Source organism: Pongo abelii, chromosome 8 (assembly GCF_028885655.2).
Source record: "Pongo abelii isolate AG06213 chromosome 8, NHGRI_mPonAbe1-v2.0_pri, whole genome shotgun sequence".
Taxonomy (NCBI): domain Eukaryota; kingdom Metazoa; phylum Chordata; class Mammalia; order Primates; family Hominidae; genus Pongo; species Pongo abelii.
The window spans coordinates 96,606,947-96,751,125 of record NC_071993.2 but is presented as its reverse complement, the minus strand read 5'-3'; the positions used below and the strand labels follow the sequence as shown (position 1 = coordinate 96,751,125).

At 39.4% G+C, this 144,179-nt stretch overlaps 4 long non-coding RNA genes across 6 annotated transcripts; 1 reads left to right on the top strand and 3 right to left on the bottom strand.

Annotated features, from left to right (window-relative positions):
* Positions 1–24,664: 24,664 nt before the first annotated feature.
* Positions 24,665–85,252, bottom strand: LOC129048310 (uncharacterized). Of its 2 annotated transcripts, XR_010141593.1 has the most exons (6): positions 85,154–85,252; positions 84,631–84,742; positions 70,134–70,329; positions 53,765–54,016; positions 25,807–25,941; positions 24,665–24,952 (listed from the first exon to the last, which is right to left on the bottom strand). It is a non-coding gene; the product is annotated as an uncharacterized LOC129048310 (long non-coding RNA). The 2 variants fall into 2 exon arrangements; XR_010141592.1 differs by lacking the exon at positions 53,765–54,016.
* LOC129048309 (uncharacterized) lies at positions 84,629–108,445 on the top strand. 2 transcript variants are annotated; one of them, XR_008510539.1, is made up of 5 exons: positions 84,989–85,497; positions 92,140–92,213; positions 93,457–93,607; positions 96,580–96,693; positions 108,312–108,445. It is a non-coding gene; the product is annotated as an uncharacterized LOC129048309 (long non-coding RNA). The 2 variants fall into 2 exon arrangements; XR_008510538.1 differs by lacking the exons at positions 96,580–96,693; positions 108,312–108,445 and having other exon boundaries at positions 84,629–85,497; positions 93,457–93,827.
* On the bottom strand, positions 100,356–112,778 carry LOC129048311 (uncharacterized). The gene is made up of 3 exons (XR_008510541.2): positions 110,983–112,778; positions 105,990–106,044; positions 100,356–104,023 (listed from the first exon to the last, which is right to left on the bottom strand). It is a non-coding gene; the product is annotated as an uncharacterized LOC129048311 (long non-coding RNA).
* A 2,448-nt stretch (positions 112,779–115,226) lies between these two features.
* On the bottom strand, positions 115,227–133,071 carry LOC129048308 (uncharacterized). Its single transcript, XR_008510537.1, has 3 exons — positions 132,869–133,071; positions 119,680–119,820; positions 115,227–115,569 (listed from the first exon to the last, which is right to left on the bottom strand). It is a non-coding gene; the product is annotated as an uncharacterized LOC129048308 (long non-coding RNA).
* Between the last annotated feature and the right edge of the window lie 11,108 nt (positions 133,072–144,179).

Below are 144,179 nucleotides of genomic sequence, written 5' to 3'. Positions count from 1 at the left end.
GGAAAGAGCTGAGGAACTGGAAAGCATGAGAGAACAAAAAGATGGAAAAGAGAAAAACATTTCTTCTGTTTGGATCCAGAAGTAGAGAATGATTTAAAAATATCTTCTTTCAGAAGATAAATGATAAAAGCATATATCAGGGCAGATAAGCCCTAAAACATGAAAGCTGGTATACTCCAATGCGATCAGGCCAGCGATTGTTCCTACACTCATGAGGTTGTGGTTGAAAGCAACTAAGTTCACCAAGGGAGTGAGGCAAGGTTGGCATGCATCCCTTGTTGCCATGAGGCCTGTGGACCTGCCAATAGTCATAAGCATGTTTGAACACAGAATCACAACATTAAGACTGGATCCAGCCAAGGTGCAGGAAGGAGGTATCACACAGGTAAAGCTCAAGTTTGGAAAGAAGCCTTTAAAATATACCAAGGGTGGTTCAGGGAAGCTGAGCAAGACTTTACAAGCATGCAGAGCCACAAAAATGAAAGCAAATAAAAATATTAGTGAGTATGCCAACATGAAGTCCAGGCTGATGAAATTCTTGGCACTTGCGTAGAAAATTGGCAAAAGAAAGGGGGAAAAAGGCAGTAAGTTTGCAAAGGGTTTGAAAGCAGTTTTTGCCTGGTTAAGAAGATGGCAGCATCAATCACCTGTATATTATTCTGATTGCCAAGATCTCCCTTTTCATGATTCAAGCCCTTCTGTCTTCTTAAAAGGCAAGAGTAGGAAATGTGCCTTAAGTCTTTATAAAATGTGTACATTAACCTGGATTTATGTATATCTCAAAGACCCCTTCCCCCAACAAACATTTTTGCTGTCTTCTCCCATTTCTATCCCCTCTTACCACCCATCTATAACTTCTGCTCAAAGGATGAAAAGGTTATTGTGTTAGTCTAGTCTTACATTCCTATAAAGGAATACTTGAGACTGGGTAATTAATAAAGAAAATTGGTTTATTTTGGCTAATGTTTCTGTAGGCTGTACAAGAAGTGTGGTGCAAGCATCTGCTTTTGGTGAGGCCTCAGGAAGCTTACAATCATGGTGGAAGGCAAAGGGGAGCCAGCCTGTCACATGGTGACAGCAGGAGTAAGAGACAGAGAGGAGAGAGGTGCCATACTCTTAAACAGCCAGATCTCACGTGAACTTAGAGCAAGAACTCACTCATCACCAAGGGGATGGTGCTAAGACATTCATGAGGGATCTGCCCTCATGAACCAATGCCTCCCACTAGACCCCACATCCAACACTGGAAGTCACATTTCCACATGAGATTTGGAGAGGACAAACATCCAAACCATATCAACTATTATCCAGAGAAAGAAGTGGATTGACTGCTGCAAATCTCACTGTTTATCCTAAGAGAAGACAACTCATTGACTTCCTAGCTCTTGGTACCTTCAGCATCTACTTAAGAATACGGGCTTTTGGGATATCTTTGGACTCAGGGTCCTCTCATATTCTCAGCATCATTTGTTTGGGAGAAAATGACCATACTTCATAGATTCTAGAGACAGGAGAGTTTCTACAGATACAATAGATAAATGGAAGCTTGTGACCCATAGATTGTCCATTGGAGAATGGCAGTGATCAAAAGCACTGCTGAGTACTGGAGCAGCAACATCTCCAAATACCCAGTGCTTAACTGGGAAGCTCTAATGGTCTCCTAATTCTATTGACATGATTATAGGATTAGCTAGCTATTACATCTGCCATCAATAACATGCTCCATTGGTGAAGGCCTTTGCCATAATTGTATACCACAATAAAGACATTGTTTGTAGATTCAAAATATTGATGCTGGAAGGAGAAGAGGCTGATTCATCTCTCATAATTCCTGACCTGCAGGAAGTTAATGCTTTTAGAGTTTCAGAATTCAGAGAGCAAGAATCCATCCCAGTTGCAAACAATACTTCAACTCCCATTGTCCATGCTGCCATACCCCTACCTATGTTGAAAGATTAAAGGTAAAGGAAGACTCCTGTGAATGAAGAGAGTGTTAATGTGAACTTGGATGCACATTTCTCTAGCAAAAAATATATATTATTTTTTGAGTCAGGGAGAGAAAAGTAATGTAGAATGTGAAAGATCAAGTTGACAATCACCAATAAAATACCTAGAGAAAGCTGACTTTCAATTTGACATTATCTTTTAAAATTGAGAATACTTATAGTCTTCTGAATACTGTCATCACTGAGCATCATTTGACAATTTTTCTCTCAAGGAGTCAATCCTCCATGATCCATCAAAATTCCAAGTCATGCTGCCAACTTTTAGCTATCATCAATCACTAAAGACTCTGACACAAACTATACTTTTAGTTAAGTCCAGAAAACTATCAAACAGTAAAAGAACTTTTGGAAGAATGAAATATCAGAGCTCAATTTTATGTCATATTCTGAATTTTTTTTCTGGCTAATTCAAAATGCTTGTTTTGGGCAAAGACCTACTCAAAATTAGAAATATGTTAAATATGTCTTTTCATATTTTCCATAGAAATGGAGAATCATTAGACTGAGCCTACATTAGCCAAATAAACTAGAAAGAAAGTGAAGCTATTATTTCCCAATAACACAACACTGAGGAGGAAACTACAACAAAAATACTTTTGAGAAAAAATATATATATTGAGTTTCAATTTTTTTATAGATCATGTCCCATTTCAGCTTGCCTGTACAAATATCCAAAGGATTATATGGTGTTTTTTTAAAAATGCATTTCTTTATGCTTAAGACTCATCATTTTCTAACAGGCAACCAAGGAATCTGACACTCCACCAGTAAAGCTGCCCAATCAGCAGCTGTGAGGCTTAGCAACACAGACACAAATGCCAACCCATCAAGTTGACCAGACTGCTCAAGAGCCTAAAAGTGATTGAGCAAATCTGCACATAAAAATTAATCCTGAATGAAAGCGAAGAGGCTCCAAGACGGCCGAATAGGAACAGCTCCAGTCTAAAGCTCCCAGCGTGAGTGATGCAGAAGACAGGTGATTTCTGCATTTCCAACTGAGGTACAAGGTTCATCTTGCTGGGGCTTGTCGGACAGTAGGTCCAGTCCACGGAGCATGAGCCAAAGGAGAGTGGGGCATCGCCTCACCCTGGAAGTGCAAGAGGTAGGGGAATTCCCTTTCCTAGCCAAGGGAAGCCATGACAGATGGTACCTGGAAAATTGGGACACTCCCACCCTAATACTGTGCTTTTCCAACAGTCTTAGCAAACAGCACCAGGATATTATATCCCGCACCTGGCTTGGAGGGTCCCACACCCACGGAGCCTCACTCACTGCTAGCACAGCAGTCTGAGATCAAACTGCAAGGTGGCAGTGAGGCTGGGGGAGGGGCATCTGCCATTGCTGAGGCTTGAGTAGGTAAACAAAGCGGCCAGGAATCTCAATCTGGGTGGAGCCCATCACAGCTCAAGGAGGCCTGCCTGCCTCTGTAGACTCCACCTCTGGGGGCAGGGCATACCTGAACAAAAGGAGCCAGCAGAAATTTCTGCAGACTTAAACGTCCCTGTCTGCCAGCTTTGAAGAGAGTAGTGGTTCTCCCAGCATGGCGTTTGAGATCTGAGAATGGACAGGCTGCCTCCTCAAGTGGGTCCCTGATCCCCAAGTAGCCTAACTGGGAGGCATCTCACAGTAGGGGCCGACTGACACCTCATACAGCCGGGTGCCCCTCTGAGATGAAGCTTCCAGAGGAAGGATCAGGCAGCAACATTTGCCATTCTGCAGCCTCCACTGGTGATACCCAGGCAAACAGGGTCTGGAGTGGACCTCCAGCAAACTCCAACAGACCTGCAGCTGAGGGTCCTGACTGTTAGAAGGAAAACTAACAAACAGAAAGGACATTCACACCAAAACCCCATCTGTACGTCACCATCAGCAAAGACCAAAGGTAGATAAAACCACAAAGTTGGGGAGAAACCAGAGCGGAAAAGCTGAAAATTCTAAAAATCAGAGCACCTCTTCTCCTCCAAAGGAACGCAGCTCCTCACCAGCAACAGAACAAAGCTGGACAGAGAATGATTTTGACGAGTTGAGAGAAGAAGGCTTCAGACGATCGATAATAACAAATTTCTCCGAGCTAAAGGAGGATGTTTGAACCCATTGCAAATAAGTTAAAAACCTTGAAAAAAGATTAGACAAATGGCTAATTAGAATAAACAGCATAGAGAAGACCTTAAATGACCTGATGGAGCTGAAAACCATGGCACGAGAACTACATGACACATGCACAAGCTTCAGTAGCCGACTCGATCAAGTGGAAGAAAGGATATCAGTGATTGATGATCAAATGAATGAAATGAAGCATGAAGAGAAGTTTAGAGAAAAAAGATTAAAAAGAAATGAACAAAGCTTCCAAGAAGTATGGGACTATGTGAAAAGACCAAATCTACATCTGATTGGTGTACCTGAAAATGACGGGGAGAATGGAACCAAGTTGGAAAACACTCTTCAGGATATTATCCAGGAAAACTTCCCCAACCTAGAAAGGCAGGCCAATATTCAAATTCAGGAAATACAGAGAATGCCACAAAGATACTCCTTGAGAAGAACAACTCCAAGACACATAATTGTCAGATTCACCAAGGTTGAAATGTAGGAAAAAATGTTAAGGGCAGCCACAGAGGAAGGTGGGGTTACCCACAAAGGGAAGCCCATCAGACTAACAGCAGATCTCTCAGCAGAAACCCTACAAGCCAGAAGAGAGTGGGGGCCAATATTCAACATTCTTAAAGAAAAGAATTTTCAACCCAGAATTTCATATTCAGTGAAACTAAGCTTCATAAGTGAAGAAGAAATAAAACCCTTTACAGACAAGCAAATGCTGAGAGATTTCGTCACAACCAGGCCTGCTTTACAAGAGCTCCTGAAGGAAGCACTTAACATGGAAAGGAACAATTGGTACCAGCCACTGCAACAACATGCCAAATTGTAACAACTGTCAATGCTAGGAAGAAACTGCATCAACTAACGAGCAAAATAACCAGCTAACATCATAAGGACAGGATCAAATTCACACATAACAATATTAACCTTAAAGGTAAATGGCCTAAATGCTCCAAATAAAAGACACAGACTGACAAATTGGATAAAGAGTCAAGACCCATCAGTGTGCTGTATTCAGGAGATCCATCTCACGTGCAGAGACACACATAGGCTCAAAATAAAGGGATGGAGGAAGATCTACCAAGCAAATGGAAAACAAAAAAAGGCAAGGGTTGCAATCCTAGTCTCTGATAAAACAGACTTTAAACCAACAAAGATCAAAAGAGACAAAGACAGCCATTACATAATGGTAAAGGGATCAATTCAACAAGAAGAACTAACTATCCTAAATATATATGTACCCAATACAGGAGCACCCAGATTCATAAAGCAAGTCCTTAGAGACCTGCAAAGAGACTTAGACTCCCACACAATAATAATGGGAGACTTTAACACCCCACTGTCAACATTAGACAGATCAACGAGACAGAAAGTTAAAAAGGATATCCAGGAATTGAACTCAGCTCTGCACCAAGCAGACCTAATAGACATCTACAGAACTCTCCACCTCAAATCAACAGAATATACATTCTTCTCAGCACCACATCACACTTATTCCAAAATTGACCACATAGTTGGAAGTAAAGCACTCCTCAGCAAATGTAAAAGAACAGAAATTATAACAAACCGTCTCTCAGACCCCAGTGCAATCAAACTAGACTTCAGGATTAAGAAACTCACTCAAAACTGCTCAACTACACAGAAACTGAACAACCTGCTCCTGAATAACTACTGGGTACATAACGAAATGAAGGCAGAAATGAAGATGTTCTTTGAAACCAATGAGAACAAAGACACAACATACCACAATCTCTGGGACACATTTAAAGCAGTGTGTAGAGGGAAATTTATAGCACTAAATGCCAACAAGAAAAAGCAGGAAAGATCTAAAATTGACACCCTAACATCACAATTAAAAGAACTAGAGAAGCAAGAGCAAACACATTCAAAAGCTAGCAGAAGGCAAGAAATAACTAAGATCAGAGCAGAACTGAAGGAGATAGAGACAAAAAACCGTTCAAAAAATCAATGAATCCAGGAGCTGGTTTTTTGAAAAGATCAACAAAATTGATAGACCGCTAGCAAGACTAATAAAGAAGAAAAGAGAGAAGAATCAAATAGACACAATAAAAAATGATACAGGGGATATCACCACCAATCCCACAGAAATACAAACTACCATCAGAGAATACTATGAACACCTCTACACAAACAAACTAGAAAATCTAGAAGAAATTGATAAATTCCTGAACATATACACCCTCCCAAGACTAAACCAGGAAGAAGTTGAGTCTCTGAATAGATCAATAACAGGCTCTGAAATTGAGGCAATAATTAATAGCCTACCAATCAAAAAAAGTCCAGGACCAGATGGATTCACAGCTGAATTCTACCAGAGGTACAAAGAGGAGCTGGTATCATTCCTTCTGAAACTATTCCAATCAATAGAAAAAGAGGGAATCCTCCCTAACTCATTTTATGAGTCCAGGATCACCCTGATACCAGAGCCTGCCAGAGACACAACAAAAAAAGAGAATTTTAGACCAATATCCCAGATGAACATCGATGCAAAAATCCTCAATAAAATACTGGCAAACCGAATCCAGCAGCACATCAAAAAGCTTATCCACCATAATCAAGTTGGCTTCATCCCTGGAATGCAAGTCTGGTTCAACATACGCAAATCAATCAATATAATCCATCATATAAACAGAACCAAAGACAAAAACCACATGATTATCTCAATAGATGCAGAAAAGTCCTTCAACCAAATTCAACAATGCTTCATGCTAAAAACTCTCAATAAACTAGGTATTGATGGAACATATCTCAAAATAATAAGAGCTATTCATGACAAACCCACAGCCAATATCATTCTGAATGGGCAAAAACTGGAAGCATTCCCTTTGAAAACTGGCACAAGACAGAGATGCCCTCTCTCACCACTCCTATTCAACACAGTGTTGGAAGTTCTGGCCAGGGCAATCAGGCAGGAGAAAGAAATAAAGGATATTCAATGAGGAAAAGAGGAAGTCCAATTGTCCCTGTTTGCAGATGAAATGATTGTACATTTAGAAAACCCCATCATCTCAACCCAAAATCTCCTTAAGCTGATAAGCAACTTCAGCAAAGACTCAAGATACAAAATCAATGTGCAAAAATCACAAGCATTCCTATACACCAATAACAGACAAAACAGAGAGCCAAATCATGAGTAGACTCCCATTCACAATTGCTTCAAGGAGAATGAAATACCTAAGAATCCAACTTACAAGGGATGTGAAGGACCTCTTCAAGGAGAACTACAAAACACTGCTCAATGAAATAAAAGAGGACACAAACAAATGGAAGAACATTCCATGCTCATGGACAGGAAGAATCAATATCGTGAAAATGGCCATACTGCCCAAGGTAATTTATAGATTCAATGCCATCCCCATCAAGCTACCAATGACTTTCTTCACAGAATTGGAAAAAACTACTTTAAAGTTCATATGGAACCAAAAAAGAGCCCACATTGCCAAGACAATCCTAAGCCAAAAGAACAAAGCTGGAGGCATCACGCTACCTGACTTCAAACTATACTACAAGGTTACAGTAACCAAAACAGCAAGGTACTGGTACCAAAATAGAGATGTAGACCAATGGAACAGAACAGAGCCCTCAGAAATAATACCACACGTCTACAACCATCTGATCTTTGACAAACCTGACAAAAACAAGAAATGGGGAAAGGATTCCCTATTTAATAAATGGTGCTGGGAAAACTGGCTAGCCATATGGAGAAAGCTGAAACTGGATCCCTTCTTTACACCTTACACAAAAATTAATTCAAGATGAATTAAAGACTTAAATGTTAGCCCTAAAACCATAAAAACCCTCAAAGAAAACCTAGGCAATACCATTCAGGACATAGGCATGGGCAAGGACTTCATGACTAAAACACCAAAAGCAATGGCAACAAAAGCCAAAATTGACAAATGGGATTTAATTAAATTAAAGAGCTTCTGCACAGCAAAAGAAACAACCATCAGAGTGAACAGGCAACCTACAGAATGGGAGAAAATTTTTACAATCTACTCATCTGACAAAGGGCTAATATCCAGAATCTACAAAGAACTTAAACAAATCTACAAGAAAAAATAAAACAACCCCATCAAAAAGTGGGCGAAGGACATGAACAGACACTTCCCAAAAGAAGACATTTATGCAGCCAACAGACACATGAAAAAATGCTCATCATCACTGGCCATCAGGGAAATGCAAATCAAAACCACAATGAGATACCATCTCATGCCAGTTAGAATGGCGATCATTAAAAAGTCAGGAAACAACAGGTGCTAGAGAGGATGTGGAGAAATAGGAACACTTTTACACTGTTGGTGGGACTGTAAAGTAGTTCAATGATTGTGGAAGACAGTGTGGCGATTCCTCAAGGATCTAGAACTAGAAATACTATTTGACCCAGCCATCCCATTACTGGGTATATACCCAAAGGATGATAAATCATGCTGCTATAAAGACACATGCACACGTATGTTTATTGTGGCACTATTCACAATAGCAAAGACTTAGAACCAACCCAAATGTCCATCAATGATAGACTGGATTAAGAAAATGTGGCACATATACACCATGGAATACTATGCAGCCATAAAAATGGATGAGTTCATATCCTTTGTAGGGACATGGGTGAAACTGGAAACCATCATTCTGAGCAAACTATCACAAGGACAGAAAACCAAACACCGCATGTTCTCACTTATAGGTGGGAATTGAACAATGAGAACACTTGGACACAGGATGGGGAACATCACACACTGGGGCCTGTCATGGGGTGGGGGAATGGGGGAGGAAACATTAGGAGATATACCTAATGTAAATGACAAGTTAATGGGTGCAGCACACCAACATGGCACATGTATACATATGTAACAAACCTGCACGTTGTGCACATGTACCCTAGAACTTAAAGTATAAAAAAAAAATTCTAAAAAAATCAAAATGGGAACATACATATATACAAGGATATGCAGTGAATATTTTCTTAAATAACAACAGAGTTAGAAACTTCCTTAATGCCAGAAAATAAGGGATTGTTATATAAAGTATAGAGCAATTATAAAATTGAATATAGTGCAGCCATTACAAATAATAATGCAGATATATACCTATTAATATAGAAAGAATTTTTTATTACTAAGTGAAAAAAGTTAGTTCCACTTGCTTAAGATGCTCATACTTTTGTTATGTATGTGAGTGTTTATAGACACATTCACACAGAACACAACAGAAAAATGTATACAAAATTAATATAACCTTATGTACAAGGTAGAAAGATAGTGGTTTTGTCCATTCAGGCTGCTGTGCCAAAGTACCAGAGACTGGGTGGCTTATAAACAGCAGGAATTTATTTTGGAAGCCCAAGATCAGGGTTCCAGAAGGGTCAGATTCTTGGTGAGGGTTCTCTTCTGAGTTGCATCCTGCCATCTTCTTGCTGTGTCCTCATGTGGTGGAAGGAGAGTGAGAAAGCACTCTGGACTCTTGTTTTATAAGGACACTAATTCCATTCAGGAGGGCCCCACCCCCAAGACCTAATTACCTCCCAAAGTCTCCACTTTCTTAATACCATCACATTAGAGATTAGGATTTCAACATATAAATTTACTGGGTGGTGGGGAGGGGGGTGGGCACACAAATACTTAGTCCATAACATTCTGCCCCTGACCCTCCAAAATTCATGTCCTTCTTGCATGCAAAATATATTTATCCCATCCCAGCAACCGCAAAAGTGTTTAGCATCAACTCTAAAGTCTAAAATCCAATTTCCCACCCAAATTTCATCTAAATCAGATATAGGTGAGACTCAATGTATGACTTATTTTGAGGCAAAATTCCTCTCCAGCTGTGAGCTTGTGAAATAAAACAAGTTTTGTGCTTCCAAAATACAGTGGTGGGACAGGCATAGGCAAGACATGTCCATTCCAAAAGAGAGAAATAGGAAAGAAGGAAGGGGTGATGGGTTCCAAGCAAGTCCAAACCTAGCAAGGCAAATTGCATGAGATTTTAAAGCTTAAGACTAACCCTCTTTGGTGCCATACTCTGCCCTCCAACCCCTCTTGGGAAGAAATTCTGCCTATCAGAGAGATTGGGGTGACAACATTAGGGGACACACTGCCCACACCCTGGCTCTTTGCAGCAGCCCTCCCCATGCCATTATTATATGTCAGGGCAAGGGTCACACTTCAAGGGTTCTGCACCTCTGCCCGCACAGCTCAGCTGGGTGTTGTTTCCTACTCTTTGAAATTGAGGTAGAAGCAGCCCTGCCCTCCGGCACAGGCATTACTTTTCCTTTTGCTATTCTGTATTTTCTAATTTTTCATCAATGCATACAAATTTCTCATATAATGAACATTTTAATATTTAAGACACATTAGAAATAACAAAAGGATAGCTAGTTTCCTCAGAAAAGTTGTAAGAAAGAATTCCTTTCATCAGTGAATGAAAAGTAAATGAATTCTTATCAGGAAAAACGTTTTATTTTACTACTTCCCCTGAAAAGCAGAAAGCTTTGGAAAACACTGATATGTCTGATGAGGATCGCTGACCACTTCCTGTCTTGTTCAGCCATTTATTAAATAGCCCACTTGATCCATTCAACCACTGATCCGACAGCAGTGGGGAGGTCATATTGAGGCTGAAGGCTGTGTGGCTGTGTTGTCTTCCAGGGCACCACCGATCAGTGGGGCAGAACTGTGTTGGGCAAGCTTGTATCGAGTTGGCACATTCCAGGGAACGGTTCTCAGTGTGAATAATCTCAAAGTTTGCTTTGTTATGATACCCAAAAATGATACAACCCTGGGAAAACTTCTATTTACTAGAATTTATCCCAAACTACAAGAGATGCAGACAACTAATTGATTGATTTATAACAAGAAACCCAGCCAAGCAGAGCAGAACGCTGCAGTCATTAGAACAGTACATGCTTCCCCTTAGACACATTATATAACAGGGCAAGTGACAGGGTCAGACAAGAGTTTCAGAAAGCAAATTCTGACAGCTATGCAGGATAAATTAGAGGGGTGTCCTTACGTCCCAGTTTGCCTGGGTCCTTGTTGATGCCTGCTTTCTAAATGTAATGTTTAATAATATCCTGTTTCACTCTCAAAAGTGTCCTGGTTTAGTTGACAAATTATATGTCATCCTAATTGGAGAAGACAGTAGTGGGACCTGGAAAATGAGTTGCTAGAAGACCATTAAAAAAATCCACTAAAGAAACAATGAGAGCCTAAACCTATGCTGCAGAAGTGAAAATAGAAAGAAAGAGATGAATTGGTGTGAAGCAAAATCTAGGTGGTAGAACATCAGTGATTGCTCTTTGCGGAGGAATGCCCCTCTGACCAAGTTCAGAACCTCTGGTGGGGGATCAGCTTGCATCCAAAAACTAGTCAATGTGGGGATTCCAAAGCCCGGAGCATACTGTGGGATCAGCTGAGGTCTTTGCTGTGACTATATTTCAACTCAACTTCTCCACAGACCCATCCTGCTTCCTTCACTCCTAAGATATGTTGACTCCAAGAGCAATCCCCATTTAACCTTCTGCACACACATCTCTCTCTTAGAGTCTGCTTCCTGGGGAACCAGACCTACAACTGCCATCATGTTAGAACAAAAATAGGACAAAATTTGGTCCTGTTTCATTATGAAAATGAATTATGATAGGTATTTAAAAGAGTACCTGGTGACAGAAAATGTTCAGAAAATGTTAAGAACAATATATCATAATGTGTACATCATTTCCAGTGCTAGATTTGGCATCTGACTGCCAACCAGATGAATCTGAGCAAGACAAACAATACAAAAGTAGAGGTGGCCACATTATTTTCTCATCTAATTCTGAAAAAATATTCATACCATATAGCTCCATCAAAATGATCCAAAGTGTGCAACACTTATGAACTGTAACTCCCAGTAAGTATATTTCTACTTGAGTACTAAAAGACTCAAAATGCTATGTCCCACTTCCTCATCTTTGCAGTTTCAGGATAGGGTTCCAAATGCCACTGTCAGAAATACAAAGAGATGAGAATTGGTTTTACCTCAGTCATTCAAAAATGAATGCACTGCTGTAAATGCCTGATACAAACTGCTCCACAAACATAAAATAGAATTATAATCACATCACTTTTATTTATCCAATTAATCTCTGGAGCTCCACCCTCACTATCATCACCACTAACCACCTGACTCCACCTCCTTTACTCAGAGGAGAAAAACTTAGGGATACCCTCCTCTTCTTGAATTGAAACAAGTCTAGCTAACCTGCCTATCCCACCAAGGTGAAATGGGGACTCCAAGCAGTCCATGATGTTTTTGCTTCTCTCTCCCATGGGATCACTGATAGAAACAGATCTGAAATCATCCTGACAGAGGCTATCATTCAAATAAAGAATGAACAATGTCAAAGCCTCATTCAATTCATTAATGAGTAAGCTGGTTACAAGGTCATCTGAGAAATGTGAGATGCTTGGGATTTGACATTTTTAATATCAGAATAAGGCACTAAGTTGGATACAAAACTGGTAATGTCCTACAGCAGGGGTCCCCAACACCGCCCCACTGACCTTGGCCACAGATACTGATCCATGGCCTATTGGCCACCAGGCTGCACAGCAGGAGGTGAACAGTGAATGAGCCAGCATTACCACCTGACCTCCACCTCCTGTCAGATCAGTGGCAGCATCAGATTCTCATAGGAACATGAACCCTATTATGAACTGCATATGCAAGGGATCTAGACTGAATGCTCCTTAGGAGAATCTAACTCATACCTGATGATCTGAGGTGGCCCCATTTCATCCCAAAAACATTCCTCCTTCCCTTATCCATGAAAAAAAAGTCTTCCACGAAACCAGTCTCTGGTGCCAAAAAGGTCGGGGATGGCTGTCCTACAGGGTATCATCACATAATCTCTAGGGTTACATTTTCTACAAGACAAACCCATTTGAATCTGTACCAAACAAAATATATACCAATTAAAGTAAAATTTCACAGAATCTGGGCCTTAATTGATAGAAGATTAGCAAATTAAAACAAAGGTCTACTCCCCTAGATAATTAAGTAATCTTGGGTGGCCCTCCTAGGCAATGCTCCAACATAACATTGAAAGACCATGCTTTCCTCTCTTTAAATCCGAGTTTCAGATAATTGTCAATAGGTGTGTGGCTGACCCAGAGCCCTGCACAAACTGCACAGATTCACAGGGATGAAAATCCAGCCCCTTAGGGCTGAACTCAGTCCAGAGAACCCCATGCTCAGGATCCCAAATTCTTACAGCTCATCTTTTCCTCTTTACATTCCCATCCCCATTCAGAGAACCAGCGCATCCAAGGAACATTGTGTCAGGATTAGTTCTAGCATCACATCTCATAAACCTGGAACCTTTGCCTTTTGATCCTCCCAAAAATTAATCCAAGGAAGCGAGTCACTTTTCTTTTCAAGTGAAAAGATCAGGTTACTCTATTTCCCTGGATAATAGAGCTATATGTGCCACATTGACTCCTGTTGGAAGCTTCCCATCAGTCAGGATTAGCCACCTCTTCCCTTCTTGTGTGTGGGGTGGAGTGTGGCTGCCATTAGTGATTCCAAAATGATTTTCCTGGCACCCCTCCCACTAGAAAGAAAAGGGAAAAAACTAATCTCTTGAGGCATATGCTGCCCTCTGATTCTTCATCAGCATATAAGGGACCAAGAAAGAGAAATGCAAAGCCAGAGGAGAAAGGACTCCTGGGCCAGCAAGACTTAACTTGTAACTGAAGTGATCAATACACACTACAAACTTCCTGAATTCACCAAACCTCACTAATGCTGCTATGATGTGTCTGATACATGTTCATTTCTGGATAACTGCCCTCTAACATACATATGTTGAGTTTAAGTTTCTAGAAGTCAATTATGTTTTTTTCAAAATATTTAAATTAAGTGATTTAATTACTCAGTAAACCGATGAAATATGAGTGTTAAAAATAGTTGTTTCTATTGAATTTAAAGTTTTGGAAAAACTAAAAAAGTTGATTGGGATAAAAGTAAACTGCTATCAAATTAAGTGCAAATAAGGAAAGCCTGAAATGAGGGGGAAATCACAAAAATCTGGGAAAACTCTGCCCTCAGATTGCTTTATAAGTCACTTTAAATGATTGTAATGCACACATCCCTGGAAGTCGTAAAGATTACATAATGGGTATAATTTATGAAATCCAAACTAAGAATCAATGAAAATGTGATATGGTAGTTCTATATCAAAAGATTAGTGGATGAATTTACATTGAAACCTATTAATTTTTAAAAATGTAAGTATGTATGCATCATTTTAAACCATTTTTTAGTTTAGCCAATTCTGTTGTTTAATCCACCATCTTCTGCTTTTAATTTCTGCAGAGTAGAGGGGATAGAATGGATCAAACCAAACAGGATCTTTAGTCACCTGTGGAAATAGACAAGGAAGAGCATCAGAGCCCACCGTGAGCAGTGCTAGTCTGAGCAATGTCCAGGGGAAAATGTTTTATCATGGCTCAAAGATGTATCTGATGAGTCCTATGACCAAGGGTACCCTCACATAGGAAATGGACACAACAGTCCGTTAAGTTTGATGCCATTTCATTTTGAAATCAAACAACCAATCCTCCAGATTCTGATTTCGCAACTGCAAGTGCACTGCTCATGTAGGCCTACAAGGAAAGAATACTGTGGGCATGCTAACGTAAATGTTCTGCTCAGTGAGGATTGTAATTCCTCTTGTGGATTAATAAATTGTACATTAAACCCATGTAAGCTTTGCTACACTGAGTCAACATCACTGAGCCAAATCAACTCTGGTACACTGAGACCTCAGTTTTTGAAACTGAAATACTGTGAGCCAGTCTCTAGACACTAGTGAATTTACCAAGGTAAATGTCATAGTGTGAATACCCATATGGGCAACCTGCTAGTCCTCTTGTTTTGACCTGCCAAGTATAACTGTGCCCTTTCCATTTAGAAACATCTGCATTAGTCTTTCCCTCTGTGTACCTCTCTCTCTCTGTTTCTATCTCTCTCTCTCTCTCTCTCTCTCACACACACACACCCCAAATAGTTTCATCTAAATACATCATTCTTCCTTAACCCAGATCACATTTAGTTTTGCCACTCCTAGGGTTTATTTTACACTGAGCTTTGTGTTGCACTCATAGCGACACTTATACAATCCCCCGATCCCCTGCATAATCATGAGCTACTCACAGGCACATCTAGGTTTCATACATCTTTCCCATCCCTCATTCCATTGAGCACCATACCCTAAACATGAAGATTTGAATGCAGTGAAGTCGGTCCTATAAATAGTTTATTTTTTTCTCCTCTATGCTTATAATTCCATGAATAATGGAAATTAGGAGAAAAGGAATATGAAATATATATTCATATATCTAATTTATAAACCTGGAGATTCTGGTATTGTTATTCCACATCCTAAAGACAAATGTGTTCTTTAATACTACAATTTTCAGTTTATTTTCCTCCCAATAACACCAAAATAGCTTAATTTCTTGTTTGGAAAAACAAAAGGTTTGATTTTTCCAACAATCTTCTATATCATTTCTGCCTAAATTGTGTCAGTGTAACTTTCTCTGGCTAATAATACCACTTAACTTAGCAAAGACATAAAATTACTCACACCCAACACAGTGCCCTTAAGGTAGACTTTTGCTTATTTGTGCTTGCAAGAAATGGTCCAAAGGGACACTGACCCTTTAAAATCTGTGGCTATTAAAGAGTCCCCTATTGCAAGAGAACAGCGGGTCTTAGGTCACTTTTATGGGCCTAGCACTTCAGCTATTTATTGTAATGCAATTACCATACCAACTCAACCATTACAAGATGCCAGGTCTGTTTCTTATTAGAATTTTAAAATAGCAGAGAACTTTGGAAAACCTGAATCTTTTCAGGAAAGCAAAAATTCACAGGAAGCAATAATGTCTTCATTCTCCCCTCACCCTTCTTGCTGCTGTTTCCAGGTTGCAAGTCAATTATTTTGGCAAAGAAACTCAGCAGGAAACAATTCGACCTTCTAAGAACACCACTAGAATTATGTTATCAGCAGATTTCTTTCCCAGGACACCATCTTTGGTTTGTACAAACTACATACAATAAGCAGGTCTTTTCCAGAATCCTTCTTATGCTCAAACTGCAAACTGGATTGAACTCTACACCCTGTCCCGTCCAGTAAATCTTCATGGGGATATATTGCAAGGTCAACAGCCAAAACTGTTTTGGTCCATCTAAGCCACCAAACCAGCCACAGAGAAAGGAAACCGACTAACTAGATGCAAGTTAACACTGAAGAGACTTAGACTGCAAATAAAATGTTGGGAGATATGTACATTTGTCAGCTGATGGTATAACTCAAGAAGAAATAAACAAAGACCATAAAAATGTTTCTCTGGTCTATCTTCCCATTTTTATCTATTCCTTCAAGGTATACATTGTGTTTTGAGTTTTTAACATTTGTTGATATGCATATGCTTAAATTTAGAAAGCTAACTGAATTCTTAACATGTAATTCTCAATTATAAATGCTATTTGGTGGGAGTTTGGGGATTCTAAGTGTCTCCCTGAGGAAATGGCTCATTCCTGGGCTGAGTCACAGAAAGAACAAGATGAGCCTGGGGCATCTTTTCCTTGTGCCAGAAAATAAGAAAATAGTCAATGAATGATGGGAACATGTCAGGAAGGGGCTACCACCATTTAAACTGTAGAAAAATTGAGCATCAAATAAAGAATAAAAGTGTCAAATGACAGCTCATTAAATAAAATAGAAATCTATGATTACATGATATTAAACCTTGCTTTACAATAAAATGGCAACCAAAAAATGTAGAAAAAAGTGCTGAAAATGGAGAGTCATCGTTTGGCAGCCATCATAGAAGCAAAAGGATATTGGCATAATCTTGGAATACCTCCCACAAAATTATAACTAAGCACAAAAGAAAAACTGGTGGAGAAACTTGACAGATGCCAACATAACCAGGTGACCAAGGTTCACGTCATTAGTGGTGGGATGCGTCGAGAGTGCCCCCTGAGGTGATACCCTGAGAAGGGCATTATTTCTGTCATGTTCCTACAAGAAAACATGACCTAGGCATGGTGGCAAGAAAACATCAGACAGTTGAGAGTCACTCTATGAAATGAAAGGGCTTCATACTTTAAAACCATCAAGAACACGGAAAAAAGAAACCCCAAGGAACTTTTTCAGACTGGAAGAGGGCTGAAAATTAAATGTCCTTTATGTGCCCCGATAGGATCCTAGACCAGAGAAGAAAAGAAGGTGGGGAAGAGAGAGAGAGAGAGAGACAGAGAGAAGAGGAGAGGAGAGAGAGTGAGCAAGGTGGGGGACGGGGGAGAGAAAGTGAACTGGGTGAGGAACATGGGTGAGAAAAGAATCCAGTGCAATAGAGAAAATGCAATAAAATGTTATCGGTTGGGGAGTCTGATGGTGGGGATATAGGAGTTCTTTGTAAAACTTCTGGCAAGTTTTCTGTGAGTTTGAAATTATTTCAAAATAAATTATTCTTAGAGAGAAAAGTACTTTTGCTTCTGTGACATGCTAATCACTAAATATTATTTGCAAGCATACATATGATTGACATAGAAAGAGGAGCAACCACCGTAAACATCTCCCAGCTCTAATCCCAATATGCACTCCATTGCATTTTATGTCTTCCTAGTATATAGGTCAGTGGTTCATTAGCAGTTAACCCTCAACAGGTTGAGTAACTTGAAGCTTCCATACCAAGGAAGGAATTTAGCTGAAACCAGTTAGTAAGCTCATGACCTGTGAATTTTTAGCTCTAAAAATATCACTGCACTAGCATCCCTTGTTGAAAGAAGTAGCCCAATCTATAAATGGTTAAGAGGCTACTTCACACCCTTGTTATTTACTCCAGCAAGCTTTAGAGAGATTTCTATGCTGCAGCTAGTCTGATGCATTAAGCGCAAATTGGTAGCAGGGCCAGGACTAGAGTGAGGTGCTCAGGGTGCAAAATTTTAAGAAAACATTTGCTCTCAGGGTACCCTATCCACCTCACTTCAATCCTGACCCAGACTCCCAGAGATTCTCACGCATTCAGGTATGGGCCTCAGGCAACCTTACTGATCAAAATTACCCCAGATGATTTTGATAATCAGCCAGAGTTTGGGTCTATTTGTCCAGCTCAGTGGTTCTCAAGTGCAGTCATAGACCAGGAGAGCTTGTTAGACTTGCAAATTCTCAGCCCCGTCCTAGACCTGCTGAATCCAAAACCCTGGAGAGTGGGACCAGAAATCTGTGTTAACAAGCCCTTCAGGTGACTCTGGTGCACATTAAAGTCTAAGAACCACTGATCTGGCCTAGATGTAGCGTAAAAATATGCTGAAGCACAGACAGGGTTGATCAAGGTAAGTTTGTTTGTGGTACACATAGGTAGAAGGAAAATGTAAGTCTTTCGAAAAGAGGTGAAGATAACCTCAACAAAGAGTTGAACAGAGCTTCTCTGAAAATTAGTTATTTCAATGGAGATCTTCTGAAAAAAGCAGAGTGGATATTAAATTCTATGCCAAATAGCTTCTCAAATTTAATAAAATTCAAAGGTAATTGGGTCAGTATATTCAACACATAGTTTTCCCTCGAGAGGAGCAAATAAATTCACTTCCCCCTTTTTGTCCATAGATAGAATTATCTGCCAAAGACTTACAAGCTACTCAGTAGCAGCCAAGTCTAGATTACAGATGAATGGGTCATCCACCAGGTATTACTGATTCTTTTAATAACTCTTATAAACTGGAATCTTCTTCAATAGGACTAACCCTTCAGTGGAATGATACTGTGGAGAATTATCTGATTAACTGTGCTGTGATGGTTATGTAGGAATGCATTTATCAGATAGCCCTTGTGTGTCACATTGGCTGGCTCAACCCTACCTGTTCTTCCAGCCACTGCTATATTGACTAGCCCTACATGCTTCGGTCAGCTCTGCACAGGTATAACCTGAGAACACCTCGAGTCAGCAGTTTGGAAATGTAGGGAATTTGCTACCATAAACTACCTTTGGCTAAAGAAATGTGGAACACAAATTCAGTTCACCTCTGGCCCCAAGACACCACTATAGGCTCATCATTTTATATTCATATGAAAATCCATTAAGCCCCACACAAATATGTTCAGAAAGCAAAAAAGCCCCAATCTGAAGCATGGGAAGATCCAGGTTTTATGGAGTCTGCAGTTTACATAATTTGGAGAGTAGGGGCTTTTTAAAAACAAACGCAAAACTAAACAAATGTTTGTTTAAGATGACAAAATAAGTCACAACAAGTTACTGGCACTCTGGAGATCCAGGTGCCTTTCCCATGAGACCCTCTGGACAATTAGTCAGAAACGCTTACATTGAAGCTTCCTGGGGGAGCCTGACTTTCCCTCTCCCACTCTACAGCTCCCAGCACTCACAAGGGTCTAGGCAAGAGAAGAGCTCAGAAGCTCAAGCTTCATTAGCTTTATGGTCACTCTGCCTCTGCTTTGAAGACAATTCCAGCTGCAGCCTCATGTATTATAATACAGAAGGAAGGCGTTATCTGCAGGTGGAAGGTATCCAGGCAAGGAAGGGCTGGAGACATCTCTGTGCAGGAGCAGGATAGGTCTCACATAGCACAGCAGACAAAAGCCTGGGGATCTGTCGCCGGTCTTCTACTACTACGTGCTCTGGGAAATGTGCCTCCACCTTCACAGATGAGCAGTGATAGGAAACTGCTCCTTTTGCCTTGGCCCTCAGCAGAAACATTATGGTTTCCAAGGCAGGACACTTCTTCACTGTGCAGAACTACCTTATGCAAGGCAGGACATTTGCATCTCTGGACCCACTCAGTCGTTGTAACTGAAAAAGCCCCCCACACTGCAAATGCCCAAGGTGTGTCAGTACTATCCACAGTTTAGTACAGCTACTAAGAAGCTAAGGGCTCAAACAGCAAAAGCATAATGACCCTTGGAGTCGGCTTTAGATGTGGATTCAGTGTGATTTCCAGAGACTAAGCATCCCTGGAGTTCAGAAAAGCCTTTCTACTACTGCTTATTGATGGCTGTGACATAGTCCCAAATTCTTTTACCCCACTGTTATAAGTCAGGCCAAAATATAAATATGACTGAGAAAGGTAACACACTGACTTTACTTCTGTCATCTTCAAGTATAATCTCAGTGACTGACAAAATTTAATATGCATAAGAACTAACTAGGAGCTTCTTAAGAAATGCAGATTCCTGTGTCTCACTCCCAGAGGTCAGTAGTTTCAGAATGAGACCTAGGAAATGACATTTTTCATAACAGCTCCAGGTTGTTCTGATGAAAGTTATTCCAGACCATATTTCAAGAACCATTACTTTGATGTTTTAATATAAATTAGTTTCAATAATAATTGTCAATAATTCTCATTTATTGAGCACATATGCGCTCATAAAAGAGGTGCATGTTATTGCCACCAATTTGGAGCTGAAATTGAAATTTACATATGTCTGACTGTAAAGCACTGTCAACAATTATATTGCCTCAAATATTTTATTAATTTGGTGGGAGGGGGGTGGCAAAAGGAGAGAAATTTGCAGTAAGCGCAGAGAGGGACCTCAGAGAAGAGAAAGAAAATAAAAACTGTCAGAAACAAATTTGGCTGACCTTAAACTCTTCTTACAATCAGCTTTATTTATCTCAAACTGAAAAAATAAACAGGAGCTATGAGCAGAGAAGATTTTATGACCTTTTATTGTTGAGCATAAATGCAACTTCAGGGCAACCTTGGGTTGTTATAATTAGTTTCTTTGGATAGTTCAGGTAATTAAACCCCCTGGAGAGGGTCTATGGGATTTCAGGATGAAGTGAGGCATAATGCATGGTTTCGACAGTTTTTTGTTGCAGTTTTTTCCAACTGGAGAGTGGGGAAGAACGAAAACTATCAGATTATGTCACAAGCAAATATTCAATCATAATTTGCTCTTATCTTGTTTAGGTCTCTTCTGAGGCATTAAAGCACTGTCCCTGCATTATTTTATAGCAGGATTAGAGTAATTCTCTGCATCTTAAAAATTGACCTCATCCATTGCTTTATAACAATGGAGTGGGAAAACACCTTCCTTTCCTATTTGTAGACTTGGTTTGTATTAAAATGATTGCTAATATTTATTGAGCACTTTTTATGTGCCAACTGTTCTTCCTAATAATTTATACATAATGCCTCTTTTAATCCTAACAACACCCAATGATTACTTTTTTTTTTTTCCAGACAGAGTCTTGCTCTGTTGCCCAGGCTGGAGAGCAGTGACGTGATTATCATGGCTCACTGCAACCTCAACCTCCCCAGGCTGAGGTGATACTCACACCTCAGCCTCCTGAGTAGCGGGGACTACAGATGCACACCATTGTGCCCAGCTAACTTTTTATTATTATTTTTTGTGAAGACAGGGGTTTCGCCATGTTACCCAGGCTGGTCTTGAACTCCTGGGCTCAAGTGATCCACCTGCCTCGGCCTCCCAAAGTGCTGTGATTACCACCATGAGCCACTGTTTCTGGCATAGCTTCCATTTTATAGAAGAGAAAACCAAGGCTCAAAGGAGTGAGTAATTTCCTAAGCTACACAGCTAACCACAGAAGTAAATTTAAAATCCCAACCTGGCTTTGTCCTACTCCAGAACCTGGTGGGGGCAGCTACTGCACAAGACCTCCCACCTAGAGGACCCTCTGGAAACAGCAATGAGAGCTAATGGGCTAGAAGCCTGCAACCTGGTATGGAGGTTGCAAATGCAGGTGTAGAATAGAACCTTGGGATCTGAGCCAAGTATTCATCCTCCTAAAATTATCTGTGCCTCAAAAGATGTCCTGATGTGCAAGCTCACAAAGGAGGATACCAGTGCGTTTTATGTTCTGTCCCATAACCATCTACCACCAAGTAGTGAATAAGCAGGTTTCTGACTATACTAAAGGCCTATCTTCATTAGGACTCTCGGTTGCAGGAGACAAAATCCCACCTTGATGTAGCTTAGGCAGAACCAAAGGAATTTATTAAAAGAGCACTGATCTTTCTCATATCACCAAACTGCAGCACAGGCGCAGAAATAACTGGGCCTTGAGAATTGTGAAAGCCAGAGAAATAGATGCCATTAAAATGCATGCTCCCACTCTATTTCTCTCTCTCTCTCTCTCCTTTCGTCTCCTCTCTCCCTCTCTCTGGTTTTGGCTGGGTCTCTCTCTTCATATCCTCCTACTGCAGACCAGAGGAAGGCACATAGCCATTATCAGTGCCCAAGAATATATCTTGCAATGGCCACCACCAAGAGAGAATAATTCACATTTTTTCTTGACCCAATTCAAAAATTCCTAAGACGTCATCCAGTTGGCCCAAAATGGGCCAGGAATCTAGCCCTGGATCAGCCAGCTGTAGCCAGTGTAGATACATAGCCACCAAAGGCCATCCCCTAGGTGTGGGCACTGTCCCAAGAAAGGAGAGAAACACTTGAGTTGGGCAGTTACTCCTTTGTATTTTGCTACGAGGCTGATTGTAATTAATTATTTAACACTGAGCAGTTCATATTTAATTCTAATAAGTTTTATCATTACGTGGTGGCCTCATTGATTATTAATAAGCAAAAAATTATTAATAAAAACTGTAATGGTGCACCAATACCAGGAAAGTGCCCTGGCTTCCTGTATAAATGTATGTTAGTGGGGCTTCTGCTCTCTCTAGTTCAAGTGAATAGAGATCCTTTTCTAGATGATCCTCATGAACAGAACTGCATTGACATATGTGCTACCTGTATGTATTACTCTCACCTGAGTTAACTACACCTGGAGACTTTCTTCCCCCCCTAAATCATGCAAATGATGGCTAGATTATGCTGTTAATAATTTAAAAATAAGATGAAAAATAATAATTGGGGAGGAGAGGGAATGTGACTGAGTGAGCTAGGTAATGACATCTATTTCCAAAATAAGAGATATCTGAACTAATAGTGTGGCCAAAGAAGGAATTAATGATAATTGTTAATGTTTATTCATCTTTCACGGATCACTTGGGCATCACATTATCCAAAAAGCTCTCCCTAACCCCCTAACTCTGGGTTGGGTTGGTTTCTCTTACTGTCTTATATAGCACATATCTTACTATATTTTGGTTGCCTCTTGATCTGTCTGTATCCCTCACTGGCCTGTAGGTCCTGTGTTAGGGCCTTATATTGGCAAGGGCCACATACATATATTTCACCATTGTATACCTAGTGCTTAACACAATGCCTGGCACATAGAAAGCACTCAATAAACATCTGTTAGGTTATAAGCTATATAAAGTTAATGTAAGTTAACTTCAGGGCTCAGCAAGGAACACCATAGATTTAGTGGCACTGCTAATACCCATTTCCAAGCTCTCATTCTCCCAGGAAACCTTCCCCTATCCATAAAGTTTATGGGGTAATTGAGCAACAGTAAAGTGAATATGCTGTTCACTTTATGGAATGTAGCACACATATTATGGAATGTAGCAGATTTATAAGAATTCTACCTTAGAAGTCTTAGGAAGTCAAAGAAGGGAGATGTAATGTCTATAAATGTCTTTGAAGCCTCTGGTTAATTGGGTTAACGGTCCTCTCCTTTCAAACTGCCAAGTCAAGAGATGAATACATTCTAACCTTTTAGTTGATATGTCTTTTTTCTGCTTTGCCCCAGTGACCTCACAGTACTCAGAGGCACAACACTCTGGAGAGGATGTCCTAATGCAATAAAGAATTTTCAGAGAGCAAGTGACTGCTACAATTCCATGGGTAGACAGGGCAAGAGAGGCTGCTTGTTAATGTCAAACAGGAAAGCCATCAAAATTCTTTCTCTTCTGCCCTCCAGGGAAACAGCCCACTGATAACCACCAAGTTTTGCAAGATATTCTTTTGTTTCTTGAAAATTTATTATTCCCCCCATCAGCAGCTCTAGCTGAAGTAATCTCAATTCTCTTAACCTTTCTTTAGAAGGTCTATTTAATCCATTTTTATTGCTCTCCTCTGAGCACTCATCAAGTTTGTTAGACTTTATTCAATCTTGAATTGGACAAAGTACTTTAATAAGAGTTGCCTCCCACTGCTCCAGGAACAGGCAAACGTGATGTCCTGATGGGGCACTGGCATAGGATATTGCGTGTGGAAGCACTTTTTGAACACTTAAGCAGCCCCCAAATGGAACAGATGATGATTAGACTGCACATCTCAGACTGAGCTCCTCGTTCCCAAAAAGAATGAAAAAGAAATCATTGTACCATTTATTCATGTGTACCGTCAACAAAAATGTATCGTGCAATCACTTTGTGCAAGATACTGTACTAGGCACTTAGGATATAATGATAAATAAGATATGGCCTCTATTCTGTAGAATATAATGGCATTGGTATACCCAAAAAAAAAATTTTGGTTGTAGACCCAGAAATATTCCAGATGTTTTTGCATATATCATCTCATTCAAGTTTGTCATATAACAAGCCCATTTGGAAGGTATTTTTATTCCTAGTATACAGAAGAAGAAACTGAAGCACACCTATTTAGAGTTGTGCTAAGGAAAAACAAACATAAATTTATTTAGCCAAATTGGAGTTTTACTGCTCTACCTTATGTCTTCCTACCTGCTTGTAGGATGACACCTGTGCCTAAAGCAACTTCAAGCTACTTCCCACAGTGAAGGGCATCCCCAACCCGCATTTCTCCACACTGTAGGGCGGGTCAGGGCTCCTCCCGCACCATCCACTGAAAAAAGTCCTGGAGCAGCTAAATCTCTTCTTTCAACACTCTGCTAACACTGCTGATCTTCTTACAGGTTAGGAAATCCAATGCCCTAAAGAAATACAGACTTAGGCTAAAGAACTGGATCTCTGGCTTACACAGATGTTCCTGAAATGTTGAGCATGTTGTCTAACCTCTCTGTGTCTCATTGTCCCCATTTGTAAAATTGAGACAATTGTACCTACTTCACTCTGTTGTTGTGATGATTAATTGAATGCTTCTTACAATGCCTGGGTGTTCAATGAATGTTAGTTGTTGGTAGTGGTGCTGCTGCTGCTGTTGTTGTTATGACAGCACTACTAAATTAGACAAACCAAAGACATAGACAAACTCCAGCCATTTTTGGCATCATTCTCAAAAAGAAACTATGTCAAAGACTTTACCTATTTACTCTAAGAATCTTGTCTGAATTGGAATAAATAGTCACCAGATTGTTGTGGTCCAAACATTCCCAAATATAAACTCACTGAATGTGGCCAAGACTGGCCAGCTATTTATCAAAGTGTTTCCTTCCTCCTGGGCACTTGGCTAGACTGTATTTCCCAGCTGCTCTTGCAGTTAGCTTCTTAGGTGTGACCATGTGCCTCAGCTCTCATCAGTACAAAGGGGTAGGAAGCAGTTTAGGCTTCTTGCAGGCCCAGAATGATAAAACCCTCCCAAAAGTAACTCTTCTGCCTCTATATTAGTTATCTACTTCTGTATAACAAATCATCCTAAAACTTAGCAGCTTAAAACAATAAACATTTATTATCTAACACAATTTCTGATAGGAATCTGGGGGTGTTTTTCCTCAATGTTTTTGGCTCGGGGTTTCTCCTAAGGTTGCAGTCAACCCATCAACTGGGGCTGCAGTTATTTGAAGGCTGATTAAAGTTAGAGGGTCCATTTCCAAGGTAGGATACTCACATGGCTGTTGGCGGGAGGCCTCATTTCCTTGCTGGTAATTGGCAAAGACCTCAGTTCCTCATGATGTGAGCCTCCCCACATGGCTTCCTGAATCTTCTTGTGACATGGCAGCTGGCTTCCTCCAAAGTTAGCAACCTGAGACAAAGAAAGAGAGAGAGAGAGAGAGAAAGCAGGAAGCTTTTTAGGATCTAGTCTCCAAAGATTGTTCTTCCATTTTTTTTTCTATTCAGTAGAGGCAAGTCACTAAGTACATCCACACTAAAAGGGAAGGAAATAAGTTTCGATCTCTGCAAGTGCATATGAGGTATGCACACATAGAAAGGTCACAGATAATACATGGTCATTTTAAAACCATCATATTCTTCGTCACCATCAGACAGGTAAATAGGGCGAACTACAAGGAACTATACAATATAATATGGGGACGCATCAAGATGGAAGGAGCCCAGATTCTTGAATGACCTCCCGGAGTAGTGCGTCCCATACACACGAGACTCTGTTATGAGTAAGAAATAAATTTTGATTATGTTAAACCACTGAGTTTGGGGAATTTTGCTACAGCAATTAGTCTTCCCTGACTAATTCACTACATTACAAAGAATGGAGCATATTTGTTTTCCAGTCATATTTTGGTAAAAACATTTCATAGTATGCAAATATTAGCCAATTGGCATATTTACAAAATTAATATGCAGAGCAAGATTTTTTAATTCGATCATGTAGATTATACTTATTACCCTTCTTGCTGTTATGAACCCAACCTTTCCTTTCTTTTTCACAAAGCACCAAAGGATAGAATCCTCAACAGATATTTTTTTCACTTGCTCAGATGTTTGTTGAATGAAAGAGTAAATAAATGCTAATTTCAATGAGAGAACCAGCTTTTGTAAGGGGAAGCAAAGAAGAGCCCTGTATGTAGAGGAGATATACCTAAACAAGAGAATGTACCTTTGATAAGTACCGTCAAGATAAAGTCACAGCAGAATGCGGCAAACTGCAGGCTCCCTGCAGGCATACAGAGGTGCTCCTGTGCCCCAGGTCCTAAGGTCATACTGGTCTTCAGCTCTTCCCACCACCTCCAGTTTTTGCATTCTCACCCTCTGCCTTATTGAGTAATTTTCCCCAAAGACTTCAGTTCAACTGACTTCAAAGCTCTATATGTTCCTTCCATGGGCCTTGGAATACAGAAAACATTGGCTCCTAGAGTGACTCTGCCAATAAAGAGAAGACTTTCTTCTATCAAGCTGCCCTGCTCAGTTCTCTACCCTTTGAAGTGAGAGCTTGTAGAAATCTTGGTTGCTTCAAACTTGGATTTGCAACTTTAAAGCGGCAGCTTCCTTCATTTACTGATGTTTTGCAGACTTAAAAACCTGTCATTGATTTTTTTTGGAAGAAAACAGTAGTTTAATCAAAGCATTTTTTTAAGTGTGAAAAGAAAATAACATCATTATCCAACAGACAAATAAAAATGTATTCTCTACCATTCCAAGGTAAAAAGTCTTAATCTTTGTGGTAGATTGTATTAATAGCAATACTACACACCCCTCTGTATCTATTCTCTTATCCTGTAGATCAGAGCCATCTATTATTAAAACATAATAAATGACTGCTTTTATTTTATTTTATTTTATTTTATTTTATTTCACTTTATTTTTTGAGAAGGGGGTCTTGCTCTGTCACCCAGGCTGGAGTGCAGTGGCATGTTCACAGCTCACTGCAACCTTGACCTCTCGGGTTCAGGCGATCCTACCACCTCACCATCTTTAGTAGCTTGGACTACAGGCATACACCACCAGCCCAGCTGATTTTTGTATTTTTTGTAGAGACAGGGTTTCCCCACGTTGCTCAGGCTGGTCTTGAACTCCCAGACTCAGGCCACCCACCTGTCTCGGTTGGCCTCCCAACATGCTGGGATTACAGACATGAGCCACCGCACCTGGCCTGATTGTTATTTTAGGCATTGAGTTTGGGGATAGTTTGTTACAGCAATAGTGAAGTGATACAGAAATTGGTGCTGGAAAGTGGATGCTGCTGTAACAAAAACTTAAATTATGAGACACTGGCTTTAGAACTAGATGGTGCAAGAGGCTGAGAACATGGCAAGAAAAGTGTTAAAGCTGGAAAAATTGTTAGAAAACTTATAGGAGGCTAGAGACATAGTAAGAAAACTTACAGGAGGCTTGTGTTATATACATGTGAAATATTTGATTGAACTGTCATTTATGATAACTTGGAAGATAGAAAATGTATCTAATAAACTTTTGAATTTGTCCAAGTAAATCTTCAGACAGAATATTGGAAGCATCAGCTTGTTTTTAGCTGTCTATGAGCAAAAGTTACTATAAGAGAGAGATAAACTCGAGCATGAACTAGCAAATTTGAAAACAGAACTGAGAGGGAACATGGCTCAGAAATGCAGGAAGCTGTTACTCAAAGTAAAATGCATTCTCATATTTAGACTTTTCAACCAGTAAAAGATTCTCAAATTAAGATAATTCCTGGGGACAAAGATTAAGGGCACTGCAGTAAGACATACCCTCAGAGTAAAGATTAAAGTAAGAGTTTGGTTGTACATCCCTTAAGACATCTGCAAGAAATAAGGCATTTTCTCAGCTGCACAGAAGGGCTTCCATAAAGCTAAGGGAGGATGATCTCCCAGCAACCAGTCATGACCAAAATAGGAGTAATTAAGTCTAGGGAGGTGAAACTAACTAAAAAAAAATGTTCGTATGGCCTCTGTCACATAGTGTGAATGAAAATGAAATATATAGAAAACCCACAAACGTCTAGAGAACTGTGTTGGTAGAAGCACTATCAGCCTGAACTCAAAGAGATAGACTGTGCTCAGGTTGTGAAAAGGTTTGTGAGTCCCCAGTTTTCTCTGAACAGGAAAAAGGCTAAACACTTGCATACTTCTACCTGCTTTCTTATCTCTCTACCATTATTACCATAAGAAGAACATTCCTGGTCTAGTCCCCAGATCCAAGGAGAAAATGAGAGAAACCTTAGGCAGAGCCACCTTCCCCTTCCTTTGAGCCCAGTCTGGATCATATAACCAGTTGACCTAAAACCTAGAAAAATAAAGATTATTTCTTTAGGTCACTGAGTTTTGGGGCAGTTTTGTTCCAGAGCAGTAACCACCTGATACAACCTTTAAAGCAGTGTTTCTCAAATTTTAGTGTGGATAAGAATGACCAGGCATGCTGTGGCCATGCCTGCTTGCAGGGCAGCCTGGGTGTCCTGGGGACCCACATCATATTTCCTGCACTGGCAGACTGTGCCTGACTGGCAGAGAGCTCCAGCGAGGTGGCCCCCATGGTCATGCACCAAATTGCCTGCTCCCTCCCCACACTGCAGCTTCCTGCAGGGCTCACAGCAACCGCCACATCACCTTGCTGGCACATGTGTGCACAGGCAGGTTTTGTCTTCCTTGTCCTGCTAGTGCCCTTCCACTGCTGCAGTGGGAGTGCACGCCACCCATGTCCTCCCACCAGACCACCATTGCAGTCGGAGCCTAGCTGAGCACAGAGAGAGCCAGTCCCACCTCCACCAGCACCTGCTCTAGCGCCAACACTGCTCCTGGAGTGAAAGTTGGCACAGAGAACAGCAGACCTTCCCCTTCCCTGAGTGACCATGCCTGTCTGCCACACACAGAGAGTACACACAGACCTGGCCTAGCAGCACCCTGTTCCTGGCTAATACCACCACCAGCGTGACAGTTGTCAGCAGGGGCCCAAGTCCCCACCCCCAGCCATGCTACTGCCACTACTGTGGTGAACACCCACAGGGAGGGAGGTGCCCAGGCACCCACTAGCAACATGCCACAGCTGACGAACACGCACCCCACCATGCTGCCACTGCTGCTGCTGCTGCTGCTGACACGTGGGAAGAAGGACAGACCCACTGCCACCACACTATGAAATGCTTGGTTTGACACCACCCATAAGAGTATAGTGACTAGTGGTCTGGGAGCACCTCTGCCCCCTCACAATGCAGTGGATTTCTAACCTCAAGTAGCCAGAGAACAAAGTCAGGGCCCAATAAAAACCCCCCAGAATTAGAGCATGCAGTCCAGGAGTTGGGAGCTGAGTGTTAGCCCCATAAAATTTTCCAGAAGTGAAGCCAGCTGTCTTAACCCCTCCATATACCACAATCAAACACTCAAGGTCATCAAATAGTATAAAAGAAAAAAAAAATCCATTCAAAGGTCACTAACTTCAAAGACTGAAGAAATATCAGCCCACAAAGATAAGGAAGAACCAATGCAAGAACTCTAACAACTCAAAAAGCCAGAGTGCCTTCTTTCCTCCAAACCACTGCACTATCTCTCCAGCAAGAGATAGTGTTCTCCAGAACACTTCAAGTGTTCTGAACCAGGCTGAGATAGCTAAAATGACAGAAATAGAATTTAGGATATGGATAGGCATGAAGGCCATTGAGATGCAGGGGTACATTGAACCTAATCTAAGGAAGTTGAGAATCACAATAAAACGATATAAGATCTGACATACAAAATAGCCAGTGTAGAAAAGAATGTAACTGACCTGATTGAGCTAAAAAACACACTGAAAGAATTTCATAATGCAATCACAAGTATTAACAGCAGACTAACCAAGCTGAGAAAAGAATCTCAAAGCTCAGACTGGTTTTCTGAAAAGAGACAAGCAGGCAAGAATAGAGAAAAAAGAATGAAAAGGAACAAACAAAAACCTCCGAGGAATATGGGATTACCTAAAAAGATAAAATCTATGACTCATTGTTGTCCCTGAAAGAGATGAGACTGTAAGCAACTTGAAAAACATATTTCAGGATATTGTCCATGAGAACTTCCCCAATCTAGCTAGAGAGGCCAACGTTCAAATTGAGGAAATGCAGAGAACCTCAGTAAGATACTTCACAAGAAAATCATCCTCAAGACACATAATCATCAGATTCTCCGAGGTTGGAATGAATTAAAAAATATTAAAGGCAGCCAGAGAAAAAGGTCATTTACCAAGGGAAGCCCATCAGGCGAACAGCAGACTTCTCAGCAGAAACACTACAAGCCAGAAGAGATTCACAGCCAATATTCAACGTTCTTAAAGAAAAGGAATTCCAATCAAGAATTTTATATCTGGCCAAACTAAACTCCATAAGAAAATGAGAAATAAGATCCTTTTCAGACAAGCAAATGCTGAGGGACTTAATTACCACCAGACTTGCCTGACAAGAGCTCCTGAAGGAAGCCCTAAATCTGGACAGAAAATACCATTATCAGCCACCAAAAAAACACACTTAAGTACACAGACCAGTAGCACTATAAAGTAACCACCTAAACAAGTCTGCATAGTACCCAGCTGACATCATGATGATAGGATCAAATTCACATATATCACTACTAACCTTGAATGTAAATGGGCTAAGTGCCCCCAATTAAAAGACACAGAATGGCAAGCTGGATAAAGAACCAAAACCCATTGGTATACTGTCTTCAAGAGACTCGTCTCACATGCAATGACACCTATAGGCTCAAAATAAAGGAATGGAGAAAAATCTACCAAGCAAATGGAAAATAGAAAAAGCAGGGGTCGCAATCATAATTTCAGACAAAACAGACTTTAAACCAACAAAGATAAAAAAAGACAAAGAAGGGCATTACATAATGGTAAAAGGTTGAATTCAACAAGAAGACCTAATTATGCTAAATATATATGCATCCAATGCAGGAGCACAAAGGTTTATAAAGCAATTTCTTAGAGACCTTCAAAGAAATATAGATGCCAAAAAACTAATAGTGGAGGACTTCAATGTACCACTGACAGTATCAGACAGAGCATTGAGGCAGAAAATTAACAATGATATTCAGGACCTGAACTCAGCACTGGATCAAATAGACCTCATAGACAGCTACAGAGCTCTCCACCCAAAAACAATAGATTATATGTTTTCCTCCTTACCATATGGCACATACTCTAACTAGAGAACCAAGAGCAAACCAACCCCAAAGCTAGCAGAAGACAAGAAATAATCAAAATCAGAGCTGAACTGAAGGAGATTGAGACACACACACACACACACACAAATCAAAAGATCAACAAACCCAGGAGTTGGTTTCTTTAAAAAACTAATAAAATAGATAGAACACTAGCTAGACTAATAAAGAAGAAAAGAGAGAAGATCCAAATAGACACAATTAGAAATGACAAAGGGGATATTGCCACTGACTCCACAGAAATACAAATAACCATCAGAATCTATTATGAACACCTCTAAGCACACAAACTAGAAGATCTAGATAAAACTGATAAATTCCTAAACACGTACACTCTCCCAAGACTGAGCCAGAAAGAAATTGAATCCCTAAACAGGCCAATAATGGGCTCCAAAATTGAATCAGTAATAACCTACCGATGTACCAAGATGTACAAAGAGATGGGACCATTCCTACTGAGACTACTCCAAAATATTGAGGAGTGGGGAACTCCTCCCTAACTCATTCTATGAGGCCAGCATCATCCTGATACCAAAACCTGGCAGAGACACACACAAAAAGAAAACTTCATGCCAATACTCTTGATGAAGCTAGATGCAAAAATCCTCAACAAAATACTGGCAAATCAAATGCGGCAGCATATCTAAAAATTTATCGTAGTCAAATAGGCTTTATCCCTGGGATATAAGATTGGTTCAACCTATGCAGGTCAATAAAGGTGAATCATCATTTAAATAAAACTAAAAACAAAAATCACATGATTATCTCAAAACATGCAGAGGCTTTTGATAAAATTCAACACCATTTCACATTAAAAACTCTCAATAAACTAGATATTGAAGGAACATACCTCAAAATAATAAGAGTAATCTCTGACAAACCCACAGCCAACATCATACTGAATGGGCAAAAGCTGGAAGCATTCCCTTTGAAAACTGGCACAATACGAGTATGCCCTTTCTCACCACTCCTATTCGACATAGTACTGGAAGTCCTGGCCAGAGAAATCAGACAAGAGAAAGAAATAAAGGGCATCCAAATAGGAAACAAGGAAGTCAAACTATCCCTGTTTGCAGATGACATGACCCTATATCCGGAAAAACCCATCGTCTCAGCCCAAAAGCTTCTAAGCTAATAACCTTCAGCAAAGTTTCAGAATACAAAATCAATGTGCAAAAACCATTAGCATTCTTATATACCAACAACAGTCAAACTGAGAGCCAAATCAAGAATGCAATCTCAGTCACAATTGCCACAAAAGAATGAAATACCTAGGAATACAGTTAACCAAGGAGGTGAAAGATCTCTACAATGAGAACTGCAAAACACTGTTCAAATAAATCAGAAATGACACAAACAAATGGAAAAATATTCCATGCTCATGGATAGGAAGAATCAATATTGTCAAAATGGTCATACTGCCCAAAGCAACCTACAGATTCAATGCCATTCCTATCAAAGTACCAATGATATTCTTCACAGAACTAGGAAAAAAAAAACTATTTTTAAATTCATGTGGAACCAAAAAGTGCCCAAATAGCCAAAGCAATCCTAAGCAAAAAGAACAAAGCTGGAAGCATCATGCTATGTGACTTTAAACTATACTACAGGATCACAGTAACCAAAGCAGCATGGTACTGGTACAAAAACAGACACATTGAGCAGTGTAACAGAATACAGAGCCCATAAATAAGGCCACACACCTATAACCATCTGATCTTTGACAAAGCTGACAAAAACAAGCAATGAGGAAAGTACTCCCTATTTGATAAAATGGTGCTGGGATAACAGGCTAGACATATGCAGAAGATTGAAACTGGACCCCTTCCTTATGCCACATACAAAAATTAACTCAGGATGAATTGAAGACTTAAATGTAAAACACAAAACTATAAAAACCCTGGAAGACAACCTAGGCAATAACATTCTGGACACAGGAACGGGCAAAGATTTCATGATGAAAATGCTAAAAGCAGTCGCAACAAAAGCAAAAATTGACAAATGGGATCTAATTAAACTAAAGAGCTTCTGACATCAAAATAAACTATCAACAGAGTAAACAGGCAACCTACAAGATGGGAGAAAATTTTTGCACACTATTCATCTGACAAAGGTATAATATCCAGCCTCTAAGGGGAACTTAAACAAATTTATAGGAAAAAAAATCCCATTAAAAATGGGCAAAGGACATGAACTGACATTTTTTAAAAGAAGACATACATGTAGCTAACAAGCATATGAAAAAAAGCTCAACATCACTAATCATTAGAGAAATGCAAATCAAAACCACAATGACATACCATCTCACACCAGTCCAAATAGCAAATAGCTATTATTAAAAGGTCAGAAAATAATAGGTACTGGCAAGGTTGCAGAGAAAAAGGAATGCTCATAACACTGTTGGTGGGAGTGTAAATTTATTCAACCACTGTGGAAAACAGTGTGGCAATTCCTCAAAGAGCTAAAAATAGAGCTACCATTTTACCCAGCAATCCCATTACTGGGTATATACCCAAAGGAATATAAATCATTCTGTCATAAAGACGCATGCACACATATGTTCATTGCAGCACTATTCACAATAGCAAAGACGTGTAATCAACCTAAATACCCATCAATGGTAGACTGGATAAAGAAAATGTGGTATATATGCACTATAGAATACAATGCAACCATAAAAAAGAATGAGATCATGTTCTTTGCAGGGACATGTATGGAACTGGAGAACATTATCCTTAGCAAACTAACACAGGAACAGAAAACCAAATACTGCATGTTCTCACTTACAAGTGGGAGCTAAATTATGAGGACACATGGACACATAGAGGGGAATAACAGATACTGGGACCTATCAGAGGGTGGAGGGTAGGACGAAGGACAGAATTAGGAAAAATAACTAATAGATACTAGGTTTAATCCCTGGGTGATGAAATCAGTACAACAAACCCTTATGACACAAGTTTACCTATATTACAAACCTGCACACGTACCTCTGAACTTAAAATAAACTTAAAAAAAAAAAAAGAATTACTAAGCATGCTTTCCTGGGTCAGGTTTTCTAGAGACATACCCTGAAACAAGGATTTACATGCAAGTAATTTATTAAAGAAATACTTCCAGGATGAACTAGTAAAGGAGTGGAAAAATAGGACATGGAAGAGGAAAAAAATTAAGTGTAGTAGATGCTGTTGGTGGCTGTATCACTCAGGGTTCTTCAACAGGAACAGAACCAACAGGGTGTGGTGTGTGTGTGTGTGTATATATATGTGTGTGTGTGTGTGTGTATACACAAAGAGTGAGAGAGGGATTAGTTTTAAGGAATTAGCTCACAAGATTGTTGGCCTAGCAAATCCAAAATTCTTAGGGCATGCTGGCAGGCTGAGGACCCAGGGAAGAGTTGATGTTTCCATCTCAAGTCTGAAGACAGTCCAGAGGCAGAATTCCTTCTTCCTCAGAAGACCTTGGTATTTTCACTTAAGGCCTTCAACTGACTGAATGAGGCTCATTCACATTGTGAAGGATAATCTGCTTTATTCAAAGTTCACTGATTAATCACACCTAAAAACTACCTTCGCAGCAACATCACTGCAAAGACTGGTGCTTGACCAAATATCTGGGCATCATAGCCTAGCCAACTTGACAGATAAAATTAACCCACAGTGGCCCACTCAGTTCTGCTTCACAAGCCAGCTGCTGTGAGTGTGTTTGAGTGTTAGCTGCCCTCAATCTAATGGAAGCAATCTCACCTAAGAAGATATGCCTCACTCCCCAGCCCAGGCCTGTCCCCCAACTAACAATGAGCAATGACTGACTGAGCCGAGACCAGCTCTATGGGGTCATTCATCCTCCCGAGTTCTATCATAGAGCCAGGCTGACGCAAGTCTCCAATCAAAACCACATCCTGAGAGAACTCCCTCAACAAATCACTTGAACAAAAATCTCAGCATTAGCCTTTGTCTCTAAGAAATCTGACAAGCAAGGATATGATTTGGGCAAAGTGGCATAGGAGTATCTTCAGCCTGATCCTTTAGGAATATCTGGAGTATAAGTTATGCCTCAGATATTTTCTCCTATTTAAGGTGAGGGCTTTCAAACTTCAGCACCAGTTAGTGTTGGCCAAAAGGGAGATGGGAAGCTGATAAACTCCCAGACATTCCTCCCAACCTTGACCCTCATGCTGAAGACAAGTGGCAGGTAGAGTCCATTGTAAAAGCATATCAAAAAGTCAGGGGCCAGACACAGAAGCAGTTAATAGGATTCGTGAGGATCTGGATGGAGCACTGACAGTTTCTGTTACATATGCTTACTTAAAATGCGAATTCCTAAGCTGTGTTTCCAAGATTCTGAGTTAGGATTTCTGAGAGAAACAGAAATCCCCAGTATCATAAGAATCCCAAGAGATTCTGATATAAGTGTTCCCCATATTTGAGAAATTATTGCTTTTAGATTAGGGCAAATGGTTTGTAATGTCCAATTGTCAGCCACAAAGCCAGGTGATTAAAGCACAGCAAAGATACAGAAATAGGAACCATTTTTTGAAATTCTCACCTAAGTCTTCTATAATCCTAATTTATCACAGCTGGTGACTGCATTTATTGATAGATGGCTAAGTATAGTAAGCTGTTTCCAACCCAGTAATCATCACTGGTCAGCATCCAAACCAGATGATAAAATAACTTTATTGGTATATAAAAAGCTAAACTAAGGCTATATGAAGGCTTCGTCTCTGGCATCTGGAAAATAGATGCCAGATTTTTATATGAATCTCTTCTTTCCAAGAGGCTCTGTTCTTACATTAAAATAAGATGACAAAATGGTGGAACTGTGTTGCACTTGAATTTTTTCCATAAGCAATTACAGCTATATGTGTCAAATATGAGTGGTCTCCCTGCATAATCGTTCCTCTTCCTGCATAAGAAGTGGAGGACTCTCTGTTTATATTCACAATGAGGAGCTAAAGAGAAAATGAAGGAAATAATATGTGAAAGAAAACACTCAATGATTCATTCATTGCTTCATTCAGTGTACATATTTAGAGTGCCTGCCTTTTATCAGGCACTACACTAGGGCTGAAGATAAAGTCATACAGAAAAGATACATGGTCTCTGTCCTCACAGAGCAGTGTGAGAAACAGTTTAGAAGTAAGGCAGTTATGTAGCAATGTCACCACTTCTGCAGTCAGAGTGCAGAGTGCTGCAGGGGTACCTAGGAGCCCTACCACGCAGAGAAGGCTTCTTGGAGGAGACCTCTAAGCTGAAACCTCAAATAACCAAGAAGGTGATGACAACAAGGAGCCTGAGGAGACACTAGTGCGTGGAAGAAAATGACCAAGAAGATGATGATGAGGGGAGACTGGAGCAATAAGGCCTTACAATAGTCTGAGGCAGTTTCTTCACAGGGACACGGGAAGAATTGTCACTTATCGGAGAAGTGGTTATTTTTACTTCCTATAACAAGAAGGGTAGTTCTTGAAAGCTCCAAGAAGCCTGTTTCTTGGCCTGTAGTAAAAAGCACTCAGTGTTCAATGTCAACTTCCTTGGCATAACAGAGATTTGATTCTCATAAGCCTGACATGTCCTCCTAGTAGCAGACCCGTCTATGGAGAATATGGAGGCCATGACAGTTACCTTCTCCCTGCTTCTACTTTATGTGGAGACTGCGAATTCCACCATAGAGGCCTAGAAAACATCTCCCAGGACTATGAAGTCCATGGAGGGAAGCTGGAGGACTTGCAAGCTTAAGTGGGACTTCATATATTTCAACATCATTAGAGTTGAGAGTTGTAATTTGGATGAGAAAGGAAAAAGTGGGAAGTGAACAAATGGCTATAAGATGTGCTGCAAAATCAATTTCCATTTTCAGGACCTGATGATAGAATAATGGGCTATAAGCTAAGGCCATAATGCATGTCACAAAGAGAGGGAGAAGACATGTTTTCCCAGAGAGTTGCCAATAGGATGACCAGTGAATGAAACTCAAAGTTAAGTATTATAGAAGAGAAATATATGCCCAAGTATAACGGGCATTCTACACATTACATAGGAAATCAAAGAAAGAATAATTGAGGGAATAGTACTCAGTATCTCAACAGGAGAAAATAAGCTGGATGGGATTTAGGGATAAGTTTAGGCCACGGTGTGTTGGTAAATGTTTAACAACCAGTCATTTGAGGGAGGGGAAAAAAATATATCTATATATATATGTGTGTGTGTGTGTGTGTGTGTTTGTATATATATACACACGTGTATATATATACACGTATATATGTATATGTATATACATGTATATGTGTGTATATGTATGTGTATATGTACACACATGTACATGTATGTGTATATGTATATATACACATGTACACACATGTACATGTATGTGTATATGTATATATACACATGTACACACGTATATGTATGTGTATATGTATATATACACATGTACACACGTATATGTATGTGTATATGTATATATACACATGTACACACATATATATACACACATATACATACAAAATTGTATTGATAAAAGCTTATTACAAATTTTACTGATATAAAGAATTATAACTCAAAATTTACAAATAGTAATAAAATATACCACAAACTCTTTATTGTAAATTTCATGTAGACAATTGACTCTCACAGAATGCTTTTGTCGATTTTTGCTGAATCTTGTATCTGTATTCAACTTATGGTTGCAAACAATGAATGAGCTTATTTATGACATGAATTTTGGTTGATACTTTCATTCATGTTAACAAGTAAGGACAAAAGCAAAACAGCAGGGACCTATGTTGGAACTTTGTTTATCTGTCAATGATGTGAATGATTTATTTGCTGAATTGGCAAACAGTTTTCATACTGCAAAAATATTTTCTTAATGTTATATGCTATTCACAGTGTAATGGCTATAGACACAACATACTATTGTGTCTATTTGTATTATTTACATTTGCTTCATCACTTTAAGTCTAGACAGTCAACAACAAAAAAATCAAGATCTGACTTATAGCATTTGCTGATTTTCCTGGTGTAAATATTCCCACCAAGACCAATTTCAAGCTGCCAAGTTGACTTAATGAACACAGCATTGAGAAGGAAAGCATGGCAGTAGCATACCATTATACAGTATTTCTATCTTATAGAAACAATAGACATAACCTTAAGAGTACTCTATGATACAGTACAGTGAAATACTTGGACAATCATCAGTTTTACAAATTTATTATTATCTTTTAGCGAATACACTTTCTTTAGCTAAATGTTTAGTAATTATCTTTCAGTAATTTATTCTAGGGTCTTTCCCAATATTAGTCTCAAGGACACCAGTCTGTGGTGTGCAGACTTCATTCTCCTTTTTCCTTTGTGAAAGAATCAAGTTTGCCCAGAAATTTGCTCCACTATTTTGAAATCTATTCCATTTTCTGTAATTTCTCAAAAATTAGAAACATTGAGTTATATCAAAATTCTAGATTATAAAACAAAACTTGGTGAACAAATTCAACCATACACTATAGCCAAAAATAAACAGGACACATTCTACTGTTTCTCATTCTTTTAGAAAAGGTGATAGATAGATATTAATAGATAGATACAGAGATATATAGATATAGATATGATTTTAGTTTTAAGCTTCAATCCCCAAAATTCTAAATATGTGCAAGTAAAGAAGCTTCCATGTAATTCACAGTTGAAATAACATCTGAAAGTAAATTTTCAACCACGGTTTTTTCAAGGAAAAACCCAACAGGAAGGCTGCTATGGCTTGAATCTTTCCTCCAAACCTCAGGTTGAAATTTAATTGCCATTGTAACACTGTTGAGAGGTGGGGCCTTTAAGAGGTCAATAGATTAATGCCATTGTATGGCAGTGTGTCTGTTATCTTAGGAGTAGCTTTCTAAGGTAGTGTGTTTGTTATCTTAGGAGTAGTAACCTGCTAAAAATACTCCTAAGATAATAAACACAATAAAAAGGATAAAAATGATGATTTTGGCCCCTCCCTCTCTTTCTTTCTATCTCATGTAGTCACTTGCCTTTCTGCCATATTATAATGGAGCAAGAAAGCCTTCAGCAGATGCCAGTACCACACTCTTGGACATCCCAGCCTCTAGACTCATACACAGAATAAATGTCTGTTCTTCATAAATTAATAATTCTGTGGTATCCTGTTATAGCAGTAGAAAACTGACTAATACAAATACATACCTTTGCTCAATGCAAGACTGAAACAGAAATAAATACCTCACCTTTTTAAATGATAGCATTCATGGTAATTAGTATTCATATATTTTGCTAGCACTACAATCAATTAGGTTCAAACAACAGTTTTTGAAATGAAAAGGATCCATTCTGCATTAATAGCTAGGTCATTTTGCAGCCACATGAGCAATACACTTCAGCAATTATTCTCTATGTGATATTCACTGACTCTCTAGAAAGAAAATAAGTTACTTTCATTCTCCTCAGTGGCTGAAAGCTTAAAATAAAAATAAACAGAAATTAAAATAACCAACATTTCTTCTCAAAATAAGTAAATAAAATGCTAATAAACATTAACAAATGAACACACTCAAAAATTGAGAGTAAAATTAATCCCATGTTTCTCAGTAAATGATTCATTGAATGTGAGGAAACTCTCACAGATTGACTTCTATTCAAGCTATTCTAAGGCTTTCACATCATTGGCAATGGATGTTTTCTTGGACTTGGTGGATACATTACTCACTATAAATGAGAAAAAATAATGTGGAGGAGGTTGATCACTGGACCAGGAGGCCAAAGACTGTGTCATTCCCCCTATCAGTCCAATGATCTCTATTCATTCCTACACCATGCCAGGCACTCTGCCAAGCAGCAAGAATTAGAAGGTGAATAAGATATGATCCCTGTCGATGGGGTATTTATAGTTGAGTATTTTGACTAATTGGAGTTTTAAAAACTGGCTAGAATACAGGATACAATTTGATAATTACAATAGGAATACATGGGGAAGGAAGAATCAAGGATAACTTCAGAGGAGATGGTCATAAGGGATGAGTGATCATTTTCTCATGAAAGGATGAAGGGAAGACACTGCAGGCAGGGGAAAAGAAGAACAAAGACACAATCCCAGGGAATTTCTGGAAAAGAGAGTGTTAGCAGTGGAGTGGATATGGAATGTTCTCTGATTCCCCACTCTATGCTGATGCACAACATGGTGCCTGGTCCATGGTGGGTGCTCAACAAATATTTGCTGAATGAATGAGTCCAAATTAGAGGAAGCCTAAAGGGTACAAGAGAATAAATAGAAAATAATAGAGGAGACTTCTGCATCAAGCCAAGGAATGTGGACATTGTTCTATAAGCAGTGGGAAGCCAGCAAATGTTTTCAAACAGAGAAGTTTGTTTTCATCCATAAAATAAGCATAAGGTTTTTTTGTTTGTTTGTTTTGGTTTTGTTTGTTTGTTTTTTCCAAGATGGTGTATTGGAGGCATGGTTAGCACACCTCTTCCACTTGGAAAGACAAAATTATGTGTAGAGATTCATGCTGTAAACTTTTTTTCCGAAAAGCAACACAGGAACTTAACAGGAAAACTGAAAACAACCACAGACCCTTTGAAGGAAACAGCGGGCTGCAGCCTACACTGTGAGCCAGGAAGAAAACCATAAGTCCCTAGAGTGTGAGCAGGAAGAAACTGCCTGTACACTCCCACTGGGGAACCTGGCAATCCAGGCCACGGGGGAAGGCCTTAACCCTACCCAGCACTAGAGCTGAGTTAGTGAGTGAGGGAAGTATATGAGAAGGAACAATATCGGGAGGTGATTTGCAGCACACCCAGACTCCAGTGGGAACAGAGGGAAGCCATTTCTGATCCTACATCACAGGGGACTTCACAGAAGTCTTCCAGCTAACTCAGGTGGTGGTCACAGGTTGAGAGAAGCTCCCAACTGAGATTGGCAATATAATCTGAAGTGAAGATGAAGCCCTTTGGCTAGGGCCGAGGAGTAAATGGGAAGTATGCTGTATGCATGAGCATAGGAGCTGGATGCCCCAGCTTCACAGGTGGACCAGTAGGGGTGTGGCCTGAAAGGCAGGGTTTGTCTCACTGAGGAAGGCTTAAGGCCTGGGGCAGTTTTGAGTTCTGAGTGCAGACTCCCTGGAACCAAGCTAGCTGCTGCTAGTGGAACACTGCCTGTGTGAGACCTGCTTTGCCAAGTGTGTGGGAGCTGGGTAGGGCTCACTGCTGCCCGCTGCTCCCCACTCCCATGTGGACTCTTCTGTGCAGCAGAGACAGCTGCACTCCTCCCTGGAACATTACTTCAGCGGTCAGAAAACTGTCATCCAATCCCCACTGGAGCTGCTGCTTGTGCCCAGAGGCCAAGCTTGATGTGGACTTGCCTAACCCAGCCCCCACCTAACTTTGCCCCTCTACCCACCCTGGTAGTTTAATGCAAAAGACAGGTATTTGGGGGAGATCTGTGGCCCCACCCATTGTTTGAGACACCAGAGTACCTCCCCTGAGTAACAAGACAAGCACAAATCCTACCACTACCATCACAGCTGGTGCTCTTTTGCAAACACCACCTCCTGGCTAGAAGCCAAGTAACACAGTCCATTATAACACCTGCAGGCATAATAACAGCACCCAGGAAGGAGAAAACTTCTGTATGATCTCAGCTATTACCATTTCCTATGTTACCCTGGCTAACCAGGAGGTCCTGAGTCTGTCCCCATGACCAGTTCATCGCCACTACAACTGGCATTTGAGAAAGCCAACACAGAAAGGATATTTATAACCAAAGAAATCTCACAGAGTCTATCATTCCCCTGCCACTCCCATCAGAAGTGGTGCTGGAACCCATTGCTGAAATACTAGAGGATAAGTCACATCACTGAATTCCTTGCAGCCATTTCCCAGCACCAGCCTGGAGTGTGGCAGCCCCACTGGGTGGCTAGACCCAGAGGAGCAGCAGGATTCACAGTAGTCTGGCCCTTAGGGACTCCTACTGTTAGGGGTAGGGAGAGTTCACCGCATCAAGGAAGCACCCTGCGGGACAAAAGATGTGGGACAATCCAGATGACAGGCCTTTAGTCCCAGAACTTTATGCTTATAAGAAGTTTACTTCAGCAGAGGCACAAGTGCAGTGCTGAGCTCAGTGGGAAAAGTTTGCAGCTCTATCCTAACAGGAAGACAGCATTGGTGCTCATGAAGGGTCTTGCAGAACAAGACTTTTTCTCCTCTTGCCCACCACTGTAGACACAGCTTGGGCTTCTCTCATGGGAGCTGGGTGTGAGTACACCTGTAGACAGCCTTTCTGGAATGCTTCAGGGTGACTGCATCCCCACAGGAGTGCCCTCCAGGTTCAGGTTTGCACAAGAGTTAGTGTCACAATCCCTCTCTACACGGAAAATCAGCATTCCTGCAGATGATAGGAAGTGCCTGTCTGATCTGAATAGCTGGAACGCTGTGGGTCAGGAGTGTGACTGAGAGACAGCTTGCTTTCCTGCTGGCCTGACAGGGGAGCTGAGGTGGCTCCTTCCCTTCCCACTGAAAAGATCTCAGTGCATTTCACTGAGAGCTCCCCCAGCCTCCTCTGTCAAGGCTGCCACCCCTGCCCACCATTGAGCATTACATTTACCTACTTACGTTAGCCACAGCTGGTTTCTACACATGGATACGTCCTACTGGCCTGAAGCCTAAACTGCTCAACCCAGTGAATAAAATACTTGGAAAAAATAAATAAATAAATACATACATACATACATACATACATACATACACACCACTGGGGAATGAGATAAGCTCCATGAGACCTCTGCCATTCAAGACCCACAGGAGACAATGAACCTGCTTACACACCAAGCATATCACTACTACAGCCAACATCTGAGAAAGGCGTCATACAAAAACTGCCTGTAGCCAAGGAACTCATATGAAGTCTTCACCTCTAAAAGCACTCAGAGCTGAGTTAGGTTACAATCCACTATAAACGTTAAAGTCACATCCTCAAGAGGAAAAAAAGAAATAAAATCCTCACCATGGAATAAAAAATAAATTTAAAAATAATTAGAAGAAATCGTCTATCTAAATGAAAATAAACCAGAAAAATAGGGTTCTATTTACATCCCCAAAATATCACACCAGCTCTCCAGCAATGGATCTAAACCAAAATGAAATCTTTGAAACACCAGAGAAAGAATTCAAAGGGTTGATTATTAAGTTACTCAGGGAGATAAAAGAGAAAGGCAAAAACCAGCATAAAGAAATTAAGAAAACAATTCAGAATATGAATGAAAAATTTTCTAAAGCGATAGAGATTTTAAAGAAAAAACAGGTAGAACTTTTAGAAATGAAAGACACATTTAGGGAATTGCAAAATGCAGTGGAAAGTTTTAACAATAGACTAGACCAAGTAGGAAGAAAGAATTTCAGAGCTGGAAATTTCAAAACAAGGGTTTTGAAATAATGCAATAAGACAAAAAAAAGAATTTTAAAAAATGAACAAAGTCTCTAAGAAATATGGGATTATGTAAAATGGACAAACCTAACAATCCTTGGTGTTTCTGAAAGAGAAGAAAAAGCAAAATGTTTGAAAAACTTATTTAGGGGAATAACTGAGGAAAACTGCTCTACCCTTGCTAGAAGTTTAGACATCCAAAAACAGCAAACTGAAAAAAATCCTAAGAGATATATTGCAAAAAAGATGACGAGTTAGTGGGTGTAGCGCACCAGCATGGCACATGTATACGTATGTAACTTACCTGCACATTGCGCACATGTACCATAAAACCTAAAGTATAATAATAATAATAAAAAAAAAGACATCACCAAGGCATCTAGTCATCAGGCTATCTAAATTCAGCATGAAGGAAAGAATTCTAACAATAGAGAGACAAAAACAGGTAAGTTATAGAAGAAAACCTATCAGACTAACGCCAAACTTCCCAGCAGAAACCTTACAAGCCACAAGGAATTGGGTTTCTATCTTTGGCCTCCTTAAACAGAATAACTTCTCAGCCAGGAATTTTGCATCCAGCAAAACTAAAATTTATAAATGAAGGACAAATAAAGCCTATTTCAGACAAGCAAATACAGAGGGAATTTGGCACTACCAGACTAGTCCTACAAGAAATGCTAAAAGGAGTTCTAAATCTTGAAACAAAAGGTCAGTATGCACCAGAATAGAACTTCTTGAAAGCACAAAACTCACAGGACCTATAAAACAATACCATAATGAAGAAAACAAAGTAACTAGGTAACAATCAACATGATGACTGGAACAATACCACATGTCTCAATATTAATGTTGAATATAAATGAACCAAATGCTCCACTGAAAAGATGCAGATTGGCAGAATGGATAAAAAAAAATGGTCGAACAAATATCTGCTGTCTTCAAGAGACATACCTAACAATTAAGGGATTCTTATAGACACAAGGTAAAAGATACTCCACATAAATGGAAACCAAAGTGAGCAAGAGTAGCTATCAGGTAAAACAGACTTTAAAGCAACAACTAAAGCAACAACCATTTAAAAAAGAGACAAAGAAGGTCATTATATAATGATAAAACAATCAATCCAAGAAGAAGATTTTACAATTCTAAGTATATATGACCTAACTCTGGAACTCCCAGATGCATAAGACAATTACTACTAGACCTCAGAAAACAGATAGACAACAACACAATAATAGTGGAGGACTTCAGTACTCCACTGACAGCACTAGACAGATCATCAAGACACAAAGTCAACAAATAAATACTGGATTTGAATTGTGCCCTAGAATAAATGTACCTAACAGTTATTTACAGAACATTCTACCCAAGAATTGCAGAATATACATTCTTCTCATGAACACATGAAACATTCTCCAAGATAGACCATATGATAGGCACAAAACAAGTCTTAATAAATTTTTCAAAATGAAAGTCATATCAAATATCTTCCCAGACCACAGTGGAATAAAACTAGAAATCAATTTCAAAGGAACCCTCAAAACTGTACAAATACATGGAAATTATACAGTTTGCTCCTGAGTGATTTTGGAGTTAACAAAAAATCAAGATGGAAATTAAAAAGTTCTTCAAAATGAATAATAACAGTGACACAATTTGTCAAAACCTCTGGGATACAGCAAAAGCAGTTCTAAGGAAAAAGCTTATGACACTAAATGCCTACATCAAAAAGTCTGAAAAATCACAAATTGACAACCTAATATCACACCTCAAGGAACTAGAGAAACAAGTATAAACCAAACCAAAGTTATGAGAAGAAATAACAAGGATCAGAGAATAAATAAATAAAATTGAAACCAACATATGATCATCTCAATAGATGCAGAAAAAGCAGTCAATAAAATCCAGCATCCCTTTCTGATAAATTCCTCAACAAACTAGTTATATGTATATATATGACTAATTAAATGAAAACTTGGTTCTTCTAAGAATAAACAAAATCGATAGAACCATTAGCTAGTTTAAGCTTAACTAGAAATGAAAATGGAGATATTACAACCAACACCACAAAAATACAAAAGATTATTTGAGACTACTATGAACACTTCTACGCACACAAATTAGAAAACCTAGAGGAAATAGACAAATTATTGGAAATACACGATCCTCTTAGCTTGAATAAGGAAAAAATAGAAATCCTGAACAGACCAATAACAAGCAGTGAGATTAAATCATGAACAAAAAATTCACCACCAACAACTAAAAAGCCCAGGGCCAGATGGATTCAGAGCCAAATTCTACCAGACATTCAAAGAAAAATTGGTACAGTCCTACTGAAACTATTCCAAATGATTGAGAAAGAGAAAAATCCTCCCTAACTCATTGTATGAAGCCAATATCACCCTGATACCAAAGCCAGGAAGGGACATCCAAAAACAGAAAATTACAGACCAATATCCTTGATGAACATAGATGCTAAATCCTCAAGAAAATACTAGGAAATAGCACATCAAAAAGATGATTTACTATGATCAAGTAGGTTTCATCCCAGGGATGCAGGTATGGTTCAACATATGCAAGTCAATAAATATGATTTATCACATAAACAGAATTAAAAATGAAAACCATATGATCATCTCAATAAATGCAGAAAAACCATTCAATAAAATCCAGCATCCTTTCTGATAAAATTCCTCAATGTACTAGTCATATAAGGAACATGCCTCAAAATAATAAAAGCTATATGTGACAGACCCACAGCCAACATCATGTTGAATGAGGAAAAGTTGAAAGCATTCCCTCTGAGAATTGGAAAAAGACAAGGATGTCTACTTTCACCACTTGTATTCAACATAGTACTAAAAGTCCTAGCCAGAGGAACCAGGCAATAGAAATATATAAAAGGCATCAAAATTGGAAAAGAGAAAGTCAAATTATCAACTGTTCACCAATGATATGATTGTAAACCTAGGAAACACTAAAGACTCTTCCAAAAGACTCCTAGACCTGATAAATAAATTCAGCAAAGTTTCAGGTTACAAAATCAATGTACACAAAGTAGCACTGCTATACACTAACAGCAACCAAGCTAAAATCAAATAAAGAAGTCAATCTATCCCTTTTACACAGCTGCAAAAGATACAAAATAAAATACCTAGGAATATACTTAACCAAGGAGGTGAAAGACCTCTACAACAACTCCAAAATACTGCTGAAAGAAATGACGGATGACACAAACAAATGGAAATACATCTCATGTTCATGGATTGGAAGAATCAATATCATGAAAATGACCATACTGCCAAAGCAATCTACATATTCAATGCAATCTCTATCAAAATATCAATATCATTTTTCACTGAATTAGAGAAAATAATCCTAAAATTCACATGGAACCAAAAAAAGAGCCTGAATAGGCAAAGTAATCCTAAGCAAAAAGAAGAAATCCAGAGGCATCATGTTACCTGACTTCAAATTATGCTACAAGGCTATAGTAACCCAAACAGCATGGTACTGTTATAAACGTAGACACATAGATCGATGGAACAAAAAAAAGAGCCCAGAAATGAATCCAAATACTTACAACCAACTAATCTTTGACAAAGTATACAAAAGGTACCCTATTCAATAAATTGTACTGGTAAAACTGAATGGCCACATTTAAGAAAATAAAACTGGATCCCTATCTCTCACCACATACAAAAATCAGCTCAAAATAGATTAAAGACTTCAATATAAGACCAGGAAACATAAAAATTCTAGAAGAAAAACTAGGGAAAACTCTTCTGGACATTGGCCTAAGCAAAGAATTTATGTCTAAAACCCCAAAAGCAAATGCAACAACAAAAAAAATAAATGGGATTTAATTCAACTAAAAAGTTTCTGCACAGCAAAAAATAAATAAATAAATAATAATAATAATAAACAGACAACCCACAGAATGGATTTGCATCCAACAAAGGACTAATATCCAGAATCTACAAAGAACTCAAACAAATCAGCAAGAAAAAATACACAATCCTAGCAAAAAGTGGGCAAATGACATGAATAGACATTTCACAAAAGATGATATACAAATGGCAAAGAAATGTAAGAAAAATGCTCCACATCACTAATCATCAGAGAAATGGAAATTAAAATTATGAGATGCCACCTTTGGATAAACACTTCCCTAATCCAAAGAGCCAAAGTCACTTCTCCTTTGAATCACGAGAAACTTCAGGTTACCTGATTCCACAAAGGATCTGGGTCAGCTTACAGAGACTCCAATCAACAAAACTATAAAAGGTTTATTTTTCAAGTAAAATCCTAGGAGAATGTGCATTAGAACAGGTGGGTAAGCAGAAGGGAGAAGGACCATTGAGAAGGACAAAAGCACATGTAAGCTGGCTCTAGGATGCTGCTGTATTCCCGCCAGGTTAGAATAGGAAATTTAGCTCTGTGTTTCCAGACAGCAAAATCAAAAGGAAATGTGGTTAAGTATATAATACCTATTGCCCATAATATATCCATTGTTCTTTTTTTTCTCAAGAGAAACAAAAATTTTTTATCACTTAGCCTTACATGCATTAGCAAACTGCAAGTGCATAATGGACAAAGGTGTGTCTTACACATCTTTGAATTTCCAACAGCACCTAATGCAGTGCCTCGCCTCTAGCAGGTGATCATTAAATAACTATCCAATTAAATTTAACTCATTTTATTTATTCATTCAACAAATATATATTGTACATTTACTAAGTGCCTGGCACTGTGCTAGAATTGCAACAACAGAGGCCTTTCTTCTCACACAGCTTATATTCCTCAAATACTCCTTGGCATCAGTTATCCTAGGGAGAATACAAAATTGAACACTTCTTATGACATGAAATTCTATAAGCTTGCCAAAATCTTTCTTTGTCTATTCCTTTGACCGTGTACATTTAGAGAACAGAGGTTACAAATCTACCTGGAAGCTGAAGTCATATTTTCTTTGACCCAGTGGGTGTTTTTAATTGTTTGCCAGCTGTGATGGTTTATTTTATGTGTCCACTTGGCGGGGCTATGTTGTGCCCAGATATCTGGTCAAACGTTATTCTAGGTGTTTCTGTGAAGGTATTTTTGAGCAAGAGAAACTTTGAGCAGAGTTTGAGTAAAGGAAGTTTCCCCCATGTGAGTAAGCTCCTTCAGAAAGACCAGTATTCCCCAGCAAGAGAGAACTCCCCAACAGACTGCTTTCAGACTTCATCTGCAACATTGGCTCTTCTGGGTTCTGGAGAAGACTGCCTTTAGACTGAAAGTGGAATGTCAGCTTTCCTGGATCTCCAGCCTGCCAGCTCACCCTGCAGATTATAGACTTGTCAGCCTCCATAGTCATGTGAGCAAATACCTTAGAATTTAATTAATTAATTAATATCCTGTTGATTCTGTTTCTCTGGAGAATTCTGACTCATCTATCAGCATTTAAAAATGGGAAGATTTCAGGCAAGAATTCATATTTCTAGCCTACATCAGTCAGAGTCCAACCTCAGAGAAAAGAAGTAACTCTGAATCTTTGACACACGAAGTACATAATGGAGAAAATTGGTCATATAGGTGAAGGGAGAACTGATAAACAAACAGGGAATTGTGAGGGAGCATAGAGATTAGCAACAAAAGGAAGCCACTGTCACATCAAAACTGGAGAGAGAGGAGGAGGCAGATATAGGGTGTGCAGGAAGGGACGAGAAGAGAACTAAGGTCACTCAGTGGAAGCCGGAGTTGTAATAGGCCTGTCTCTCAAAAGCTAGAGTCCTTTTAGAGATATTTCTGTTGCCGGAGGCATTGTTCAAGGCTGAAAGGCAGGGTTAGAAACAACCAAGTTTCTCCCTTTTTCCTCACCCCCATCTCCCACCAGTGCCTCCCATTGGTAGGACCTAGACAGAAGCCAGCTGAAATGGAATCTGAAAACCGCAGCCTATAGGAGTCAGTCTGCACAATTTAAAGCCAAGCAGTGGGAGTGGAAGAACAGACCTAAGGGCAAAAAGATTGACTTCTGAGCAGTCTCCCCTGAAAAATAAGATATTACAACATGAGCCTTGCAATCTTGCTCACATCTGTGGGCTTGAGCTGAGTAGTAGCTGTGTCCCTTAGCCTGGGCACACTCTCCTCAGTTTGCCTTAAGTTGAACCTGCCCATTTTCTTCCATTAAGTTGCCTGCCTAGACCATACAGGCCTCTGTCACAGAGACTGGGAAACACAGAATACTGAGGCGGAAAAAGTGCTATGGATTGAATGTCTGTGTGTCCTCTCAAATTCACATGTTGAAACCCTAATTCCCAATTTGATGGTATTTGGAGGTGGGGCCTTTGAAAGGTAATTAGGTCATAAAAGTAGAGCCCTCATGAATGGGATTAGTCCTCTTATAAAAAGAGACACAAGAGATGAACTCTCTCTCCCTTTCTCATGTGAGGATAAGCAAGAAGATGACCATCTTCAAACCAGGAAAAGAGCCCTGTCTTAGTCCATTTAGTGTTGATATAAGAGAATACTTGAGACTGTGTAGTTTGCAGGAAAAAGAGGTTTATTTATCTTATAATCCTGCAGGCTGTACAAGAAACATGGCATCGGCACCTGCTCAGCTTCTGGTGAGGGCCACATTACATCAAAAAATGGCAGAGAAGGTCAAAAGAAAAGTAGACACATGCAAAGCAGGACTAAAATCAAGAAGTATTCTGGCTTTACAACAACTCACTCTCTCAGGAACTAATCTGTTCCTGCAAGAACTAATTCCATCTTACTAGAGCGAGAACTCACTACCAGGAGAACAACAATAAGTCATTCATGACAGATCCTCCCCCATGGTCCAAACACTTCCCACCAGCCCCCCCTCCCAACACTGCCACATTGAGGATCAAATTTCAACATGAGATTTGGTGGGAACAAACAAGCCATAACCAAGCCATAGCATTCTGCCCCTGGCCCCCCAAAATTCATGTCCTTCTCACATTCAAAACACAATTACACAATTTTCTCTTCTAATAGTTCCAAAAGTGTTCACTAGTCCCAGTATCAAGTCAAAAGTCCGAAGTCCAACATCTCATTTGAGACTCAAGGCAAGTTCCTTCTAGCTATAAACCTATAGGGAAATTTACATTTTTCCCCTTAAGGTTCAATAATTTGAGTCTATAAAACAATCTGATACTAGACAGATTAGTAGGAAAAAGGCATTCAAATTTTATGACATACATATATGTGCACAAGAGTCATATAAAATATTAAAACTCAAAGAAATATAAGAGGGCTGACACTTTTATACCATCTTGAGGTTACAGAAAAAATGAGGGCTCTAGAGCATGGCAAAATAGGTTATGGTAGCAAAACAGGTTATGGAAGGAAGAGAAGAGGAAACACCTTACTAGCAAAGGGGTCTTACTATGCAGATGAAACCTCACAGGTAGCAGCCTTCAGAAAAAAATAAATTGTAGCCAGCAGTAAATATTTCTGTCAGAGCTTTAAATTATCAGACTCTCAATTCATCTTTCCCAGGTCCCAACAAGGGGGGCTTCAAAGAAAGCCTGTTTCTATCTGTTGTTTACTTCACTTCATTTCCTCCACAGATGCAAACCTCTCCCTCAAAAGTCAGTTTTTCATGTATTCTGGTGTCAGCATCTGCTCAGTTTCTGGCGAGGGTCATATGCTAGGTCTAAATATAACATAAAAGGTTAAAGGATAAGTGAACATGCACAAAGTGGAAACAAATCCAAGCATACGGGTTCATCTTGCCCACTGCCCAAAAAAGCTAATGCACTAACAGCAGGTTTTTGTGGCAAAGGAGTTTAATTAACATAGGGCTAACCAAGATGAAGTTTATTACTCAAATCAACCTCCCCGAGAACTCAGTCTAAGGTTTTTATGGATAACTTGGGGGGCTAGGAATGGGTGCTACTGATTGATTAGGGATGAAATTATAGAGGTATGGAAAATGGTTCTTGTGCACTGAGTCAGTCTCTGGAAGGGGGTCACAGGACCAACTGAGTCAACAGGCATGAGTCTGGGTGAAATCAATTGGTCACCAGAATACAAAAATCTAAAAAATCTCAAAAGACCAATCTTACATTCTATGATAGTGATGTTACCTATAGGAGCAATTGGTGAAATTACAAGTCTGTGGCCTCTGCTTCATGACTCCTGAGCAGTAAGGGATTATAGGAAAACAAGCTAGGAAACAACAGCTGTTTATCATTTAACTATACTTACATTTTAGCAGAATTCAGGCCCCTCTCAGAATACTAATCTTCTGACCTTTTGTTGTCTTACAAAGACTGTTTCAGTCTCCAAACAAGGAGGGGATCAGTTTTAGGAAGCGACTATTATTATCCTTGCTTCACAATTAAACTGTAAACTAAATTCTTCCCATGGTTAGCTTGGTCTATGGCCAGGAATGAGCGGAGACAGACAGCCTGTGATGCTAGAGGCAAGACGGAGGCGGCCATGCCAGACTTCTCTCACTGTCATAATCTTTGCAAAGGCAGTTTCACGATGGTTGTCTTGGTTTTATAACAACTCACTGTATCAGGAACTAATTCAGTTCTCATGAGTACTAATCCTGTCCCACCAGAGCAAGAATTTACTACTGAAAGAACTGCACCAAGCCATTGATGATGACCTAAGCACCTCCCACTAGGTTTTCCCTCCCAACACCACCACAAGTTTTAACATAAGATTTGCTAGGGATAAACAAGCCATATCCAAAACTAGCAAGTCCCCACCAGGAGCCAAATCAACAACACCTTGATCTTGAGCTTCCCAGCCTCCAGAACTGTGCAAAATAAATGTTTGTTGTTTAAGTCACTCAGTCTATGGTATTTATTATAGCAGCCCCCAAACAGACTCAGAGAGGGAAACTGAAAGATCATCTAGTCCAATCTAGGTACTTATCATATTACAGAGGAGAAGGTGAAGCCCAGATGGAGACAGATTTACCTAATCTGATAGGTGGCAGAGCCAAGCTTCTCTTTCAGTTCGGTGTTCTTTCCTCTACACATCTATCTGTGGAAAGGGGAATTTAAAATTCTCCTTCTAATCGCAGAGACAGTTCCCTGGGGAATGGCTGTACTTTAAAATGCAAAACAACAACGTAGACTTTTGAATAACAAAACAATTGGTTTAAATCAGGTGGAAAACCTATTTACAAAATGGGTTTGATAGAAAAAATCTCCAAAACCTAATCTGAAGGAATTTTGCCTTCGTGTTTTTTTCTTTTGCTATGTCTGAACATATTCTTTTTCCTTTAAAGTGACTTTAGAAGGAATACCTAATGAAGGCTACTACAATGATACTTTTTTATGAATTAAAATAGTTGTTTCACTGTTTTGGATGACTACACTGGTTCCCTCGGTATCTTATTCTGTTAGGTGCTCTGGCTTTTATCTAACTCAAAAGAAAATAGGGAGGGGGAATCTTTTCTGGATTACCATATGCATTTGTGTCTTTTTCTGTCTTTCCCATATTTCATTACACAATTGGAGGAAAAATAATTTGTACGGCTCAGTAATTTGAATCTTAGCAGCAAGAGTTCTGAAACTTCAGACTTACCAAAGAGGTATGAACTGGGTTTAATTGAATCTTAGTTGCTTAAGTAGGTTCAGGAGTTAATGTTTATCTGATTCTTCATCATCTGCTCCTGTTTGGACTTGTAAGCCTCTTCTCTAAATTGGTTTACTCCTTTCTCAGCACAGAGATTTGCCAGGAGAAATTTCTGGAAATTCAGCAGCAGGTGTCAGTGCTGCAAAGGTCCATCCAGTCAGGTAATCTCACAGCTTCCTCTCTTCTCATATCAACTGTAAACTATTATGTAGGAAACATATGCTAATAAATATGGTAATCCCTATCAGTTTTAATTATTTTAGTTTGCTTCACTATTCCAATAATAAAACATTAACAACCATTTGAGTTCACTAATTCTAGATTTCCAAAAAGTGGTTCCTAGAATTTTAGAAGAAAAATACTTGGTTAACAACAATATTTCATGTTAGAAGAAAAGAAGGAAGAGATTCTGTTTGGAGGAAGAAGGTTAGTTTTGGATTTTTTGTTTGTCTTCTCAATATATCTCTTTTTCTTAGGGTGAAAAGCTTGTGTCATTTATAAAAATGAGGTTACAAATTAGCTCATTGGCGCTCATCCGTAGTTTATTAGTCTCAATCTTATTAATAATCATACTGTTCTTTCTGGGAAGCTAATAGCAAACTGAAGATCACTTTGAAAGATAATTGGCTTTGGCTTAGTAACAAAGCCATGTTTATAGATGTCTCTGGAAAAAAAGAAACCCATACGCCATCAATTAATATTAGAGTGTCATGGTCCTTATGGCCAGATTAAGACCACTTCCAGGTGTCTCCCTTCCTCAGTAAGCTTCTTTTTCACCACCAAACCAAAACCAGAACATATTGCTGACCAAAACACAAACGGTTTATATCCAGCCTGTTCTTTCTGAACAGTATCCAACTTTATATGGAAGCAGAAATTCCCTATTCTCTGGAGATGAGTTGTGATTAGCCAAATCAATTCTGTTCCTCACTTTCCCAGTCTCCTTGCAACTAAACATGGCCTGGTGATATAATCCTTGTCTAGAAAATATATGTGAAAGTGGCCTGATATAGGATCTTACATGTCCTGCTCTTTCCCCATTTTTCCTGATGGCTGGACCTACAGCAGCCATCTCGTAGCCGTGAGGCAACCAACAGGAGAATGAAGGTGTACATGCTAAGAATAACAGTTCAGAATGATAGAAAGTAACTGGGTCCCTGATGGGAGAGTTGAGCAGATGAGCCTACAACAGTAACCACCTACCGCTGGAATGCCAATAATGTAAAAACAAAAATCTTAATAAATTATTGGTGTAAGCTACTGCTGGCATTTCTAACTGCTATAACCTCCTTTTCCCAGGAAAATCCTAGAACCTTTGCCTGTGACACTATTCTTCCATTTACTCTGATAAAAATAAAAGAACAAAAACATCTTGTTGTGCATATTCTTACACCATTAAAACAACATGCACAGGGTTAGGATTTTCATCAGTTTGACAATTTACTGAAGTGTTTAATTTACTTCTGTGCCAGAAAAATCTTGTAGCTGCATCCAAACTGATTATTTATAACATGAGATGTTATTTGAATGACAGTGTATTTTATTTTCCAATTACATTTTGTTTAATAGGTAAAATATCCATTTATAAAACTACTGCTGCTATAAAATGGTTTTACTATTAAAATCTAGATCCTTTAATTTAGTCATATAGAATCCATTATAGTATACAATTTGGATGGACTGGGGTCATAATGAGAAGTCTCTTTTAATATCAGAAACAAACAATAACAGAAGCAGATTTAATCTGTCAGCCTTAATCTGAAACTCCAGATAAATTCTGCTTTACCCATCTCAAACAAGTGAAACAAGAGTGATTAGAAGTTAATAAAATCAGTATGTAGTATGAAATAGATGCTAAGTAAAATTAATGAGTCAAGATAATATAATTCTGACTACACAGGATACTAGTTTATAGTATCTGAAGTTTCAGCAAACAAGTTGAATCCCAGCTGAGTTCCAACCTAACTACATGTACTTTATGTTCTTTAACATATAAGTTCAGGTATCCAAAATAGATAAATGAGAGCTAAAATAATAAACACTGTATAATTATTTCATACTCTTCCAAGGTTTTCATAAAATATTTAATTGAATCCATCACAAAATTGTTAATATATAAACTGGCCAATTCAAGTATCTAGTTTCACTATCTCTTTTCATTATAGTAACCAGTTGCTAGATTGAAGTGTTTCCCACATAAGATGTTTCTTATGTAGAATGAATTGATAGGAGCAATAAAGAAAGGTTATGTAACATAATGGGCAGTGCACATACTTCAGAGACAAAACAGAGTTCATTCTTTGCAATTGATCACTGTGCATCCTTGGGCTAGTCACTTAATTTTACTGAGCTTCAGTTTCCCCCAAAGTTGCATCGAGATCATACCTACCTTTAAAGATTGTTGTGCAAATCATTTTATAAATAAGTATACTGTCAAACTACAAGCCAATGAAACCCTAATTTTATGATGCTAAAAATTAGTTGGTTCTAAATCACTTAATGCCTATATGAAATACTCGCAGTATAGCTTATATCCTTGTAGCCTCACTCACATCTGATCCCAGCCCAGCTGTGATGAACAGTTCCTCACATTGTTGCCACTCCATGCTGATGCTCCCTCACTCCAAGCATGAGCTACACATCTCATTTATTCTCTGACACCAGGTATTGTTAAGTTGCCTGAGGTTTTTTTTAACTGATTTAGAGGCCTTGACAAAAGAAAAGCATAGACTCAAGTCAACCATCAACTCAAGGCATTTTGTGTAATCCAGAAAGCTTCCATGACAGCTTATGAAGAGACTCTCATCATCTTAAACCACAAGGCATAGTGTTAAAAGAAAAAAAAAACAGTCAGATGACTCATGGAGATAGGATTTAATTGTAAGAGCATAAGAACTGCAAAGAAAACTGAATGCACAGCCTCAAAAGGTCTCCTGTGGCAATTCAAGTCCTAATAGAAAAAAACAAATGAGGCATCTTGATACCTTAGAAACATCTGAATAGGCACAGATGAGAATTGTAAAGGACCAGAATGTCCTGAGAACTCTGAGGTGACAGAATCAAATCCCTTCCCCTTGTAAGAGAAGAAAAGCTTCCTCCTCCTTGGAGGGAGATCTTATAAAAATGTCATCAGATATTTGTCTTTCCCAATATTCACCCTCTTTTCCCCTCAACATAAACCCCTAATGCTACTACATACTGGCAGGATTTAGAGGAAAATGTGGGAGATATAGCTGAAGGATGTTGGACAAGGAAGATAGAATATAAGTCTGAATAGAAGCAAGTGTATTAACATAGGAGTACTTTTCTATGATTCAAGGCTTAATATCATACAAAGCCTTTGTAACTGGTCATAATACGCTGCTGGGATAGGCTTGACATGGCAATGTCCTAGAATAAAATATATGGGGATGCTGAAACTGTGTTACTGTATTTTGAAGAAATGGTCAAAAGGCTTATGGAAGTGGAAATGTTACAATATATTTATGAGAGCCTAAGAACCCCCCAACATGATTCTGTTCTCCAGGAGGATCCAGAGGACATTAAAGAATGCATTATTTATTTTCAGATATGGGAACAGCAGCATAAAACTATAATCCCTGAGAGGAAGGATACAAGTGAATTGAGCCCTACAATTGATCCAGCTTATTGCTAGAAGCAGTTTCCAGGTTACAGCACAGGGAACAGTACCCAAACAGAGCCCAGGAGTCTCCTTGAATTGAAAAAACAGAAACTAAACTTTAGGGAAACTAAGACAACTAAAATGTGTAGGACAAAATACTGAAGAGGTAAGAGCTTCACAGAGGGAGAGCTCTGGACTTCCACAGAGTGATCCCTTTGAGTCTTTGGCTGAGTACTGATCAGTACATTTTTGTGGTGACACCTCACAAGGCTAAAGAAAGAAACACTGGGCAGAAGTAGGATGAATAATTCCTGGAATCTCCAGCAAAAGTGAAGAGATATCACCACCCCATCAGCCAGACTGAAGAGACCTTGTAATACATTAAGCACTGGGAAGCCTTCTGAGAAGAGTATTACCTTAGTAGTGAACTCTCAGTTAGCCCTGGCTGAAGCTTGTCTGGACCCACCCTAACAGAGCTTACAAACAAACCACTAACGAGTTAAACTGATCCTAAGTAAATTAAGTGACTGAATGAAGCCTGATACTCTTTAAAGAAATGCAATAAAATTTAATACTTAACAATATGAAATTTACAGTGTTCAGTGACCAATCACACAAGGCATGTAAAGAAGCAGGAAACATGACCCATAACAATAAGAAAAATCAATCAATAGAAAACACTCAGAAATGGCAGAATTTAGTAATAGGATAGTAAAACAGCTGTTATAAACATGTTCCATATAATCAGAAATATAAAGGAAAACATGAATATGGTCAAACAGATACAAAGAATTGTATTCAAGTTGCAAGATAAAGTCATCTTTACTCTTCCAAGCCTCATGGTAACCTCAAATCTAAAAACATACAATGGATACACAAAAAAATAAAAAGCAAGACATTAAAACATACCACCAGAAAAAAATGACCTTCACTAAAAGGAAGATAGGAAGGAAGGTAAAAGTGAAGAGAAGACAACAAAACAACCAGAAAACAACAAAATGCAGGAGTAAGTCCTTACTTATCAACAGTAACATTGAATGTAAATGGTCTAAACTCTCAAAACAAAAGACACAGACTGGCTGAATGAATCAAAAAGAAAAAAAGACCCAATGAACCCAGTGACTTTTTGCCTACAAAAAACAGACTTCACCTGTAAAGACACACATGGACTGAAATTAAGGGGGATGGGAAAAGATAATCCATGCAAATGGAAAACAAACAAACAAACAAGCAAAAAAAAAGAGTAATTATATTAGACTACATAGCTTTCAATAGAAAAACTATAAAAACAGACAAAGAAGGTCATATAGTGAAAAAGTGGTCAATTCAGCAAGAGGACATAACAATTTTAAATATATATGCACCCAACAAAGGAGTACCCAGATATATAAACGAAATATTATTAGAGCTAAAGAGAGAGAGAGAGACCTCAATACAAAAATAACTGTAGACTTCAACACCCCACATTTGGCGTTGGACAGATCATCCAGAGAGAAAATCAACAAAGAAATATTGGACTCATTGTGTACTATAGACCAAATGGACCTAATAGATATTTACAGAACATTTCATCCAATGGCTGCAGAATACACATTCTCCTCAGGACATGGATCATTATCAAGGAGAGACCATATTTTAGGCCACAAACCAAGTCTTAAAACATTCAAAAATTGAAATAATATCAAGAATCCTCTTTCACCACAGTGCAATAAAACTAGAAACCAATAATAAGAGGAATGTTGGAAACTATACAAACACATGGAAATTAAACAATATGCTCCTGAATGACCAGTAATCTAGTGAAGAGATTAAGAAGGAAATTTTAAAATTTCTTGAAACAAGTGATAATGGAAAAACAACATACCAAAACCTATGGAATAAAGGGAAGGCAGTAATGAGCTATAAGTGCCTACATCAAAAAGGAAGAAAAATTTTAAATAAACAACCTAATGATGCATCTGAAAGAACCAGAAGAGCAAAACAAATGCAAAGTTAGTAGATGAAAAGAAATAATACAGACCTGAGTAGAAATAATAAAATAAAACCATACAAAATATCAACAAAACAAGAAGTTGCTTTTTTGAAAAGAAAAATTGACAGACCTTTGGCTAGCATAACTAAGAAAAAAAGAGAGGACATTGAAATAAATAAAATCAGAGATGAAAAAGGAGACATTACAACCAATACAACAGAAATTCAAAGGATCACCAAAGGCTACTATAAGCAATTATATGACAATAAATTGGAAAACCTTGAAAAAAATTAATCAATTCCTACACACATGAAACTTACCAAGAATGAACCATAAAGGAATCCAAAACCTGAATAGACCAATAACAAGTAATGAGATCAAAGCTGTAATAAGTAATCTCCCAGTAAAGAAAAAGAACTAATACCAATTCTACTCAAACTATTCCAAAAAATAGAGGAAGAGTGAATATGTCTAAACTCATTCTATGACACCAGTATTACCTTAATATGAAAACCAAAGTCTTATCCGAAAAAGAAAAGTACAGGCCAATATCCCTACACAAAAATCCTCAAAACAATACCAGCAAACCAAATTCAACAACACATTTAAAAAATAATCTATTATGACCAAGTGGGATTTACCCCAGGGATGCAAGGATGGTTCAACATACACAAAGCCATAAACGTGATACATCATATCACAGAAGGAAGGACAAAAACCATATGATCATTCCAACTGATGCTGGAAAAGTATTTAATAAAATTCATCATCCCTCAAGATAAAAACTCTCAAAACACTGAGTATAGAAGGAACACACCTAAACATAATAAAAGTCACATACAACAGATCCACATCTAGTATTATACAGAATGAGGATAAACTGAAAGCCTTTCCTCTAAGATATGGTATACAAGGTTGCCCACTTTCACCACTGATAGTCAACATATTACTGGAAGTCTCAGCTAGAGCAATCAAACAAGAGAACGAAATAAAGGGCATCCAAATTGGAAAGGAAGAAGTCAAATTATCATTGTTTTTATGATATGATCTTATCTTTGGAAAAAACTAAAAACTCCACAAAAAACTATTAGAACTGTAATAGTTCTAACAGTCAGTAAAGTTGCAGGATATAAAATCAACATACAAAAACCAGTAGCATTTACATATGCCACAGCAAACAATATGAAAAAGAAATCAAGAAAGTAATCCCATTTATAATAGTTACAAATAAAATTCAATATCTAGTTATTAACCAAAGAAGTGAAAGATCTCCACAATGAAAACTATAAAACACTGATGAAAGTAATTGAAAAGGACACCAAAAATGGAAAAATACTACATGTTCATGGATTGGAAGAATCAATATTGTTAAAACGTTCATTCTACCCAAAGCGATCTACAGATTCAATATAATCTCTATCAAAATACCAATGACATTCTTCATAGAAGTAGGAAAAACAATCCTACAATTCATATGGACCACAAAAGACCCAGAATAGCCAAAGCTATCCTAAGCAAAAAGAAAAAAACTTGAATCATTTTACCTGACTTTAAATTGTAGTACTGAACTACAGTAACCAAAATGGCATGGCACTGGCAAAAGAAAAAAAAAACAGGCATATAGACCGATATAACAGAACACAGAACCCAGAAACATATCTTTACCTCTACAGTGAACTCATTTTTGACAAAGATGTCAGAACATACACTGGGGAAAGACAATCTCTTCAACAAACTATGCTGAGAAAACTAGATACCCACATGTGGAAGAATGAAACTAGACCCCTATTTCTCACCATATATTAATTTTAAAAAATCACACAGATAAAAGGCTTAAGTCTCAGACCTCAAACTATGAAACTACTACAAGAAAACACTGAGGAAAATCTCCAGAACATTGGTTTGAGCAAAAATTTCTTGAGCAATACCACACAAATACACTCAACCAAAGCAAAAGTGGACAAATGGGATCAACTAGAGTTAAAAAGCTTCTGCACAGCAAAGGAAACAATCAATGCAGTGAAAAGACAAACCACCAAGTGGGAGAAAATATTTCCAAACCCTCCACCTGACAAGAGATTAAGAAACAGAATATATAAGAAGCTCAAACAACTCTATAGAAAAAAAATCTAATAATCCAATTAAAAAATGGGCAAAAGATCTAATAGATATTTCTCAGAAGATGACATACAAATGCCAAACAGGCACATAAAAAGATGTTCAACATCTCTGATCACCAGAGTACTGCAAATCAAAACTACAATGAGATATTATCTCACTCCAGTTAAAATGGCTTTTATCCAAAAGACAGGCAATAATAAATGCTTGCAAGAATGTGGAGAAGAGGAAACTCTTGTACACAAGAGTTGGTGGGAATGCAAACTAGTACAACCACAAGAACAGTTTGGAGATTCCTCAGAAAACTAAAATAGAGATACCATTTGATCCAGTAACACTACTACTAGGTATTTACCCAGAAGAAGGGAAATCAGTATATGGAAGAGATATCTGCATACCCACATTTATTGCAGCAGTATTCACAATAACAAGGATTTGGAAGCAACCTAAATGTTCATCAAAATATAAGCAGATAAAGTAAATGTGGTACATATCCACAATGGAGTACTATTCAGCCATGAAAAAAAAATGAGATCCTGTCATTTGCAACAACATGGATGAAACTGGAGATCATTATGTTGAGCGAAATAAGCCAGGCATGGAAAGAAACTTCACATGTTCTCACTTACTTGTGGCAGCTAAAGTTTAAAACAATCGAACTCATAGAGACAGAGAGTAGAAGGGTGATTACCAGAGGCTGAGAAGAGTAGTCAGAGTGGGGAGTGGTTAAGTGGGGATAGTTAATGGGTACACAAAAATAGAAGGACTGAGTAAGACCTAGTGTTTAATAGCACAGCAGGGTGACTATAGTCAATAATAACTTAATCTTGTATTTTAGAATAACTGAAAGTGTATAATTGGATTGTTCATAACACAAGAGATGAATGCTTGGGATGATAGATGATCCATTTACCTTGATGTGATTGTTTCACATTACATGCCTGTATCAGTATGTCCCACGTACCCCATAGGTATATATACTACTATGTACCCACCAAAATTAAAAATCAAAAACAAAGAAATTAAAACCCACTCAAAGCACCTCTGGTCAGAAGGGCTTCTTCCTTAGCACAGGAAGCATAGCAGGCAGGCAGCACACTCCCTAGGATCTAGCAGCTAAGAGCATGAGATTTGGAGTTCAGTTTGAATTTGTCACCACCATTTGAGTCTGTGACTTTGGGAAAACTGATTTTCCCTAAGCCTTAGTTTTCTCACCTATTGAAAGGGGATAGTAGGTGTTTTAAAAGCAGCTTAACCGTGGAGCTCTCATGAAGATTACATGAGCTGGTGACTGGGAGCAGTTACTGTTGCTCTTGCCACAGCTGGACCCTGGGATCACTATGACACCAGTCAATACTGAGTGCGCACAATAACAAATACATGGAATGACTGACTGGACTGCTGAGTTTTTTATGTTTTTAATGAAGTCTGACATATGAAAAGGAAAGTGCATAAGTCATAAGATTCATTATCACACCTATACACACCTATAGCCACAATCTTAGTCAAGAAACACGACATGGCCAGCACCCAGAAAGTCCCCTTAACCCCTCCCAATTATATTTCCTCCCTCTCCCTAGAAGTTAATGTCCTAAATTCCAACAACATAGATTAGTTTTCCTACTTTTCAACTTTGTGTAAATGGAATCATAGTGTCTATTCTTTCTGTGCCTGGATTCTTTCACTCAACACTATAGTTGAGAGATTTGAGAGATTCTCCATGATGTCCTATGAGGTGGTTGTTTGTTCACTTTGAATAATGTACTGTCATATAAATTTTTCTTTCTACCATGGGTGGATATTTGGGTTGTTTCCATGTTGGAGCTGTCATGAAAAGTATATCGTAATGAACTTTCTTGTATATTTTTTGAAGTGAGGCCTCAATCAGAAGGATTTGGGCCTCCTTTGTACATTTCTTGATGTCCTTATGTACATACACGTTAATGTTGAGTGTTCTACCTAGAGGAGGATTGCTGTCCAGCCTTAATGAATAACATTAAAAAGTTTTCCAAAATAATTGAACTAATTTGTATTTACTTGAAACTACTGCCACAATTTTTATTTGTTTAATAATGCACAGAAACCAGTCTCTTAACTCAATAAATACAAAGCTCTCCTAGAATAGGATTTCCCAAAGTGTTGAATACAAGTCCTGCCAGAGACTCTGAAAATTAAAATAGGGTTTTTGGTTCAAATAATTTTGAAAATCATTGCATATTATATTATCTTCTCAGAGAATGTACCTTAACATATTAACATCTCTGAGAAGCCCTTTATTTAAAAATAATAGGCTAAGTTTGTTTGAATGATTAGTAATTGCTTTGGCCCACAGAGCCCTTTTGAGGCTGTAACACCTGTAGATAACACAAAGATGCAGCCAGTGAATGGATTCAGGCAGCAGGAAAGGGACAGTCATCTTTTGGTGCTGTAAAGCTACAGTGCTTAATAACTGAGATGCCAATTCCCTCTTTGAGGATGGTGGTTTATTATTATTGGCACAATAATAATCTGAAAGGTGGTAATCTCTTTTATTTTTAAAAGTTTTTTGAGGTTTTCTAATATTTGACATGCCTTTTCAGCTGTTATGGATTAATCCCTAAATCAACAAATAATTACTAGTGGTCTGCTGTGCACCCAGAATTGCACTAGGTTTGTGGAATAGGTAAGATACTGCTTGCTTATTGAAAGTTACTTATAGTCTAGTTAGTGAATGCATGTGTAGTTAATACAATCACAAGTTTATCTTTTCTCAATTTTTTTTGGTAGGGATGGGGGTCTCACTATTTTGCCCAGACTGGCCTCAAGATCTCCTGGCCTCAAGAGATCCTCCCACCTTGGCCCCCCAGAGCTCTGGGATTACAGAAATGAGCCATGTGCCAGGCCACAAGTTTATATTTTATGAAACAGGAATTACCCCAATGCCTGATTAAACTTTTTTTATTTCTGATCTGATTGGCTAAAAATCAGGTATCTGATTTTAATTTGCATTCCCCTGATTACTAGTGAGACTAAGCCTCTTTTAATGTTTATTGGCCATTCTGATTTCCTCTTCTGTGAACTTATTCACATCACCCACTTTTCTTTGAATTTCTGTTTTATATGGACTTTATACAATCATATAAAACAATATTAGCAAATTATTACAAGTATATACTATCTCACAAATATAGTAAAGAGATTCTGGATACCAGTTTTTTGTTTTGTTGTAAATATCTTCTCTGAGTCTGTGGCTCATCTTTTAACTATATTTATGGAGTATTATCCTGTACAGTAGTTATATAGTTAAAGGTGATACAATATATTTCTCCTCTCTTTTGTGAGATTTTTTGTTACTTGTTTACGAAGGCTTTCCCTATAAGGAACTCATATATAAATATATTCTGCTATTAAAAAAGAAAACAGAGCAATGAAAGCAATTTAAAATAAAGCATAGATAGAAAAAATGAAATAAACAGATCATCAGTGACTGGGACATTATAAAGCAGTGTAACATATATATTAGGAGTACCATAACGGGAAGCATGAAGGGAAATAAAAATATTTTATAATACAATTTCTGAAAACCAGTGACAAAGAGAAAATCTTAAAAGCAGCCAGAGCACAAAGACAGAAGATGTACAGAAACACAAAGACGGACAACAGACCTCATGTGAAAAACTATGGAAGCCGGAAGACTGTAGAGTAACACCTTTAAAGTATTGAAAAGAATGCACTGGTGAGAAGGACTCACTTCCAGTGAGGTCAGTGACAACTGTCCTTTGTAAAGTTCACTGTAGGAAACGGTGTCATAGAATCATGTTTCTTAGTGTCAATAGGAATGACAGGACTATAAAATGGTAGAGTCCCAGTGGCAGCACCTAAATGTAAGAAGAAAAGTGAACATTATTACCACTATGAACAGCAAGGTCAGAGTGGCAGCCAGTACCTTGACCTTCAAGGTCTGTGTTAATGGCCAGTAGGTCATGGTGTTCCTATGGGCAAGATAGACAGACAGCTTTTTATGGTGTTGTCTGTCAACTGAAAAAAAAAATCAGAAACTGGCCAGCAGAAAGTTGGTATCAGCTGTCACTAAAAAATCGAGTTACCACACCCATTTTCCTATTGATAGATCCAGAGCATATTGATTGAAAAAGAAGCTGAACCCCCTTGAAGAACCCTGGAATGCCAACAAAAGTATACACACTGAAAATCCCTCCAATCCTTTCTCAATGGGTCTGTGACCAGAGTAAATGAATGGTGGTGGGGGCAGGAAGGGAAGTGAGACCTTTTCAGGATTTGGGATGCAAGATCTGGGTCACACAGGGGGACCTGAAATACAATGACCTGCTTATTAGAGTAGGCACATATGGAAGCCAGGTGATATATGACTTTCTGACCCAATCCTCCTCACAGAGAGTCTAGACCCGTCCTGTGGCTATTTCTCCAATACCTCAGTGTATAGTTGGAACTAGATATACCCAGTGCCTAACAGAAAGTTCACATTGGTTTTTTGTTTTGTAAAATAAGGGCCACCATGCTAGGAAGAGCCAAACAGAAGCTCATGTAATTGCTCTCCCAAGCCAAAATACCAAATCAAAATCAATACTATATTGTAGGAGTACCTTCAGAGATTGAAGCCGTCATCAAAAGTTAAAGGATGCAAAGGTGGTAGTCACATGATAGCTCCACTTAACTTCACTGTAAAGCACATTTAAAAAATGAATCATGGCAAATGACAGTGGAACATTGTGGTACCTGCAATTACAGCTGCCATGAGGGATGAATTATCCTAACCGGCACAAAACAACACGGATTCTGGAACTTATTATGAAGTTCTTGATGTGGCATATGAGCTTCTGTCAATCCCTGTTGATAAGGAGTTCAAAATTGCTTTGCTTTTTGGTGGAAAGTACAGCACTGTACATTCACTGTCTTGTCCCCAAGCAAGTCAACTCCTACACTGTCATAATAGTGTTGATGGCTATTGTGAAACCTTGGTTCTTGTCTTCTGATATGGTTAGGCTTTCTGTCCCCACCCAAATCTCATCTTGAATTTTAATCCCTATAATCCCCATAATCCCCAAGTGTTAAAAGAGAGACCACTTGGAGGTAATTGAATCATGGGGGCAGTTTCCCCGACGATGTTCTCATGATAGTGAATGAGTTCTCATGAGAGCTGATGGTTTTACAAGGGGCTCTTCCCCCTTTGCTCAGGACTTCTCTCTCCTGCCTCCTTGTGAAGAAGGTGCCTTGCTTCCCCTTTGCCTTTCACCATGATTGTAAGTTTCCTGAGGCCTCCCCAGCCATGCAAAAATGTGAGTCAATTAAACCTCTTTCCTTTATAAATTACACAGTCTCAGGCAGTTCTTTATAGCAGTATGAAATGGACTGCTGGGTGGAGTGGCTCACACCTGTAATCCCAGCACTTTGAGAGGCCAAGGCAGGTGGATCACCTAAGGTCAAGAGTTCGAGACCAGCCTGACCAATATGGTGAAATCCCATCTCTACTAAAAATACAAAAATTAGTCGAGTGTGGTGGCACGTGCCTGTAGTCCCAGCTACTTGGGAGGCTGAGACGGGAGAATTGCTTGAACCTGGGAGGCAGAGATTGCAGTTAGCTGAGATCATGCCACTGCACTCCAGCCTGGGTGACAGAGTGAGACTCTGTCTCAAAAAAAAAAAAAAAGAAAAAGAAAAAGAAAATGGACTAATACATCTTATCAGTTTAAAAGAATTTAAACAAGAGACACACAGCAAAGGAGATGAAGCATAGAGCAATTGATTGCAAAGGAGAAAGAATATTTTGAAAGTTAATGGCAGAATCGACAGTACACCCTGAGAAAGGATTCAGGGCAGGCTGCTCATAAGGATGAGACAGCAAAGACTGACACTAGGAAGGCTCCTTTATGGGAGCCTTACATAATTATTCATAAGGGGGTGGGAAAAGGTGTTGCTAGTAAGCATGTTATGGGGGGTCCTCTAGGTGTACATGCATAGTAGCTGTACATGCATGTTCATATATTGCATGTCTCATTAACATCTTAAATCTCCACCCAGGGGTGTGTTTTTTACTATTATAATGAGCAAAGTGTCAGTTTGAGGACAGGTAAAATCAATATGTGTGTGTTTTCTACAGGGGAAACTCCTTACTGGAGATAGCTTTGCTTGAATGAGCTTGACTACAATGCAAATGCTGAGGTTAATTGTGTTCACTGTAAGGTCACCATGGTTGTCCCAAGGACATGGTTACTTCCTTAACTACCTATCCTACCTCAATAGAGTCAAAAAGGACATTGATTATCTCTATTTTATTTTTTTTTTTTGAGACAGAGTCTCTCTCTGTCGCCCAGGCTGGAGTGCAGTGGCGTGATCTCGGCTCACTGCAACCTCCGCCTCCAGGGTTCAAGTGATTCTCCTGCCTCAGCCTCCTAAATAGCTGGGACTACAGGCGCCCGCCACCAAGCCCGGCTAATTTTTTGTATTTTTAGTAGAGACAGGGTTTCACCATGTTAGCCAGGATGGTCTCGATCTCCTGACCTCGTGATCTCTCCACCTCGGCCTCCCAAAGTGCTGGGATTACAGGCATGAGCCACTGCGCCCAGTCAATTATCTTTACTTTCTACAGAACATCATGCTAGTCCACTATGTATATTGATAAAATAATGTTAATTGGCCTTGATGACAGCTGACTAGTGGCCAAAAGAACTGGAACACCCAGGTCAGAACTGTTGTCAAATGCCATCTTTTTCCAGCAGGCAAAAAGCTATGACTTTAGGCAATTTATTTAACCTTGTTGTGTTTCATTTTTTGTCTCTAAAATGGAGGTAACAGGACATATGTTAAAGAATTATTAAGAGAATGAAATGAGACAATATATATAAATATACTTAGTTTTTAATGTCTGGCACATAGCAGATACTAAAAAAATCCAACTAGTTAAATAAATGGAAGCTACTTATATTGAGTTTTGTAAAAGACTTACAGAGAAAATCTATTTCAGGGCGTGTGTGTGTGTGTGTGTGTGTTCCTTGTAAAGTTTCTGTGTGTTTTAACTCATATTTTTCATGGGTTTTACTACACTAAAACCAGAATCTTGTTTAAGAAAAACACTCAAAAGAATGACAAATGTGGCTCCCAATTGTAACCTTCAGGCATTTGTTGAGTGTTAATCTCCAGTCATTTTTATTTAAATTGAAACTTCTTTAAGCTAATGTAACTCCAGTCAAGTTACATCCATAGAAGACAAACTGTTTTTAAACCGCCTTTGAATGTCAAAGAAATTTCTCTACATAAGGCACCAGCTACCTAAAATTAACAGACCCTCTTCTAACATGTTAAAGTAGAATAATTTTAAACCCAAATAATTCCTTCACATATATTAAACGCTTTCAGAATATTATAAATCATTAACCTTGTAGTTCAAAAATAAACTTTCATGTTTAAAAACAAAAGATATTATTCTGTTCTTCAGAGCCAATATTCCAACAGCATGCTATTTCTGCAAAGACATACTTCTAATCACCAATTTCAAAGATTAGTGAAAGCAGATTGTTTACTCGTAAATCCCAGTGTAGGTGGTCAGCAAGTCACAACAAGAAATATAGATAATTTACATAGAGAAACAGGAAAAAAAGTCAACCTTTTCATGAATTTGAAATGCTTGAAGAAAACCTACACTGGGGTGCTTTTAGGGGTGGGAAATGGTATAATTAAATTCAAATCAGTTATTTGCCTTGCAACTGCTGAGCAGGTAGAGAAAAAAATTATCTCCACCTCAAAAATGGTTTCAGGGTTGTAAAGTTAAAAAAAATTAAATATGTTTAAATGGAATAAAACAATACCATTAATACTCTAAATTAGGATGTGAAATGCTCTTAGAGTTTTGACATTTGTAAATTATCACTTGTGGCAAAAGTATCTAAACAGTGGTACTCAAATATTTTTTCATGTCTAAACCTAAGGACACACTTCCAAATGTAAGAGTGGATCTCAAAGGTATTAAAACCTATAAGAATATTTAGAATGACAAAGTTCCTCAAGTGATTCTGATATGCCCTTCTCCTAGGTGGCGTATTCTCACATACTAATTGCCCTTGAGAATCACTGATCAAAATCCTGCAAAACAAACTGTATATACCAAAACATATTATAGCAAGAATTATAGATTTTTTAAAATCTTGGAATCATATCTTTAAATATACAAAGTACTAAATGGGAAACATCACACAGACCTGGCCCCTGGGTGGGAAGCCCTAGTTGTTAAAAATTCTCCTGCTTAATGAGCTGGAAAATCTGCCTAGTTTCATCTTCCTAGTATAGCTCCTAAGTGTACTCATTATTCTACACAAAAGAGCTTCAAATTCTTAAACATAATGCAATTTTAGGAGAAAAAAGCATGGCTTTGGAGTCAGAGTCACTTAAGATTCACATTTCAATTATTAGCTCTGTAACTTTGGGAACATGACTTAACTTCAATAAACTCAATTATATAATCTGTGAAATTGTAATAATAAATACCAAATGACAAATAATCATTTATCTTCATCATTTAAATAATGATGGTAAATAAATGCAAGATTGTGAAGAATTAAATGAGATAATATAACAAAAATGTACAGCATAAATACCTTTGACCATTCTTCATCTGCTATAATTTCCAATCATACAATCTCCTTCCTCCTGTTCCAATGCTCTGATTGAACCACTCATCTTATGGTGCATCTGAATTAGAAGGGGAATCACCTAGCATGTTCAACAGGTGTAGAAAGGAGGGTCTATGGCTGGTACCCTTTCATTCCAGACACGGGAGTCAGCAAAATTTTTCTGTAAAGCAAAATACTAAATATTTTAGGCATTGAGGGCAACATACAGTCTATGCTGCATATATTTTTGTTTTTGCTTTTGTTTTCGAATGGCCCTATGTCAAAGACAAAATGCACCAGACAATTAAGGCAATGATTTCATTCAAGCTATTGGAATAAGGTCAATGTTACTTCATGAAGAACATCTCAAAAAAAAAAGAGAGAGAAAGAGAAAGGGACCTGTGGTAAACAAGGTAAACAAGGTAAACAAAGGAATCATCCTTGAGTTTTACGGTAGTTTTGAGGAAGGGTGGAAACAGGTGTTATCTTGGAATATCTCAGAGTAGGCTGGTCATCTGCAATTCGCCTCAGAAAACAAAAGCGTGCAGAGATTGTTTAATATTTGCTTTTGCCCAGAAGAGGGTTTGATGTGAAGTTCATTCCACATTGTCACCTTTAAAGACTTAAAAATCACTCTTAGATTGTGGGCCAGAGAAAAACTGGCCGCTAGCCAGATTTGGCTCTCAGGAGTATACTTTACTCCACCTTTTTCCAAAGAATTGTTAAATTAACAGCAGCCCATCCTATCATGCACACACTCACCCTCAATCTGCCTTACCCAAGCACTACATATAAATAATCATTTGACATTTGATGAGTTTTTACCATGTCCCATCACTATGCCAGGTGCTTTATGTGCACTATCTTATTTAATCTTCACAAATAATTCTGAAGTAGGTACTATTTCAATCCCATTTTATGGAAAACAAGTCTGGAGTGTAAAAAGGTAACAAAATGTGCTCAGAGCCATCTGGTGGACAAGAACAGGGCCAGGCTCCAACCCACATGCCTTTAACTCAAAAGCCACGTCCCTTAAACATGAAGTAGTTTGTTCTCTTCTAAGTCCTTTTAATCGTTTGATCAGTCAATTGTCTCAACTCCTGACTTTCCTTTGCTATATAGACTCAGCCCAAATATGGCTAGGTTGGGTTTCTTTTTTCTTCAATTTAACAGATGCAAAACCTTAAAATGACTTCAATTTGAAAACATAGTTCTTTATGTCTTTAAACAAGTAAGAATTTGGTACATAATGCATTCACTCAGTTACTAAATTCAGAGAACAGCATGTGACGAAAGTCCCAAAATGCTCTGTAATTCTTGCCAAAACATCTTGGGTTCAGAGCTGGATTTACAGAAAATGTAAGATATTTATGAGCATTATTTGTAGGAAAACATTGCCCTCAGCAGGTTATAAAATGTTATCAGTGTTCCTGATTCTAGTCATATGTTTCTCAGAAGAATTGAATTCATCAGAGCTGAGCTGCTATGCTTGGCACAATACCAAGTCATAACAGCTTTAGTTCAGAAGGGAACTGGATGCAATTATCTCTAAGCTTTTTTCTGATACCTACCAAGAAAGAAAGCTGCCCTGTGAGTAATGGCCAAAGCATAGCTGTCCAGAGCCACCACCAGGCTAATTGGACATCACCTCTAGAAAGCGTCTGTATAAAATGGCACACCCAAGTGAGCATGAAAAAGAGAATTATATTCTCAGGCTCTACAGAAAAGAAAACTATGTTGGGATCTTTGTTTTGCCAGGAAGCTAGTGCGTTATGTGTTTTACTCAGACTCTTTGGGTGTAAGTAGCAGAAACCAACTCAAGCTAGCTAGAAAAAAAGACATGAGGGGACATTGCTAAGAGATACAAGAGAACATCATGGAATCCATAGTGTAGCTGGGTCTGAAGAAAGAACTGGATGAAAGACAGGAAGGGCATTAGGGTTCTCTTTCCATCTCTCATTTGTGCTGATCTTTGTACAACCTTCATGATTCTCTCCGTTCACTGGGTTTCTTTGCTTCCCAATCCCCATGGTAAGAAATATATCTACCCTGCAGCTCCCAAGTTAACAAGTAATGGTCCAGCCAAGTAAACAGTCTCATTTCTAAATTCCTAAGAGATTTTTCCATACAAGTGTTCCTTGACTTATGAAGGGGTTACATCCTGATAAACCTATCATAAGTTGAAAATATCTTTAAGTCAAAAATGCATTTAATACACCTAACCTACCAAACATTAGACTAACTTACCTTAAACATGTTCATAACACTTACATTAGCCTACAGTGGGAAAAATAATCTAAGACAAAGCCTATTTTATAATAAAGTGTTGAAGAGCTCATGTAACTTATTGAATACTGCAGATTTTGTCAAAATTGCTGCAGTCTCACACCATAATAAAGTCAAAAAATCTTAAGTAGAAGCATCATAAGTTGGGGACCATCTGTATCAGGTTAAGTTTCTATACTTCATTCAGTCAACCCAGAACAAGAGACCTAGGGTCACACAGACAAAAATTGCAGCATGGAAACATATCCTTATGAGTCATGGAGGAAAGAGAGAGAAGGCTAATTCCCTAAGAAAGAGATGTTTATTAGCTTCTCAGCTGCACAAGCAATTCCAAAAGAATCTGTGCACTAGGTACTTCAACATGTGTTAATTGAGAACTTACCAGGCTCTCAAGTTGGTAAAGCTACGCTGTGAAAATTATCATACCACCTCTGACTGCAAAGTGAACACACTTTCTCCTCCCTGCTGACTCAAAGGTAAGGAATATCATATGAACCAAGCTGGAAACTGCAGGAACCGTGAACTAAAAACCAACATGCAAACATAAATACACAAATTCATTTATTCTACAAATACTGTCCTGACAATTCTGATGTGCCAGGATCTATGCTAGGTGCCAGGTTTCAGATAGTGAATAAGATGAACATGGTTGCAGTCCACACTAAGCTTAGTTCCAACCCCAGGAGACAGCTGCATACTGAGGTTCAGAAAAGCCTCTGAAAAAAATATGTACTTAGAAACAAGACTCAAGGACACATGCTCATTGTTAATAGTTATTACCTCTAAGAGGTAGGATTACAGGTGACTTTTACCTTTTTTCTTCTTTTTACTTAACTCTTCTCCACTTTTCCAACATTAAATGGGTAATTCTTGCATAATTATAATAAAAAAGAAAGACCCTAAATAAACAAAAAGTAAAAAAAAAAATTGTTTTCTAACCTACCGAAGGAGAGAGATCCCTTAAGCTAGGAGCAAATACTTCCATTGTCAAGTAAAATACATAATAAAAGCACCCCTTGCAAAAGGAACATGTTCAAGTTCACACTTGATGCAAGCTCTTTTTCCAAGAGCATTTTTGCCTGGAATCAACAGTGGATGGGAGAACAGGTACCCATGGAGGTACCTTCTAATAATTAATAAAACCACTGCTGGATGTTCTCACTTCTCTGTGGTAGCTAAAAAGAGCAGAAGGATGGACACCACAGGCTGAAAAGTGTAGTCAGGGTGGGCAAGGGGCTAGGGAAATAGTTAATGGCTACCAAAAAAAGTTAGAAATAATAAATAAGACCTAGTAGTTGCTAGCACAACAGGGTGAGTATAGTTAAAAAAAAAGAAAAGAAAAATTTTAATTGTACATTTTTAAGTAACTAAGAGTATAATTGGACTGTCTGAAACACAAAAGATAAATGCTTGAGGTGATACTCTATTTACCCTGATGTGATTATTATGCATTGGATGCCTGGATCAAAATATCTCATGTAACCTATATACATATACACCTACTATGTACCCATGATAATTTAAACTTAAAAAGTTAAAAAAAAAAAAAAGAATTATTGTCGGTGAAAGATCCATCTTTACCTCTTTGACTCCCATCCCTGAGGTATTTATAGGATATTTTGCTAAAAACAGAAATGTGAACTAATGGAGACCATAAAACAGAGTGACTTAAGGAGAGCCCTTTGGCAACAAGCTGATTGCTTGGAGAAAAGTGAGGAAACCAAATAAGAGACTGCTTCAGTGGTCCAGTTCCCATGGGGATTCATCATCTCTAGAAAGATTTTTATCAAAAAACAAACAAAAAAAAAAAACAACCTCTTGTAGCAATAGCCTTTATCATGTCCCAGAGGGGGAAGTAGGTCAAAATGGATGGCCTTTCTCTAACAGCCTTACAGCCTTTGAAAGCCAGGTTGGCTTCACTACCCTTCTTACAAAAGCACTTTCCCAATGAAGATGAAAAAGGGAGGACAGGAAGCCAGGTGAGAGGTCTAGGGCTGGAGTTTCTGACAGCCAGCATAGAACAGGCAGCCACATCCACTGCAATGTCATGCACAAATCAGAAAGAGTGGAACATCATCACCCAGATGTCTAAAAGAGAGACTTTGGACACCATCTTGAATTATTTTCCTTCCCTTACTTTTCACATCACATGATTCATTGAATTCTGCCTAGTCTACCCCCTACACATCTCTTGAATCTATCACTTCTCTCCAATCTCATGCCGCCATCATAATCCAAACCACTATTCTCTTTCACCTAGATTCCAAAAGTTTCTACTCCTCTCTCCTACCTTTCCCCATCTCTAGACTTCCCCTGCCCCCCACCCCCAAAAACCTTTCTCCACTCTATAGCCAGGAGGATCTTTCTAAACACACAACTGATCAGGTCACTGTTCTGCTTGAAGTCACTCAGAAGCTCCCACTGCATTTAAATTAAAGACCAAATTCCTTCACATGGCTTAGAGAAGGCCTCTAGAATCTCACTTCAGTGGTCTCTCCCCAATTCTCTCTCTGCCCCTTTCACACCCTCAGCCATATCGAACTACTTTGAGATCCTTGAACATGTCCTGCTGTCTCTCACCTCCAGGCCTTTGTGCATGTTGGTTGCACTGCCTTAAACATTTTCTTCACTTTCCTTACCCGTATGATTTTTAGTTTCTGCTTAAACATCTCTTTCTCTAGAAAACTTTCCAAGCTCCCTAAACCTGTGTTAGATGTCCCTGCTATGTGCTCCCATGGTCCCTTGCATGTCCCAGGGTACAACCTCCATGAAAGCAGGAACCTCATCTGTTCTAGACAGATATCAAATATATCCAGAGTGTTGATGACAAACCAGGTACTGAATAGGTGCTTATGGCCCAGGCTGAGATCTATCTGTGTATCTCTCTTTCCCTCAAGCAGAAATCTTTCCAGAATCTTCTACCACTCAGCCCTCTCCCCCCACACACACACACAAAATTTCCTGCTTCTCACTATCTTCTGGGTATAGGTTTTCCTCAGCATAAACATTAACATAGTCACCTCAGAATGGGCCCACCACAGCTAGGGGAAAGACTTCTAATCTACCCTCATGCATCTTTACCGAGTCTCCTGGCTGCTCCCCCATCCCCAAGGCTAGATGTTTTATACAGCACCTTAGATAGCCCCTGGATTGGAAACAGCTCTGCTCCTGAAATAATAAATAGCTCTGACTTTGTAAACATCCCTGAAGCCATTAAAAGCTCCCAATGTCTCAGGAACGGATTCGGGAGTATAATTTGTATACTCACATAAGGTTGGGGTTAAATAAGGTCTCCCGTGTCAACCAGTCCAGCTCTTACACTTTCTAGTCAAGGAAAGTGATATAGGAAGATGTGTCTTGCCTCAGGTCATAAACCTTCAAAATAAAGAAACTGGGGGAGCCAAGACTAGAATTCATGACTTTTTACACTTCCAGATGCACCAGGATTTCTCCTAAAAGAAAACATACCAATATGAACTTACTGCCCAACATGCTCCCTGAATTTTCAAGACCCACATTTCCACATAGGGTGCTCTCTCCCTAGTGCACGATATATATAGATCCCTGCTGTCCTTAGGATCCGCTCTCCTTGACCTCAGCATTGCAAGCAGGTTAATTCTAAAAACATTTTCTGATTGACAGAAATATTTTGCTGAAAAGTAATACAATTAAGGTACACCCTGAAAAACCAATTTGAGGCTGATTCTACCAAATTAACCTTTCTGAACAAATTGACAGGTCACTTCAGGAAAATCACCAGTTAATCTGTTTTTTTTTAAACTGAATTCTCAAAGATAGAATTGACTGCCTCTTTCACCAAGGGCTGTCTTTTGTCTTAATATCATACTGGCTCACTGTCAATAAAAATGAAACATTTTATTTCTCGAATCTTCATCCTCAATTGGTTTATCTTATGCTCCAGTGGGTAACATTTCTACTTTTTGAGACTTTTGAGAGTTTAAATGGCTTGTATCATTTTGCTTGGGATTTTTGTTTTCTCTAGAACTGAAGGAGAAGTGAATTTCACTTACCAGTAACAGAGTAAGTATTTCTGGAATCTGCTCAAGTTTGCACATAGAACTTAGCATCATCTTGATTATTTAAAAATTTAGCTGTGAACATAAATATCTAAATATATCTGCCTACACATATAGACAACTAATTTCCTCAAGAATTAAATATGAAGATTTATTTATTTGTTCATTCAAGGAATATTTTATTTAGAAATAAATATGTTCTCAGTGGTTCTGTGCTAGTGGTAATATTTAAAAGATTGATACAACAAAGTCCGTGTCCTCAAGTAACTTACTACCTAGAGAACAAAAGACAGTCAACTAAGCAAACACCAGATGCAGTAGATAGGAAACAGAACAATCTCTCCATGTCTCATTACAAAATCTTTATCACCCATTAGTCCAGAGAGGGGTGAAGGAGGCCTCTATCATTCTGGTCTGAAATACTGGCACACAGTAAGAAATAGCATGCCCAGTGATGCTAGGTCTAGTTTGTGGAAAAAAAAAAAAAAAAAAAAAACTATAACTTAGATGTTTATATTTAGTCCTATGTCAACTTTTCCCTCTCGCCACTCTCAGCTCCAGCTATAAAATTATTCCTCCATTGCCACTTGACATTAATGAGAAATAATAATAATAGCTAACATTTATTACTACCAGGCAGGCACTGCACTATGTTCCTGACATATCGTAGTGCATTATATCCTAATGGCAACTACTAGATAGCATCATCATTATCCTCATGTCAGTATAATAAATGGAGAAACATAAAGGCTAAAGAATTTGCACAAAGAATTTGGACTCAGGTAATCTGCTCAGTATCCAATGTCTATACCATCATTATTTACTGGAACTGATACACTAAATCATTTCTCTGACCAAAAACTAGTTTATGGTGTCCCACTTCCCACCCCTTTCCCCTCAAAAGCTATTTTCATTTTAAAGAACGACTTGATTTAAAAGCCTTCTGCACAGCAAAAGAAATAATCAGCAGAGTAAAAAAAACAATCCACAGAGTAGGAGAAAATATTTGCAAACTATATATCTAACTAAGGATTAATATCCAGAATCTACAAGGAACTCAAACAAATCCGCAAGAAAAAATAATAATAATCCCATCAAATAGTAGGCAAAGGACATGAGTAGACAATTCTCAAAAGAAGATATACAAATGGCCAAGAAAAATATGAAAAAAATGCTCAACATCACTAATTATCGGGGAAAGACAAATTAAAACCACAATGAGATACCACCTTACTCCTGCAAGAATGGTCATAATTTAAAAATCAAAAAATAATAGATATTGGCATGGATGCGGAGAAAAGGGAACACTTTCACACTGCTGGTGGGAATGTAATGAGTATAACCACTATGGAAAATAGTATGGAGATTCCTTAAGGAAATGAAAGTGGAGCTGCCATTCGATCCAGCAGTCCCACTACTGGATACCAATCCAAAGGAAAAGAAGTCATTATATGAAAAAGACACATGCACACACGTTTAGAGCAGCACAACTCGCAATTGCAAAACATGGGCCCAATCTAAATGCCCATCAACCAATGAGTGGATAAAGCAAATGTGGTATATATGCACCATGGAATACTACTCAGCCTTAAAATTGAACGGAACTATGGCCTTTGCGGCAACTTGGATGGAGTTGAAGGCCATTATTCTAAGTAATGTAACTCAGGAATGGAAAACCAAATACCATATGTTCTCACTTAATAGTGGGAGCTAAGCTATGAGGAGGCAATGGCATAAGAAGGATATAATGGACTTTGAGGACTTGGCAGGGAAGGATGGAGGACTACATATTGTAGTAAAAGACTACATATTGGATACAGTGTTCACTGCTCGGGTGATGGGTGCATGAAAAACCTCAGAAATCATCACTAAAGAACTTATCCACGTAACCAAAAGCCACCTGTACCCCCAAAACTATTGAAATTAAACAAATAAATAAAAATTAAAAAGAAGGACTTGAATCCATTGTGTTGGAATGTCAGGCATTGTGAAATGATAAGGGGACAGCACACCCAGAGATGCTACTATGAGGTCCTCCAGCCTATTGAAAAAAAACTCTATCTTAGTTGTTTATATTTCGTCCTATCTCAACTTCTCCCTCTCTCAACTCCCAATGCCTGGGAACAGACCCTGACACTGTCCCTAAAAAGCACCAAACAGTCATTTGGCATGTACTTTTAAGAAGCAGGGAGCTGAACAAATTAAGCTTTAGATTAATATGCAAATGACTCACATAACAATTAAAAAGGAGTCAAAGTCTGTTCCTGACTCACTTTCATCCCCTCTTGAGAGCTGAGAATTAGGCTCCAAACACCCTGCCATAAGCCCAGTAATCTCAGCAATTACTGTGCACACATAAGTGGCATGAGTCATCCCAGCTCATGCAAGATGAAGAGTCTGAGGTAACAATCACATTTTTAAGGCACTTTAAACTTTTTCAAGTAGGGCTCTGTTTTGTTTTTTTAACTTTCACTGAACTTCTTCCCAAGTTAAAAGGATAGCTATAATAATACCTATCCTAAAGATAAACTCAGAACCAGCCAAGCATTACCCCACATAACATGACTACCAAATGCCAGAGCCTTACTCTTGCTAGGCACAGCTCTTCCTATAACTTGCTTTTCTCCCTGTGAGCTGTTTCTCATCCTCCAAAACCCAACACAAATGCCACCTTTTCTGAGAAGACTTCCCCCAGGAGGAATGAGTCACTCTCATCTTCTGTGTGCTCTCAAAACAGTTTGTAACACACCAAATATCTCTTGTAGCCCTTGTGTATTGGTTCTGGTTGGAGGGACCTCTTTTATACATCAAGAGTGCTTAGTATAGCACAGGGGTCGGCAAACTGCAGTGTGCAGACCAAATCTGGCCCACTGTTCCTCTATAGCCCTTGAACTAAGTATAGTCTTTATAAAGAGTTGTGAAGAAGAGGAAGAAGAAGAAAAAAAGAAAGGCAGAAGAAGAAAGAAGAAGGAGGAGCAGGAGGAGGAGGAAGGAGAAGGAGGAGGAAGAGGAGGAGGGGGAAGAGGAGGAGGGGGAAGAGGAGGAGGGGGAAGAGGAGGAGGAGGAAGAGGAGGAGGGGGAGGGGGAAGAGGAGGAGTAGGGAAAAGGAGAGAGAGAAGGAGAAGGAGAAGGGGAAGGAGAAGGAAGAAGAGAAAGAGGAGGAGGAGAAAAAAGAAAAAGAACATGTGACAGAGTCTGTATGTGACCTGCAAAGCCTAACATATTTCCTATCTAGTCCTTTACCAGGATAGCAGGGGCCCAATCATGGATCACTATGTAAATTTATTGCTGATCAGGCCCTAACCTACCTTTCTAGCCATCTCCTCAGTAAATCTTATGCTCCAGACATATAGAACCAATAGAATTTACCAAATATTTTGGACTTTTTCACACCTCAATATTCTTTGCCCATGATCAGTTTTCCCTTTTGGCTTGCCTGATAGTGTGTGTCTGTGTGTGTGTATGTGTGTGTGTGTCTGTGTGTGTGTGTGTGTGTGTGTACACATTGGCCCCGTTTCATTAACCTATTGTTGCTATGGCTGGTTTCATTTTCCTTTTCTTTGTTATTCGGATAGAGTTTACATGCAGAGGAATGCACTAAACTTAAGTGTGCAGCTCAAAAACATCTGCTAAAAAACATACATCTCTATCAAGACAAAACTTTTCCAACACCCCAGAAAGTTTCCTCATATCCCTTCCCCATTGGTCTCATCCCCTACCCTAAGCCAAGAGACAACTAGTAGTCTGCATTTCTGTCTCCACAGATTCATTTTGCCTGCTATGGAGCTTCATGTAAATGTAATCATACAGTATTTACTCTTTAGTGACCATTTTTTTTTTACTCAGCATACTATGTGAGACTCATCCAGTGGCTCATACCAGTTCACAGGAGCTGAATGCTAAATTTTCAAAAACTTTTAGAGCTGGTTGTTAAAAACAACTATCATCAAAAATTAAATTATATAAACTTACAATTAAATGACACTTTAAAAACAAAAATAATAATCAAAAGACATTATTTCCTAAGTATTTCCGACATTTTATTACATATTCTCTTGAAGTTACTTACAACCATTATATCTGTATAATGGTATGCTACTGAGCACCTCTTCCCAATTCCACGTTTCATAGGTAGCTTGAAATGGGCCATAGTGTGAGTTATTACAGCATGGAAATCAGCAAACACTACAAATAAGGACTTTTTAAAGTTATCAACAATAAATTTAAAGCTAGTTAAACATTTATCATTAGGTCTTTCTATGTTGTCACATGTATCAATAGCTCCTTCATTTTTATTGCTGAATAGTAGTCCATTGTATGATCATATTGCAATTTCTTCTTATTGTTTGAAGAATATTTTTGTTGCTAATACTTTTTTAGTATGAATAAAGCAACTACAAACATTCTTCTGTAAGCATTTCTGTTGCCTTGTGCTCCCATTTATTTTGGTAAATGCCTTGGAGAGTCGAAGGATAGGTATATGCTTAACTTTATAAGAAACTGACACACTTTTTCCAAGGAGGTTATGCAATTTCATGGTTCCACAAGCAACACTGAGAGTTTCAGTTGCTTCACATTCTTAATTACATTGGCGTCATCAGTTTCTCCTTTCTGCCACTCTATTACATGTGTAGTAATACCCCACTGGGGTTTTAATTTTTATTTCCTTGATGATTAATAATTTGAGAATTTTTCATGTGTTTATGGGTCATTGTATATTTTTTACTATGAATTTTCTGGCCAAGACTTTTGCAGTTTGGGAGGGTTGTTTTTATTTTTTTTAATATTGAGAAGTATAAGTTCTTTACATATTCCCAAAAGAAGATTTTTACTAAATATTTTTTACTATTTTCTCCCCTGTTAATGACATATCTATTCCTATTATTGATGTCTTTTGATAAAGAGAAGTTTTAAATTTTTCTGAAGACGAATATTTATCAATTTTGTCCTTTTTGGATTCTGCTTTCTGTGACTTTTCTTTTCCAGAAAATATTTGTCAACCCAAGTTATGAAGATTTTCTCCTATGTTTACTTCTAGAAATTTAAAGATTTGGTTTTCATATTTAGGCCTATGATCCATTTTGAAATAATTTTTGTGGATGGTATAAGTGAGGTAGGAAGCAAGGTTCATTTTGTTTTTCTTGAGAGATAGTCATTTCTTCCAGCACTATTTTCCATTAAATTCTTTTGGTAATTCAGAAATTAGTTGACTATATTAATGTAGGTCTATTTCTGATTTCTATCCATTCCATGATTCATTTGCCTATCCCTACATCAATATTACACTGTCTTGTTTACTGTAAGCTTTATGGTAAGTTTTAAAACAACTTTTTTCTGTTGTCTTTCAAAATTTGTTTATGCTAGGTCTTTTGTATATCTACATAATTTTTTAGGTCAGCTTGTTAATTTCTAAAAAGAAAAGTCTTGATATTTTGATTGAGATTGCATTGATCAATTTGGGGAGAATGGACATCTTAATAATATTGTGTTTTATGATTCATGAACATGCTATAATATCTCTTCATTTATTTAGGCCTTCTTTAAGTCTCTCTATAATATTTCTTACTTTTTAGCAGAAGGCTCTTACATAGTTCTCATTAAATTTGTCCTACAGTACTTTTTTATGCTGTTACAAATGTTGTGGTTTTTAAAGGTTATTTTCCAGTTGTTCATTGCTAGTATATAGAATTACAATTAATTGCATCACGATCTTGAACCATGAGGCCTAGCTACATTCACTTACTGCTTCAATTTTTCACTTTTTTTTTCACTTTTGGTAGATTCCTTAAAATTTTCATTGCAGACAATCACACCAAATGTGAACAAAGCCAGTTTTACTTCTTTTCCAATCTGTATGCCTTTTGTGCCTTATTGCACTGGCTAAGACCTCCAGGACAGTATAGGAAAAAAAGATGATGAGAGCAGACATCCTTGCCTTGTCCCCAATCTCAGTGGAAAAGTGTTCAGTTATTCATTATTAAGTACAATGGCAGATGTAGGCTTTTCATAGATGCTTTTTATCAAACTGAGGACATTTCCTTATATTCATATTTTTCTTACTAGAGAAATATGAAAACTGAAATAGCAAGTAAATCTACCACAGACAGATATTGCTCAACTTTCAATGCTTTGTCCAGCACTTCAAATTTGCTAAAAAAAGGTTATTGTTGAAAAAATGAATGAGTGACCGAACAGAGAAAAAAATATTTAAACTCTACTTCCAGAAATAAAGACTCTGCCCAAGATGTACAACCAAGCAATAATCATCTCTTTCATTTGGGGGTACTTCAGGGTTCTCAAAGGAATTTCCCATGCAGTGTCACCTATCAGTTCCCCATCAGGGTATCATCAAATGATCTACCTTGGAACAATGAGAAACAGTCTTTGCTAAGCTTCTCTGTTCAACACAGACTGTATCAAAATCTAGAGAACTCAGAGAAGATCCACAGGAGAGCAACAAAAACAGAAATTAAACAGGCTTTCCGAGGAGAGATTAAAAGAATAGGAATTGCTTCAGTTAGAGGAGTGGAAAGTGACTATAAATTTTCAAGCCATAAAAGAACACCACATAAACAATGGTAGTTAGCCATGAGCCAGTTTCACTGAAGACAGAAAAAGAGAAAGCTGACAGCTTGAAGAGGAAGAAATTAGCATTAAATCTAAGGAAGAAATTGAGAGAGCTATGATTTAGTACTAATAAGAATAATCAGACATGTAACTATCAAAGTAAGTCTGTGTTTACATGACACATACAATGTAGATGAGGTTCTTTTTTAAGTCAAGGGAGTTGTTATTTTTCAGAATGTTTTTCATGCCACAGTCCTGCATTTGTGGAAAGCTTCTTGTAGTATAAGGCAATATTTAGACATGAGGCTTCCAAGGCTGAGACTGCCATATAATGCAGTAGGATTTTTTCAGTAAACCATAACCTGAGCATCCTTAGAAGAGACTTGCCTTATCCTGACTTCTACTTTATCATGATTAATAATATTATGGAGATGTCAGTGAGTTTCTGCCATGAAATTTGTGATCACCATGTGAGTGAGCCTGTAGCTATACATTTTTTATGCTCTGAGAAAGATATAGTTATCTCTACCTTCCCACAAAAACATCTTCTACTGAAAAATGCTTCTAAAATAGTTGCTAAGATACAGGTTTGACTGGAGCAATGAAAACAAGATTAATGAATTCACACTAAAGAGAAAAATATAAAATTCTAACTAAATCTAGGAAAATGAAAAAACTTCAGACTACTTTGGCACTAGGTGGTCCAACATGGGAAAGATTAGCTGACTCTTTATTACATTTCATCCAGATGTTCTGAAACCCAAAAATGTTGGCCAAGATAAAATTTTAAAACAGCTTAAAATAAAATTGAAAAAAAAGTTTTGGTGGCAAAACACCTGCTATGGTTTATTAAATGGTGCAGAGTTGTAAGGATTTAAATGAAAAGTGCACATAAGAAATTCTTGGAGGCGTGAATGGCTAGAAGACTGCTGCGGAGGCCCATCTTAAGAATTCATTGAGGAACGCCTGGAATATTATTAAAGACGGGAGCACTGCTGGAGACTTCCAAAGACTTACACAGCAATACAAAAATTGTCAGCTTTATCTGGGGACCAGAGATCCTTCCATTTGGCTCAACTTCACGATGCATGTAACCGTTTGGAGCTAGAGAGATAAGTTGGAAGCAGATATAAGAAGCCCTCAGTCACCTATCAAAGCACGATCCGGAAAACTCCTTCATAGGGTGGGTAGTATGTCTAAGACACACGGAGCTAATCTGATAAGGTACTCTGATGAACATGTATTTGTGCTGAAGACATCATTTATTCCTGAGTTCTTGACGTTTGCATTTTTATTTTGTTGAAAGTATAAGAGCCCATGCTTTTGATTTGGTCTTGAGTATCTTAACTCACTGAAATTTTGTTAAAGTCATTAAAAGGTGAAAGAGAAAAAAAAATTGGAAAAGGCCAATTTGGGATGAAAGAAAATTTCTGAAAAGCACCTGTAGTTTCCCTTTCCTCTGAGCCTACTATATGTATTGCATTATCCTCAGCAAGTCGGCCAGAAAGACAGAAAGGAATTACTTTGCCTAGGGCCATTCCATTTATTTTCCTTGCCATTGAGACTGCCCTGACACATACACCAGGACTTACCTTTTCTTAACAGAAGTCTTTAAAAAGCAGAGGACATTTGCTTTTTAAAAAGCAAAGGAAACCCTTATTTCCCAAAGAATCTGTTAGTTCTGGAAGATAGTTCTCTTCTCAACTGCCAATAAAAAGGAGGCTTTTTTTCAGTTAACAGCTCAATTCTACAGGTATCTGAAATGTTAGAAACAACAAAGCCAACAAACTCAAAGTCTAGGTGAAACTGTGTATCCATTCAAATTCAAAACAGGAAGACATAGTATTCGTTCTCACATTTTTCTCTAGTGTTCTTTTTGGGACTGAAATTTGATTCTTAAAGTGTCTACCTTGCTAAAGTCGAAATAATAATAGGATATCAAGGCAGGCCAGTGGGAAACTTGTGCTTGCTCCTTCGCCTTCCTTCTCCCATCTCCTCCACTCCTCCCCATACTCACTTTCAGCTTCAGAAAACAGAACTATGGGCAATACAAAATATTATTGGAAAAACCCATTAGGTGTCAAACAAGAAAATAATCTGTGTAAATCCAGCTACCTGGATGCAGGAACCATGAACACTGCCCTCCCTCAGGGCTCCCCTGAGCATTGTGGGGTGTAGAGTTAACTGTCAGCTTAGAATACTGCTTCACCAGGTGCCTATCTCTGCCCATTGACTCAAAATCTCATGTTTATTTAAAAACATGCACTGAACTCATATAAGATGTTTGACACCATGCTGCGAAGATGAAATAAGAAGTGTCTTGAGTTCATGGAGCTCCCTTTGTAATGGAGGAAATGGAAACACACAACTAAAAAGCCCAGCACAATGCGAGAACAGTCAACGATGTGCCTGGAAGTTATTTTTGAAGTGAATGTTCAGTCCCCCTGAATTCGAAACAGGTAAGGGAAGTTTTCTTTAATAGTAACTTCCACGGAAACACTCTCAACATCCAAATTTAGGGATTAGTATTTCATCTAAATGACAAAATATTATAATGTTTAAGTAAGTATTTTTAATTTCATACATATTTTTACATATACACACATGCATATGTTCTCTGAGAATATAAGGAACTAGCCTGGGTAACATAATGAGACCACATCTCTACAAAAAAAAAATTTTTTAATTAGTCTGGCATAGTGGTATCCACCTGTAGTCCCAGCTACTCTGGGGGGCGGAGGTGGGAGGATCACTTGAGCTAAGGACGTCGAGGCTGCCATGAGCTGTGATCACACAACTGTACTCTAGCCTGGGCAATAAAGCAAGACCCAGTCTCAAAAAAAAAAAAAAGAAAAAGAAAAAGAAAAGAAGAAGAAGAAAAGATAAGAAAAAGAAATATATATATATACACACACACATACATATATACAGCAAAGATTATAACACAATAAAAATTGCATATATCTCAAAAAAAAGAAAAAGAAAAGAAGAAGAAAAGATAAGAAAAAGAAATATATATATATATACACACACATACATATATACAGCAAAGATTATAACAATAAAAATTGCACATATATATATGCAGTTTATATATAAAATACCAATATGAATCCAATAATAAATTTATAGCATGAACACTTACAACCCAGGGGGATGACTTCCTTTCCCCAAATTTCCAGGTATAGTGGATTCACTCCCATAATTCCGCCACAGTTTAGGAAATCCCAAACCCTGCCCCAAGATTTCTGCAGTTTCCCACGGGTCTCAGTGCTCACCTCCTCCTGAGCTCCTGCTTCCTTGACACATTTATGCTACTTGCATTGACCTAGACTCAACATTAATGCCTCTTCACAGCACCCCAAAAATATCCACCATGAAATGCCACAAATGCCTCCTCTGTGTCACCAGCCACCTCTGACTGCCTTTTTCCAGAGGACACCCAGCCCCATCCCCTCCTTTCTCTTCTTCCTGTACCAAGGGACAGTATATTGTCCCATCCTAAAGCCAGAAAATGTATCAGCTTGTCTTTATCAAAAAGAAAAAAGGGGAAAAAAAAGTAATTTCACCCAAAAAGGAATTCTGATACCAGCTGTTACTTTAAAAAAAATTTTTTAATTAAAAAATTAAAAGATGAAACACTCATTACACACCAAAAGGCTGTTAGAGGAATTCCAGTGCTTAGGGACTGGAATTTTTTTTTCTTTGTGGTTTTCTGTAGTTTCCCAATTTTCCGTGTATTCCTTTACAACTAAAAAACACAATGGAAATGGTGTTGGTGAGAGCCCTCCCTCGTGAGGGTGAAGGGCGGGCCGCCCACCACAGCCGGGCTCAGGAAGGGCCGGGAGTCTGCCCGGCGCGCCCCTTAGTGGCGCGGCCTGGTGAGTGCGCCTCCTGCTCCTACAGGGTCAGCAAAAGCTGCCCTTGCGAAGGTCACCTGCATCCCCACCCTTTAAAGCCAATTACCTTTTCTCAGGCCCATCCTTCTCAGCTTGGCTCTGCTGACAGTAAACAGGGCAGAACCCGGTGTCTGAGGCCTTGTCTTAGCGGCCGGAAGGGTGCAGAGCCTTGAGTCGCCGTGTGGAGCCAGGTGAGCTAGAGTGGTTCTAAGTCCGTGAACTCTCTGTAACCTCCTTGGAAATCCGGGCAGCTGCTGTGTATTGCTGCCCCTCCTCGTCACAGCTGCTTAATTGTTTCAACAGAGCAGTTTGCCTGTTTGGGGCTAGAAATTAAAAGGTCTTATTTCAGTTTGTGTGTTTCTTAAATTTCAATTCAATTTGTGACAGTAATCCTTTTTAGGATTCCCTAGCTCAGACACCTCGCTGTTTCCTAAAGTGAACAGCGCAGCCTCAAGCCTCCCTGCCATTCACTTAGCAGCCAAAGGGAGCCCCCAGTTACTGGGGATATCAGTTGCATATACACTCACTCCAGCATTCGGGCTGGGAGAAATAGTGTTTTAGTCCGATGTAACACTGTTCTAAAGAATACCTAAGACTGGGTGATTTATAAAGAAAAAAAGATTTAATTGACTCACAGTTCCACATGTCCGGGAGGACTCGGGACACTTGCAATCATGGCAGAAGGTGAAGGGAAAGCAGGCAGCTTCCTCACAAGGCAGCAGGAGAAAGAGCTCAAGGGAAACTGACGTTTTTAAACCATATCTTATGAGAACTCCCTGTCAGGAGAACAGCATGGGGGAAACCACCCCCATGATCCAATCATCTCCCAGCAGGTCCCTCCTTCTATACATGGGGATTACAATTCGAGATGAGATTTGGGTGGGGACACAGAGCCAAACCATATCAAATAGTTCGCCTGGTGAGTCTTGCTTTGGGAAGACCCCTGTCCTCTCCCCACTGTCCAGGGAGCTTCCTTCCTGTGCTCCCTGTTGGCCTCCAGGGAGTGCCCTTCTCTTCTCTTCTCTTAGCTTTCTTTTCCCTCACCAAAGTCTCCTAAGACTGCTGTCTTCAATCTTACAGTTTGCATCAACCCTTCTGTCGCATTTGTCTCTCTGCTCCAACTTGGGATTGGAGGGAATTTACTTACCATTCCCCAAACACCCCCTGACCTTTCTGGGCTTTGGGCCTGGCTTTCTCCAGACTTCACGCTGCCCTTAAACCAGCACACTGAAAAATCTTCCACTCTCGTCTGACTGCAGGACTCATCCCATACTCCTTTAATGAAGGTTGCCTCCCACGGTTCCAGGGCCAGTCACTTGGTGATGTCCTGATGGCATCTTCAAGGCCATCTCACAGCTTGTCTGCCCAATGGTACATCCACTCCAGTAGCCTCTTGCTCCCCTAAATCTCCTGCTGCTAGTAAATCCCCACAGGAATTACTGTCCATCCTGAGGAGTCTGGGCCTTATTGCTATTGGTAATAATAACAGCACCATTTCTGAGAGTATTTTCTGTGCTTGCTGTGCTTATTGTCTGGATGCTTTTCATGACTTAGCTCTTTCATCCTCACATCAACCTAGGAGCAGACACAGGCAGGTGAAGGGCCAGGCGCCAGTGCCTCACCACAGGGAACCTGTGCTTTTCTGAAGCTCCTTCCTTGGGCTTCACTAGGTCCCTACAAGTTCCTAGGACCCACTGGGCTGGCAGTGCCTTTACATAAGCATGGGGTCAACCAGGTGCCATGACACCAGAGCTGTATTTCTTGTTCCATGGCCATTGGCCAGGCTCTGGTTCATGAAGGGTGGCCTATTGAACAAATCCTTCCCACTGCCCAGAGCTATACTTCTTTTGCAGGATGTTGTAGGATTGGGCCTCCAGAATGGTGCTTGCATGCTCATTTAGGGAGACTCATATTGTTTATATAGATGGGGGCCCACAGTAATATTTGCCTGCAGCCTGCACAGCCTCGGTCTGATCCTACCTCTCAGGCAAGTAGTGTCATGACTGCCATTTCATAGAAAAGAAATTAGAGGCATAACGAAGTTAAGATACCTTTTCCGAAGTTTCTTTGGGAACTAAGATTTGAATATAATTTCTTTTGACTCCAGAGCCCAAGCTCTTAGCCATCACATGACACTGTCCTTCCTGTTTTTTTCTTCTGTCCTTTTTGATTTCAGTGTAAGTTTTATCTTCCCAATACCCCTAAGGGTGTATGTGTTGGAGTCCTCAGTTCCTCTACCTAGCACAGAAGAACTCAGTATCTGCAGGACTGGATTAAAAAGGCGGGATATTTCCTCACAATTAAAGGCCACCAGGAGAGAGTCCTTGATCTTCAGTATTCTCAGCTGCTTCAGGAAGTGAGCAGCTGTAGGGTCAGTAGAGGCCTGAGTGGAGATGTTGAAATGTCCCTAGATAGTGGAAACCTCCTGACTAATAGATCTGAGATGGGTGAGAGAGATCGAGAGTAAAGAAGACCGCAGAGACTCACATTTCCTGGAAGCTCTCTGAAGCACTACCTTGACTTGAAGAATTAGGAAGGAGGCTGAACTGAGTCTAGCTCTGGCCTACCAGCATTACCTATCCTCATCACTGAGCTGTTCCAGGCAGCAAGGGTGGGTGGGACCAAACCATCTTGTCGCTACAGGTGCAGATTTTGGCCATAAGACAGCAAGTTTATCGTGGGAATAGAAGAAAGAAAATGGTGCCCTTAATGGGATCTAACTCTGAATATTTATTTCATAATTCAAGTTTATTATTCACATCTATGTAAATTGTTTTTATTAATCAATTTCACTAAATCACAAGTCTCATAAGTTCTTTTCATTGACTTAATGACTTTTTAAAGAGAGCTTGTTGTTTTTCAATGGGTACCAGCAATGACAGGCTTTCAGTAAATGTGATAGGTGTTTTCTTTTTTTTTTTTTGTAATTATACTTTAAGTTCTGGGATACACGTGCAGAACGTGCAGGTTTGTTACATAGGTGTACACGTGCCATGGTGGTTTGCTGCACCTATCAACCTGTCATCTACATTAGATATTTCTCCTAATGCTATCCCTCCCCTACCCCCACACCCCACAACAGGCCCTGGTGTGTGATGTTCCCCTCCCTGTGATGTGACAGGCTTTATAATCCTGTGTAACCAGTGTTTACCAGGTCTTTCCAGCCTAGATACAAAATCAAGGTCACCATAATAGAAAATAGAAACAGGTAACAGAAACAAAACCCTGATTCCCTGAATCTGCTTCCCACCCACAATAGCAGAATCTAGCCCTGCCCTGGCCCACCCCACCTCCCAAATATTCCTGGGAGGCCCCTGGAGTGCAGTGGGATTTCTCCTCCCTGCTCCACCTGCTTCTGTGGAGCAGGCTGCCGCCCTGCTCCATGCTGTCTGCTGCTCTGGGCCTTGGCCAGGCTGCTCTGCTCCCCAGGGATGTGGGCTTTGCATTGACCCTCTGAAAACTGCGGTGACAGAAGAGCTTCAACGTATTTTTCTTTCCGTCTCCACTACTCAAGATTCTGGCACAAGTTTCTAGGAACAGTAGGGAGGGAGTGCAAAAGCCACCCCTCCCGTTTCACACTGAGCCATTTTCCTTGGACCAAATTTGTGTTCCCGCATTCTCTCCTTTCTTATCTTAAATTCCTTCCTAACAGGTTTCCAGTCATTTCTATAAATGGCTCCCAGGAAGGCACCACTCCATGCAGCAGAGCAACCCAGAAATGTGCCCTCCATGGGAAGCCCTCCTTTCTTGAACTGCTGCATATCAAAGTCCCCTTTCTCCTGCCAGTAAGGGAAAATGATCTGAACAAGGAGGGGTGAGATTCTCAGGAATGAAAGTAGAATAATGCCCAGAGAAAGAAGGGGTCTCCCTCCCTAGTTCCAAAGAAAGTCAACCACCATCTGTGACCACCCACTACCACCCTGAGCAGAGACAAAGGCACAAAAGTTTGTGTCAAAAGGCTATCACTCCAAACACTATCCCTGTACGTTTCAGGGACCCAGTGAAACACACTAGTTTCTTTAGTGTAGGTTAAACACTGCACATGTTCCCAGAAAACAGAAAAGTTTGTATGAATTCTCAACTACATGCTTTTCTGGGAACAAGATCCTCTTTTCTAACATTAAAAATTCTGTAGGATTCACAAAATCGGATTAAATGCCAGACACCAACACTGTCCTTGAATACCCCCATAGCCTAGTGGAGTCAGAGACAGCTTAGCACAGCTTAGGTTCTTAAGCCACCACCCTGCCTCTTTCCTAGACACACACACACATACACACAGGTACACACACATACACACAGGTGCACACACACATACACTGACTTTTCTCCTATATGAATTATTTCCACCTCCAACTCTTGACTTGACATCGCATGGATCTCCCCCCAGATTCCAGCTTCCTAAGCTGTCACAGTAGGAAGGAAACTTGTTTATACAGCATCAAATCAGATAGAAATTGTCACTCCAATAAGACTGACTCATTGACCCTCTGAATGCATTTTGGCGCCTTTGACTCTACCATAAAAGTAGAAAAAAGGGGGTAAGAAAGCTAGAAGAAATAGATAAATGAAGCTCAAAAGGATTTGGGCTGGATTCTGGATCAGTAGAAAACGTGGTGATGCTGCTTCTGAATGTATGTTTGTCTTGCAAACCATCAGATTGGCTGAGCACTGGTATTGTCTCTTCATTGCTGACTGAGGAAAATGTACTAGTTTCCTAATTATTACCACAAACATAGTAGAAATTTATTCTTTTCAAATTCTAGAGGCCAGATGTCCAAAATTAAAGTTTCATCAGGACTACTCTCCCTCCAGAGGTTCCAGGGAAGAGTCCTTCCTTGCTTCTTCCAGCTTCTGATGGCTCCTGGGGTTCCTTGGCTTGTGGCTGCACTACTCTGCTTTCTGCCTCCACCTTCAGATGACCTCCTTCCCTGGGTCCCTTTGTCTTCTTTTCTGCCATAATGACAATGTCATTGGATTTAGGGTTCACCCTAAATCCAGGATGATCTCATCTCAAGATCCTTACCTTAATTACATCTGCAAAGACTATTTCCAAATAAGGTCACATTCACAGGCATGTGGCATAGAGGTTAGGAATGGAGCATATCTTTCAGGACCTACACCCTACAGAATGTATTGTCTACTAAACCCTGCAGAATGTATTCTCACCTAACCTGATCCTCCACTTTCTCTTTGAGCCAGCACAAGGAAGATTATACCAAAGGCCCTTAGATCCCCCAAATAACCTGAAAGAGAGGATACCTCTGTCTCTTGAGGTAAGTGAAAAGCACACTGTAAACAGTGTCTGTGCTGGGTTTTTGTTTTGTTTTTGTTTTTATTTTTGTTTTTTTGAGACGGAGTCTTGCTCTGTCACCAGGCTGGAAGGCAATGGTGCAATCTCGGCTCACTGCAACCTTTGCCTCCTGGGTTCAAGCGATTTTCCTGCCTCAGCCTCCCGAGTAGCTGGGACTACAGGCACGCACCACCATGCCCAGCTAATTTGTGTATTTTTTAGTAGAAACAGGGTTTCACCATGTTGGCCAGGATGGTCTCGATCTCCTGACCTCGTGATCCACCTGCCTCAGCCTCCCAAAGTGCTGGGATTACAGGCGTGAGCCACTGCGCCTTGCCACCTGAACTGTTTTTAAGCTTCTCTAAGCATCCTGAGGCACAGAGCACAGTGCTAGAAACAGATGGCAGCATTTCTTTTAATTTTCTGGAGTAAACAGAGAGGACTGGGAGAGATGAAGTTTGAACAAACAGATTATAAAGACTTCTTCCCATTCACTAGCCCCTGCACCTCCACTCAAACCCTGCATAAATCACCTGAAGAAATAGACCAAGATAGAGTACCTAGCAGGTAAATATTTGACAAATGATTGCATAAATTAATAAACAAATTAATGGTTTTCATAAAGCCCTGAGATTTTCTTTACTTCCTTTTTTTTTTTTTTTTTTTTAAGACAGGGCCACACTCTGTCCCCTAGGCTGGAGTGCAGTGGCATGATCATGGCTTGCTGTACCCTTGACTTTCCAGGCTCAAAAGATCCTCCCACGTTAACCTCCTAAGTAGCTGGGACTACAGGCATGTGCCACCATGCCTCTCTAATTTTTTTTTATTTTTTGAAGAGACAGAGTCTCATTGTGTTGCCCAGGCTGGTCTCAAACTCCTGGGCTCAAGTGATCCTTATGCCTCAACCTCCCAAAGTGCTGGGATTAAAGGCATGAGCCCCCACACCCAGCCCTGAAATTTTCTGATGTATAATTAATACCCAAAAGAAATGACAAGGAAGATAATTCTATCTAGTTTCACTAGTATTTATTTTTAAAATGCCTACTTTGCCTCATACCCTGATGTTAGGTCTAAATTAAGACACTCAACAAATATGGGAGCCTAGTTCGATGATGATGGTCATGATTAACTCATTAACAACATCAGTTAATATTCATTAAGAACTATCATGGGCCATGCACTGTGCTTAATGTGTGGCCATCATCAAAAACATTTTGTTTGGCCAGGTATGGTGGCTTTTGCCTGTGATCTCAACTACTAAGGAGGCTGAGGCAGAAGAATTGCTTGAGGCCAGGAGTTCAAGACCAGACTGGACAACATAGCAAGACCTCATCTCCACACCCAAAAAAATAAGAAGAAGAGTAACAAGACCTAGTGGTAGGCCTAACTATAATTTCAAAGTAACAAGAAGCATAAATATTTAGAGAAACTTGTAGGAACTGTGATGTAATGTGAATACATTTGAGATTTCTATTACTGACAAAGTAATGGGTGCTGCTCAAACTATGAGGTCTGTTGCTACATTAATAGCTGAAGGAAATGCTAAATTTCAGTCTGAAGTTAATGAAAATAAAGATGCAATTTTTATTCCCATTCGAATTCACAGACTGCCTGAATTTTCTCCACAGATCTCTTGTCCATAGTCTCTTTGATCTGAATATAAACTGAGCCAAGCTTCCCTTTTAGTGTTAGATGTTTTTTTAATAACCTGTTCTTTAGAAATGTCAAGAGTATTGGAGAATCACTGGCAGTCAGATCATTTTCTTGTCACCTTAAAATCAAGGTCAATGTGTAAGAAGCAGCTACTGGACAGGTCCTTCTCACTGTCGGTCCTGCACACTGGAGTGGTAGCCGTCCACTCATATGTGCTCAGCTATCTGTCTTATCCCCAGTGTGTCCTGGGAGACACTAGTCCAGTGACATACCCCGCTCTGTGGTCAAGTGAACTCAGGAAATGCTACATCAACTCTTTGCCTCTTAGAAATTTACAATGCAAACTAGCATAGTAAAGGCTCTGAGAGGTACTACAAAGCAGTTAAACCAAACATGGCCTGACCGCAGAACCACCTTCTTTCTTTTTTCCACTGTCTAACTGCTAGTTTCATTGAACAGAGAATTCACCTTGGGAAACATTTGTTTGAGTAGTGTTAAAAGTACCACAAAACAACTCCCCAATCAACTGAAATAAACCAGCTCCAAATTAAACCCATAGGCTTTTCCTAGAACAAATCCAGAACAAGCTCTAGATGGAAAAGGGAAACTATGCACCAGGGTAGTTTATGTTATGCTCAGCAATGCATGCGCTCAGTTTAACGAAAGCCATGCTTCTTCCTATTTGCCTTGAAGGAGCTCTATGGCCAAGTTCTACCTACTGAGTAAATATCCTTCTCATAATCACCACCAAACCATAACAATCACATAACAGTGGGTCAATATTACTTCAGTGATCTGATTTATTAATTAGTACTCTTGTTTTAAGTAACAGAACCCACTGTAGTGATCCTAAGCATAAAGGCAATTCATCAGAAGGTAAAAGGTCATCTCACAAACCCAGATAGAATGCAACCAAGTCACTTTAGGAAGATAATGAACCCAGGGATTGTACAACTGGTAAGGCTTGGCTGTCAGCCTTTCTCCCTCCTTCTCCCTTCTCCTCTTCCCCTTCCTCCTCCTTCCTTCCTTTTCCTCCTTTTCACCCCCTTCTTGTCACTCTCTCTCTCTCCCTTCTTTACTTGTCTTCACTTTTCATTCTCTAATTCTAGCATGCTTTTCCTCCAACACAACTGCATATACTCTCCCCCATCTTCACTGAATTGCTTCTTCAGTGAATTCCATAGTGTTGACTGGCTTTCTCTGATTTTGCATATGGCCAAAAAAAAAAAACATGGCTACCACGAACTCCTGAGTTATCAGTAAAACCACAAATGAGACTGAATTCTGCCTGGCCCAGCTTGGGTCAGGTGGCTTCCCTGGCCTGTCAGGAGCCATGTCTATGATATAGTGAAGATCAGGTTCCACAAACAGGGAAGAGAGGATGAAATATAGACAACCTGCATTGATGACATCTGGAAAACTACTTAAACAGAACAAAGACTTGCTTAGTTGTTCACACACACGTTATTAATTCCATTACTATTAATAACTTAAATTCTTGCTTCAGGCTGGAATATAATAAGAAGTATATGTGGCAAAATGTGCTCATTCCCCCTTCTCAACTAAACACCTGGACAAAGGCATCTTAGAAACAATTAAAATCAGCAGGATAAAAGAAAGAATTACTCAGATGCAATGGTTAATAATTAATAATCATTCCACCCACACACGAGGATTCCACCTTTATTGTTAATGAGCTAGGGACTCAAGGGTTACATATTTTCTGCTTGTATTTTTTTAATTTCTTTTCAAGCATTCAATAATTATTCTCAAATTATCCTTCAATATGAGCAAGAGGCTACAGAAAAGATCGTTATTCTCTCATAAGCATTCACAACATGATCCCAATACACGCCAGACTCGCCTCTGCCATTTTCTCACACCCACCTGTGTTCCAGCCACACAGAATGTCTTGCTCTTCCCAAGCTATGGAATATTGTTTATCTGAAATTCAAATTGAACTGAGTGTTCTCTATTTTTACTTACTAAATCTGGAAACCCTACCCAGATCACACTTTGCCCTCAAAGCTCCCTGAGCTTGTCACACTACGCCTTTCACTTAGGATGCCGTCCACCAGTCCCCTCCCCTGGATAAATTCAGTCTCCAAAAAAGGGAGGCTTAGAATTTAGTGGAATGAAGTGGAAAATAGAGTATAGCACACATAGGTTAAGCCTTGTCTTGTCAAGCTTAAGTTTCTGTGTGTGTGTGCATGTGTGTGTGTGTGCATGTGCTGATTCAGTGTAAAATGTATTTTTTATTGTTAAGTTATTGTTAAAGTAGAATGAAAGCCACTGCCCTCTGAGCAACCTCAGGATCAGCTGTAATTCTCAGTTATTATTTCTTGTGATCTCCTAGCATCCCTTTCAAACACTTTCAACGGCTCCTCATTTCATACACAGGCCTTCCATAATCTGGCCCCAACCTCTTACCCATCTCGTCTCATGGCTAACTCCATTACACAAACCATCCACCTCAGATAAATGGCCTGCTTCCTTCCCTGAATGTATGACACACACTCTGTTTCATAAATTGTGTTTGCCTTCTCCCACAGTCACTCCACCACCCCTGCCACCCCCGGCCTCTCTCTTCTTTCCTCTCTCCTCTCCTAAGGCTCACACTTACTTAAAGCTCAAGTTATGTTTGTGTAACCTTAAACAAGTCACTTCCCATCTGAGCACTGGGTCTTTGTTGACAGAATCAGGGAACTAGGGGAGAGATCTGGCAAGATGGCCAAATAGGAACAGCCCCAGTCTGCACCTCCCAGTGAGACCAACGCAGAAGGTGGATGATTTCTGCATTCCCAACTGAGGTACCCTGTTCCTCTCATTACAGTGATCAGTGGGTTTTATTCCAGGGATGCAAGGATGGTTCAACATATGTAAATCATATGTAAATCAATAAATGTGATTCACCATATAAAGAGAATTAAGAACAAAAAACATATGTCAATAAATGCAGAAAAAGCATCTGATAAAAATCCAACATCCCTTCATGATATAACTAGACATTGAAGGAACATATCTCCAAATAATAAAAGCCACACATTACAAACCCATGGCCAACATCGTACTGAAAGGAGAAAAGCCAAAAGCATTTCCCCTATGAACTGAAACTGAACAAGTTTGTCTACTCTCACCTCTCCTATTCAACATAGTACTGGAAGACCTAGCCAGAACAATCAGGCAAAAGAAAGAAATAAAAGGCATCCAAACTGGAAAAAAAAAAAAAAAGTCAGATTATCTCTTTTCACTGATGACATGATCCTATACCTAGAAAACCCTAAAGATTCCTTGAAAATACTCCTAGACATAATAACTGACTTCAGTAAAGTTCAATAAAGTTTCAGAATACAAAACCAACGTACAAAAATCAGTAGCATTTATATACCCCAATAACACTCAAGCTGAAAACCAAATCAAGAACTCAATTCCATTTACAATAGATACATATAATAAAACTAAAATTAAATACCTAGGAATATATTTAACCAGAGAGGTTAAAGATCCCTACAAGGGGAAATACAAAACACCAATAAAAGAAATCATAGACAACACAAACAGAAAAACATCCCATCTGGGCACAGTGGCTCATGCCAGTAATCCCAACACCTTGGGAGGCCAAGACAGGAGGATCCATTGAGCCCAGGAAGTTGAGACCAACCTGGGCAACATAGAGAGACCTTGTTTCTGCAAAAAAAAAATTAAAAATTAGCCAGCCATGGTGGCTTACACTTGTAATCCCAGCTACCTAGGAGGCTGAGGCAGGAGGATTGCTTGAGTCTGGGAGGTTGAGGCTGCAGTGAGCTATGATTGTGCCACTTCACTCCAGCCTGGTTAACAAAGTGAGACTGTGTTTCAAAAAAAAAAGAAAAAGAAAAGAAAAATATTCCATGCTCATGGATTGTGAAGAATCAATATCATTAATATGGCAATAATTTATTGCCCAAAGCAATCTGTGGTTCAGTACAGTTCCTATCAAATTACCAACGTCATTTTTCACAGAAAAAGAAAAAACAATTCTAACACATACAGAGCCAGGAAAGAGCCAGATTAGCAAAGCAATTCTAAGCAAAAGAAAAAAGCTGGAGGTATCACATTACCTGACTTCAAATCATACTACAAGGCTGTAGTAACCAAAACAGCACGGTACTAGTATAAAAATAGACACATAGATCAATGAAACAAAATAGAGAACCAGAAATAAAGCCACATACCCACAACCAACTGACCTTTGACAAAGTAAACAAAAATAAGCAATGGGAAAAGGACACCCTATTCCATAAAAGGTGCCGGGAAAACTGGCTAGCCATATGCAAAATAATGAAATTGGACTCCTGTCTCTCATTTTCTACAAAATTACTCAAAATGAACAAAGTCTTAATGTAAGACTTGGAACTATAAAAATCCTAGAAGAAAACCTAGAAAATAAATACTCTTTTGGACATTGGCCTAGGCAAAGAATGTATGACTAAGGCCTCAAAAGCAAATGCAACAAAAACAAAAACAGATAAATGGGGCTTAACTAAACTAAAAAGCTTCTGCATAGAAAAAAAAAGATTAAACAGAAAACCCACAGAATAGGAGAAAAATTTGCAAATTATGGCTCCAACAAAGGACTAGTATCCAGCCTCTACAAGAAACTCAGACCCCTCTACAAGAAAAAAAAATGACCCTATTAAAAAGTGGCCAAAGGACAAGAACAGACATTTCTCGAAGACATACAAGCAACCAACAAATATATGAAAAAATGTTCAACATCACTAATCGTCAGAGAAATGCAAATTAAAACCACAATGAGACATCATCTTACACGACTCAAAATGGCTATTATTGAAAAGTCAAAAAATAGTAGATGTTAGTGTGGATGTGGAGAAAAGAGAACACTTATACACTCTGGTTGAGAATGCAAATTAGTATAACCGCTATGGAAAACAGTATGAAGATTTCTCAAAGAACTAAACATATAACTACCATTTGACTCAGTAATTCCACTACTGAGTATCCGCCAAAAAGAAATCATTACATAAAAAAGATAACTGCCACCAGGTGCTGGGGCTCACACCTGTAATCCCAGCACTTTGGGAGGCTGAGGCGGGTGGATCACCTGAGGTCGGGAGTTCGAGACCAGCCTGACCAACATAGAGAAACCCCATCTCTACTAAAAAATACAAAATTAGCCGGTGTGGTGGCGCATGCCTGTAATCCCAGCTACTCAGGAGGCTAAGGCAGGAGAATCGCTTGAACCTAGCAGGCGAAGGTTGTGATGAGCTGAGATCGAGCCATTGCACTCCAGCCTGGGCAACAAGAGCGAAACTCTGTCTCAAAAAAAAATACATATATAAGAAAATAACTGCGAGTATATGTTTATCACAGCATTTTTCACAATAGAAAAGTCATGGAATCAACCTAAGTGTCCATCAACAGATTGAAGAAAATGTGGTACATATACACCATGGAATATAATGTAGCTATATAAAAGAATAAATTCATGCCTTTTGCAGCAACATGGGTGGAACAGGAGGCCATTATCCTAAGAGAAGTAACTCAGAAACAGAAAGCCAAATATCACATGTTCTCACTTATTAGTTGGAGCTAAACAATGGGTACATATGGACATAAAAGATGGAAATAATAGATAGACACAGACTACAAAAGCAGGGAGAGTGAGAGAGGGGTGAAGGTTGAAAAATTCTCTATTTGAGTGTTGGGTGCATTAGAAGTCCAAACCCCACCATTATACAACATATCCATGTAATAAACACACGCATGTACCCCCTGAACCTAAAATAAAAATAATATTAAAAAATTTTAAGGCAAATTTAATAAGTAAAATATACAGTATTTTGAATAGTGATATTGCCATAGAAAAAAAAGCAACACGTACAACTTGTTTACACCTTTATTCAAACATATTAACTGTAACGTCTTTGAGATAACTGGGAAATTTGAATATGGACTGGTCTTATACAGTACTATTGTTAGATATGATGACGGCATGGTGTCTGTGTTTAAAAAAGATATTTATCTATTAAAGATGAATACTGAAGTATTTATGGATAAGATTGCAAAATGTTGATAATTATTGGTGTCGGATGATAGATACCCGAAGAAGGGCCTTTATACTAATATCCTATGTATTTATATTTCTAATTTTGTGTATGTGGACCGCTGGAAAAGAACATTCCAGGCATAAGATGGAGCCAGTGCAGAGCCCTAGAGTAGGAATATGGCTGGCATGTTCAAGGAATAAGAACTCTAGTAGCTAGAAAGGGATGATCCATGGGTGAAATAGCAGGAAGTGACATCAGAGAGTTAACAGGGATGAGTGAGGAGAGAGGAAATATAGGGACATATCAAATAAAGAATACTTAAAATATTTAAAGAATACCCATAAACCAATAAGAAAAATACCAGCAACCCAACAGAAAAATGGGCAAAATACCAAACAGGCATAACACAGAAGAAAAATATGTCCAATAAGCATATTAAAAGGTGCTTTATTTCATTAGGCACTGGAAAATGCAAATTAAAACCACAATGCTATACCAGTACACACGTACAGACAGGCAGGCAATATTAGATATTCATATTGGTGGGTGGGTAAATTGGTACAAACTGCAATGTCTAATAAAACTAAAAATATGCATATCTTATAAGCCAGCAACTCTATTTCTAGGTATAAATAGCTAACAGAAAGCCACGTATATGCTTACCAAAAGACCTGACTAAGAATGTTGATAGCAACACTCTTCTTAGCATCCACAGTGAGAACTACCCAAATGCCCAAGAATAGTAAAATGGTTAAACAAATTGTGTTACAGTCATACAATGGGCATTTAGAATAAACAATATAGAAAAATCTCAGGAAAATATTGAGTGAAGGAAGCTGACACAAAGGATTCAATACTGTCTGATTCCATTTATGTGAAGTTCAAAAACAAGTGAAACTATGCTGTCGGAATATAGAATAGTGGTTATCACTGCAGAGAATGTGACTGAAAAGGGGATTGGGAGGCTGGTGGGGGTGTGTAAACACCTGTTTCTTTATTCTGGAGGCTGGTTAGATGAGTTCAATTTGTGAACAGTCACCAGGCTGTAGGTGGACAATTTGTGCACTTTTCTGTATCACGCTTTAATAAAGCGTGTTTAAAATCATATAGGGGCATCTTGGTTTCCTCCCCTGAGGTGCCAGTGATATATCCAGTACCTCGAAGTCCCCATTCCATGCTAAGTGAAACGTGCTTTCTCAACACACAGCTGCAATCTCTACATTTAAAAATACTGAAACTGATATAGCGGGTTCTCTGGCTCGTGGAAAAGATAAGTCTACTACAAAGAAACTAGGCAAAACTTTAAATAATATGATAAAAGCTATCTTCCCCTCAATGTTATAGAGTTAATAATGTACCTTATTGTGACTTATACAATAGAACATATGTGTATAGTATTGTAATGCCAGTTAAGTTGTAGCATCATTATGAGACCAATCATTTACAATTTAAAGGAAAATAAAATATTTTGACTATGGGCTCTTTAAAAGCCAAAAATTATTAAACCCTTCAAACTAGAAAAGACCACTGAAACATCCTACAGGTTTTAATTTCTAATACAGTAAATACTGATAACTATAACCCACATAAAAAGCTCTTTGGGGTCCTCAATAATTTTTTTAGAGTAAAAAGTTCTTGAGACCAAAATGTGAGAAAACCATGTGAATTAATCCCAGCCTTGTTATTAGATTTATTTCTTCGTATGACCTCATAGGCAAGCATTGCTTTGGAATTCCAAGATGTATGTAATTCCCTGGCGTGGCTGAGGTTGCCAGTTCTAGTTCTTTATTCTTTTTACTCAATTTTTCCTTTTCAGTTTGTTGCTTTTTCTTACTTTTTGTCCAGCATTGTGCTTTAATTCCATTACAGAGATCCATTCTTCAGGTGAACTATGCAAGTGATTTTCTTTTCAAGTGATTTGAACCAAGCTTCTCACCAGCTTTTCCCAAAATTAAGCTGACCTGGGACACCTTGACTCCAAGCCCAGCAGTAAGTCCCACATGCCACAGGGCCTCTCAGCCATCTCTGCTGAGAAGGGGCCCTTACTGGCAGCTAGGATCCTTGAGACCATCGTCAAGGACAACCTGGCTAAGGTAAGGTTGGCCTGGGACCTCTTAACTGGGAAAGCAGCAGCTGTGAAGTTCATTGATGAGACTCAGCAGATCTCCTCCAGACACCACCCACAAAGTAGGAACCATGAAGGCTCGGATCACCCCAACATAGTGAAACATTTGCTGTGATCGATATTGAGGAGTCTCTCTGCTTTGTCATGAAGTACAGTAGCCAGGAGGAGAAGTTTGTGAATACCTGCTCATGGCAGCAGGAAAGAAAAAAGGACAGAAGCAAATTCTACCAAAAGTGTCTGCTGTGCAAGCTGTCACCAGAAACGTATTGTCCACAGCGATTTAAAGGCAGAAAACACGCTCTTGGATGTTAACACAAACATCAAGATTGCAAATTCTGGCTTCAGCAACAAATTCAGCTTTTACAAACTGGGTACCTTCTGTGGCAGTCACCTCTGGTCAGCAGATCCCTGCCTTTGATGGACAGAATTTCAAGGAGCTGCAGGAGGGGTACTGAGTAGAATATATTCCCTTCTACATGTCCATTGAGTATAAAAACCTGCTCAAAAAATGTATCCTTCTCAATCCCAGCAAGAGAGGCCCTTCAGAGCACATTGTGATGGGTTCATGAATGATTAGGAAGCATGAACACCAGGAACTTAAGCCCTGGACCTCCGCCATACTGAATCATGGCGTCCATGGGTTACGGACAGAAAGATCCAGGACTCCCTGTGAAGTGTGACGAAGCAGCGATCGCCTACCTGCTCCTGGGTTCTAAGAGATCCGAACTGCAAGGTTACCCCATCACCTAAAACCCCCACTGTCAACTGATCTGACCCACAGTGGTGCACCTTCCCCATACCAGGAGGTACAGCTCAGGGTCTCTGCCGGCCCCAAGCAGCAGCATTTCAGCAACCTACCTCTCCCATCTTTCACGGCCTCTCTAAGAAGACTCAGAGGAGCCACAAAGATCCTGAGCAGGATCAAGAGACAGAGCAGAAAGGCAGCACTGCGCCTGCCAGCTCCGTACTCGCCTGGAGGGGACGAACCCCGCCCCCTCTGTGAATAGCGACCTCTTACCAACACCAAAAAAGAGCAGGAATTCCTCACTCGGGGCAAAAGCCAGTTTGGCCAGACCTCCACCCAGAACGACAACAGCAGCCCCACAGCGCTGGGCCTGGGGCCTCCTGGGTTCCTGCCTCTCACCCCCCGCCTTCGTCTCCCCGGCCACCAGCCCGGGAATCCCAGTCGGTCTCCTTGCAGCCCAACCAGGTCTCAGTGTCGTACCCCACGGAGAGCAGCTGGGGGTGCCCGCCCGGTACAGCTCCCCAGAGTGTCCGTGCTACCTCCCTTCCACCCGCGTCATCAGCGCAGGGGGCAGAGCAGAGCCCCCGATGGGACCAGGTAGGCGCGGCCTGGCAGCCGGACAGGTGCCGGCCCCGGAAATGCGGCCCAACCGTGTGACCCCAGCCTCTCCCTCAAACATAGGCCGCAGACAGCAGGGGGCCGCCGGGAGCTTCTTCAGCAAGTTCAGGTTCAAGTTCACAGGCTGGACTCTTAGCTGCGGGTTTGCCCGAAGGAACCTGAAAGAACCTGAAAGCAAAGACGGGGGAGGACACTCCGACCTCACATGGGGGCAACAGAGGCAGTGATTTAAAAATGGCTTTCCAGAGACCCAGCCGCGCTCCCTGCCCTTGAGGTGGAGGCTGGAGGTTGCGAGTCCGTGAAGCCCCGCTCGGTGCTGCGGAGACTGCAGTGGCAGCTGGGACCCGGAGCCGCGGGCGAGGCCGGCGCGAAGAACCAGGGGAGGACTCAGGCGACAACTCCAGCAGCCTCTCTACTTGGTCCCCCGAAGCTCAGGTCCAGAAGCTCCTCGGCCTCCACGAGCGTCGCCACCCAGGTCACCACGCCTGGGGGCCGAGAGGTTCAGCCGCTCGCACCCGGGCCCCACATCTTGGTCCCGAGCGTCTTCCCCGGGCCTTCTCCCCTCGCTTGCCGGTCTCCGCCTTCCCTTCCGCCTTCCTGCGCTGCAAAATAAACAAAGACTAGTCTGAAGAGAAGGAACAGGCGTTCAGAGCGCCCGCTCCCCCACCACCCCTCGGTTTCTCTTCCCACTGCTGCCCCTTAGTTGCGTGCGTCTGGGCTCCAGCGAGTTCACAGCAGCGACTGCTCCCACCCCACCCGGCTGTCTCTCCCCTCTGTCTTCCTGGCCTTCACTTCCTGACGGTGTCCTCCTCCATGGGGGGGGAGGGACAAGCAGAGCAAAGTGGCGCCCGTCTGCTAACACCAGGCCGGCATGGGAGTGGATGGTTGCGGCCACTTGGATGGTGGTAGCCCCTTCATCTCTCAATTTATTTTTCTGCTGTTGCTGTTCTTGAGAAACTGAGGTGCAGACCAAGAGATCTCCCTCCCCCGGCTCTTCCTGTCTTCAGCTCAGAGGGGTCCAGGAGAAAATGACTTGGCTCTTGAAGCAGACAGGGGCTGGGGCATCCTAGCAAGTGGCCCCTCCCTGCCCAGCATCCCCTCTTGAACTTAGGTTCTCGTAGGGATCGAAGGCCTAATAAAGAGAATGGGATTTTTTGGAGGAAGCGGGTACCATGTACGGCCTTTAGGCATCTATAAGGACTTTTACTCTGAGAGAATGAGGTTTTCACAGAGAATTGACATGACCTGATTATGTTTTAACAATATCCCTGTGTTTGATAAAGTGTTTACAGGGACAAGGACAGGAGTAGGCAGACCCTAGGAAATTCGGCCATGGTCCAGGCGACGTGATGGTGGCCTGGCCCAGGCTTGTGGAAGCAAGTGTGGGCATAGGACCCTGTGGCTGGAGGCCGGTGCCTGCTGAATTCACTTTCTGAGGGCCCTCCAGTAGGACTCTGTCTGCCTCCCAGGCCCAGTATGGCCTTACTTCCTGTTCTCTGCCTCCCAGACTCCCTCTTCAGCTGATACCAGAAGATTCAGGTAGCAGAGGCCAAAGAGAGTAATATGAGATTTAAGTTAATAAATACATAACTAAAGGAGAGATGACACAGTGGAAGAGAAGGTCATCCATTCATCAGCTGCAAGCAACAGAAACCAACTCAGGTTAATTTCAATGGGAAAGGAGTTTGTGATAATGATATTGGGTGGATTACATTGCCAGCATGTATGAAGAGCCAGGTTCTATGAAACACAGGCTCACCAAGACATGACACAGCTCACCTAATGTGGACATCCCTACCAACACTAACAAGCAAAAGACTCTACAGCCTGCACCACCAACCCCTCCACTACTGCACTGTGACACTGCCTCTAGCTCTGCTGCCACAGCTGCACTAGGAATTCAGTCTGAATGGAGGCTCCCAGTCCCTGCTTCTTTGAGTCACTGGTTCCTGCTTCCGTGGCTGAATCTGATTAGTGGAATGTACCTCACTTGGTCATGTCCTAGCTCCAAGGAAGTCTAGGCAAGCAAGAGTTTGGCATTTTCATCTCCCACTGGGTGAGGCAGTCTCTCCTCCACACTATGGCTAATAATGTTGAAAAAAATTCCAAACATACACTGGATTTTAGATGCTAAGCAGACCTAAAAATTCACAAATGTCCATAAGAAAATGTAAATCAGATTGGGACCAGTGAATGTCCTATCTATAACATTACTAGACTGATCTCCTTCTGTGGCTGTGATCCACAGTACCAGAAGGAAATTATAAAAATATAAAAATATTCCATTTTGTTTGTGAGTGATTTAGCCTTCTGAGAAAACTCAATGATTAATATTTATTTGGGTATTTGTTTAAATATTATTGTTGACATGATAAAATTTTTATAAAACATGTGTGATATATGTATATATGTAAGTGTAGATATGTATGGGTAGATACATGATAGATGGATAAGACACTCAAACAGTGACAATATCATTATATCATTTGACACTCATCTTGATCCAGCTATAACTAGAGCTAAAAAAAAAACTCTTGGAATTTCCAGGTATTGAAACAAATAAATTACCTTTTGTGTTTCAGCTAGTTTGAGATGACTTTGTGTCACTTGTATCCAACAGAGTCTGGAATAAAAAAAAAATTTAAATATTATTGACACTTAACATTTGTTTATTCTATTTGGACTTATAAATGGACTTATACGAGAGATTTTTAATTAGCATCAGAAGTAAATGAGTTAATAAAAACTGAAATGATTGTAGATTTATTTTTATAACTTTTATGTCTACAGCTATGATAAATTTTTATATTTTAAATTTCTATATATACAGGTTGTTTATTGTTGTTGTTTTTGTTGTTGTTTTGAGACACAGTCTTGCTCTATCACCCATGCTAGAGTACAATGGCATGATCTTGGCTCACTGCAACCTCCACCTCCCAGATTCAAGTGATTCTAATGCCTCAGCCTCCCAAGTAGCTAGGATTACAGGCATGTGCCACCACGCCCAGCTAATTTTTGTATTTTTGGTAGAGACAGGGTTTCATCATGTTAGTCAGTGGATCTTGAACTCCTGGCCTCAAGTGATCTGCCCACCTAGGCCTCCTAAAGTGCTGGGATTACAGGCATGAATCGCCACACCCCAACATAAATTTTCCATATTTTTAAGGTATAGTTTCTCCTAATGTGTGTAGGTAGGACATAATCATGCTTTACAAAAAGGAGAGATGTTCTGCTGGATTTTGAAAAATTATTTTTACGTTCCAAGCAAGACAGGTTCTATTTGTTCCTGGAAAGGTAATTGTTTTGACATAGATTTACTGTCATTGTGTGAAGAAAGAATATATTTTAAAACTTAAGCTACTTACATGTGAGGAAAAGGAGTAAGGAAGATAGGTTTTTGATTAAATAAATATAGTAATACCATAAAATTAAGGCTCAACTATGCATCAGACTCTAGGGCTGATGCCATCTTATCCTTAACACAGACATACCACACACATAGTTACTTTGCTCTAAGGGTTCTAGAGCACTAAAATGGTGTATAAAAATGTATATAAGGCCAGGCATGGTGGCTCAAGCCTGTAGTCCCAGCATGTTGGGAGGTCAAGGTATATGGATCACTTGAGGTCAGGAGTTCGAGACAAGCCTGGCCAACATGGAGAAACACATCTCTATTAAAGATACAAAAATTAGCTGGGCAGGGTGGTGTCCATGTAATTCTAGCTACTCAGGAGACTGAGGGATGAGAATTGCTTGCACCCGGGAGGCAGAGGTTGCAGTGAGCAGAGACTGGGCCACTGCACTCCAGCCTGGGTGACAGTCAGATTCCATCTCAAAAAAAATAAAAAATAAATGTGTACAAGAATGTTATGAGACACTTCCCACTAATCATCAAAAAATGTACATGGACATATACCTTTACTCCTTCCTATAGCTCACTGTAAGGATCCTAAAGATATTAATTTAAAAGGTCAAACCACAGAATGAATAGAAGTGGCAAAGAGACAACCGCAATACAATTTTGGAAGCAACAATGCAGATGTTTTAGTAGTAGTTTTTAGAAAACATGAGAAAGCGAAAACCTAAGCCAGCAGTGGCAGAAGTATAAACAGAGTAGTTTCTGCTGCAAATCCCTCAAAAGCCCTGAATTGGAGGTGGCATGTGCCCGATGGTGGAACAGGTAAGATGAAAAATAGGGGAACTAACTGGAAGTCTCAATACTTAGCAGTCCATATCCACTCCCTACTGGCAGTAAACTGGTTTATTCTCCAGAGATGTCAATTCAGCAAAGCTCTGGACTTTAGGACCGGAGTCACCCTAAAGGCAGTAAGACTGTTCTGAAAACCAGGGAGCAAGTGACAGGGTACATTCCAAACAGTGAGACTATTTGACCCCCTTATCGATAAGGATCCCAGAATATTGATGGTTAATTTAGGGTGCAGCATTCAGGCTTAGTTTACTTTCTTCTTTCTATATGTTTTTCATTCTTTACAATGAACATATATGATGTACGCAGTTTAAAAAAATCCAGGAGGTGAATAATTTCCAACCCATAATTCTATATCCAGCCAAACTATCTGTTGTGCTACTCCAAAATATGAAGGATTATTGAGCTGCAGGTAATTAAGAAGAAGCAGATGCAGAGAAGCTCTCTGCCATCCCTCTATTTGCCTAAAAGCAGGATATACAGAAACTAAAAGTATTCTGCCTCCCTTCTACCAGGGAGACCAAAAGATAACCACAGAAGACAACTTTAAACTTTTATCACCTGGAGATGATACCAGGGAAATCTCCATTAACAAACATTACTAGCTAGCCTTTATTTGCTATGCATTTTCCTGCCCACAAGTTGCCTGACACTCCTAAAGTTCTTTTCCTTTACCTCTCCAGAAATTTGCTGTTCATTATTGAAGATGCTATATCAGCCAGAATTCAAAGCCACTTCTGAGAACTACTCATTCCCTGGGTGTCTCCCGTGTATGTATGAAATATACATGTTAATAAACTTCTGTTTTTCTCTTGTTGATCTGTCTTGTATTACAGAAGTTCATTTAAACTAAGAACTTACTGTTGAAGAAAATGATTACTCTTCCTCTATACAACCAATTATGAGAGTAGATTGAAACATTTATCTCACATGCAAGGCCTCATATTTACCTCCAGACATGCTATATCAGAGCCTTCTGAAAGATGCACTCTATCAAAATGAAGGCACACTACCAGAAAGAAAACCAGCCACATATTCACAGAAATAGGGGATCCAATATATGAGAGAAAAAAATTGAATTGTCAGGATAACCGTAAGAAAACATCTCAGGGCCTACAGAATAAGTAGTCCAGACTGGAACAGGAGAAAAGAGGGGTTCAGAAGCAAAGAATGCCTTCCGCAGGGCCGACTCATCCATTAGGCTGAGTAGGCATAGTGCTTGAGGGCCCTTGACGCTCTTAGGAATTTACAAAAATGTTGTCATTTTAATTTCCTTTAAAATTAGAAGATAAAATTAATATAATAACAGTGACTATATGATAATAAATGCACCCTGATTATATTTACCTTTATACCAACGTGGCTGTAAAATAATTTTTATTTTTTATGGAGGAAGGAGCTCATGAAGGCAATGTACCTAGGACCGTGGCCTCCAGGAAAAAAAGGAAAATAAAAGAAACTGGATAGTTTCATTCGAATGTATCAAAAGGTACTTAAGACTTGTCAGAATTTGGCAGAATGAACTGATAATAACTACTTAGAAAACTAACTAAAGAAAAATCAAGGCAATGCATAGTCAAGGAAAAACAAAAGCAAAGGTCTACAAAAAAGAAGTAAACCTAATACACTACAAGTTCATCTGTGAATAATATTTACATTGTCAAAATAAACACTAAACACTGATAAGATTTTTAAAAATATGATATTGCAAGATTAAGAAATGAAAGAAGAAGCTACATGCCCAGTTGTAAGACAGCCAACTCCTCACCTTTTGTAGAAGAAAGGCAATAGATAAGAACCAAACTGAAAAATAAAGAAATAGTATGAGAGGTATATTATAGGCTTGTGACAGTAAATAATACCAAAAAAAAAACACAGTTAAAAGAGATGAAAGTTGTTGCCTTTGGAGAGTGAGAATCAGAGATGGAGAAGAGTGGATAATGGTGTAATTTGCATTATATGACATACAACTTTTTGACTTTATGAACAAGAACCTAAGTTACCTTAATGAAATTTACAATTAAACAACTTTAAGGATTGTTGAGAGGTAATATAATTAAATGAAGAATTTTCTACTTTTCTAAGTGTTTGTGTATTAAATTTTTTAACATTTAAGAAGTGTGAAAAATGATTGAATTGCATGGTAGCCTACTTAGATACCATGAAAGATGTGCTCATGGGACATTAAAGAGATTGAGTAGATAGACTGTGAGGCCAAAGTGAAATTCCAACCTGATGGAAGTGAACAGGGAATACTTCAAAAAGAGAAGAATGACTGAAAGTGAGGAAAGTGAAAAATGCTAAAACTGGTTAAACAGAAGGGTCAGGAACAGTCAATATGTTATAGTCAGTAAGGAAGAATATAATAGACGTTATGTATATGAGCTCTTCATGAGAAGCCATGAGGGAAGAGTTAAACAATACAATAGCAACCATAATATTTTATTAAAAACTATTATGAGCTGCTAAAATGGCATATATTTGGTAGGATATTAGTATATAAAAAAGCCTTGAGGTATTTAAAAATCTGTTCCCAGAAAATTATCCCCAAAAGTCAAAATATATATTTCATGGTTCTTTTAAATCCCTAATGACTTTCCAGCCACATATTCATACCACAATGCTGTACACTAAGCTGTAGATGGTTAAGCGATATGGTTTTGAAAAGAGAATAAAAGAAAATGGAAAAGATACTCTTAGGTAAAACGAAAAGAAAATATTTCTCTGAGACAATTTAAAACTTAGGTAGTATAAGATAATTAGGGTTTTTAAAGAAGTCACTTTACAGAAGAAAGGAAATAAAAATTTTGCTGACCATGGCATATTTAAGAAAAAAAATCCAAGCAAAGAGGGGAAGAGTTATGATGAGCAGTGAGCAGTGAGGTATAAGCCCAACACTTTTCAGCCCACTGAAGTGTCCTGCCTACAGAACTCAAGGCAATTTCAGACTTCCTATCAACTGGCATAGGTTTGGGGGTGCGGGAAATGACTCAAATGCTGCCCAAAATATATTTTTAAAAACTTTTTCCCTGATAAGCTTTTTAAGCCAGATAATGAAACCAAGTTGTTCGTGTGCCCTCTTTCTCAAGCCACACCCTCATATTTGAGAATCTAAGTACTGCATAAATAATAAGGGCTATCAATTATTGGGGGCTTTAATAATTCTTCAAACATTTAATGAGTGTCTTCTGGGTTCCAGGCACTGGGACTATAGCTATAAACTAAACAGGTGGCTACCTCCACAGAGTTTATAGTCTAAGGATTAAAAAATTAGAACTTGCACAATTGTGGGAGGAGACAGGGAAGTAAGACCCCTGTTGGAAGGTAGAGAATCAGAGAAAAGTCTCTTCTCACCTCTCCTGAAGTAGTCAAGTGAAGGAAAAGTCACAGGTTCTATATAGAGAACTGGGAATATCCACTTGCAAGAGTGAGATCACAACAGGAGCTGGTGAAGAAGTGCGTGGAAGGCTGTTGCCTCTGCATTGACTGTGGGCTTGGGGCTGCTGTTGGTCAGCAGGGCAGGCGGAAAAGGACACCAGCTGGAGTCAAGATAGAGGCAGGCGAGGACAAGCTAGAGCCCACAAGCAGTACATCTACACTTCTCTCCTTCCGCACCAGCTACACAGAGTAAGGGTTACTCTTTCACTTCTGCTTCCCAAATCTGGCATAGATATATCTTTTGGCCAAATCTGATATGGAGACATAATGGAAATGAAGTTCTAGCTTAGGCCAGTTGACACAAAACCAGCACGGTCCATCCCTTGTCAAATTGGCAGCCGAGAGCACCTCCTTTAACCATATTTAATTTCCAGTAGCAAAATCTTGCTTCAACCTAAGGTGCAACTAACCCTGCTACAACTAGAAACACCCTAAACCTCTCTCCAATGAGGATATGAAGTCCCGTAGGACTTATCGCATACGTCACTTTATCTTTGGGGAAAGTTCATCCTTTTTCTAACAGAGTCACACTGCCCTTTTAATATCCTGAGATACATGCTGAACTACAATACTATTGACACGTTTTATGTTCAATAGTAGAATGGATGGAGGAAGAGAAAGAAAATGAATCAGTATTATATTTGCAAGGCGGGTACCCAAAATGAAAATCAATCCTTCTGAAATATTTAAACTGTTTCTGCCTTTGTAGGCGACCGTTTGGTAACGTATCGAAATCTATAACGGCCGTGTTTGGCGCGCAAGCGCGGGGCTGCCGAGGGGCCCTCCTTGCCTCCCGCCTTATGGACCCGGAAGGTCCTTGTGCCCCCTAGCTTCGACTCCAGCTCCTGGGCCGCGGAGCTCGATCTAGCTGCGGGAAGCGTTGAAGCACAAGGAGAGTACTTTTGCACAATGACCTCCAAATTTTACTTTGAGGACTTTATCATAGTGAAACTACCATGGCTGTAGCTTATATCGTTTTTTTTTTTTTTAATGAAAATAACCTAATTATGCAACAGCGGGAGGGTTGGTTGAGTAAATTATTGTTAACTCCAAATGACAGAATAATGTATGAAACCATTAAAAATAATTTGTTAAAACAATGAATGACTTAGAAAGATTTTTATTATTAAGTGGGAATAAAAGCATAAACCTAAAACACATATTCAGTATGAGCTCATTTCTGTAAAATGATGTATTTTACAGAGGAGAATAAAGGTTAAAGTATGTACACCAACATGGTAACTGTATTAAACCTACTTAATTACAAGAAGCTATTAATAATAAATAAGTTGAATAAGAAATTTACTGTGAGGAAAAAACAAAAGGATAAACAGGAAAATATTTGCAAAACAGATAATCTAATGTATAACCAGTTCCTTCAAATAAATAAGAAAATAAGAATCCAATAGCAAAAATGAGGACATGTTTAGAAAAAGAAATAAAACATTTTAAACATGTGAAGTGTTTTATTTCATTTATGCTAAGGAAAAGCAAATTAAAACAAAAATCTAATATTATTTTAACCATCAGAAAGCTTGACACATTGAGTTGACAAGAGTGAAGGAAAACAGGCATCCCGATATATTGCCAGTGGGAGTATAAATTGCTGATACCTCTATGAAAAAAATACGCAAACCAAAATTTCTAATGATGTGCCCCTAAACCCAACAATTTTACTTTAAAGTGTAGACATTCATTGCAGCATTTTTTATAATCTGAAAAAAAACAGAAACAAATGTACAGATAAGAACTGGTTAAATAAATTATGGCAAAGCCATACAATGAAATACTCTGTGATGATTAAAAATAGTAAGGCACTTCTTCATGCAATTATATGGAAAGATCCCCAATATATATCAAGTAAAGGATTTTAGGTATATAATGGTATAATTAAACCCTACCATTTTTGTAAAAGTAAAATATGTGTGTATACACACATATCAGGTATGCACACCCACATTCCTATATGGGCATAGATCATCTCTAGAATGGAACAACAACAAAAAATTGATAAATTGCTCCCTCTATAATTTTGAGGAAGCTCCCAACAGCTAATTAATTTTTGTTCTTTGCCCTAAACCTGCCCCTTTTCTCATTTTTTTCATTTCCAAAAAGGTACTACCATTGATTGTCTCAGAAAAGTAGAAATGAGGTTTGTTCCTTCTCTTGTCCTCACCCAACCCCCATTAAATCAATTATCAAATCCTGCTAACTTTATTTCCAAAACATGTCTCAAATTTGTCTACTTGTATTACAGATGTTGGCTATTTCTCAACGTTTTTTGTTCCTTTCAACCTTAGTCATAGAACTCCTGATTTTCGACTAGACCTGTAGTAACCTAGAGTAACCATTTTATTGTCTATCTTCCATTGCAATCACATGGGGCCATGCTACTGAGTGCTTTCCAATGAGCTGTAACTGCAAGCGTCACGTATAATTTCTAGAAATTCTCTTACAGGAAAGGGATGTATCTTTTTTCCTCCCTTCCTCATTCACATTGTCTGGGATGAAAACAGCATGACTGGAATTAAAGCAGCCACCTTCAATGAGGAGGTGGAAGTCACGTATTGACAAAATGGAAGGAATCTGGTCCCTAAGAATGGTGGAGCCACCAATTGAATTCTAGGCTGACGATGTACAGATTTCAATTATGTGAGAGAGGAATAAATATCTGTCCAAGCCACTGTAATTTGGAGTTTCACTTACAGCTACTCCAAATCCCAAATGATAAAATGTCTCTGTATTTCAACAGTCAACCACCTGACCCAAGCCCAGCCCATTTCACCTGAACTGCTGCAACAGCTTCCTAACTGTTCTCTCCACATCCTATCTTGACCTCTTCCTCTATTGAATTCTCCACACCTCAAAAAGAACGTGCTTGTAATATATATATGTATGTATGTGTGTATATATATATATATATGATCGAATCCTCCCTTTTTTTACAATCCTTTAAGAAATTCCCATTAGTTTTAGAGTAAGTTTAAATTCTCAACATAGCCTATTCAATCTTACATTATCTGGCTCCTAAAACTTCAGCTCATCCCTTGCTACTTTCCCCCCTCACTCACTGGGTTCCAATCACATGGAAGTTTCAGATATCCTGTGCCCTCTACTGTTAGAGTCACCTTAAATCTTTTGTCCCCAGTCCCTACTGCCTAAGTCTACTAATCAAATCTTTTGGGTCTCTGGTAAAATGTAACTTCCTCAGGAATTACAGTCAGGAATCATGACTATACTTTCTCATAACATCTTGGACTATGCCTTATAGTCCTTATTTCCTGCATGGTTAGCATGGTTATTTGTGCAATTATTCCTTTAATGTAGAGAATTCAAATGGTATGTAGGACTAATCTGCTTACAGATGCATTCCATGGTCCACACAGTATTTCTTCTGAAAAACTTTAATCAGTGCATTCTCTTTTTGGTTTGTCACACTTCCCATCAATTCACACCATTTCACAAATTTAGTTCCCTTTCCTGCCTCCTGCAGGCCTTTGCACCTTTGGCCTGCCTCCCCTACTAAACTAGAGGCTCCATGAGGGTAAGGATGGTGCCTGTCTTCCTCAACACTCTATGCCCACTATCTAACATCCTTAAGACCTATCAATGTGCTCTGGAAATCCTTGCCTAAGGAATAAAGCCAATGAATGAGCTGTTTTCATTGCCATTATTAGCAGCCTTTTTCTTCCCTTGGTTTTATTTTTAATACCAGATACCATAAGTAGATAAGTGTGGGGGAAGTATCCATTTGGTAACTATTTCACATCAAATTTTGAACAAATTTAGCACAAGACTCTGAACCTTAAGGCAAACTTTCACTTTTTTTCTACTGGACTAAATAGAAAGTAAATTCATATAGTTACACTTTTGAATTTTGAGAAGGTTACAAAAATATTTCATCCGGGCCATTCTATTTCTATTCCCTAGGAGTTAGGCACCTCACTGACAGTGCCCCCAATTCTCCAAAGGCTTTTTAGCTCAAGGTTTAAAAAATGAAATGTAACTTTTAAAAAAGGAATCTGTCCTCCCTGATGGCAGCTCCAAAAAATAAACCCAGATTACACTGCTTAAACGTTTTATGACAGCAAACATTGTGCTTAATACAAAACAGAAATTTTTAATTTGTCAATAATAAAAAAATGAAGATGCAAAACAAAATGTCTCTGTATTTTCCAGATATTTTATTTTTATGTTTCATATTTTCTTATTCTTCAAAGTGACAGAAGTTTGAGGTTTTGTATTTATTTTCTAAAGCTGTTGTCCTTCTATATTTTGACAGAAAGTATTAGGGCTGAGTTACTTCCAAAAATTCCAGGTTCTCCACTCTTATAACACATTTACATTGACTTGAAAATTTTTCATTGCACCTACACACACATTTTTTTGTAGGTTTTCCTCACTTGGTGAAGACTGCAATATTGTTAATACCTCTGAAGCATTTTAGAGTTACCCAAACTCTAGATGAAAATTCTACAATCTTTTCTGAAAGTTTCACCTCACCTGCAATGAGAGAGAGAGAGAGGGAGAGAGAGATCAGTTTAAATTTAAAATGGACTACAAATAGGTTCTTTTTAAAAACACCTGGATGAAAAATGTTTCCTTAAGCAAAACAGTAAGAATTTTCATTTACTGACATTAAACCAGTAAACCTACTAATGCCGATTAAAGTTAATCACAAATTTGACAGAACTGATGTCAGGGTTGTTGTTGTTTTTCTACCAATATACTATTTACCAAGTATAAAACCAAAATGTCAGACCACTAGTTTTTTCTGTTTGTTCAAATAACCAAATTGCTTGGTGCAACATTATGCATTTTTCTTCCTCTCTTTTCTACTCATCATACTTTGTTGAATTGATTTGAAGAATGAAAGCAATCAACTTCTGTAACTTCAGCTCTCTCCTTTAAGATATCTCCACTGGCTTTTCCTTCAACTCATTGAAAAGATGAATCACATCATCTAAAAGTTATGAATTGTGTGTGCCCGTGGTTGTTTCTTTTTTGCTGAGAGTAATCTAACAACCCTGTGCCCTTCAAAACTGAATTTCCACAAACTCCAAGTTCTTTAAATTACTCTCACAACGGTTTTCAGATAAGATGTTCTGTGTTTCTATTAGATGTCTTAGAAAATCCAAAACCCTTTGACTGTATCCTTGATGCAATCACAGATAATAATAATAATGGCTATTATTATTTATCGGGCACTTATTCTCCTCCAAGTGCTGTGTTAAGCATTTTATATGTGTAATCTCATTTTATCTTCTCAGTAACCCACCATTAGTCAAGAATTTTTTGGTTTCAAGTGGGAAAAATTCAGCTCAAAAATTTTATAATAGGTTTATGTGTCTGGAAGTCTTGGGGTACAGCTGGCTAAAGACATGGCTGAATTCTCAGCTTTGACAGTGTCATTAAGACATTGCTTTTCTCACAGCTCTACTTCCTTCTAAGTTGCTTTATTCTCAGGCTATCCCTATGTTACTAAGAGACGAATGCTGTTAGCTCCATACTTATATTCTATATTCATTCTATCAATATAACAAGCTGCTATGGACTGAATTGTGTCCTCCAAAAATTAATATGTTAAATCCCTCACCTACAACATCACTGTGTTTGGAGATGGGATAGTTATGAGGTGATTAAGGTTAAATGAGGTTACATGGGTGGGGCCTGAATCCAATGAGGTGGGTGTCCTTATAAGAGAAGGAAGCACCAGAGAGCTCTCTTTCTCTACCACATGAGGACACAGTGAGAAAGTGGCCAGGAAGAGAGCCCTTACCAGAAACCAACCATGCTTGCACCTTGATCTCAGACTTCTCAGCCTCCAGAACTGTGGGAAATACATTTCTGTTGTTTAAATCACCCAGTCTATGGTGTTGTGTTACAGTAGCCTGAGCAAGCTAAGATACAACCCTAGAGAGGTTTCCTCAACAACCTCGGCAAAAGTCCCAGAATTGCCTTTGACTAGCCTTGGCCAGGTCACGTGCCCATCATTGTGAGAAGAACTCTCGAATTGCCAGTCTTGGGTCATCTGCTGACCCTTTGAGCAGGAATATGAGGTCAGCCTTACTTGAACTATTGGGACTAAAGTTAAGGAAAAGTTATTCCCCAAAGGAAAACTATTACCAAAATAAGGAGAAAATGATGCAAAGAAAAGCAAAAGAGGACTTGTTAACCTCAGAAACCCTATGAAGAAGGTACTATTATATCTCCTATTGTGCATAAGAAGAAACTGAGGCTGAGGGTGAGTGCCTTGCTGAAAAACTCATGTCTGGTATACGGCAGAGCTGTGTGAACTCAGATTTTCAAGTCTGAACTCAGAGCCACTGTACTAGTCAACTTTCTTGATGATGATGACCTCAGGTGATGGTGTGTAGTGCTATTTGGGCCCTCTTCATGGCCAACCTGTCCCACTTCCCCTTATCATAAGGAAATTCAGCAGGATGCTAAATAAGTAATATTGCTCTTTCTCTATAATTGTTGTCAAAATGTTAAAAGCTAAGCCTTCCAGCCAAAACAAAAAGAAATGATAACTTTTCTGGATTGGATCAATGGTCCATTCAGGCCAATAGCATCTTCAACAATTCATTTGGGAGGTGATTTGCCCCTAACTATAATCTTAACAGGAACAGCGTTTCTCCAAGCATTTCAGAGTCTCTTAATCATGGTTCTTTTATTTGTGAATATATAAAAACATTTTTAAACTCATAATATTTCCCTTGACTTACTGTCCACCAGAGGAAGTGGTATTTTCTCTTACTTGGCTTAAGCATTCTTAAGCTGCAAAGGTAACTAACTACTCTCTCTTGTGTTCCAGGATTCAGTGAAACAGTCTCTATTGATAGCCAGATCAGACTGTGAATAAATGACCTCTTAGAACAGCTAGGTGTTTATCTCCCAATGCATCCTTCCCTCTTTTCAGGATAAATCTTGGACAGTTAAGCTTATCCTCATGAGGCATCCCTCCCATGACATTTTTCCTGAAAAATTCCGCTTGGCCTTTGAGAAGTGACTCACAACCATCTAAGGAAAAAGACACTCCAAAACAGGGCTCCAACTGGGTGGGCCTAGGCTATCTCAATGTGTCTCCAGTCCAGACCAACAAGGAACAGAAATACTGAGGAGTGGAAGAAATGATGAAGAAGCAAGGGAGGAGGTTGGTAAGCAGTAGGCAGTGAGGGGATCCACATCCACTGGATTGATAAGAAAGTTTGATTCTACAGCAAATACACCATTCTAGAGTGTTCACAAAAACCCTTCAGACATTTTAGTTATGGGCACTGTCAAAGTTTGTTACAATCTTGCTTCAAGGGCAAAGGCCTCTAGTAAGCCAATCAGAAATATTAATACATTCTTCATAAGAACATTTGATAGGAAAATACAAAAAGAAGAGAATGTTTGTTAAAAGTCACTAGATTGTTGAATGTCATTCAGTGGGGTGGATAAGTGACTGGTTTCCTAGAACAAGACTTTGGTCCATTTATGTTTTCCAGAATATTACTTAAGCATTTTGTCAGGAATGTTAATTTCTTCTCAGAATGAGGTTGCAAATTACATCATGTAAAAAGATTCCTTCCCACACCAGGTTTGGGGCAACTTCTCTTTTATAGTAGTCAGTTTCAAGGTAATGACCAGAATTCATATGACAGTCAAGAATTGGAAACAGTATAAGAGTGTGAGTTTTGCAGTCAAACGGACCTGAGTGGTGAACCTTAGTCTTATCTGATTCATGTGTAAAATGAGGGTAAAATAATAACTACCTTGTTAGGGAGGAGATACTAATAAATACTATTTCATTCTTGTTATTTATTTTCTCTGAATTTTTACAACTGATCATTTTATATTAATCATTTTTATTCATCATCTTAATAAACAATATTTGTTATTATTTTAAAGCATTATTATTTAACCATATTTATTATTTTTAAATGCTCATAGCAGCCAGGATCTGTATCTCCACATATCATTGCCTATTTCAAGGTCCTGAGGTAAGGTTTTAAAATTTAGAAAACACTTGAACACCAGAATCTTAGGCAATGTTATTCAAACACTAAGTTCCCCACACTATGGAAGTCAGGCAAAGTCCTAGACCAAATACCATTCTGAGCAAAGTTTTCACATACAAAATAATGTGTTAGTAGAACTAACTGTCTCCTCCCAATAGCCCATTGCCATGGTAATCCACCAGACAAAATAGGATCGAAGAAAATATTTCTAAAGCTTTCTTGTTCCAAGGCCTTGGCTTGCCATTTTGTCTTCTCAATAGACCATTAGCAAGTTCTTACTGCCCTGTGCCAAACATCAAAAATTCAGATAAACTCAGGTTTATGTGTCAGTCATATTCTTCCCTTTTCTACCTTCAACCAGGGAATCCATTTGGCCATTTTCCAGCCATTCTGGGAGTCCTCTGAGCAGCCAGAACAGAAGCATGGCCCAGCCTCCCCACAGCTGAGTCAGGCCCTATATAATGAGTCTTATTGTTCCTCAATAAAAGCAATTTCTATATTTCAAGATGTACGTCAAAGAAGCATTTAACGGCAACTCAAACACTGCATTTTTCAATACTGGGTTACATTCTTTTTTGTTTTACAATCAGTAATTCATTTACTTCACCTCTGTACCCATCACAACACTCAATCCACTGTCTCATAATTCCTTGTTTGATCATCTGATGCTCCTACTAGCCTGTGAGCTGGGGGGCCAGGAGAGAGTCTGCCTTGCTCAGTGCTTTACATCTGCAGCCCAGCACAGTACCTGATGGCAAAAGCACAAAGTACACGTGATCAAATACATATTCTATTATAATTGATTACTTGAAATTGTGAAAAACAAAATTCACCAGACAATTAAGGAGATGATTTTATTTAGGCTGTTGCAATGAGGAGAATGTTCATTTTGTGAAAGAAAGGGAAGGGGTTCTGGGCTTTTGTAGAGTTGGGTAGACAAAGAAGCTATCCTTGAATCATGAGGAGGGATGGAGACAGTTTCTACCTTGGCAAGATGTGAGGACAAGGTATTCTTTTGCAGTTAGCCATTTCCCCGGATACAAAAGAATGGGCAAAATTCTTAACAGGTGCTGCTTTCCAGAAACACAGGCTCAGATAAAGTGCAACATTATCCAAATGAAATATGTAAAGCATATAGCGCAGAGACTAAGAGCACACAATAGCATGATAGGCACTTCTAGCTGGCTAAAATGTTTTAGAATAAACAAAAAAGGCAACCTTTCCCTGGACACAATCGCTAGAAGTTTCCTGGTGGCAGCTGCTCCCAGGAGTGTCTGAGATCCTTGCCCACTTCTCACTCCAGGCTGACCGCTAGGTTCCCAAATGTCAAAGATCCTCACTTGTCTCCTCCCATCACTCTCACTGCCTACTTTTCAGGTCATGTCCCTTGGAGGCTTCTTCAGTATCTAGCACAGTGGCCCAAGGTGTCTTGTATAGTAGGTGCTCTCCAAACATATAAATTATATGAATTTACTTATATTATATATTTATTTGGTTATATAAATTTTAATTATATGAGTTTAATTTAATGAACATATAAATTATATGAATTTAATATGAATTTAATGAATGCATGGCCAAGAGCTGAAGTTTGGGAAAATCTAATGTCATACTGATTATCATGGTTTCCTGTCTTCACAGAGAAAACAATTACATTTGTGAATCTCTATGATGGCAGATTTGCTCCACCCTGGAGTCTTTTTCCTGTGTCATATTTTAGACTCATCCTTTTAAAATATTTTGAATTTTTCTGTTCTATATGCATTACACTGCACATGTCCACACTTAAGAGGTCCATGTCGTCCAGGTACAGTGACTCATGCCCGTAATCCCAGCACTTTGGGATGCCCAGGCAGGCAGATCACCTGAGGTCAGGAGTTCGAGACCAGCCTGGCCAACATGGTAAAACCTCGTCTCTACTAAAAATACAAAAATTAGCCAGGAGTGGTGGCACGCACCTGTATTTCCAGCTACTTGGGAGGCTGAGGCAGGAGAATCACTTGAACCCGGGAGGTGGAGGTTGCAGTGAGTTAAGACTGTGCCATTGCACTCCAGCCTGGGTGACAGAGTGAAACTCCTCTAAAAATAATAAAAGTCTATGTCTACTGCTTTCCTACGTATTAGAACAGCCTCCTAAATTTTCCCTGCATTGGTACTCATCCACTTAGATTTTCCACATCCAGAGTAGTTCAGCATTAGCTGCAGACTTTGGAGATTTCACTGTGTGAGCCCTTCTCTGGATCATTTATAAATGTTTTAAATAAGATTGAGCCAAACCAATCCCTGAGGACTGTGTTTACCCTTTTCCTTCCAAACAAATGTGCATTTCTACTGATTCACTTTGTTTCCTGTCTCTAAGCCAGTTCTAAATCTGTGACAAAATACTTTACCCATCCTATGGTGACAACAATTTCCATTAAGCAATACTTCAGAGGTCTCACAAAGAACAAAATGTCACTGGGGAGACAGAGGCACTTTGTAGTGTGCTGATGTGACACTACCCTCCTCACAGTGCCATTTAAGAACCACTTAACACAAAAGTTAAATATTGTCCCTAAAGAAATTCAGGCACAACAGATGATCAACAGATCTGGGATGCAACAGAATATTTCAAACCCAAGTTTCAACAGGAGTATTTATTTCAAATAATGTCAGCTTTTAGTTTACTAGATGAGGTTTCAGAATTCTGAAGACTTCAGCATGAAGATATGTCCGTTTAAGAATGTTGCCTCTTTTCAACCTACGAAATGGGAGAAAATTTTCGCAACCTACTCATCTGACAAAGGGCTAATATCCAGAATCTACAATGAACTCCAACAAATTTACAAGAAAAAAACAAACAACCCCATCAAAAAGTGGGTGAAGGACATGAACAGACACTTCTCAAAAGAAGAAATTTATGCAGCCAAAAAACACATGAAAAAATGCTCACCATCACTGGCCATCAGAGAAATGCAAATCAAAACCACAATGAAATACCATCTCACACCAGTTAGAATGGCAATCATTAAAAAGTCAGGAAACAACAGGTGCTAGAGAGGATGTGGAGAAATAGGAACACTTTTACACTGTTGGTGGGACTGTAAACTAGTTCAACCCTTGTGGAAGTCAGTGTGGCGATTCCTCAGGGATCTAGAACTAGATATACCATTTGACCCAGCCATCCCATTACTGGGTATATACCCAAAGGACTATAAATCATGCTGCTATAAAGACACATGCATATGTATGTTCATTACGGCACTATTCACAATAGCAAAGACTTGGAACCAATCCAAATGTCCAACAATGATAGACTGGATTAAGAAAATGTGGCACATATACACCATGGAATACTATGCAGCCATAAAAAATGATGAGTTCATGTCCTTTGTAGGGACATGGATGAAACCGGAAATCATCATTCTCAGTAAACTATCACAAGAACAAAAAACCAAACACTGCATATTCTCACTCATAGGTGGGAATTGAACAATGAGAACACATGGACACAGGAAGGGGAACATCACACACCGGGGACTGTTGTGGGGTGGGGGGAGGGGCGAGGGACAGCATTAGGTGATATACCTAATGCTAAATGATGAGTTAATGGGTGCAGCACACCAGCATGGCACATGTATACATATGTAACTAGCCTGCATATTGTGCACATGTACCCTAAAACTTAAAGTATAATAATAATAAAATAAAATAAAAATAAAAATAAAAATGTTGCCTCTTTTGGATTGAGGTTTCAAGCATTGTTTTATAGAAACTTTGGGAGGCTTTGCATGAACTTAAGACTTCTAATATACATGAATGGAAACAAACACTCTTTGGCTCAGTTTCTACCTGTGCTAAATTTGGTGTTCATTAATTCTTCAGTATTCACTAAGGAATACACAAGAGCTACTCTTGTACAGTGCCTTTTCTGCTATTTCCACTACAATGGAAACTTCTCAGACTCTAATTACCGGTTCAGAGTTTTTTGTTTGTTTTTTTGTTTTTTAAACAAGGTCTCACTCTGTCGCCCAGGCTGATGTACAGTGATGTGATCTCAGCTCACTGCTACCTCCACCTCCCAGGTTCAAGTGATTCTCCTGCCTCACCCTTCCAAGTAGCTGGACTACAGACAGGCACCACCATACCTGGCTAATTTTTGTATTTTTACTAGAGATGGGGTTTTGCCACATTGACCAGGTGGTCCTGAACTCCTGGCTTCATGTGATCCCCTGCCTCAGCCTCCCAAAGTGCTGGGATTACAGGCATGAGCCACTGCACCCAGACCACACATTTTTCTTTTTATTTATTTATTTATTTTTTTTTAAGAGTGACAGCCAGGCTGTAGTACAGTGGCGTGATCATGGCTCATTGCAGCCTTGACCTCCTAGGCTCAAGTGATCCTCCCACCTCAGCCTCCCAAGTAGCTAGACTATAGGCATAGGCCACCATGCCTGGCTGATTCTTTTATTAGTTTTTGTAGAGACGGAGTCTCACTATGTTGCCGAGGCTGATCTCGAACTCCTAGGCTCAAGTTATCCTCCTGCCTTAGCCTCCCAAAGTGCTAGGATTACAGGAATGAGCCACCACCCACGGCCTGTTTATATACTTCTTAACAACCAAAATAAAACTTTTTTATGATAGGAATCACAATGTATTCATCTCTATATCACTAGAGCCTGACTAGTAGGTACCTACTACATATTTGAAAAATGTGTGAATGAATGAATGTATAAGTGAATGACTATCCCCAGTAACCACCCCACTAGAAATAGGAGCCATGAAATGATATGTGTTAAAAATATTTAGGTGTTCTGGAAAAAAGAAAAAACAAAAAGCAAGGGAGATTAAAGGTGGGGTGTTGATACGGCTTAGCAGTGTCCTCACTCAAATCTCATCTTGAATTGTAGCTTCCATAATTTCCACATGTTGTGGGAGGGACCCAGTGGGAGGTAATTGAATCATGGGGTCAGGCCTTTCCCTTGCTGTTCTCATGACAGTGAATAAGTCTCACGAGATCTGATAATTTTGTAAAGAAGAGTTCCCCTGCACATATTCTGTCTCTTCCCTGCCGTCATGTAAGATGTGCCTTTCACCTTCTGCCATGATTGTGAGGCCTCCCCAGCCACATGGAACTGTGAGCCAATTAAGCATCTTCCCTTTATAAATTACCCAGTCTCTGGTATGTCTCTATTAGCAGCATGAGAACAGACTAATACAGTAAATTGGTACCAGGTAGTGGGGTACTGCTGTAAACATACCCCAAAATGTGGAAGTGACTTTGGAACTGGGTAACAGGCAGAGGTTGGAACACTTTGGAGGGTTCAGAAGAAGACAGGAAAATGTGGGAAAGTTTGGAACTTCCTAGACACTTGTTGAATGGCTTTGACCAAAATGCTGATAATGATATAGTCAATGAAATTTAGGCTGAGGTGGTCTCAGATGGAGGTGAGGAACTTGTTGGGAACTGGAGTAAAGGTAACTCTTTCTATGTTTTAGCAAAGAGACTGGTGGAATTTTGCCCCTGACCTAGAGATCTGTGGAACTTTGAATTTAAGAGAGATAATTTAGGATATCTGGTGGAAGAAATTTCTAAGCAGCAAAGAATTCAAGAGGTGACTTGGGTGCTATTTAAAGCATTCAGTTTTAAAAGAAACACAGAGCATGAAAGTCTGGAAAATTTGCAGCCTGATGACGTGATAGAAAAAAAAAAAACATTTTCTGAGGAGAAATTCAAGCCAACTGCAGAAATTTGCGTAAGTAACAAGGAGCCAAATGTTAATCACCAAGACAATGGGGAAAATGTCTCCAGGGCATGTCAGACACCTTTGTGGCAGCCCTTCCCATCACAGGTCCAGAGGCTTAGGAGGAAAAAATGGTTTCATGGTCCAGGCCCAGGACCCCTTGCTGTGTGCAGCCTAGGGACTTGGTGCCCTGCATCCAAGCTGCTCTAGCCATGGCCAAAAGGGGCCATGGCCTTCAGAGGGTGAAAGCCCCAAGCCTTGGCAGCTTCCATGTGGTGTTGAGCCTATGGGTGCACAGAAGCCAAGAATTGAGGTTTGGGAACTTCCGCCTAGATTTCAGAGAATGTATGGAAATGCCCAGATGCCTGGGCTAAAGTTTGCTGCAGGGTGGGGCCCTCACGGAGAACCTTTGCTAGGGCAGTGCAGAAAGGAAATGTGGGGTTGGAGACCCCACACAAAATCCCCAGTGGGGCACTGTCTAGTGGAGCTGTGAGAAGAGGGCCATGGTCCTTCAGACTCAAGAATGGTAGATCCATCAACAGCTTTCACTGTGCCCAGGGTAAAGTTGCAGACAACACCAGCCTGTGAAAGCAGCCAGGAGGGAGTCTATAACCTGCAAAGCCACATGGGCAGAGCTGCCCAAGACTATGGGAGTCCACCTCTTGCATCAGCATGACCTGGATGTGAGACAGGGAGTCAAAGGAGATCATTTTGGAGCTTTAAGATTTGACTGCCCTGCTGTATTTCAGATGTGCATGGGGCCAGTAGCCACTTCATTTTGGCCAGTTTCTCCCATTTGGAACAGCTATATTTACCCAATGCCTGTACCCTCTTGTATCTAGGAAGTAATTAACTTGCTGTTGATGTTACAGGCTCATAAGTGGAAGGGACTTGCCTTGTCTCAGATGAGACTTTGGACTGTGGACTTTTGAGTTAATGCTGAAATGTGTTAAGACTTTGGGGGACTGTTGGGAAGGCATAATTGGTTTTGAAATGTGAGGACATGGGATTTGGGAGGGGACAGGGCAGAATGATATGGTTTGGCTGTGTCCCCATCTAAATCTCATCTTGAATTGTAGCTCTGATAATTCCCACGTGTCATGTGAGGGACCCTATGGGAGGTAATTGAATCATAAGATCACGTCTTTCCCATGCTATTCTTGTGACAGTGAATAAGTCTTACAAGATCTGATGGTTTTATAAAGGGGAGTTCCCCTGCACATATTCTCTCTCTTCCCTGCCACCATGTAAGATGTGCCTTTCACCTTCTACCATGATTGTGAGGCCTCCCCAGCCACGTGGAACTGTGGGTCCATCAAACCTCTTTTTCTTTATAAATTACACAATCTCGAGTATGTCTTTATCAGCAGCATGAAAACGGATTAATGCAGGTGTGAAGGTAGTTGGCAAAATTAAGTGGGTGGTCCTGGTAAGCCTTATTGAGAAAGTAACATTCTAGAAAAGTTACAAAGAAGGTGGGAGATTGGGCCAAGTATATATGTTGGGTGTAAAGAAATGCAAAGGATATAGTGAGGGTAAAGACTCATGGCCAGGGCACTACTGGCACTGGGGAAGAAGCAAGAGGCCCATGTAGCTGGGAAAGAGATGGGGACACTAGAAGATGAGGTCAGGGAGGTAAGGAGAACAATGAGGATGGGTGGCAGTGGGCCATTGTAAGCCCTTTAGCTTTTACTTTTAGTGTAACTGGATTTTAAACAGAGAAACAACATGCTCTGGTTTATATTTTAAAAGATCACTCTTGCTACTGTGTTCAGAAAACTTTATGGAGTTTTGAGTGGTGAGCTAAGGGGAGAATATTTAGAAAGCTATTCTCTCTTAACCCATGTGAGAGATAATTGCAGTTTAGCAGTGGAGAAGTGATGGGAAGTGATCAGATTCTTTAGCATTTCCTAGTGAATTAGATGAGAGGTGCAGGAGAAAGAGTAGAGTTGAGAAAGACTGCAGGAATTGGGGAGTCAGCAAAGGAGCAGTTTTTCTTTATCCAGGGCTGGGGTGGGGAGCAGGAGGTGGAATCAGAAATTCAGCTTTGAACATATTGTAACTGAGATGGCTATTAGACATCTGAGGGGAGATGTGTACCAGGCAGTTGGTTATATGTGTCACGATTCAGGAAAGACATTGGGGCTGGAAATATAAATTCTATGGACAAATGGTGGGGTTTTTTGTTTTGCTTTGTTTTGTTTTTGTTGTTTTTTGTTTGTTTGTTTTTGAGATGGATTCTCTCTCTGTCGCCCAGGCTGGAGTGCAGTGGGGCAATCTCGGCTCACTGCAAGCTCCACCTCCTGGGTTCATGCCATTCTCCTGCCTCAGCCTCCCGAGTAGCTGGGACCACAGACACCCACAACCACACCCAGCTAATTTTTTGTACTTTTAGTAGAGACGGGGTTTCACCATGTTAGCCTGGATGGTCTCAATCTCCTGACCTCATGATCTGCCTGCCTCGACCTCCCAAAGTGCTGGGATTACAGGTGTGAGCCACCGCAGCTGGCCAGACAAATAGTGTTTATTAAAGACATAAGGTAAACTGAAATCCCCAAGTGAGTGAGCAAGCAAGGAGAGGACCAAGGACCAAGGACAAGGCTCAGGGCCCTCCAGCAATAGGACAGGGGAGAAGATGGGGCCACCAAGTCAGCAAAGAAGTGACAATGAGGGAGGCGAAAAAAGGCATGCACACTTCAAATAGAGAAAGTATTAAAAGGAGGGAACCAACAATGTTTCCAAATGCAAATGGGTCAAATAAGTTGAGATGAAGCATTGGCAGTTGGATTTAGCAACATGAAAGTCATCCCACACTCAATGAAGAGTAGCAGGCCCTCTCAGACTACATCCTTCCCCTGGGTATTTGCTTAATGCAGTTGAATTGCTAATTAGTGACGCTTTGGGCATTTACTCAGTGTCTTCTGTGTGGGTCAAGCAGCAAGCTAAGTTATGGAGATTCAAAGATAGTGAACATGGTTTCTAACCTCAGAGATCTGGTCTTGTGTTGACTGCAACTACTAGGTTACAATGTAGAGTGATGCAGAAGCCACAGTGGGTTCGTGTAGCACAGAGAAAAAGCAGTCTGTGTCTTCTGGAGTCAGATTAACCTGGGTTTGAATCCTAGATCTACTGCTTACTGGCTGGGTAACCTCAGACAAACTGACCTTCCTGAGGCTGTGTCCTCACCTGAAAAATCACATCACCTCAGAGCATTCTGGAGTTGATGAAATGAGATTATGCACGTAAGCACTGGGAAGATGCCTGACACAGAGGATGTGACCAATAAGTGTGACTATTCTTACTATAGAGAACGAGCAGTGCACTAAGGATGCCCGGAAAAAAAGAGACCGATCCTCGCCTTGTAACCCTGCCAGTGGAAATGGCGAAAATGTCATGAGGAAGGTAACATCTGAGCTGGGTCATGAAGGATAAGTAAAAGTTTACCAGGTAGAGGAAAACAAGATGCTCCAGAGAGGGTTTTCCTGAATAGAGTGTGTTGTTTTTTTGATTCTTGCCCAGTCTGGCCCCTCAAACAGCTTCGGACGGTGTCCCTGGGGTTCAGAAAGAATCCCCACTTCAGGGATCAAGAGAGCTAGGACAGGGCTGGGCACAGTGGCTCACGCCTATACTCCTAGCACTTTTAGGAGGCCAAGGCAGGAGGATCATCTGAGGCCAGGAGTTTGAGACCAGACTGGGTAACATAGGGAGACCCCTTCTCTACAGAAAAATTTAAAAATTAGGCAGGCATGGTGGCGCATGGTGGTGCACTAGCTACTGCTGAGGCTGAGATGGGAGGATCACTTGAGCCAGTAGTTCAAGGCTGTACAGTGAACTACGGTTGCACCACTACACTCCAGCCTGGGTGACAAAAAAAAAAAAGAGACAGAGAGAGAAAGCTACGACAGCACAGGCCTCTCCACACCCTCCTGACTATGCAGGAAACACACCTAGTGGCCAGAGGAGAGGAAAGTTCAAGCAGCCTTTGAAAGGAAAGAGAAGGGTGTCAACCTGGCCAGGAACAGCTCCCAGGGAAGGCAGGGCCAGCGTCCAGGTGTATTCTAAGTGCACAGCATCCCCTTGAGCCCTTGAGCACTGTAGAGGGCTTGGCCCCTGGGGTTGAGCACCATAGCAGTCCTGCAGAGGAGTACTCACTGCCTCCACATGTCAGAAAAGCCAAGGTATGGGCTCCTACCCAAGAAGTGCTGTGACCCTGATCAGCAGTTTCAAGGAGCTTGAGAATAGCTTTGGAGAAGCCACTGACTCTCCACCGCCAGGAGCTGAGCATCATTCACAGGCCTACAGGTACAAAGGTAAACTGGATACACCAGTGCGTGGGCAAAAATCGGATGTTATAGATTTCTCTAGGTTGAAGCTAAATTTTCAGTAAGATAATACTGCAAAAATGTTTAAAAACCATCTTCTGTTACTCCCTTCAAACATTTCTCCTTCCAATTCCCTTGAGGTGACCACCTTTGTGGAGTTCTCTCCCCACTTTGCCTCAATTTTATTCACTGATTTGTTTTTGAAGTGGACTGCGCTTGATAATAAAGCTAGACCAGAAGAATGAGCTACCTTCAGTGGAACTTCAAGCATCCATGGCTTGTCCGTGGCTGGAAATTTTTGAAAAAGGGGTTCTTCCAGTGTATCCCAGTGAAGGAAATCAGACTATTTTACCTCAAAATATACTTCTTTGGCATAATTTTAGATAGCTAGTCAGAGAGACTGCAGGCCACAGGAACAGCTTTGAATAGCTGTCCTGTTCAAAGATCTGCAGAGAAAATCTACATTAGTGAAACAAACAGCAGAAGCAAACAGGCTTTCTCTGAAGCCCCTTTCAACTGCCTTATCTAGGTCTAGTGAAGATTAACTCAGAAGGTCTGGCACTTTTAAAGGTCTGACAGAGAAACAGTGGCTCTGTCTATTCCAGCTAAGGGCAGCTCCAAGATTACAAGAGAGATTTTTATCTGCATAACAAGACAGCTTTGGCTTGCCACGCTCTCCTCCCTCACTCTCCCATAGCCTGGGATAAAGAACATGCTGAATGTTAGTGCAAGGGCCAAGAGAAAACTTCCCCTTTGCCCTGTGAAGTTTCTCTGAAAATCACTGACAAATGGAGATTAATGGGAGAAAAGACATACCATTATTTGATTATAATTTTATGTGACACAATAGCCTTCAGAAAGAAGACCCAAAGATACAAAGTAACTTTCCATTTTTATGCTTAGGTTCGACAAATTATAGCCAGCAGGTAGAAATTATGATTGAACAAAAAGAGTATAATCTAATGCTAGAAAACTGAGCGGGGAAACCCCGCAAGACCTGTCTGTTTAGATTCTTCATGGCCTCTCTGTACAGCATTCCTTCCTTCTGGGTGTGGGGTAGGACCCTTTCTGGAATGGGGGTCTTATGACCCACAGGCAAACAAGGTAGGTCAGATGATTTCTCTGTGCCAATTTTTACACAAAAATACAGGAAGGAAGTTAGAGCAGTATTTTTAGGTTTTATGGCTGGCTTTGGGGGCAAAGGGTTCTGGTTTCTATGACCCACCTTAAGGAAGAGGGATTCTAGTTTCTGTGGCTAGCCTCGGGGGAGAATAAGAGGCCAGAGACAGGTGGGCAGGAGGTCAGAGAGAGCTGCTTCTGAGGTCTTCATTTTGGGGTATTGTTTTCTGAGACCCTACATCAGCAATGGTTTTTCACTAGGGAGATAAATGGTCCTCAAGATGTGTGCATTGGCTAAAGTATTTAAAGGCTCTTTCTGTTCTTTGCACAAGTAGGATAAAACCAAAAATCTAGCACAAGCACTAGTCTGTATCTTTTGAAATGTGCCCCAAGCTTGACTGCAGACAGAACAGCTACTGATTCAGGGGATTCTTGCTGTCTCTATCCAACTATAAGGTTAGCTGAATCCACCCATTTACAGTCAATTTATTTTTGACAAAGGTACCAAGAACACACAATGGGGAAAAGACCGTCTCTTCAATAAATGATGTTGGGACAACTAGATATCCACAAGCAGAAGAATAAAATTAGACCCTTATCTCACACCATATACAAAAATCAACTCAAAATGGATTGCAGACTCAAACATAAGACCTAAAATTGTAAAACTACTGGAAGAAAACATAGGCACCTCCAAGACACTGGCCTTGGCAGTGATTTTTTTGGATATGACCCCCAACAAACAGCCAACAAAAGTGAAAATTGACAAATGGAATTTTGTTAAAGTAAAATGCTTCTGCACAGCCAAGGAAACAATCAATAGCATGAAGAGACAACCTATGAAATGGGGGGAAAAATTGCAAACCATATATCTGATAAGGGGTTAATATACAAAATACATAAGGAACTCAATAATAAGGAAACAAACTGGCTAAAAGTGGGTAAAGGAACTGAATAAACATTTCTTAAAGAAAGACATACAAATGTCCAATGGCCAATGGTATATGAAAAGGTGCTCAACATCACTAATCATCAGCAAAATACAAATTAAAAACCACAATGAAATATGATCTCACACCTGTTAAAATGGCTAATATCAATAAGACAAAAGATAACAAGCGCTGGTGAGGATGTGGAGAAAAGGGAACCCTTTGTGCTGTTGGTGGGAATGTAAATTGATACAGCAATTATGGAAACTAGTATGAAGGTTCCTCAAAAAATTAAAAATAGTACTAATACTATGATCCAGCAATCCCACTACTGGGTATATATCCATGGAATATGAAATCAATACATCAGAGAGATATCTGTACTCCCATATTCATTGCAGCACTATTCATAATAGCCAAGATATGGATTCAACCTAAATGCCCATTAATAAATAAATGGATAAAGAAAACATGGTACATATACACAATGGAATTCAGCCTTTAAAAAGAAAAAAATCCAGTTATTTGCAACAACATAGGTGAACCTGAGGACATCATGTTAAATGAAATAAGCTAGGAATAGCGAGATAAATACATTATCTCACTTACATGTGGAATCTAAAAAAGAAGCAGAGAACAGAATGGTGGTTATTGAGGAAAGGGAGGGTTTGATTAGGGATATATTGGTCAAAGGATACAAAATTTCAGTTAGGAGGAATAAGTTCAAGAGATCTATCATACACATGGTGACTATAGTTAATAACAATGTATTATATTCTTGAAAATTGATAAGAGAGTAGATTTAAGTATTCTTACCATTTAAAAATTATGTCTGTGATGTAATGAATATGTTAATTAGTCTGATTTAGCCATTCCACAATATATACATGTTTGAAAACATCATATTACACATAATAAATATATGTAATTTTTATTTTTCAAAAAATAACTATGTGAGTTACAAATTAAAAATTTTTTTAAAAAATAACATTAGCTACATATTGCCACATTTTCCTCTCATGGACCTTGCATACCAAATATAGTCAGAGAACCTCAAAGATCAGAGCTGATCATTTGGGGACCTGCTTGCTACTAAATGTCACTATATATGGCAAAATTTGGCCTGAAACTTACTTCCATCATAACCTAGTAGAAAATTGTGAGCAGAAGGCCCATAATAACCTTCACCAGCCTCTAATCCTTAGAGACATCACACATTTCCCAAAAAGGACCTAACGGTTGTACATGAGCAAATTAGCTTGGTCATTTCACAACACCTGCCTCCATGATGCAGACTGGGGGTCACAATCTTGAGGATCTCTTCAGCTGCAACATCCCACAGCTTTTCAATTTACCTAAAATGTGTACAGGATCTACCTCTCATGCCTAGAAGCAGTTATATAACCATGAAACTGCTTCTGGACTTATAATCTTCATTTTAGTGTTGATCTTTTCCAACAACAGGAGATAAAGAAAGCTCCAGGGTTTTTCCAAAGCCAGCAATCCCTGTTTTCAAAGGTGTTATTAAGTAGTTACAGCATAATTGATGTTAGCTATCACTGGAACTCAACAATAAGGCCCCAGGGAGCATGAAGTGGATTTGTTCTCTCCCTCCCTGTCCAAAGAGGCTTCCCCCAAGATCATGCCACCTAAGGGGAGGTACTGTTTGATGCATGAAGCTGCTCTACTCCTTTTCTCCTTACTTGTCTAGATTGAAAGCCTCTTAGTGACAGCTCCCGCTGCTCTTTCGATGGAGGGTCCTTTCTCCTGCAGCAGAAGTTCTGGCACTGCAGGAGAAAACCAACTGGAGACCAGGAAATGGGATTTTAAACTCTCTTTGAGTACCTGGCACTGACAGGTAGTGGTGCCTACATGAACTGCCGGTTCTGTTTCCATGGAAACGTGAAATAGTTTGGACAAACAATGCCAGCATTAACCAGGACTGCCCCAGACAACAAGCTATCTCTCTCATTTAAAGAGGAATCCTAAATTCAATTCAAACCAATATTTTATCGGGCCAAGCATTTTGCTGTTACGAATACAAAGGTAAATGAAGCAGACATAGTCCTTGCCCTCAGGAAACTCCAGTCTAGCAGATTGGAGTGTATTCTGAAAAGAAAGATTCAAAGTACAATAAGATAAACCAAGCAGATTTTACCATGCCTAAAAGGTGTTAAATGAAAAACCTAAAGGATGAGTAAGAGTAATATAGATAGATAGATAGATAGATAGATAGATAGATAGATAGATAGATAGATAGATAGATGATAAGTACATATACATATGTTAAAGATCTTTTTTTAAATTTTTTACTGCTAGGGCTGAATAATCAAAAGTGTTTGAGGATCACCATCCTAGAGCAAAAAATTTCACATTAGAGTCACCCAAGATGCCTTTTAAAAGGACATATTCCCAGTCCTCTCCTCTAGCAATCATGTTTGGTAGATTGGGGTGAGTTACAGAAAATTATTTAATAAACACTCCAGGTAATTTTGATGAATACTGCTCTGCAGATCGGTTCCTTAGAGGGTAATTTAGTTACTCTGCCACCAGTACCAAGGGAGATCTTTGATCCTAGTCCACATTTAAACTTAGGTTGGGGAGTGAATTTTGTTTGATTGTTTATGTGTTTTTGTGGCATTTGAATATTTTGCTTATTGGTTATTGAAAGTGGCCTAAGTGACCTCTCCCTCTTCTGGATTTCTCCAGTAATTGAAGATTTCTACTTTGTGACTCTGGAGATCCACGTCTGCTATCTAAACCCTTACCTGGGCTTCCCTCAGCCTTGTCCCTGGCTTGTAGCTCCAGAGCTCATCAAAGTTGTGTCTTCCTTTACAATTTGTCTTGGCCCTTTCCAGTAGGGCAGCCAACTATCCCAGTGAGTCTGAAACAGAGAGATTTACTGCAACTTGGGACTTTCAATGCCAACTTCAAGAAAACTCCAGGTGGACAAGAATGAGCATGTCATCCTAGCAAGAAGCGTGGCTTTCAATAAACAACTGTGTATTTGATGTTAGAATGGTGGATCAGGGCCAAAAACAAAAATTGTTAATCCTTCCTAGAGGTCTGGTTTCTTCTACCCAATCATTTCTAAGCCTTCTTTGTGTTCATCAATCCAACTTCCACCCAGATCCATGGAAACAAGAACAGTCACAAGGCTATTAACTAGAATTTGAAAGTCTCTTGTCAATTTAACTGACTGCAGAGACTTAGAAATGCTAAGTTATACGTGACCCTAATGCTGTTTGGAGGTAGAGAATAATTAATAAACCAGTGTTCACATTCCTAAGCGTTGTCCATTAACTCAATCAGATCTTTCTTTTTCTGGCTTTAGATAATTAAGAATAATGTGTCTTCACCATGATTGCTTATGTTAGCAGAAGATGCCCCAAAGTATATTTGACCTGTAAGTTGCTTCCTGAGCTACATTATCTGCTGTCTTTGACAGCAATGTCTTATTTCAGATAGCATCCAATTAAGAGCAAAGCCCCACTCCCTTGAACTTGCCTCAAATCACTCACAAGCCCAATACCTATAAGTCCACTCTACAACATTTCTTTCCTCTGCCGTGTTTCTCCATGGTGTTCATTCTCCCTCACTGTAAGTCAATAAACCCAATTCTGTTTGGCTTCAGGTATGTTCCTGGTGGCTGCCCACTGAAGGCACTGATGGAGTGAATGAGTAAATAAGTTCCAGAAACAACTCTGCTGCTCAGTAACACTAAATCCTTGATTAAACCACCCTTCTATAAAAGAAATCACTCTCCTTTTTTGGGCACCATTTATCATCCAAAAAATAGAACAGCAGATGTGACTTGGATAATCATAAATAGTCTACAGGCAAGCATAACATTCACTTTATTTTTATAAATATTTTGATTTCTCTTTTACAAGTACTCATTCATTCTTAGCAATGACAAAACTAAATATAAGCCAATGTGGAAAACTCTGCCTAGCCTAGTAATTCTCTTTCTATCATTTCAGGTTTAAATGTCATTTTCTTCAGTATTGTCATCCTTGTTATGAGTTACCATGCAGTCCCAAGTTTTCCACTTGACCCACCTGAGCCCTAACCATTTGTTTATAAACATCCAGGAAACCTTATACTTCACTGCAGTGCCACAAGTCTATAGTGTTGTGGAGAAAAATCCAAACATCTGGAGGCACAGAGGTGATAGAGCATTATTCATCAGATTCTTGTTTGTTCCTCTGCTAATTGTCTCTCACCCAACGAGCTGTCATGGATGACCTCCAGAGGCAGTCCTATTTCCTCCCCTATCAAAGTCAGAGTAGCCCAGCTTGTCCCACGGACAGCACAGGCCTCTGGCAGTGGTAACAGGACAAGACAGTCCCCACTCTCTACTCACTTTACAGCTCACTCTGGGACCGAGGCAAGCTCATGTGTCTCTACTATGGGCTGCAGTGGAGATGCAGTTGTTCCCTTTTCTCCCTCTTGCATCTTCTCAGGTGCACCCCTCTGCAGTCCTCCATGCTCAGTACTCACGAGGTTCCAGGTGCCAGGCAGAATCAATCCAAACCTCCAAATTCATGCATAACCTCGTGGCAGATTCCCTTGGGCCCCCTCCCAGGTCCAGGTCCCCTCATCCCCCCAGAAAAGGGAAAAGGAGAGAGAGACTAGAGGCCTGTGCTCACCTCAGAAGGCCCCTCCTTTCCTCCTGGCACTCTTCATATCTTCTTTTCTAGCCTGCAGAAAAGATGATCCAGCTCAATTTCCCTCAGGCATCGTTGCCTGCTGCTCTCCACAAGGAATAACCCCTGAGATAATGAGGTAGAATCCTAGGGTTTCACAGAGTCCATTTTGAAAATTCAGTTTCTTCTTCCTCCACTAAACAATTTTTACATCATAACATAAAATGAGCCTTGAGACTTCCTGAAGTGACACTGCTCAGTGCCCAGCTTTCTTCTCACAGCCAGAAACAGGAACTAACCTCCTCATAGGGCTTGATCTAGACTCAACTCCATGTGGGAGCATCATTGGCAACATGGAGCTGGGGTGTGAGTGGAGCTGAGGTGTGAGTGTGAGTGGGATTGGGCTGTGTAAATAGTAACAATCATCACACAGATATTTTCTCAGTCTTTTCTCCTTCCTTTAATTCTGTATGTGACTGTGTGTGAGTCTCTGTGGGGTGTGTGGGTGTGTGTGTGGTTGTGTGGGTGTATAATCAGTTATATAGTGATTGCAGAGGTTTCAACCTCCATGAAGCGCTGTGATGGTCAGGTTAGTTTCATCCTCTTATGCTCTTAAGAGAGAGACAGAAGTAACAATAACATAGGAAAGAGGAATGAATAGCTCTTCTTTCCTTTCACGTATAGAATTGAAAAAATGAGTCATATTCGTCAAGTAAAATCTGCTAGCACAGCTGTGGTTTAAAAGTGAGAAAAGTGGGACTGCCATGGAAATAAAGCAGGTCTTAGATGGTTAACAGGGAGAGAACAAGGAATTGATTAGTTTTGGCATGAGAAACATTGAACAAAACACAGAGTAAAGCCTGGCTATAAAAGTGGGTTTATAAATAAATGTAAATATTTTCTCAATTAATTAACTCTAAGGGGAAAAGCCCTGATGTGTGTTAATCTGTGGCTCCAATGCTGTTCAGTAGAGTTTTGTTTTTAATAGGGTAAACCTGGGAAACCTAGATGACCAAAAAATGTGGCAGTGTAAATAAATTATAGTACATCTCTATGATGGAAGAGTACATAGTTATTAAAGACTATGTCGGAATACATGTAATAAAATGGAAAGATAATCACTATTTATTGTTAAATTAAAATGTAAGCTGCAAACTGGTATGTACATTTGCTTCTATTTTTGTTGAAGGAAAAAATATATATTCAGGTATAGGAAAAGTTTCAAGAGGATATACCTTAAATGTTTTACTTCTCTTCTGCCCCCTGGTGAGGTAGGATTACAGATTACTTTCTTTTACTTTTTAAAAAATTAATATATATTTAAATTTCCATAATTAACATATTATTTTGTAATACATGAAAAAATAAAAACTTTTAAATTTTTTTCAGCTCTATTGAGGCATAATTGGAAAATTAAAATTGTACATGTACATATTTAAGGTACACAATAAGATGTTTTGATACACAAAATCATAGTGAAAAGTTTACTATAACCAAGCTAATTAACACATCCATCATTTCACATAGTTATCTTTCTCCTTTTTTTCTAGTGAAAACAATTATCTACTCTCTTAGGAAATTTCAAGGACACAATACAATATTATTAACTATAGTCACCACACTGTATATAGGTCTTTAGAATTTATTCATCCTGCATACTTGAAATTTTGTATCCTTTGACCAACATTTCCCCAATCCCCTCTGCTCCATCGCCTGCCCTTGTAACCCACCATTCTACTCCGTAACTGTAAGAGTTCAACTTTTTTATATTTCACTTATAAGTGAGATCATATGGTATTTGTCTTTTTGTGTCTGGCTTATTTCACTTAGTATAATGTCCTTCAAGTTCATCCATGTTGTCACAAATGACAAGATTTCCTTCTTTTTTAAGGATGAATACATTCTTAATAAATAGTGTCTGTATGTGTGTGTATACATATACAGGTATATCTTGTTTTATTGTGCATTGCTTTATTGTGCTTCACAGATACCGCATTTTTTTACAAATTGAAGATTTGTGGCAACCATGAGTTGAGGAAATTTATTGGCAACATTTTCCAAGCAGCATATGCTCACTTCACGTCTCTATGTCACGTTTTGGCAATTCTCACGATATTTCAAACCTCTTCATTATTATTATAATATCTGTTGTGGTAATCTATGATCAGTGATCTTTGATGTTACTGTTGCTTTTATTTTGGGGTGACACAAACCACATCCACATAAGACAGTGAAGTTAATCAATAAATGTTGTATGCATTCTGACTGCTCCATCAACTGATCGTTACTCCATCTCTCTCCCTCTCCTCAGACCTCCCTATTCCCTGAGATACATCAATATTGAAATTAGGCCAATTAATAAAATTACAATGGCCTATAAGTGTTCAAGTGAAAGGGAGAGACACAGATCTCTCACTTTAAATCAAATGGTAGAAATGATTAAGCTTAGTGAGGAAGGCATGTCAAAAGTCCAGATAGGCCAAAATATAGATCTCTTGGGCTATATATTTAGTTAGCTAAGTTGTGAATGTAAAGGAAAAGTAGTTTAAGGAAATTAAAAGTGCTACTCTAGTGAACACACAAATAAGAAAGTGAAACAACCTTATTGCACGTATGAAGAAAGCTTTAGTGTTCTAGATAGCAGATCAAACCATCCACAACATTCCCTTAAACTAAACTCTAATCCAGAGCAAGAACTTAACTCTTTTCAATTCTGTGAAGGCTAAGAGAGGTAAGGATGCTTCAGAAGAAAAGTTTGAAGGTAGGTGAAATTAGTTCATTAGGCTTAAAAAAGTTATCTCCCTAACATAAAGATAAAAGGTGGAGCAGCAAGTCCTGACATGGGAGCTCAGCAGGTTATCCCAAAGATCTAGTTAAGATAATTGAAGATGGCTACACTAAACAACATATTATCAATATAGATGAAACCGCCTTCTATTGGAAGAAGATGCCATCTAGGACTTTCATAGCTAGAGAGGAGAAGTCAATTCCTGGCTTCAAAGCTTCAAAGGAAAGGCTGACTCTCTTGTTAGAGGCTAATGCAGCTGGTAACTTTAAGTTGAATCCAGTGCTCAGTTATCATTCTGAAAATCCTAGTGCCCTTAAACCTAAATTATGCTAAAACTGCTCTGCCTCTATAAATAGGATAACAAAGCCTGGATAATGGCTCACCTGTTTACAGTATGGTTTACTGAATATTTTAAGCTAACCATTGTGACCTGCTTCTCAGAAAAAAGATTCATGTCAACATATTACTGCTCATTGACAATGCACCTGGTCACCCAAGAGTTCTGGCAGAGATGTACAAAAAGACTAATATTTTTGTGCCTGCTAGCAAAACATCCATTCTGCAGCCCATGGATCAAGGAGTAATTTTGACTTTCAAGTCTTAATATTTAAGAAATACATTTAGTAAGATTGCCCCTGCCCCAAATAGTGATTCCTCTAATGGGTCTGGGCAAAGTAAATTGAAAACATTCTAGAAAAGATTCACCATTCTAAATGACATTAAGAATATTCACAGCTGGGTGCAGTGGTTCACGCCTGCAATCCTAGCACTTTGGAAGGCCGAGGTGGGCAGATAACTTGAGCCTAGGTGTTTGGGAGCAGCCTGAGAAATATGGTGAAACCCCTTCTCTACAAAAGATACAAAAATTAGCTCGGTGTGGTTGTGTGTGCCTGTAGTCACAGCTACTCAGGAGGCTGAGGTGGGAGGATCACCTGAGCCTGGGAGGTTGAGGTTGCATTGAGCTGAAATCACGCCACTTGCACTCCAGCACCAGCAACAGAATGAGACCCTGTCTCAAAATAATAATAATAATAATTTTCATGATTCATTGGAGGAGGTCAAAATACCAAAATAAATGAGTTTGAAAGAAGTAAATTCCCACCCTCATGGATCATCTTGACAGGTTCAAGACTTCAGTGGAGAAAGTAACTGCAGATGTGGCAGAAATAGCAAGAGAACTAGAATTAAAAGTGGGTCCTGAAGATGTGCCTGAATTGCTACAATCTCATGATAAAATTTAAACAGAGAAAGAGTTGCCTCTTATGAATAAGCAAAGAAAGTAGTTTATCAAGATAAAATCTACTCCTGGTAAAGATGCCAGGAACATTGTTAAAGTGACAGCACAGGATTTAGAATATTACATAAACTTAGTCAATAAAGCAAGCAGCTGGTTTGGAGAGGATTGACTTCAATTTGGGAAGCAGTTTTGTAGGTAAAATACTATTAAACAGTATTTCATGCTACAGGGAAATCTTTCATGAAAGGAAGAGTCAATTGATGCAGCAGAATTCATCGTTGTCTATTTTAAGAAATTTCCACAGCCACCACAACCTTCAGCAACCACCACCCTGATCTATCAGCAACCATCAAAATCCAGGCAAGACCCTCCACCAGCAAAGAAATGACAACTCACTGAAGGCTCAGATAATCATTAGCAATTTTTAGCAATAAATTATTTTTAATTAAAGTATACACATTGTTTTTTTGACATAATGCTGCTGTATATTTAATATACTACAGTATAGTGTAAACATAATTTTTATATGCACTGAGAAAATGAAAAATTTGTATAACTTTTTTTATTACAATATTCACCTCTTGTGATAGTTTGGAACCAAATCTGCAATATCTCCAACGTATGCCTGTGTGTGTGTATTTTTTTTTTTTTTTTTGAGACAGAGTCTCGCTCTGTCGCCCAGGCTGGAGTGCAGTGGCACAATCTTGGCTCACAGCAAGCTCTTCCTCCTGGGTTCACGCCATTCTCCTGCCTCAGCCTCCCAAGTAGCTGGGACTACAGGTGCCCGCCACCACGCCCTGCTAATTTTTTGTATTTTTAGCAGAGATGGCATTTCACCGTGTTAGCCAGGATGGTCTCGATCTCCTGATCTCGTGATCCGCCCACCTCAGCCTCCCAAAGTGCTGGGATTACAGGCATGAGCCACTGTGCCCAGCCATGTGTGTGTATTTTTATATACATATGTATACACATATATACAATAAAATTCAGGATTTTCAGGCATTATTCCTTTGGACAGGTTTTTTATCCCCTTTCTCTCTTCACCTTCTAGGACTCTCTTAATATTCATATTGGTTCACCTGATGGTATCCCATAAGTCTCTTTGGCTTTCTTCATTCTTTTTCTTTTTGCTCCTCTGACTGGATAATTTCAAATGACCTGTCTTGTTCACCGATTATTTCTTCCACTTGATCAAGTCCGCTTTTGAATCTCACTAGTGAATTTTTAGTTCAGTCATTGTCTTCAGCTGCAGAATTTCTGTTTGGTTCTTTGCATTGTTTCTATCTTTTCTGCTGAACTTCTTCTTTTGTTCATTACTTGTTTTCCTGATTTCATTTAGTAGTTTATCTGTGTTCTCTTGTAACTCACTGACCTTCTGTAAGATGAGTATTTTTGAATTCTTTATCACGTAATTCACAGATCTCCATTTCTTTTGGATTGGTTACTAGAGATTCACTTTGTTCCTTTGATTGTCATATTTTCCTGATTCTTCACACTTCTTATAGGTTTGCATTGTTGTCTAAATATTTGAAGAAGCTGATACTTCTCTCAGTCTTTATGGACAAATTTCGATCGGGCAAGAGCTTTACCAGTTCAGTGCTTAATTTGAAGCAACATAGTGACTGACCACTGAGGGAGTGCATTGCAAGACTTAAAGCAAGGGTCTCTTCACTCCCTTCCCTCCCACCTAGAGGAAAAGCCTCGTTTCTGGTTTTTCCCAATAAACAGAGTAGTTCTGGCTTTCAGAGATGCCAGCCCCTTTTCTTAGTTACTAATTGTCCCAGGAGGTTGAGATCTGTCACATTCAGGATTTGCTATGAAGAGATGGAAACCAACTCCATAGAGGGCACCCTGAGATGCACAGATAGACCCCCTTCACTTCCTTCCCTCCTTTGTGGAGAGAAAATGTCAGTTCTGTGCCTATTCCTAATCTTAAAGAGCAGTATCAGATGTAAAGGGCTCACTCTCTCAGGGACCAGGCTCTACAGATCATCCAGTGCTTTCTCTGATGCAAAATGAAAACTGGCCTTATAGAGGGTGCTCTGAGAGGCCAGAAGGCCAAACAGCCAGGCTCACCCTCCAAACAAATCCCCTGCCCCACAGGAGAAATCTTGGGCTGAGATATCTTCTTAGTGTTTAGCTAAGGCAGTTTGCAGAAGTAACTGATGTGGGTAAAGTGAAATTGCTCTTCTTAACCAGATAAATATTACTGCTCTCTGTTTATGCTCCTGTCGAGTGCTTCTGCTTTTTAGTTGGGTTCTGAATTTCTCTTCAAGGTATTTTTGTATCAACATCATCAAGGTATTTTTGTATCAACATCATTCTTTTATCAATGTTTCTGTGGAGGAATGTGCGGTTCAGCTTCCTATGCCATCATCTGTCTGACATCTTCAGAAAAATGTTTTTTAAAAACAAAAAGAGAATGAAAAATAACTGATCTTTTAAAGCTGTGTCAAAATGTTGATATTTGTTCAAACGTGCACCTCAGAATTGTCAGTGGCAGGAACACAAAGACAAAGCAGTGGGTTCAAACAGCTTTGCTATGAGCCTAGGGGTTCCTAAAGAGAACTTATGCTGAGTCATGTAAAATATTAAAGGGAAGGATAAAAGAAAATAGCAATAAGGTAGATGTTAAACAACTAGAACTTAGATGAGAAATTAGGCATGGCAGAAAAAGAAGAAAGGAGAAAATATGGGGGCTCCTGCAGAGCAAGAAATGGCAGGCCTGGTAACAGCCTCAGCATGTGAATGGGTGAAAATAAGAGTGATGCTTAAAATTACCACTTGGACTGCAGATGTGAGGACACATCACACTGTTGGAGGAGACTGAGTCTCAGTAATGCATGTTTGAGAAAAACTTGTTATGACTTCATCATCCTAAATTTGAACAAAGACAGGGCTTCTAATAAAGAGAAATGTCCTATATCACCAAGACAGATTCAGAGATAAAAATAAGATGCAGAGGAATTGTTTCCTTATAAGTTTTAGGAAAAAAAATCTGAAAGGAAATAAGGTTTCAATGAGGACAAATGCAAAGGAACAGGAACTGTGAGTGGGACCAATGTTCAGGCAAACATTTTATAACGTTGTAAGCAGTAAAATACCCAGTACATAGTAAACCTCACAAAATAGCAGATACAATTACCTGTGCACAAATTTTAGCTCACCAACTAAATGAAGAGTTCATTCTAAAAATTTCTATTAATATTCTCCCTTCAAAGTACATAGTATATTACCTTGTCTTTAGAGACTGCTCAACAAATGTCTGTTGAATAAATGAAGATAGTTAATAAGTCCATTTTATCCTTCCTAAATGCCACCTTTATTGATAATAACACTTTTCTTTCCTTCTCTCTCTAGCCTTTTCTACTATAAATAGGAAAGAACAGGCTATGACTAACCACAAACTAGATTATGTCTGCCTATGAAATGAGTTCATTTGGACTCACAGACTGTTACAGATAGAAGGAATTTTAGAAATCATGAAATCTAGGAGTTTTTAGGTTGTGCTCCATTATTCGACGTTGGGGTGGGGAAGGACCTATACTCAACTTCAATAAGTAACTCGGCTCTTATCTGTTTTATATATTGGTCTTTCTAGTAAAATTTTATTTGCTCAAAGCTTGTGAAGCTAAGCAAAATCTAAAAATGGTCGAATCTGAAACTCTCACTTCATAAAGAGATAGCAGCTAAGAGATGCATAACTGTAACTAAAAAAGTTTTTCTGTATAAAAAACAGTATTTATTCCTAGCACATCAAGCAGCCCCTAATTTGGGATATGTTTTTTCAAGTCAATTTTATGTAGAGTTGCCAGATAAAACACCAGATGTCCAATTAAATTTGAATTTCAGATAAACAACAAAAAAAAATGTTTCATATAGGTAGGTCTCAAACACAGCTGCACTTATCCCACTGTCCAAACACCTGGGTCCATAAACACTCCATCTTAGAAGCTCTTGTAGCATCTATGCTTTCAGTGTATTGCTATCAAGAGACTATTTCTCAACTCTCAGTTTGAACTGTAAAAACTCAGCCCATAAATCATACTCTCGGGTGTGCTATCATGGACTGACTCAGGATCAAACAGCCATTACCACAATAATCCTGACCACACGTTAGGGTAAAATGAGGGATTTCCTTTTGAAATTGGAAGGTATAACTGATCAGTGTTACCTTAAATATAATACTCTGCACATGTTCACAATTTAGTGGATCAGGTGGATGTGCGCTGATGAGAATGTATGTCTGTTTAAGGAAGTTGTAACATTTGTGCTGTTAACTTTTGGTGCCAACCGGACAATCAAACTTTAAATCATCCATTGCTTTCTTGTCATAGGCA